This window comes from Myripristis murdjan, chromosome 4 (genome assembly GCF_902150065.1).
Source record: "Myripristis murdjan chromosome 4, fMyrMur1.1, whole genome shotgun sequence".
NCBI lineage: Eukaryota > Metazoa > Chordata > Actinopteri > Holocentriformes > Holocentridae > Myripristis > Myripristis murdjan.
The window spans coordinates 4,412,973-4,534,868 of record NC_043983.1 but is presented as its reverse complement, the minus strand read 5'-3'; the positions used below and the strand labels follow the sequence as shown (position 1 = coordinate 4,534,868).

General features: G+C 40.7%; 4 protein-coding genes and 2 long non-coding RNA genes across 15 annotated transcripts; 3 read left to right on the top strand and 3 right to left on the bottom strand.

Annotated features, from left to right (window-relative positions):
• Positions 1-335: 335 nt before the first annotated feature.
• Positions 336-30,774, bottom strand: kank3 (KN motif and ankyrin repeat domains 3). The gene is made up of 12 exons (XM_030049790.1): positions 30,706-30,774; positions 15,528-15,600; positions 14,086-14,178; positions 11,862-13,736; positions 11,197-11,299; positions 10,706-10,933; positions 10,187-10,277; positions 9,345-9,564; positions 8,526-8,668; positions 5,408-5,608; positions 1,981-2,082; positions 336-961 (listed from the first exon to the last, which is right to left on the bottom strand). Exons 3-12 carry the CDS (start codon positions 14,120-14,122, stop codon positions 902-904), a joined length of 3,060 nt encoding a protein of 1,019 aa, XP_029905650.1. The 5' UTR covers positions 14,123-14,178; positions 15,528-15,600; positions 30,706-30,774; the 3' UTR covers positions 336-901.
• On the top strand, positions 9,990-28,448 carry LOC115358017 (uncharacterized). Its single transcript, XR_003928148.1, has 3 exons — positions 9,990-9,999; positions 14,817-14,824; positions 28,382-28,448. It is a non-coding gene; the product is annotated as an uncharacterized LOC115358017 (long non-coding RNA).
• An 11,489-nt stretch (positions 30,775-42,263) lies between the features above and the next one.
• LOC115358286 (uncharacterized) lies at positions 42,264-50,196 on the top strand. The gene is made up of 3 exons (XR_003928174.1): positions 42,264-42,411; positions 49,786-49,831; positions 50,116-50,196. It is a non-coding gene; the product is annotated as an uncharacterized LOC115358286 (long non-coding RNA).
• Positions 50,197-56,049: 5,853 nt separating this feature from the next.
• LOC115357371 (angiopoietin-related protein 4-like) lies at positions 56,050-62,073 on the top strand. Its single transcript, XM_030048768.1, has 7 exons — positions 56,050-57,448; positions 58,028-58,138; positions 58,400-58,487; positions 59,311-59,424; positions 60,322-60,417; positions 60,509-60,787; positions 61,434-62,073. Exons 1-7 carry the CDS (start codon positions 56,957-56,959, stop codon positions 61,610-61,612), a joined length of 1,359 nt encoding a protein of 452 aa, XP_029904628.1. The 5' UTR covers positions 56,050-56,956; the 3' UTR covers positions 61,613-62,073.
• A 3,264-nt stretch (positions 62,074-65,337) lies between these two features.
• Positions 65,338-86,696, bottom strand: LOC115358219 (dipeptidyl peptidase 9-like). 4 transcript variants are annotated; one of them, XM_030050097.1, is made up of 22 exons: positions 86,668-86,696; positions 86,287-86,435; positions 84,292-84,382; positions 83,222-83,469; positions 82,640-82,752; positions 81,352-81,525; positions 81,017-81,185; positions 80,462-80,572; positions 80,179-80,307; positions 79,705-79,766; positions 79,521-79,621; positions 78,953-79,130; positions 73,700-73,859; positions 72,467-72,546; positions 71,856-72,026; positions 70,995-71,130; positions 70,387-70,532; positions 69,539-69,685; positions 68,879-69,031; positions 67,064-67,206; positions 66,759-66,870; positions 65,338-66,033 (listed from the first exon to the last, which is right to left on the bottom strand). In XM_030050097.1, exons 3-22 carry the CDS (start codon positions 84,345-84,347, stop codon positions 65,941-65,943), a joined length of 2,682 nt encoding a protein of 893 aa, XP_029905957.1. In that variant the 5' UTR covers positions 84,348-84,382; positions 86,287-86,435; positions 86,668-86,696; the 3' UTR covers positions 65,338-65,940. The 4 variants fall into 4 exon arrangements, with proteins under 4 accessions (XP_029905957.1, XP_029905958.1, XP_029905956.1 ...); XM_030050098.1 differs by lacking the exon at positions 86,287-86,435 and having other exon boundaries at positions 86,668-86,674; XM_030050096.1 differs by lacking the exon at positions 86,668-86,696 and having other exon boundaries at positions 86,287-86,655.
• A 2,424-nt stretch (positions 86,697-89,120) lies between these two features.
• Positions 89,121-113,529, bottom strand: dazap1 (DAZ associated protein 1). 7 transcript variants are annotated; one of them, XM_030049177.1, is made up of 13 exons: positions 113,394-113,529; positions 112,142-112,182; positions 110,814-110,980; positions 110,177-110,242; positions 108,762-108,869; positions 108,474-108,522; positions 105,358-105,440; positions 100,644-100,791; positions 100,377-100,409; positions 98,353-98,505; positions 95,620-95,787; positions 91,835-91,927; positions 89,121-90,012 (listed from the first exon to the last, which is right to left on the bottom strand). In XM_030049177.1, the coding sequence occupies exons 1-13, from the start codon at positions 113,423-113,425 to the stop codon at positions 89,840-89,842; spliced, it is 1,314 nt and encodes a 437-aa protein (XP_029905037.1). In that variant the 5' UTR covers positions 113,426-113,529; the 3' UTR covers positions 89,121-89,839. The 7 variants fall into 7 exon arrangements, with proteins under 7 accessions (XP_029905037.1, XP_029905038.1, XP_029905039.1 ...); XM_030049178.1 differs by having other exon boundaries at positions 98,353-98,502; XM_030049173.1 differs by lacking the exon at positions 89,121-90,012 and adding an exon at positions 90,019-91,338.
• Positions 113,530-121,896: the final 8,367 nt, after the last annotated feature.

Here is a 121,896-nt window from a genome sequence, read left to right as displayed (position 1 = left end):
TTTTTGTGGAAAGTCTCTCCATTGCACTGAAGCATGGTCATCATGCGCCCCCTCTGGCATGGACTGTATATCAGGTATAATGAAGCCACAGTGCATGTATGCACATTTGTATGCAGCAACTTGTTCAGCTCTGTTTTTGTTTTTCATGTAGGCTATGTTCAATTTTGTTGGGTGCTTACTGCTACCTTAAGCCTGAGAAAATGAAATAAGATTATATTGTAACTGTGATGAGGAGCTGAGCAGCAGGAAGACATATAGTACTGGGGGAAAAGTGTTCATGGGGAAGGGAAAGCAGAACAGATGAGTGGTGTACTGGTGTAAATCCAGCCATACAGTACATTTTTTCAGTAGTGTATTCCAGAATATATGCAGTATACAGGAGTGTGTTGCCACCACATAATAAAATAGTTCACCAGTTAGGAAATGGAGTGTGATGTTGGCAAACAAACATGTATTTCCATCACCTCATCTGTAAATACAAGTTTATTTTGCACATGAAAATAGATAGATGAATGTACAAGGCATAGATGGTTAGTGCAGACTTGAGCTGTGGGGTGTAGGGACTAAGAAGCTGGTTAATCACGGTCAGGGTGGGGGGGACTAAGACTAAAAATATATTACTTGAGTGCAAATAATAAATGTGAGGTCTCATTTCCTGCCTCCTAAAAACATAGGTGCAGCAGACCTCTGAGAAATGTTAGGAACGCAAATTAGTCATGTACATGATAACCACTGAAGGCACTTATGGAAAAATAATGTTCTTATATTAACAAATACATATAAATGCAAGACATATGGCAAGATATAAATACATTATATTTAAGTAGACAATGTAAATTCCAGTGGAGCCTTTTATTGCTCAAATCCAGTTATGTTTGTTTGAGCAGATATGACGTAGTGTTTACTCTGCAGGCCAGACCTTGTGTGTGCTGGTTGGGCTCCTCTGGGCCTTTGGGCTTCCCTGAAACACAAAATATATAATAATAATAATAAATTAATTATTAAATATATGAATGTTCTCATTACAATGATAAAACCATAGCAATTATGATGTTCATATTTTATTGTTACACTTTGTTTATTGAACAAACCACACAATCCACAGAAGCTTTACAGAACCTCCAGGGGGCAGTAGCGCACCTCTTCTGAACACTGTTCATACCACACCCAAACTAAACACTGGGCGACTGCCTGTCGGGGAGCTAATCTTGCCCACCTCAAATAGACGGAGACATTGCTCACCTTGCAGATATGTTCTGGTCTGGCCTGGCTGCAGGTTGTGATAAAAGTAGCTGGTGGCTCTCAGACTCTTCAGCTTGTAACAGCCAAAAGTGAACTGATGCCTACTCACTAACTATTGTTGCAGGCCAAAGAGTGACCTCTGACACTCTGAATGATTAAGTGTATTCCCCCCTTTAAACATATTTTACTTGAATAAAGCTGCACGAGGAAAGATTTTTATGCAAAGTTACTCCAATCTAAATCACCGGACTGAGAACTATGTCATATCCCCCAAACAGCAACGCTGTAAATTTGTGCATATGACATTCTGGTGTCAAGTATGGTCTCACTTCCACCCACAGGAGATGATTGATTGAAACTTGTGACATCCAAATAGTAAGCAGGGAAAGCTGGACTCACTGATTTTCTCCTCTCTTTAGTTTTCTTTGGTATACAACAAAACATCACAGACCAGCCAGGTGGTAAACCTGAGGATGCTGACCTCATCTTACAGGATTTCTGAGTATTGAAGTTTAGATTTTTCAGCCTGTCCTCTCACCGAAATTTGGGAATGCCCAGTGAGTAAAATCGCCTAGTGCAACTTTAAGAACTGGATGTTTCACAGTCATTATTTCAAAAGGAAAAGGCATTGAAGGCATTAAAATGGCAGATGTGATAGTAAGTTTGTATATGTCAAATTTCTTATGACATACAGTGCCATGACCTCCAGGGTGGTCCTGGAAGTGGGGGGGGACTCACCACAGCCGCCTGGGTCTTGGCATAGTTCATGTGGGCATAGAGCAGCACAGCTGTGTCATTGTGAGATGCCTCCAGGGCAATGGACAGAGCATTGCTGCCGTCCTACAGCAGGGAGAGAAACGCACAGAGAAACAGAAAGAGGGCAGCAGGGTTATAGACCTGCAAGACAAAGAGTAACTCCTCATATATATATATATATATATATATATATATATATACACTACTCACAAAAAGTTAGGGATATTTGGCTTTTGGGTGAAATTTATGGAAAATGTAAAATGTTCACGCTACAGTGATATTATATCATGAAACTAGGGCATTTAAGTAGAAGCATACACTGGTGATTTCCTCATCTCAAACAATTTCTTGAAACAAAAGCCAACAACAGTGGTGGGTATACCACAAAAAAAAATGTCAGTGTCAATAACTTGTCATGTGCCCTTGAGCATTAATTACAGCTTGACAACGACGTCTCATGCTGTTCACAAGTCGACTTATTGTCTGCTGAGGCATGGCATCCCACTCTTCTTGAAGGGCGGCCCTCAGGACATTGAGGTTCTGGGGTACAGAGCTCCGAGCCTCTACACGGCGACTCAGCTGATTCCATAGGTTTTCTATGGGATTCAGGTCTGAGAAAGTGCAGGCCACTCCATTTGAGGTACCCCAGTCTCCAGCAGCCGTTCCCTAATGATACGACCTCGATGAGCTGGAGCATCAAACACCTGATGTGAATTTTGCTGTTAAACTCCTTGTTAGAGAACAGCAACTTGTGCAAAAAGTACTGAAACACTGAACAGTTGGACATGTGCATTCAAAAGTTTACAGAAGGTCACATTAAGTTCACCTGTAAAGGTTATAATGCATTTTAGGTTCATCCTGAAATTTCACCCGAAAGCCGAATATCCCTAACTTTTGTGAGTAGTGTATATATATATATATATATATTGACAAGGTCTACTGTCAAAACTTTATATAGTACACAACATCAGGATGCCAACGGTGTCTCTCATAAACTGTCAGGATGTTGTAGGTGATAATCAGATCTATGAAAACACCAAGTTGATACTGTGGTCTTTGTGGAGTATGATCCTCCCAAGTTATCTCAAAGCATGAACTTCTAAAGAATGCAATGACAGAAGATCTTCACAGCTGTTTCAATCTGCTCTCTACTATAGACTGTGGCATTGCAGGGTTAATGTGAATTAAACCATCAGGTAAACCATCAGGATCTCTATGCATCCTTCATTGTCAGCATTCTTTTGTTTGTGAGATATTACATACAAGGTGTCGCAAAGGACACAGGCAAGAAAGACCCTGTGGCTCTGACCCTTCACCTCCTTGCTAATGGTTGCTTATAATGTTGACAATTCAGGACTTAAAGCTTGTTTTCCTGGCGCACTCACTGAAAGTAACTGAAAGGGAAAATCAGTTAAATGCCTAAAATGTAAATGTACATTTAATTAACAAAGTGTAACACTACACTCACACTACAGTGGATCACCACACTTCTCAATCCTGGTGAATTTGCAGTTTGTCCTGGTGTTTGGGGGAGGTGGCGGCCTTTCCAAATCCATTCCCACTCCCCCGCCTCCTGGACCAGCTGTGTTGCATTGAAACCCAATCCATGCGCTGACTGTATGGCCAACTCATTCTGGCACAGATGTGAACACTCAAATATCTGTCTGCTGGGCCTTTCCTCAAGCATTCAGACCAATTTTCTATAAAATCACTTTAAAGCACACTGCTGTGCAGATCAACAAGAAAGAAACAAGAAATTTGACAAGCAGCATCAGGAAAAGAGTTGATGAGTTTTGTTCCAAAGAGACTGTCATGACTGGAAAAAGTCAACTTCAACAAAACGAGTAGAATAGATAACCCAGCTCCTTTGTCAAAATAATGTTTGCACAGACTGGATCCTCTAGAGTTTAAAGACATTGTTGATGGACTTTATATAATGACTTCTTTCCTATAATAGATATTTAGTGAACAGGTTTTTGCTGTGAAATCTGTACAATGCAGTCTTAGTACTGCAGATTACCCTGAAGGGCATTGTGTCTGAAGTCAGTAAGGCCGTGGTTGTGAACACAGAGGACTGTGGCTTTTAAATGACTCCCTTGAGGGCCTGCAAGCAGTCCAGCGATTACGTTTCCTGTAAATGGCTCTGATTTGAAGGGAAGACAGATTAAAGTAATCTGGTCATGGCTCTTCAGCTCTCAGCCTTTCTTGCTAACTCTTTGAGAAAAAGGAGAGACAGAGAAGAGGAGGTGACAAGGGGAGGAAACGGTGTAGACCAATTTCCCCCAAGGAGCAGTTTGCTAAATGCAGATTAAGCTGAATCCCAGACAAGGAAGCACTCACATGTTTTCAGTGGTCAGATCCCTGACAGTAAGCTTTGTCAAGGACTAGAGAGTTGGCTCTGGAGCCACACAATAATAGCTCTTTCCACTGCACAAGTGTCCTGTGCTGTACTCACACTGGCTTTTTTCCATGGTGACCTGTACTGGGCCACTGTTATTTGAGTGACAGCAGGGATTTTGTATATTACATTATTGATATGCAAGCAATGCACATACTTGTTCAGCATTTTATATCATAGCCATACTAGGCACATTATGGGCACAACACAGTCCTACTACTGTACCATATCCAGAACTAAACAACTATGGGTGCACCGTAACATTTTCGAACTGGGAAACAGCAGTGTGAACAACAGTGTCCTAACAGTGTGCTCACACTGCAAGTAACTTGGTTGATCTATTCTGACTGTCGGTGCACAGGGCCAGAGGCTCTGACTGCATCTGTGTGGTGATGGTCTGTGGCTAAAAGGTCACACATAAATTGTTCATTTTTTTCCTCTCTCTCTTTTTTTTTTTTTTTGCTCTGCTCTTTATGTTGCCTTTTTAATGAGCTAGCATACGTAGCTGGCAGCTTCAAAAGTTACATTGAAGTTTGCCTTCAACCCCAACAATGGATGCAACTGTTCTCTAAGCATTCTTTTTTTAAAAATTCCTGATGTCTACTGAATAAAAGTTGTAGAGAGCCTGGAATCAATGCCTGGAATCAAAATCTCATTTGCTAGGTGGAGCTATTAGCAAAATAGCAAAATAATATATGCAGAGAAACAAGGAGGCACAGCAGTCTCATTGGCCATTAAAAGACGATGACTAGGAAAAGTCTCACTCTAAAATGATCAGTGCCTCTTTGGTTTAAAATGGAGAAGGTAAGCTAATCAAGTCAGTTTTTCAGGAGCAAACCTAGAATAAGAAAACAGCTACAGCTAACACAGAGGTCATACATAGAACAACTTAGTGGTCACAATTCAATCCCTGCAACATGGACCATCAGTATCCACATATCCTGCTGAAGTGTCTTGTTGACCAAGGTCTCTCTCTATATCAACTAAATGCATAGAATGAAAATGTCTTACATTGTCCACGATGGAAATGTCACATCCAGGCTGCTCCAGGAGCAGTGAGACGATCTCAGCTCGGCCATGTTCACTAGCACACATCAGTGCTGTGGATCCCTCATCATCCTGCACGTTGACATCGGCACCACAGTCCAGCAGCGCCCGCACCATCTCTTGCCGCCCGTGGCTAACGGCTAGCATCAGCGCCGTCTGACCCGCCTGAAAGCGAACAGAAATGCAGATGTAATTTGTCCTTAAGGGAATACACAGAGGGGTTTTTTGGACACTTTGTTTGGTTTTTTGTCCCTTTGGTCAGCTTACCAATGACATGATAACAATATTGATGCCAAAATCATTCGTGTGGCCCTTATAAGTCAATCTAATGCAAAGTGCTAACACCTCAGCACCATACTGAGTGATACAGTAGATGACCAGCAGTAGATGACCAGCATAATATGATGACATGTACCAGCCCTAAAGCTAAATGGTGAGTAATATCTTAAAATGTGTGCTTAAGTCAAGTATCTATGTCATGTTTATGGAAATTCTACAAATCAACTAACAAAGAATACTTTCCCTGTATACCCACAACATTTGGAGTCTGACCTATTTTCATAGAAAGTATTTTAGAAGACTGTGTATAGCTAGAAATCACTCTGGCTACCTGGCTACATCCTGCCTTCTGCTCTGTGTGAATAATACCAGTCAGCATGTGTCAGCATGGAGCACCAAAGCCAATGAGACACATGGATGATTTTGATTCCATGTTCAGGTAAGCTGACCAAGATGCCAGTTTTGCAAAAGCTTGCCATATTCCTCTAATGAGAAGGCACTGAGCTGAGTGCAACAGTCGACATCCGTTGATAACATTGAGATATCTTGGTAACAAGAAGCCGGATGAAAATATCCTCCTCCAATTTAGCTGGCAGTGGAAACAAGCACATAAGTGGCGGACATCAAGCCTATTGTTCTATTTCAAATAGTATGAATGAAGATGGCGTTAACTTTAACAAAAGATTCACTAGAAAAAGAACAGCCTTTTTTACTTTTATTTATCCAGAATAAGTTAACTAGGCATACATGTTTTTCTCCTTTTCAGCTCTGCCTCACATTCCTGGCTCAGTCTTCTCCTGAGCAGCTCCAATGAAGCATTTGGGGCAGAAGTGCCTTGCTTAAAGGCATTTCAGTGAAATGTTTATGCAAGGGGAAAGCGGTAGTCATTCATTTACCCTGCTCCAATTTGCCAGGTCAGTTGAAGGATTTAACACTGACCTTCCGGTCACAAGCCTGTTTCCCTAGCCCTTTGAGCTACTGCTTCCCCTGTGCAGTGCCAACTGTTTAATAAAGTGTGTAAATTAAAAGAACAATTTTCAGAGTCACAAAACACAGGTATAAAAGATGACATGGAGTTACAATAACCAAACATGATTCCCTAGATTCTCTAGCACTAAACTTACTTACTCATAACTTTCTCCTTACCTGTAAAGCTGCAATCAGATACCATCAGATTTACTTAAAAACTTCAAACTTGATTAATTCAAAGGAGCTATATTTTTTGTGTCATATAAGTCTGTTCACCATTTTTCCTTGGCATCTGAAATCTCATCCCAGTCCAACAGCCAAAATTACAGCACAGCAGCAAATGGTATGACTTAAATGTCTAACCCAAAAGCTGCACTGCATGCCTTGTGTATTTTCCCCACAGCAACAATAACAAGTAGCGGTAATTGGATTTATAGCCAGTGATGCTATAAAGGCAGAGTCCTATGACTTGGCAGTGTAAGAGCCTGTCAGGCGCCACATCCAAACACATACACAACTTGATTAAAGAAACCAAAGAGAAAAAAAAACACTCAGAAGTCATAAGATTCTCACAGATGACCTGAGTGTCACGCTAGGCTACACGTTTCCTCAATTGAATCCCAGTAGTCTCGCTCTACATGTACAATGAACTTACCATTCCTTAGGTCTCAGGCTTTGAATTTAGTGCTCCATTACACCAGAAGTAATTCTCTTAACACTGCTGCAGTGAAGTATGCAGTGAACAAGAAGGGACATTATCCTGACAAGATTTTTTTCTTTACTTCCTCTCACAAACAGCTGTAAGTATAAAGTAGATATTCATTCAAAACTAGTTTATTTGCTCATGACGTCTACAAAGTCCAACATCAAAACTCAGATAGATAGACTGACATTTGAACTCTTTACCAATGCCTGGCATTCAAAACTCTTGTGGGGAAATGTACTTCTTAACACACTCTGTGTAACCAGGGGGGAGGAAGGTGGCAGGCTCTCAAAGCCAGGTTTGCACAGAGTTGGGGAACACTGCAGTTGTGGCTCTACCAAAAATTCACTACAGCAAATGTGATAAAAGCAAATGTGATTAGCGTGTTAATGTCCTCAGTTTTTATTTTTTGAATTCAGTTCTAATGTGTTGCATTGATCCTGTTTTTCCATTTCATTGTCTAAATTTAATAATCAAACATTTCTGACTCAGACATAACTCAGACTGCCATCTTGGACATAGTCAGCCGATCCACAATTGACTCTTTTATTGACAGAGTGCTTCTAATTGGTGGAGATGACTACAGACTGGTGTTACATCACTTCTGAATGGTGGTGGTGACAAAACTGTGTCACATGAAAACCCAAATGCAAATGCAAAGCACATGCTGGTTTTCATGTGCAAACATGTGGTTTTTCCGAGGTATGTACAAAATACCATTTGTCATATTAAGTTTTCATGTGTAATGGCAAGCAAAGGCAAGTGAAAACATGAAAAAAATAAATAAAAAAGTTCAAATTTAAAATAAAAACACCCACCTATGAATCCGAATTTTCATATTTGCAGTAAAAACTGTGATATGATGTCAATTACAAAGAAAAAAAAAAGAAAATACTGATTTGAAAATTATTGTGTCAAAAATGTATTTAGAATTCAAATGTGTGTTTTCACATGGGACATTTTGAAAGGGAGGAGTGGCAGGCCCAAAATGGCACCCATATGACAGGGGCAACCTACAGTTAAAATGACTGAGAAAATGGAAGTAGGCACTTGAGGAACAAACAATGTAGCGTGTAGAGTGTTATGTATGGTAAAAGAGTGCTGAGAGCTCTTCAGCTTGTTGTGACTTGCCTGGCTGGCCTTGGCGTTCACGTTGCCCTGACTGAAGAGCTTCTTGACCACAGACATGTCGTCTTCCTCCTTCACAGCCGAAAGAGCAGCCAGCATGATGGCAGTGTAGCCAGCTTTATTCTGTTTATCCACACAGCACACGCCTGTAGGAGAGTCACAGTTTGGCATTTAAGCACAATGCCACATATATTCATGGGTGCAAATCTACGCATCTCTACCTATCTATCTCTATCTACCTACCTATCAATCCATACACACACACACACACACACACACACATACACATATGAAATGACATCAAGTCTAACAGCTTCCAACAATCATGCTCTATAGCTACTGCATAATTTTTGAAAATCTGCTTAACCAAGGAATGTGGAAGCCATGGTGTCACTACTAAAATGGGAGCCAAATTTAAAAACTATCTTAGCTTATAGCCACCAGATATCAAATGACAGATGCTTTGGAAAAAATAAATCAATTACATGTTAGCTAGCATGCCACATAAGAAATAACCAATAATTCCACCCAGTTGCTTGGTATGTAAGATGAAGAGCAGCCTCCACATTTGCTGCTATACTATCTGCCCAGAGAGGGGGATTTTTCATTTAGGCTCAGTTCAGACCTTTTTCACGGTAGTCATTTTGACATGAATGTCAAATCAGGTTATTCCTTCCTCAGAATTAAAACTCCAGTAAGAAGCTTTATACCAATAATGGGTGTTTAATCACATTATGTGGCACAATCATGTCCTTAGTCCTGCAGCTCTATGTGTTCAGTAGTGCTACTACTTTCCTTATCTAAAGGCTCCTTGCCACTGACCTGTGTCGAGCAGAAGGCCAACCACACTGAAATTGGAGTGGGAGACACTGTAGTGTAGAGCTGTGTTGCCGTTGCCGTCAGTCATGTTGACTATGTGCTCCAGCAGCGCCGCAGACACCTCAGAGAACGCCATCAGGTAGTCGGACACCCGTGACGGTTGTGCCATTTTGGCGCTGGAGATCCGGAACCACTCCAACTGGACGGTATGGGTGCTAGAGAGCTGAGGGTGGAGGTAAGAAGTCCTGAATCACAAATCTGCAAAGTGTATCAGGGGAACTGCATACCTGCATATATTTGGCTGGTAGTAATTTCTCATCCAAACTGACCCATTACTGAAGAGCACCTACACCCCAAACCCAACTCACTGTGAAGCCTGACCTCTAGCAGTGAAAAGTAGGATGGTATTTGGTTGTGGGTGATGTCACCACCCAAAGAGTACAGCAGGTGTGACATCACCTGCCATCAAAGACCAGCCACCATATTCACCATTAGAGGTCAGGCTTCACAATCAGTGAAATTTGGAGTTTAGGTACTCTTTAACAGAAGTTAAAAACAGTGTCCAGCACATGTATACAGTGCATCCAGGGACAGTCAAAGTGTTGAGATGTTCAGTCGAATATTATTAGTGATTGTGTCCATGTTTTTAATGGTGCTGGTGCCAAAAAAGTGCTATAAAACTTTTTCACAGCAGCCATTTTGACATGAAATAGCAGGAAAACACAAATGTCATTAATGATCTTAATTAACTTGCACAACAGCAGGACCTTGGTTTGTTAGAACCTTAATATCACAGCTAGCACCTGTGTTTGCCCTCTTCCCTAGAAAGAAACAAGGGGACCCACCACTTCTTTACTCTTCAGTGTTTTCACATCGTCGTTCAGGTGGTTCTTCAGAATTAGACAGGCTTCACGCATTTTCATGCTCAGCTCAAACCTGGGACACATTTAAATATGGGTGAACTTGGTCTTTTGTTTTATGTGCCATGCAAGACAATATACATCTCAGAGCCACATGTTACTGGCAAATGTAATTTGCTTTACTTTGCAACTGTGATATGAACCTCAATACATGTAGGCACAGCTTTTTATGTAGATATTTTCTTGTTCTCAGCATGGTGATTGTGTTTATGTGCTGTGGGTGCGAAAAGCTGCGAATGCTTAGTTCCCATAAAATAAAACTTCCTCTTTGGAATTGACCTTGATTTGTTGGCCAGGCATTCACATTCACAACAGCACATTCTTAAGGAAGCTCTCTGAAACAGCCTTTTCTCTTGAAAAAAAAAACAAAAAAAAAAACTGCAGGCTGTCAGTATTGCAATTTTGATATTATGTCATGAAAACAGCCCTGATGCAGCTGCATACTTCTCTTTCACACCATCAGATGCTTCATTTCTCGCTCTAAGGGTCTCCTCATCAGTGTCACTCTCATCCAGGTTGACGTTTCTCTCTTCGTCAGACGTTTCTTCTTCCAGAGCTGCCTCATCCTCCTCTGTGCTGTCTGAGCATTCGCCCTCTCCACTTCCTGCTGAGGAACTTCCCTCTTCTTCCTCTTCCTCTTCCTCCTCTTCTTCACTCGATGTAGATTCATACCTGAGGAGAAGGAATTTTTGTTAGGATACAAGTTATAGTGTTCTCAACTTGCACATTTACATTTTCTTAGTTACAGCAACATAAGAACTGGTGAGCGAGGAGGCATTCATTTTCTTGATCAAAGATTCTACACATCTGCTGCGGATGAATTCACTGGCTGTTGCAGGGATCAAACCTGTGACCTTATGATTACAGAACCTTCTAACCACACGCCATCCCTCATTCTGTTAATACTTCTATTGGAACAATTTTATGTTACCCACCCTCCGTTGAGAATGCCAACAAATTGCAGGCTCTTCTTGCCAGCGGTGCGATTCTCAGCTGAGTTACTCCCATCCTTCCTCTTCATAATTGATTTCAACATGCCTGTTGCCATAAAGGATGCAGATGCACTCAGAAACCATATAAACAAAGAAAACCAGACAGTATTTCCCTCACATACACTAAAAATAATGGAATTATCATATAATTCTGTAAATAAACTAGAAAATGTTATTAGCCATTAGCAAGTTTTACTTCTTTGTCCCAAAGTTTGAGCTGAAGCAGGCCACCAAGGGTATATTTTGTTGTTCAAATACTGATGTCAGAAAATTTGTTAGCTCTGAAATTTTTGAATATATGAAAACTGTCTTTTCACCCTTCCTAAGTGAATGTTTGTCATCTGAATGGGTATTTCAAATAGATATCTGTTGAATGTATTTTTGTAATGTGATATTTATAGTCTGCTATCACTCATTGTCCTGCTCTAAATGTGGATGTCAACTTGCACCCTGTGCCACACTTGACAGTTACAATACACTATGTCCCAGAATGTACACCAGCGTAACCAAGACAAATTCCCAGATATTGTTGTACTTAGTGAATAAAAAAAATAATTTGATTCAGGTATCATGGAAACACAGATGGGGTCCAGACACCAAGTGCCCACCTGTCTTGGGGTTGCTGGGGGCTATCACCTCTTCCTTTTCTCCCTCTTTCTTCTCTGCCATACTGACCACCTCTTCATCTGGGGACACTTTGTACTCAGCGATGGTCAACTGTCTCCTTTTTGGTGCTTTCTTCTCTTCCACCTCTTCCTCAAATAAATTCTCCCACTGGCAACCAGTGCTGACCACAGCAACAGGAACTGGTTCTGCAGGTTTCACTACAGCATCAGTCTGGCTGCTCTGTTCAGTCTGTTGGGCTGTTAGGTCCTCGCCTACACATGCATTGGTCACCTCTGGACAGCACAGAACCGCAACATCCTTTAATGTAGAAGTTGTTGTCTCTACCTGGGCATGCACTGTGTCTGGTTTTGCAAGAACCCCTTTCTCAATTGTGACTTTGGACTTTTGCTCCTCTATTTGGGCTTTGAGACTTCCAAGGTCCCTGTCTGCAGCACTCAGCCGGCCCTCAAGAGCCACAATGGACTCCTGTTGGAATTTAATTGTGTCTTGTAAGGTGTCTATCTCCCGCTGTGCCTCACTGGTCAACCCAAGTAGTGACTCCATTACCCAAACTGCAGCCTCTTTGGTCTCCACCCTGGCCTGTGTTCCCTCCTCACAAATCAGTGGAGCTTCTGTCTCTGTGCCTTTCTCACAAATGTGCACCTTAGTGCCCTCAGAGGCGTCCTTGACACCCTGGCTGTAGTAGAAAACAACAGAGTCCATTGGCCTGTCATCCCCAGCAGCCACAGACTTCATCTCAGCAACAGGAACTTTCTCTGGAACTTTGACCAACATTTTTGCCGAAGGTTCTGCAGCTTTCTCATTCCTTCCTTCAAATTTCTCAGTCAACCTTTTCAGTTCCCCAGATTTTGTAGGGCCTTTGCAACCAGGTGAAGTTGGAGGTGTTATTCGACTTTGGATGCTGGGGTCAGCTGGGGTTGAAAGGGTCTCTGTGGTTTGAGTGGAAGACTCTTTAGACTGTTGCCGTTGTTGGGTTTCCTCCTCAGATGCTTTCTTTTCCTGCAGTGCTAACAGGAGCATGTCTTTCTCTGCACGAAGCTTGGCCACCTCTCTTTCAAGCACTGGGACACCCTTTACCCGCTCCTCCATCTCCTTAAGCTGCTTCAAGGCTGTGGCCATCTGCTCTCTAACTGTCTGCAGCTGGCTGGGTGGGATCGAAGTCACTGCAGTGCCAGGAGCCGGAGTGCTGCGCCCAGAGGTTTGAGGACTGGGTTTAGTCCAGCTACTCTGTGATGGCGTAGTTGATGGAGAGGGTAGAGGCAACAGAGACCCATCCACGGTACTACACACTGTATTAGCAGAGGAAACCAGGGATGACACAGGGGCCTTAAAGCCCTGCTTAGGAGGATCTGCAAGCTGGAAACGCCCGCCATTCTGGTGCTGGTGGCTCTGCTCCTGCTGTAGCCGCCAGCTGGTTTCCAGAAGTGTCCGCTCTACTCTGGGGTTACGCTGTGGTGGAGGAGGTGGCACTTTGGCACCAGCAGACAGGGGAGGATTACTAAGGACAGTCAGTGGGGAAAGAGAGAGACCCTCGCAGGGTGCTGACCCTAGACGGTTGCGTGGTGGCGGCGGTGGAGGAACTCTGCCATCTTCACTGGCTGGAGATGCAAGAGACTCCGTGGAGGTCCAGCCGCTTGCACGTCCCCCCACACTTGGGCTCCTCTGGGAGACTTTGACCCCCCTGCCAGAGCGGCGGGAGCTGACAGGCACCCGGCGCAGGTTGTGCCCACTCTCAATATCCTCAACATATTTGAGGAAGTCTAGGTCAAGCTGGAAACCGTAGGGAGTCTGGACAGAGTAGGAGCCTGGCTGGTCTGCCTCCTCCTGACTGGAGTAGAGGAATGGAGTGCCCAGATCTGCAGGGCAAAGGACATCACAGCCATATCAGTGGTACCACACATGGGGCCATGTAACTCTAATCGCAAAAAAAAAAAAAAAAAATTCTATACTAATGCTATCTTTAATTGTTTTCAAATAAGTATTTAAAAGGTTCTTTACTTTCCTGTTGCTGACAGTTTGCATATCCAATACACCAACCAGATCAAAATAAACTCTGATTCATTAAATACATGTGGCAACAAACCAAACTCACATGAAAGAATAAATATTAATGTTATCACTGTTACAAGAGGAGGAGACTGGTATGTTGGAAATATCAAAGCAATATGACCATTTTCTGAGAAGCACCTTGATGTGGTTGCTTACCAGGCAGCTTTGGGTTAACTTGCACCGACTGAGTCATTTTTCTGAGCTGGGTCCTTTCAGCAGGCAAACTGACGGAGAAAACTCAACACCTGGCTAAACACAACATGCACAGACATTGACATGAATACAGTTTCAATGAATGTGCTCAGAAGAAGAAAATGCAAAGTTGTTTTCCAAAATGCAATGCATCAATCTTGTAAATACATCATTTCAAGTCCATCATTCAAAGATTTCTAGAGTACAGAGGATCCAGCCTGCTGACATGTTGTCAACAGAAGACTGAAGTTCAAAAAGTATCAAATTTGTTTTTGATTTTGTGTTCAATCATTTTCTAACCATTAGAATCGTGTCCTTGAAATGCTTGCTATCTGATCAAGTTCTTCAGATTTTGTTTATTTATTAGGACAATGTGCACCACCGTCACAGTGGCTCTCTGGTCTGCCTTTAATGCTGGAAGACACTTTTTTTCTTGCAACTGTAAGCTTACTATAAAGTACAGAAGGACCTAAAGAAGTTTATATGTTTTGTCATGGCTTCTTAGCACATGTGACAGACTCAGTTCAACAGAAGACATCCTCGCTATTTCAACCCTCTTGCTGTGGAGGGTGAACTCCCTGCAATGTGTCAGCCCTCAGGAGATAAAGCAGTTTGTCAAAAAGGATTCCTGTGTTTGTTTTTCCTCTTTAGAGATGTTGAAGGGGATTAAGCATGCCGTCATCCATACCTCGGAGCTGTGTGTGTATGTGTGTGATCTACTGTCAGAGGGCTGTGACATCCTTACTGGTGGCTGCAAGGAAGTTTGGGTGAAAATCAAAGCTTATATTATTGGGCTCATATGAATCACTTTGCTGAATTAAATCCCCAAAATATAAATGTATGTTTGGGCGTATGTTGTTAATGTGTGAGTGTGTGTGTGTCTAAGCTGCTGGTGCATGGTGTGGATAACAGGCAAGGGAAACATCCCACAACAAAGGCAACAACAAAGAGCTGAACACTGTCCAAAAGCCGCAAGGCTGACGCTACATTAACGACAGCATCACACTCCAACTATACTGTAAAACCACAGGATTCACCTCACCACGAGACCTCTAATAACTACAATAAATGGTTCGGTGGAAATTAACCAAATTATTTCCCTCAGACTGAGCACCATGCATTTGTGCTTGCAAATGATGAAATTAAAAAAAATACTTAAACAGAAAAAAGTTAACTTAAAAGATAACTAAATGCATAATTAACAAGGCAGGGAAAGAAAATGAATTCCCTGAGGCAGGGAAATGACAATTCTGTGGTCAAAGAAACACTGTGTGGTTAAACAAAGCCTACCAAATAAATTTAATTGGTTTACATGAAAGTTCAAGAGCTACAAGTGGTGTTTCTGGTCTGTCTCTTCCAAGTTTGCATTCGAAGAAATCCCTCTGGTGAGTTAAACAGAAAATTACCTCTCTCAGCTGCTCAGTGAAGGAATCATGCAGCTGGAGTTCAGGCTGGTTCACTTGTCCTGCTCCACACTGCCTGAGAGAGAGAGAGAGAGATATAGAGAGAGAGATACAGAGATACAGAGAGAGAGAGAGAGAGAGAGAGAGAGAGAGAGAGAGAGAGAGAGAGAGAGAGAGAGAGAGAGAGAGAGAGAGAGAGAGAGAGAGAGAGAGAGAGAGAGAGAGAGGTAAGGTCATAAAATAATGTTTTGTTGTCCTCCAGATTAGGGCTGTTCATACAGAGATAATGTTTAAAATACACACATAGACACAACCACAGACATTCCACATGTATATTCATTCTTTTTATTTCAAACACACACCTTTTCTTTTAAAAATGCAAAGGCGTGCACACACGCAGACACAGATGTTTCCCGGCAGCCTCAGGCACATTCCTCACACATGCTGCTGCAACACACCAGTCGTCCTTCTAGCTGACTGACTACTGATACCTCAACACACACACACACACACACACACACACACACACACACACACATACACACACATACACACACAATCTGTCACCTCAGGCCGCAGCAGACAGATGGGTTTATTCTCAGTGTGTGTGGGAAGACTGAAGATAAAGACCAGGATACATTTACAGAGATCAGGAGATTAACTAACAACAACACTGTATAACAGATAACAGATTTGTTAATAATTAGCAATATTAAGTAGAAAGACTGTTGAATTGGTTTTAATTTGAAAGAATGAAAGAAAGAAAGAGTGAGCAAACCAACTCCCTCTTAGCTGACATCTGAGTCTGCAGTGTTTCCTCTTATCAGCAGCAGACCACTCTGTCAGCCAGAGCTCTGCTTCTCCTCCTGAACACAGGCAGGCCACAGTAAACATATCGCCCACATGAACGATGCCACACCCTCTGGGCCAATCAGAACCAAGCTACACAAATGCAACGTTTGTTTGTTTTTTTTTTTTCTGTTTTTTGTCGACTGAGAAGTTCACTTTTTGCTTCAGTTTCATTGTTTGGTTCATTCAGGTTCACCATTACAAGACAACCAGGACTTGTAAACAAAAGCCATGACTCACAATTAGCTCATTTACTGGACAGCTGGAGTTACCTGTCACCCTTCCAGTATGGATGCTGGTGGTGACATGCGACTCCAGTCCCTGTAACTTTACCCAGGATGACCTTGTCTGTCTCTTCCTCTCTGGTGTTCATAATAGTTAGCAACACATGAAGAAGTAGCTGAATTTGAGTATTTCCTGCCACCCCCAAACCCTCAATGAAAAAACCTTGGGGGGCAAAGCTGGCTTTTAAAAAACTCAAAATGGCGCAAAGTTCATCGTGATGTATTTGTACTGACAGTTCTACAGGCAAATTTGTAAAGCGGTAATAGTTGATGATATATTTGTTACTGACTGGCCTACAGCTAAACCGCATCATGCAGGAGTGAAGACACGTTTACTGTTGCCTTGATCAAACTTGCATTGCAAGAGTTCAAAGCATCAGTAAGACCATTTCAGAGTCCCCATGCATACATCACGTAAAAACTGCATTAAAATAGGTGGAAAATACTTTTAGAACAAGGCAGGATCACGATTTGAGGTACAACAGCTAGCCTAGCCCGGGGTGCTAAAGTGTTTGTAGGCCTGGTATCTATATACTGTTGCACAGGACAGATGTGTGATCAAGCAGCACCTTATTGGGGCAAAGCTAATGAGCTGACAAGCTACTTTTATTGAATTAACACATATCATGACATGTTGACATTTTCACAGCTTGCTTCGTTGAAAGCCAATTATCAGCAGGTTCTGATATCAAGCGTCAAACTCTCTGAAAGCTGCTTAGCAACTGCAAAATGTTGATTTGTACAAAGCAAACAGCAGATAATTCTGTGGTTAAAGCCTGTGCTCCCACTCAGTGTGAAATCCCTCAGGTGTTGAAGGGTTTTACCCCTGAAGGTCTGTTTCATGACCCAAATTGGTGACACAAAAGCACTGGTCAGATGACACAATGAAAAAAAAAAAAGGTGAAAAACACACAACTTCACATCACAGTCACATCTTGTTACTCAAAAGCATTTTCCATCTGTCTGGAACACTGTACATGTAATTACAAAATAGTTGATGAATTATGCCATGCTATATGGTCCAAAAGCTACAGTTTACAATTATGTTCCAAACATGTTTTTTTAAAGTGACATTATTACATTAACAATATCAGGATAACTTTGATATTTCTTTCACACATTTTTCAGTTCTATACTGATATGGACTGATACAGTTCTCCAGATCACTCTTTTGCCCCCACTCTCAGCTAATCTCTCTGGGCTGTTACCAGGGGACACTGCCAGATTTCAGTTTTAGACCACTTCACTGTACACAAGCCTGGCCAGTCTGGACCGGCCGAAATTTTTCAGGTCCAGGTTTCCTACGACTGCAAAGTCAGCCAAACCCGAACCTCTGAATGCTGACAGCCAATGAGTTTTCCACACTATTTTGTTTCCCCACTATGTGATTTCAGTTCATGAGCAACATTTCTGCCTGATAAATTCAGCACGGAGCAGTTAATCCCAGCAACTCATGGCTTTGCAGTTTTCCACAACTTTTATTTGAACAACAACAGGAATAAACATCTGCAAAATGTTGCTCAGAGAACAGCTGCATCCATCAGGTACTCTCTTAAAGCAAACCTGTGTTCCGTATTGGCCTTGTTTTTTATACCGGCATAATCCCTTTTGTTCACATTTGTTTATGTGCTAAAAGTGTTATTTTGGGAGCTGTTCTGCTGCACTATGGAAGTGAATGGAGATACAAATCCAGTGTTGTGGATTACAGGGGAGCACAGAGCAGCTAATGAGGAGAATTCACCACCATGTGGACTCATATCACATCCAGGGAACTATAACTACACAACCCAACACTGTGCCAAAGTTCAATTATGTTTTAAGTCCTTTAATCTTTTATCACATACATACATACATATATTTTATGTATGTATGTATGTATGTATGTATTTATTTATTTATTATTTCACTCATTCATTCATTTATTTTTGTTTGTTAGATAGTCTGGTCTCTAAGTCTGGCCCTTTTCCTTTCCTCAGCTCTCTCTTCTCTTTCTCTTCTCTTCTTTCTTTTCTTCTGCCCTTTTCTCCCTCCTCATTTCCACTCAATTTCTCCTTTCTCTTCTAACCTACTTTCGCTCATTTGTTTCCTTCTCCTCTCCATCTCCACTCCATTCCTCATTATCTTCTTTCTCATCTCATTTCCATTCTCTTCTCTCCTTTCCCCTTTTCTCCTTCCTCCTTTCTGACCTTTTTCTTCACTCCTTTCCACTTTTTTCTCTACTATTCTTCCTTGACCCCCTTCCTTCTTCTCTTCAGATGTTGCTGTTTTTCTCTGTGATCTGATGACAGGCAGCAAATTACAGACTGCAGGGAGAAGCTGCATTCCTTCCCTCTACACCCCGACTCCTGACCAGCTGAGAGCCATGCTGCTGAGTTGTACACACACACACACACACACACACACACACACACACACACTATATGCCCATGCACAGACATGTAATAAACTTGACACATAAAAATCTACACAAACATATAAACAAACTTGCACACACACAGGCATGACTGCCTGTGGGTACACAGACATATAGACTGAACTTTCAAAAATGTGTATAAACACAGACAGCAGTGTGTGCGCACACACACACACACACACACACACACACACACACACACACTTTCTCCAAAAACAAACACATACAGACACAGGACTAACAGTCATATGATCCCATAAAGCCAGACTAAGACAATGTGAATGGCTACAAGACAGTATAAACTAATAGCAGGCATACTGCCTTAACTTTGTAAAAGCCTCACTGCCTTCCATTGTAAACAGACAAACTGCATTGTTCTTCACATTGACGTCAAAATAACTAAATGGGTCATGAAGACAAATTGGGTTTACATGAAGTTTCCTTTTTCTGTCTTTTATAATCCAACATTGCAGTCTGAATAGCAGCAGCTCTGTTCCATTAGCTAGAAACCTAACACTACAATTACACTTTATTATACTGCAGGCACTTTGCAATAATCACAAATTGAGGCAAAGTTTCATTTCCTATATTTCCAACACCATTAGCAATCAACAGTAAGGGAGTGGAGCCACAGCATCCTGACCAGAGGTGGAATAAAATATATTCCTGTGTTCCTGAAATTATCATGTATGATACAGAATATTCAAGAGAAAGAGATTATGAAACTACAAGAAAGCACAGAAAAGTTGATTTTCTACAACAAGCCAGTCAAAGACTCAAAGTGGTATTAGATTGAAGAGGTACTCTGAAGCAGATTTTTTTTAACTGGTCTCCATCTTTGGTGCAGGGTTAGGGTTAGCGCAGTGCGTTTCTGCACTGCACTAACAGAGATCACTGATAAATGTAAAATACATCACTTCCTTTTCAGCATAGGATTTTTCCCAGGAACAAGCTAACAGACGCTGAGAGTTTAGAAGAGCAAAAGGAAAAGCTTTATAGTGGGGCGGCTTAGCTCAATATATCACAACAATCGTTCATTTTGTGATAAAAGCATAAAATTTGGTAGATGTGTTGGTGGATATATTTCAAACAAATCTGGGTATTGGGCCGTCACAAAATCACCCCCTAGTGGCCATAGCAGGCATTTGATTTGTTAAAATGAATAAAAATATTAAAATGATTCATTAAAATATTTTAAAAATGTAAATACACATTAAATTAAGAAAAAATACAGTTATACACACTCAGTATCTCAAACACTTTCTGGCCCCACCACCATAACCACCACTGCAAGCCAGCTAGCCAACGAGCTAGCTAGCATATAGTCAGGACCGAAAATTGAAAAAGCCCCTTAGGAAACAACATGGTAGGCATTTTTGAGGAAAAGCACTTTATCTGTTTATTATCTGTTTCTGTATGATTATTTAATGCTGAATCCATTTCTGCCATATGCCAAGCTGTAAAAGTTACCGTTTAGTCATAATTATTGATTAATTAGCATAGCTATTGATTAGTCGCCCAAAGTTAGAAATGGCTGTCAGTTTCCTATTTGTCAATATTCTATATATGATGTTTGGTATCATTGTAAAGGGGACCTTCTCAGCTTTCATTTAAGCCCATGGGTGTCTCTTTCTGACAAACACAGAGGTCACATGACCTCCTTAAACCATAAATTACACACATTTTCCCAAATTTTTCGCCTAAACTATATAGTTTCTTTTATCCCTGTGGGATCATGGGATATCAAGGACCCAAAAGACAACAACCACAATACCTAATGGACTTTGAGGATTCAGGAAATGTATGATATACCCATACTATTTCTTTGTGAGAGGTTATTGTGAGCCTTAACATCGCAGTAATCGAGTCAGGCCCATTCACCTCCATTCATTCTTTGGACCAGCATTACGTAAAAACAACCTCACCAATTGTTTACTGTAGATATAATGATATTATTACTAATACAAATGTAATAATAATCAAAGGCAAGGTAGACATTTTTCATCAATTTAATTAATTAGTAAAAATTAACTGAACGTGGCCACATATATTCAGCTATGAGTGTACCAAATTTGGTGCTTTTATCACAAAATTAACGATAGTTTAGCTATGCCGCCCCACTATTATGAACTGATATAGGCTGAATCAGTGCAACAGCAATCAAACAGAGAGGAACAGGACATTCATTTCACAAAAATGTTGCAGATTACTTTAGAAGGACTCTTACTAAATTGCTAAAAGTGTTTTTCCAGTGATTAACAGCTAAAGAAGTACTTGGATATGAATAGCTTTTTCTTCCCCTGGGAGAGAAGGTTTAGGAAGAATGCATGTCATCCCAAAGCAAACTCATGGATGTGTTGAAAATGAAACTCTCTAGCAGAGCACAGACAGTTGTCCTGTGTTCAGCTGGCTTCATGCAGGAGGAAATGTTGTGCTGGTTCGAGGCTTAGAGCCATGTATTGGAACAGTGACCTCATCTCCATCGCCACCCTTTTCCCGAAAAGGGAAGCGAGAGAGGGTCGACCTAAGGGAAAAGCATAACAGCCTTAAGCTGATAGGCGAACACACATTTGGATGGGTTTTTTTCTCCTGCTCTTCAGCAACAAGGCCAAACACCCTCCCTCGCATTCAGTTATGTTCCAACTTTTGCTGACTACTTTACATGAAAAAAAAAAGCCATTCAGAAATCTTGACACACACATATATACACACACAAAAACAGACATGCCAACCACAGACGGGCCCCCACCCAGATATACATACAACACATTCACATACACACATCTGGATTACTGAGGACCTTCACTGACTACGTTCTTTTCCAACCCCCAAACCTAATCCTATCTTGACCCTAAACCATCCTGATAGATAGATAGATAGATAGATAGATAGATAGATAGATAAACAATCATTTTCCAAGTCTTAAAGGCAATTAAATTAGCTTCTGAATCTAGTTTAGCTTTGAGGGATGACAGGGACCTACTTAATACTTGCAGGAGTTAACAGTATGTAGATGTGACTTGCACCTTTGTATCTTCACAACCTTTAAAAGAAAGTTTTGTCCCCTAATTTAACCTCAACTCAACCCTAAATTTAATCTTAATCCTAACCTTAACCCTAAAACCACAAATCCTCATCCTCCAGCCGGAGAGATTTTCCTCATCTCTCTATGCTTGTGAGGACATTTGGTGTGCTCATAGATACTGAACCACACACACACACACACACACACACACACACGAGGGCCTCTAAGCTGCTGGGATAAATCTGCAGTTTCCTGAAGGGAAGCCTATGACACACACACACACACAAACCCCCATCCATGCCCCTGGGGAGACCTCCCATTGTCTTTCATTGAGGAGGGGGGCTGCCAGGAAACCCATCAGCTCAGCCAGGAAGCTACTTCCTGAAGGAAACAGGAAAACACCCGAGAGAACAAGAGCTGAACAAACACAGAGGCACTGTGACACGAAAACAAAACACATGCACAAACACATACACACACACACAGAAACAGATAATGCACTAGCACTAACGTCACATGATGCATTACGCTGACCTTAAACAACATGTAATTCAGTTTGAGCATGGATGTGTGCGTGTGTGTTGTTGGTGTTAGTGAGTTAGTATGTTGAGTGCACGAAAGAGCAACACTTTAGCAGAAGCTACTCTTTTCCACCTAAATCTGTTTGGCTGCCACATCCTGACTCCCGTCTCCTTAGCATGTAAATCAAATTCATCATCAGAACATCTAGCATATTTAACCGCACACAGAAAATATCCACTTTTTCCCCAATGACGTTGACTTCAAACATCACATGCACCCTGACATCCCCCTCCCCTCAAGCCTACCCTTCCCATCCTGATTCTCCAGCAAACACAATCCAGCACATTCAGTGGCCACAATGAGGCTTTATGCAACTTTGGTGGCAACACTGTTTTACGCAAAGTTTTGTGAGGCCTCCTTGTCTCCTTCATCCCAGCCCCCTCACTCGCCCCACTGTGCTCAGGTTCAAAATGTCAGAAAGTGAATTCAATAAACAGAAAAGGCACTGGGGAAGTCCATTGCTCTGCGAGTGAGCTGTGAATGGAAGACGCACAAAATGCTGCTTGAAGGGGCCTTGTCCGCATCGGCGGCCATACTGATATGAAGGAGTGACTCAAAGTGAAAGTGAGGAGTTGCATTTGTGTGCAAATGTGACTTGTGTTTTGAACACCCTGCGCTGAATTCCATTACAGTCTGCAGGGGATATTTGCAATTTGTCTTAACGATGAAGAGAGATCAAACACAATGGATGTCAAGTTGACAACTTTAAACGGGATATACACTCACATCTTCTTCCACAGTTAGATGTCGTCAGTCTATGCTTACCACATTCCAGCAGTTATTCTGTGATGAAGTGTTATTTACTTTTTTGGTGAACCCACTTTCCCTGAACCTGATTAACCTACTTGTATTTCAGTTAGTGATTTCCTGCATATCCAGGAATGCCTTTCAACAATCCCTAGAGAAGTAGAGAAGGGCCATGAAATTCTTGCTTTCAGAGTTTGGGCATACACATATAGAAATATAGCTAGCTAGCCAGCTAGATCATGAATTGGAATACGTTTTTAGCCACATTTCATTATGAAAGCCAAACATATCTTGTGGATGCATGACATTCTGGCCTAGTTGCTGCTACCACTGGTGAACAAAATGGTTTCTCGGTGTCTTCCACACTGGCTTTCTCCCTGAATGATTGTTGAACATCAGTGCAAAACAGCCACTCTTGAAAGAAGCCTTTGCCCTTCGATTGTGAAGGGTAGAAACCAAAGTCTGACATTTACCATTGATGTCAGCTGGAAATGCTAGAAATATCCTTATATGACATCACATTGTTTACATTTGGACAGTTATACACAGGAGAGATACACCAAACAATTAAAAGGACACAAAAAAGTGCAACAGATAAGATTAATAGCTGTTTTGGGTAGATTTGTTCTTTAAGGATGAAGGAAGCATACCAAGGTCCAATGACAACTTGGAGCCTCAGCTGGGATGACTGATTCCTATACCTTATACAGTGCATATTCAAATGTGGTTAACTGCAGTATCAAGGTCTAAATAGACTTAAATGAATTCTTGGAATAATAGTTAAATGTCACTTGATATAAACAATGGTGTTGGCACCACTGTGTGAGTTAGGAACTTTCTTAAACTGCAGACAGCGTCCAGTTTTGGGCTGCTGAGGAACTCGCCTGCATGACAGATGACACGCCTCTTCCTGAAACAAAGCAGGGCTCACAAATTAAGTTTTCTCCAATTACCCGCTGTTTCCAGCTCCAGCTCTGATGTCCAGCAGCCATTAGGGTCAGTCATGTTAAAATTTTGGACCAAACATGCCATGTTATCATCTATGGTGAAACACAATATGCAGGTTTTTGCAGGGAAATCGCAAGCTGCATTTGGCTGAAATGCCATTGTCAGCATTTTATTCACAAGATTTTTACATCTCCACTGCACAGATTTATACAGTATTTCTTTTCTTATTCTTGATATTCTTTCTTTTCCTGACATTCTTACGTCACTTCACCTCTGTGTTTTATCACTGTGGCGATCATTAAACTAAACTAGCTTAAGAAAAGACTACAAACAGGCTAAGCTGACCTAAATATCTGGCCTACAGACAGGCAGGTAAGGGAAAACTCTGACCTATTTGTCTTTTTCAGCACAGTAGCACCTGAATCCTCCAGATGCTTGATTCTCATAACTCGAGAACAAGACCAGATGTCAGCCAGCACTGTTGTCTCCTCAAAAACAACTGAAATGTGTTTATTAGTCTGTTACTTCCGTGACTGGTGCAAATTATACCAATTCACCAGCATCTCTTTGATTGAAAAGGTCGGTTAATGACAAGGTAGTGGGTACAGAACTCTGAAATGCTTTGAAACGTCTCCTAAAGCTGTGCGTAAGCTCCAACCTGAAAACAGCCCTGCAACTCGATGAAGCTGCAGACTCTAATGCAGTTCTGCAGTTAACTACAAGCACATCTGAGTTAGTCATTACTGTAGCAGTATAGTACCAATATAACCCAGTACCAATATAACGCAGATCTAAAATGAATGTGAACATTTGAACATCCTGTATATTTCTTCATCCTTTTTCATGCCAAAGTGCGTTACAGAGCATTTACTTTATGTTTGTTGCATCCATGACCGGGACAGCTTATTTTATTAATATTACTGTTAATATTTAATTATTATTACTACTGTTTCACCTCACTGTTCCTCTATTTAACACCAATCATTACAAACAGGTGTAAAACAGGATATAAAAGAACATTACACATGTGCTTGCCTGTACAAGAATGCTGTGAGAAATCTTTACCATACATTTCAATGTATGGGATGTCCCCAGTAGGAAATCAACAGCTCAGCCTGGCAGTGTTAGGCTAGTGCCTGGCTCTGCCTGGTAAGCTACACAGGAGTACTGGTATGTTCTTTTTCAAGAGGATGAGGTTTGTTTTCCAAAGAAGTTTGCCGACAGAGGCATTTCTCAAGGATCAGGGTCAAAAGTAGAAATTGCGAGACATAAAGAGTCAGTTTTTGAGAATGCCTGAATACAAGCGAATACATGAGCACAAGAGGACTTCTTTCCCCTCAGCATCAAACAAAATTTCACTCTCCACTCCATGAGGGAAATGAAAGAGTGTTCAAACCTCTGTGGTGCCACAGTATCACCATGACACACAGCGAGTGTTTCCAAAAAGCACTCGTGGTTTTTGGTTCTTCCCGCGAGAAAGCGTCGATTACACCTCAAGCAGGAATCTCAGGCAGTGCAGGAATCTAAACTTTTTTTATCTACAGGCCGCAGTGGCTGGTACATGTCAAAACCAGCCTGCCACTTTCATTATTTTACCAGCCAAAAAGGCTTTTAGAGTAGATTATGACCTCTAAATGAAGAGTCAACCTGCCAAAGTGGTTGGCAACATAAACAAACTTACCAGGTACAGCCAAAATCTACAAATATTTGGCTGGTGGCAATCTCCTACCCTGATTTTATGTTCAGTTTGGCTGCTGCCTGTTTCCCAGGCCCTCTTAGTACTTGACTTGGGTATTTTTAGCTCAATATTTTTCACTCAGCATTTCTCATGCAGTGGACACTGGAGATACAGTAGATGAGGTAGGACAGTTTGACGGAGCCACGGTGACAGTCAATCCCAGAAAAACGTTTCACATCTCCACACAGTAAACAAAGACCATTCAGCTAGGACAAATCAAATGAAGACAAACTGTGCTTCAATCTCTGATACTGGAACTATGACCACATCTGAACACAGAGAAAGGGCAAGCTGCTTATCAAACACTAAACTAAGCTACTGAAGAGCTCTTCCTGCTTTCTGGGGCAATTTGGAAAGCCACTCCAATCAGAGAATCTGGCATGAAACAGAGAGTGGCAATTTCCATTTTCAAAGCCTGAATGCCTGCTAATTATGGTGAAAGCCTTCTGCTATCAGGTTCCATGTAGGCCTAACACTTAACACTAATTGCTGCTTGAGAAAAAAAGAGAGAACTTTAAAAGATAAACGAACCACAGTGATTTTCATAGAGCAGAAAATAAGCATGTTGGAGAACCTTTGAAATGTCTCTACTGGAATTACTGTTGTGATTGCAATCAGTGGTTATCAGCTTAGTGCTGCAGTAACGAAGTTTTCAGACTTCCTAGAACTACTTCTTCAAGATTCTTCCATTTAATAACAAACAAATGGTTCCAAATTAGATCGGTATTGATAAAGCTGCCGTTGACCACTTTATACGTTTGAGAAATCAAATGGCAAAGAGAAATAACTGTTCACCTAAAAAAGACCTAACTTTGGTGAGTCTGCTCCTTCAGAGACAGTTCGGATTTCACTCTCAAGCTTTTCACTTCCCAAGGGAGGAGAAATTACTATACCAGATAGAACAATTTTATCTGGGCAAATAAGGTGAATGCAGCATGTTATTAAGTGGACATGTGATGCTGCTTTCTGCTGCAGCCTCACTTTGTGATTGGGGTTCATGAGATAGCTGGATCTTGGCCTAAAATTGTTCCCTCATGCAGCTCTAATCTTCGTTTGCTGCATCATGACACCATGGTGCATTTTTCAAAGTTGAAGTGTTGAAATCAAAGCCACTTATCACATGGCTTAAAAAAAGATATGAGACTACATATGTTCAGCCACAAACAACAACAGTGTGAGTCTAGGCAGTTCAATTCAAAATAACTAAACTATCTTACAACTGTTCTTGAAAGTGTAGGCAAGAGAAAGGAAGGAGACACGAGACAAAGCATGACTCCACTGATTTTTTATGGAGTATGAGAGTATTACACTGCCCCCTCAACACCGCTTACTAAAATTACAGTGAGTCTATTTTTGAGGTGACTGCAGTAAGTCATACCTTAAGGTACTGTTGCACCCCCCCTCACCCTCTCAAGAGATCTTCAGTGTTGTTGAAAGCGTAACACTTCTGCTCCATACAAGCTTCACTCCTTTGATTTGCTGCAGTTGATGTGCCGTAACATGGCATCAATTAACAGAACAGGAGCTGTCAGTCACTTTGTTAGCTCTTTGATGTTTACCTCTGGTGGCTGAGATGACTAGAAATGTACTTGCCACTCTACTTCCATTATGTTTTCATCGTCCTTTAAAATCAACTTGCACTGCCTTGAAAATCCAAATCATGTGGGGGACATTTACTGGAACATATAAATTCAGTAAGTAAGTCATATTAAGATGCGTGAGGTAACAATAGTCAGTGTATGCAGCGCTGCAGCGGAGAATCGCAGCCTCTCCCAGCGGTTTGTTTGTTTGTGCTGCAGTATCCCAGTGACTCCTCACATGACTATGAAACACAGAGCAGATGATATAACTCTGTTTATTACTCTGATATTTTTACATCGGTGGCTTACGATGCAGCATGCAACCAACAAGCTTTCCAACTGAACTGTTACAACAGTATGACCCTTCAGATCTCATCAGTCTGCGATCTTCAGTGTATTCCAGCAGTCATTTTGTGGCCTATTGTAATTTGCCAGTTTTGGTAAACCCACTTTCCCTCCTTTACTTCAACTCCTTCTACTTCAGTTAGTGATTTCTTGCGTTTCTCCAAAATCCTTTCAACACCCCCTGAGAAGCATGAACTTGCTGTATTCAGCTGTGGTGTTTTTTGTGTAGGTGGAGAGTGGTAGCGCTACTTTAGCGCACTGAGAGGCAATGTTTTTCCAGTATAGAAAAAGCCACCTGTTCTTGCAACTGCACTGCATCCTGATCCATTTCCTGCTACAATGGTAGAGAAATTTGCCTCTGCTTCTTCTATGATGGATTACTCCCTGTATGATTGTCGAACTTTGGTGCAAAAAAGTGGTCAGAGTCATATTGATCTCGTTTCTGTTGTTTATTTCATGAAAAAGAGTTTAAATTGTTTGGAAAAAGGATAGTATTTTTGTAAATGGACGTTTTCAAAAATGCATAGCAGGTGAGGATGAACCATCTGTGTAACATTAACTATCTTGTCCAACCAGGCAAATGAACCATTTTCATAAAATGAAAGCACAGAAGCTAATCAAACAGCAGCAACTGGAGAAAGTGAGCAAGCATACTGTTAAGCATATCGCTTGTTAGCATATTGGTACATGATTCTTGCTTTATATGGAAAATCTCTATTGATGTTGTAGTTCTCCAGTCACATTCTTGCATAGCCAGACTTAACTCACCACTTTGTTTTAGTGCTGTGACAGCTCTGGACAAAGGTCTGGCTGAACCCATTGTCATTCTGCTATAGGAGGAAAAACACTCTGGTTTGTTTAGAATTTTTTGGGATTATTTTTTGGAATTTCTGCTTTATGTGATAATCACAGTGGAGAGAGGGACAGGAAAGGTAGGGGAGAGAGGGAATGACATGCAGCAAAGAACCTGGGCTTGGATTTCAAACCTGGGCCACTGCGGCCAGAACTCAGTGTTAATAAGTGGTATGCGCTCTACCAGGTGAGGTACTGGGACACACGTTTAGATTTTTTTAAACCAATCACAATTGTCTTGGGATAGTGCAGTGACAGTGCCTTTGCAAAACAGTGTTAGGGGTTGGTGGAAGGGGAGGAAAGAGCTGACTGATGTAGTCGCCCAATGGCAAGCTTATAACCACAGACTACATCCACACTAACTAACTCAACTTAATCACCTTGTCTACATTTTGCCAGTTATCCATGAACAACAGAAACATACACCAAACAACTAAATGGACTCCAAAATGGAAAATACACCACAAATAGTTGCTTCTGGGTAGTATTTTAGGGTGTCTTTTTCCTTTAACATCTAACTGAGACACTATGATAAGCAGCAGGCAGCCTACAAAAAAACAGACTCACATGATGAGCAGCAGTCTGACCTAGCAGGCAGTGGCCGGGCATCAACCCTTCACAACAGCATGGACCAAACAAGTGAAAGCAGCAAGGACCACGAATCTGTGACTCACTCAATATTCCGACACCACAGATTATAAGGTTTAGTGAAGAAAACTGAGGAGGCCAAGATAAAACACAACATAATGAAAGACAGGCGGCACCATGCAGAGGGGACGGGAGTGGAAATAACTCACTTCTTCTGACAATAGGGGGAATTTCCGTCCTATGTTGCAACCTCACCCCCATTGTTTTATAGGGACTGTTTTATTTTGTGAAATAATTGGAGTAACCTGAGCTTCCTGACTTCAACACTGGCAAAATCTGCTGTTCTCAGTCTGGCATCACGTGCTGCTGTTACAGGCTGAAAGTCTGTGCTACAACACAAACTACAGACCATATTTATGTTCAAGGCAACACAACACCAGTGTTCAACCATGAAGTGGGTAATTTAAGGCAAAATGATTCTACTCAAACTTGTTATAATCTAAAGGGTTCTAGAAGCTATTTGAGATTATGAGATTACTAAAATTTGAATCTTTAAATTTAATCTTTGTTGTTTAAAGCATGTCTGTGCATGGAAGACACAAACAAAATGACAAAATTAAATTCATGCCCAAACAAAAAAATTACTCCAAATGTTGTGACAGCCTACCATAATCCTCCTGTATTACATTTTAAAATCTAACTGCACATAAAACGTATCCTATAGGATTATAATAGTGATACCACAGAAATTTAAAATCACCATAAAACTATTCACTATTGAGCACAACTGGCAACATTAAAGGAATATTACAGTGATGCCATTAGCGTGTAAAAACAACACAGATTTCCATAAGGCCACGACGCACAGAGAGCTCCATTCACACTGTAAGACCTTATAATAATAATATAGCAGTGATTTGTCAGTTGGGCTGGGTTCCGCACACCAACAACAGTTTGTAGGGCTGCGCGGTTCAACTAACTCAGTGCAAATAAATAAATATATCAACAGCTTTCCGTGGTTTTTACAGAGACTGTTTAAACAGTATTATTAGTTTTACTAAAAATACTAGCACATACACTTTGAGAAAAGTCCTTATTTAAATACTGTATTTTAGTTTCGAGGCGTGAGAAGTTTGTCAGTAAAGTCGACAGTTAAACCAGTCGAGGATTCATTGATTTTTTTGTGGATTTACTGATGCATTTAAATCGATACGTCGGGCTGTTTCTTACCTTGAGGCTTCCCTCCGCTCTCTCAGACTGAAACTTGTCATGGCACTCAGGGCAGAAGGTAATAAAGTTTGGGAGGAGGACCGAAAAATACTCCTACCACTCAGTAGTACAAGTACAAGTTCCGCTGTACCTTTCAAAATAAAACCCATATTGTCAAACGTCTCCTTAAAGGAGAACAGGCCTTTTTGACAACAGCCATTTTGACATGAGATAACAGGTAAACAGGTGTTATTGACATTAATTAAGGTTCTGTTCCATTTGGGTCTAACAGAGCAAAAGTCCTGCTGTTGTGCATGTGAGTTCACTGGAAAGACTCACTGCACTGAAAGGGAGCAGAATCTTAATTAATGTCATTAGTAACACCTGTGTTATTTCATGTCAAAATGACTGCTGTGAAGAAGCTCTGTTAGAGTGGTCAGACTGACTCTGCTAAACTAAAGTGTGTCACACCATACAATACAATTCTTACTTCGCAAGTCCTCCTTCCACCCCAAAGAAATAAATTAATAAATAAAAGTAAAAATAAAATGGCATTTAACAGACAACAGGCATTTAACAAAAGGAGATATTCTTACCCATGTGTCGTCAATTGCTTATGGTGTGTTTCATAAAGGCTGGCCTCCTCCAAATGTGGCCTGACCCATCAGATTTCAAGTCACATTGGCCTGGTTCCCACCTCATATTAACATCCATCCTGAGAAATCCAAACACAAGATGACACCTCTGAGTGCAGGTGTAAAGAGCAGCAATGCGTCCTCAATGCATCCCGAGTGATCGGATCTCAGGATGCATTCGAAGGTGGTCTGGGATGCATCACATTAGAGGTGTAAACAGACGTGTCCCAGGACGCACTGACGCCTACTAACCTGATGTCCTCTGTCTTAAGCTCTGGTCTGCAAATGCTTCACTCAAGTTGAAAAATTTAAACTGAATTTCATGTGTTCACGTTTGTTGCAACATGGAAATTCACGTCATTTCCGTCGCCCGCCACAAATTTGCATCTATTCTCCTCTTTGCAATTACTTTGTAATCGCAGCACATTATAAACTCAGTTCACATTTGGTGTGAACACACCTTAACAGTATTTTGATCATCATAGTTAAATGCAACATTTTGTTATAATAAATTCACCCATGTATAATTGGTAACAAACATTTATAGGATCATACCAGTGATTTTGAATGTTTGGTCCAGTTACTACAATTTATTCATATTTTACATTTCAACAAACCGTGCTGCAAATTGTGTTGGACTACCAAAAATTTCAAACCATAAAATCAAAATCCCTGTTTTAAAATGTGAATTTTTGGTTGAAACACCCACTTTATAATGTTCTGTTTCTGTGGCCAACAAAGTTGTCGCCATTCATAAACCACAGAACTGATATTTAGCTGTGTAAAGCAAACATTTCCCTGGGAACTATTTTCTGGTGGAGAGACTGTAACAGTGCTGCTGCTTTTAGGAAAACTAATGTGAACAACTTTATTACAGTGATGGAATGCTGGTGTGAAGAAAGTTGGGAGTCTCTGAAAGTTCATTTTCATATTGTAGTGGAATGAATGGAAACCAACAGCCAGATGAGAGCCAGTAAAAATAACATTAGAGTTCTAAAATACGACGGCTTGCTTTGGAAAAAGATTAGTAGAAATGCCAAGTAATATGCCAAGATATTACGCTAAACATGCAAAAATCACTGGTATGATCATCTTGTCTCATTCCACTGTAAACTGCATGAAATCAATCACATCTTCTCTGGTGTGTTAGTTATTACATTAATCTGACTTTTTTTTTTATTGCAGTCTTTTCTAATAAAAATATCCACTTGTTTGATGTAGCCCATTGTTACCTCTTTCAATACAACAATATGATATGGTTGTTCAGATAAAACTATTCTAAATCTTTATGACGAGCCTTACATCACCTGGCCAAATCAAAAGAAAAACTAGTGGACTAACTTTATCACATAATCATGTTTCCTTGTAGGTTATGTAACTGTACTCAGTAGCAGAGAATTAGTATATAATAATATAATATATATATAATACACTAAGCATAGCATTTTAATGAAGTCTGCCCCATCAGTCACCAGTTTGTCAGTATGACGTACTAGCATCAAGCGTACCTTTTTCACAGCAGGCAGTTTGACATGAGACAGCAGGTCAGCTCAGGTGTTACTAAGGACATTCAAATCAAATAGCCTTTATTGTCATTGTACAAAGTTGCACAACGAAATTTGGGGTCTGCACCTCTGCTTGGTAAGAGGAGACATTACAAACAATAAATAAATACCACAGTACACATAGTAAAAATTATATTAATGAAGGCAGCTTTTGATTGAAGTGTTCCACAGCTTTTCCAGTGAGCCTTACAACACCAGGACTCTGGCTCTGATGGACCCATATGGACTTAACACCTGTGTTTACCCTGCTAAGCTATGTCGTGTGAAAATGGCTGCAGTGGAAAATAAGTAATGTAAGAAAACAAAGAGCCAAATGAGAGTGAAATGAATAACTTTTTTTCCCAAATGAAGTCCAACATTTTCATCAGTGGCCTATTTCTGAAAGTCTTCACTTCTTGTTTTGAAGTGAAGTGCTTTGAAGTGCTCACAGCTTTGTAGAGGGCTAGCATGGAGCACTGTAGGCTGACTCACTGTGCGCTGTATGGACATGGGCTAATGGGCTATAGGCTACACTTCTCCACCATTTCACTGACAAAATTGGATACTGACCTTATGTGCCATGTTTTGGCTAAACTACTTCTTTGTGCTGACAAAGTTTAACTTTTTATGTTGAAGGCAGACTCACCTGTTTTCCGGTCAAACCCTGGATAACAATGTTTGCCTTGACACAACTTCCTCGAGCTCGCCTCTGCTTGCTGCTTTGACCAATCAATGACTGACAGCCGAATCTTCCAATGAGAGGCGAGACGAGCGAGGGGGCGGGGCTTAGTCATGCATTTGGTCAGATGGCGCCAAAATGACACCAGCTGGAGATACTAACTAAACCTCAGTCTATCTGAACAACGTAAAAAATAAATAAATAAATAAATAAATAAATAAGTAAAACAAAATAAAATGTAATACAATATGTTGTTGTTGTTGTAGAGCATAGAGCAATAAGCTCAATTAACTAACTTTGGTCCAGACATCACTTCCAATCTATCTATCTATCTATCTATCTATCTATCTATCTATCTATCTATCTATCTATCTATCTATCTCTATATTGATATATTTATATAGATATAGATATACATTGTATGTATATAGATAGATCAGGGGTCATCAACCCAGTCCTCAAGGGCCCCTTGTCCTGCAGGTTTTGGTTTCAGCTCTGCTCTTTCACACCTGATCCATTTAAGGGATTCATGCTGATTGGTTGAGGCAGATCTACCTGAACAGGGTGTGAAGGAAGATGCATGGGCCTTAATTGAGTCAGGTGTGCAAGAGCAGAGCTGAAACCAAAACCTGCAGGACAGGGTGCCCTTGAGGACCGAGTTGGTGACCCCTGAGATAGATAGATAAAGATATAGATATAGATATTCATACACACATCTCAACAGATAGATAGATAGATAGATCGATAGATCGATAGATAGATTGGAAGTGATGTCTGGACCAAAGTTAGTTAATTGAGCTTATTGCTCTATGTTGTCCGCTAGGGGTGGAACCACATAATCTTGCAGGTGTTAGCAGTCAGCTTTCAGTGAGCTCATTCATTAAGCAAGCCCTGCTGTCAGGTGAGAGTGACTGGTTAACAGGCAAGCAACACTGAAACTGTCACAGCCACTTTGTGCTCATGGTGAGAGACAACAAATGGAGACAGCTGTATCAAATGAGATTATGTACTTAAATTACTTTACAATGCCTAGCACTCATGACCGTTTTTAAAATTAATTTTCTCTTCATGATATTTTTGTTTGAGGTCCTTAGTTACAATATCAAATTCAGAAGTGTATTTTATTATTTTAGAAATTTTTATACAATTATATCCTAATTGCAATTGCATTGACTATTTACTGATTGATTGATTGATTGATTGATTGATTGATTGATTGATAGCAGTGGCTCTAAACAAATCTGAATTAAAGGTACACACTATTCACTGTAAAGACATTTTGCCAGTGGGAACACATAAGACAGGGATCCTGAAGATCCTGAAAAGTTCATAACCCAGTTTTCCACCATCCCAGTGTGTTGGCCAGGAATGCCAGGGTGCAAGGACAACATTGTCAGAGAGAGGCATTTAAACAATGTATTAACAAGACAATGACTGACTGTGCACGGGAGTCTGAATAATGCAATACATTATTTTACAGTTGAGGTTTAATGAAATGGCTTTATCAAGTCACCCTCTAAACAATATCCCCAAAACACAACATCTTAGCTGAATGCAAATGATTATTTTTCTAAAGTACCTTGTCTGCATATAAACAGTGTTTGTTACTGACAAAGTCCAAGACAGGTTCTCAGCTCCTCTGAGCAGGTGGCAGGGTTGCAGCAGCGTTTGGACGGGACGCTGGCCTCTCATCCATCCATTTCCCCGGCTGCTCTCTTCTTGTTGCTGCCAGAGGCCTCATCGGCTGGAACAGCAGCCTTCCTCTTCCGTCCCCTCTTCTCTGGGGTCTCTTGGGCTTGTTCTCAGACTCTCCCAGACAGGCCTGCTGAGACTCACAGAGCCTTGAGGCAGCCTCAGGCCCTGGTCCATCCACTGGAACCCTACTCAAGATCAGTTTTATTGCCTGAGGGTTTTCAGGGTCAGAGCAGTGGAAATGTTTCCATGTGAAGTTCTCAGTGGGCACAGGCTTTGAAGGACACAGGTCAGGACTTCCAGCAAGATGAATGTCTCTCAGTTTGGCACCAAGGTTAAAAATGATAGGTGGCCTTTTTGTAAGCGTGATCACAGAATCATTCCCTGGTTTTCTTTTTAAATAGAACTGGAAAAGACAGGAAGTCATTTTGCACATGTTCCCTTTGATTGATGTATATTTGAAGTCTTGCACCTTTGATAACTTACCTTTTCCATTTCAGTAATGGTCAATAGAAGCTGAAAATCCTCTCAAGTGGTTTGTGATAAGGGCTGTAAATACGAGCTGTAAGTGTGTGTGTGTATCCAAAGATCTTGGGATGAAATGTCAGTTTGGACACAAATGTGCAATAGGATCATCACAATGAATGATGGAATAGAGCATATAACAATGAGCCTAAGTTGCATTTATGATGGAGATAGTTGTTTATTTTTAATTAAATCTCCACTGGCTGCAGCAGTAGCAACAGCTATTGTTCCTAGGGTCCACATAAACATTTTTACAACATTTTGATTAACTAATGAACACATGTAACAGCCAGAGTGGCCAGGGATACGGACGGAGGAGAGTCCAGCGGCCCATCCAAACTCAGAGGAGGAGCTGAAAATCTGTCTGAGACTTTTTATATACTGTTAGGAGCAGAGTTAAATTTAGAAAATAAACATTTGCTCTCAGCAAAGATGGTTTTCTCTGTTTTTTTTCTGTAAAAGGTGGTTAGATCATGTCATCAACATAAACTCAAGTTGTGAGACAATGTGTTTAGGGTTCATTTCCCATTCTGGGAACTCAGTTATGTGGGTCTTCCACAGATTTAATAAGAACTTTTGTGGTGTACCTGGTGATTATTCTCTCTGTTATTTTGGACAAGAAAACTAGATGTGAAACTGGTCTCTAACCCTCAACCACATCAGGGTCAAGATAAAGTCTTTGAAGCAGTGGTCTGATAACATTAGGTTGGAAAGCTGATGGTACAGTGCTACTAACCACAGAATAATTAATAAAGCACAGCATTTGCGGGACAATAGAAAAGCCTTGTTACCGGATAAAAAGAGCACGTTTTAGAGTGGATCAATATGAGAGGGTTGTTGTTGTTTTATTTTCCAAAAAACACAAAACCAACTCAAAATGACTGCTTCAACAGTATTAGACCTTGACTTCAGCTTCACACTGTAGTGAAAACTTAGTCTTTACACATACTGTAGACCCCGACTTGGATGGTTACAACTGTGGAGTAAGGCACAGGAATTAAAGGCCTCCAGAAAGATGCATAGTTTGGGTGATTAATCTGGAAATGAAAGTGTGTCAGCCTCTGCTTTCAATATTTAGATTCCGATGCCATGTTTAGTCTGCCAATCTGCCTGCTCATTTCTTTACACACCCAGACCCTGCAAGACGTCTTGTGCTCCTATTGGTTTTAGGATGTAAATTAAGGAGCTTTCTTCTGATAACACACCGAAATTATCATCAAGCAACTGATCTTTTACACTGATGTTGTAGCTAAGCCGAGGACTCAGACTGATGGACAGACAGGCTTGGAGTTTTGGTCTTTTTCTTGATCACTGGTGGTTCTGGACGAACTTCAAACGAACCATTAAAGCAGCATGACGCAGCTTTACATGGCAGTGGCTCCAAATGGCAACAAGAGGTAGCTGTGTGAGCCTCAGTGCCCAGACGTCTTGTGAGGTGTCTGTAAACTGCACACAGCACATTCATGTTCACGGATATTCAAATCTGACCACAAACTCATCTGCAACCGTTAACTCCGAGGAAATGGCAATGAAATGGAGTCTTTGTCAGTGTAGACAAATTATTGAAGTATGTCTGCGCACCTCCCTCCCTCCCTGTCTCTGTGTAGTAGTTTGTTTTCATGCAGCTGTCCAGATGTGTTAAAGAAAAAACAGCTTGCCTTTTTTTTTTTTTTTTAACAAGCATCCTGCCTTTAGGGGCTGCTAGTTCCTCTCTGCAAAACGCTGACCAGCACTTCATTAAACACTGCCAGAGCTTCAGAGGCAGCCATCAGCATTTTACCACTCACTGGAGAAAACACACACACACACACACACACACACACCATGATTTCCCACAGTGAGATCAACAAGAGTGTCGAGGTTCGGCTTGTGGTGCATTCTGGTCTGTTGAGAAATAATGAACCTGTTGAAAATGAATTAATTACAAACCATCGCCACCCTCAAAAATTTCTTCCTCTAGCATTGATTTGTGGGGAGTAACTATGCACTTTTGTGACACCCATAGATTTTATTTTAACGTGGTTAACTTAACCTCCTGAGCAACATTCCCTTTATTTCTTTTCACAAATATTTAAAAAAAAATCCCCACTTTGGCCAATGACAACACTTTTTTGTGGGAAAGTGTAGAGTCATCTAAAATCTATCTATCTATCTATCTATCTATCTATCTATCTATCTATCTATCTATCTATCTATCTATCTATCTAGGAGAATAAATATGAAATGCTTATTTTATCAACAGTTCAATAGATGGAATATACAATATACAAAATGAGTAGGAAATATGGTTATTTATATATTTCATATTTTTTCTTCCTTTTTGTTTTTCCTTGATCAGAATCAAGTACTTTCTGGCATATTAAAAAAATAATAATAATAAAGCAAGAAAAAACCTGTCTTCATAGCTCAAAGGTGTGGTTTGCTCCGAGGGTTAAAAAAAAAGATGTCAAAACACAGGGCCGTCCTTGGCTTTCAGAGGGTTGTGTGTCCCTGATCAAGACATTGAATGCTACACGGAGCAGTAAAATATCACATAATTAGCCTATTATTCATTAGTGGTTAAACAGCAGTTCTAAGTGAGCCAGTTAGTCATGCAAAATGATTCATAACTGTTCATTCAGAGGGCTGAGATGAAAGCTGTGATCAAAAGCCATGGTTTTCCTACATTTCAAGTCTCATGAACTACAACTCTGCCACCCACCACCTGAGGGCGCTATTGTCTTTCAGATGGAAAATGTAGTCCTGTCACTCAACCTGAGTCCCTTCTAAAACTGTTACTTCTTCTTGAGTTAGGGAGAGAGACAATGCATCTCTGGTTCTGTTAAAGACTGAGTTCTGTTACAGGAGCCCTGTTGGGGGAATTAAGATTCTCTTCAGTTTGTTCTCATATATAATCACAGATGTTTAATAAAGACATTGTTAAAAGTTCACCAGCAATCATACAGGGAGAGATCTGTCACTGAGAGGCAGACAGACTGATTTCTCAACCATATGAGCAGGAAACTGACCAGGAGGCAATGCATTAATTGCAGCAAATGCAGTAAATTCAAACACAGAAGAGTCAAGGAGTATCTGAACTGAACTGTGGAACTGAGTGTTTTTCCTGCTCTTTCTGTCTGGAATAGTTATTCCAGAAAGTCACCAGGGGCCAAATGTACAGCGGGGCCATGCAGAGGCTAAAAGAAGGGAGGGTAAACACAGCTAAACCATCGCATTTGACCTGCACAGCCGAGTTCACCGCCATAAAAGAGAGAAAGGAGACAAAATAAGAAAGAAAACCATCAAATTGTGTGTGTGGCACCACTTTGCAGGCTTCTCTGGGACAGAAGGATGTCATTTGTTCAAATGTTGGGAAATGGCAGCGGTGAGGACTGGCATTCACATCAAGTCAACTCACGACCCAAAGTGCAGAGGAGGGAATGTGAATGAAACGGAGCGGCATGCCAGCGTGCAGAGGTTGTAGCGTCGTCGGGCAGGAAGGCTGGGCCAGCTCTCCAGACACCAGAGAGAACAATGGAGGGTTTGGCAGGACGCTGCGACCTGGCACAAAAACCATGACACTTTGTAAAGTAAGCAGCGGTGTGACATGTCAAAACACTGCACACACAACCGGTGGGAGTGGGCTAAACAGTTACAACCTCACCAGGGTCAAACCTCCCCGTCCTGGGAAAAAGCCAAATCACTTTGTAGTTCTTTAGCTATTGATGGTTTTGGACAGACTTTGGTAACATAAATGGCCTCCTTTTTTAATTTCTCTTGGGAACTTTCAAAAATTCAGTTATTTAAAAAAAAGAAAAAAAAAAACTATTTTCTAATACAGAATGGTGGGAACACAACTATACACTGTAAATTTATTATGGTACTTCAACTAAAAATGTGTGGTTAGTCATTGAAAGTACTGAATAATACTAAAAAGTACTATTTCAGTATTTTATGCTTTTACCACTAGTTGATGAACCACATTCCAGTGTCACTTATTTTTTTCAGGAATGAAGTTTTGATTGTCACTTGTCTATGTGTTGCAAAGACATTTTACTGTATTTTGGCAATTAAGCAAAAACTTCCTGTGACATTTGTTGAGCATATCCATGATTCCAAGAGGATGAATGCTGTTAATTTTTCCTCTAGTGCCACAGTTAGACTAAAGTGGTATATTTGTTAGCTCAGATCAGAATTTATTGGGTGGATTGCAGATTGCCAGGGAAGTTGATGAGCATATTCATGCTCCAGTGATAACCATGCAATATACAAACCCAAACCCTGAACTACAATCACAGAATTGCAGCAGACTTAATGTCAAAAATAATAATTGCATTTCAAAATAAGGGCACTGCTTCTCATCTAAAAGCGTTTCATCTTGACTAATGAGTCTCCTCTCACACAGGAAAACAGAAAACATGCCTTAGAGTTGAATGCTCTTCATAAACAAAAATCATGTTCCGAGCAATTCAGCTGCCCAATATCAATCTGCATTTGTGATCAGTGAAGTCACCTCCACAAACAGGAATGCATGGAAGCATTTGGTGGTGAAAACTGCAGTATGTGATCCAGTTCATCACAGCAGCTTCCCTCCAGCAGTCAAGTTCTGAATGCGCATGTAGGAAGCTGGAGCTGTATGGGAGTGGGGAGACCTTAATATTCCTTAAGATGTCATTATTTTGTAAGGAATTGTAAGGAAAGGCAATAACATTCATTAAGAGACAATATAAGATGGTTAGTTTTTATTTTTTTAAATCTCATTTTGAGTAGACAGGCAAGAGCTGAATGCCAAAATGACCTGACTGTCTGTCATTCAGGATTGTGAGCATGGTGCAAAAAGTTTTCAGCTACATAATGCTTTTGCTTTTGCAGTGATTACAGGCCACCTCAAGCTGTGCCACAGGCCTTTAGGTTTTTCATCAGTGCAGCTGGTTGCAGACAGAGGTCAATAAAAATTACTTAAAGGAAAATCCTTGTCATTTTCAAACGAGCCTTCATTTCATAGTTCCTGCCTTCACGTCAGTTGATTGCTCTACAGCACAGAAAACTCAACTAAAACAAGGCCCAAGTGGAAAATGACTGAAAGTATCCTTTCATAAACCTAAAATATGCCTGTGGTCAAGTGTAGCTCAGTTTGTTATTTGAAACATTCATACCTGTCAGTCATCATCAAGAGGTGAGCCATCTGTGAGATCTTCAGCGTTTGCCCTGTTGGCACGTCTTGCCACACATGTCTTGCATTATACGCCCTTAATTTAAGAAAAATCATGATCTCAACAACAAAAAAAAAAAACATTGCATGGAGATTGTCAGCAGTCAGTTGGTGTTACCAGGTATATTCTCCAATATTGCTAATAGCCAAGTTACTGACAGTTGCTATTCTTGCTACTAGAGCGCAGACACAGGACGCAGATCATGCCCATGTAGGGTCCATTGCTTGATGACCAAAATCAGCAGAAGAAAGAAGGTCAGAAGGAGGACTTTCTCTGTGTAACTTATGACTGTACAGCCTTGTCCTTGCAGGAACAGTGTGTTGCTAAATAATGTGAGGCTTGATAATACTGCATGATTAATTCCCATGAACATCACCTTGCCTTCCTACACGGATCTGTAGCTTCTACTTCTGCTTCCAAAAGGTATCGTCCATCACATGGTCTTCTCTGAAACATATCTTATTTTAATGGCTGAGTTAATTGATCCTAATATGAAGCAAGCACAGGGTGAACTGAATAAGCCATCACACATCTACAGCTTTTTAAACACACTTGCCAAATTCTTTCCACACAAAGGGATTCCCCCGATGTGCCAGTGGGATTTTAGGCTGTAAAGTTCTGAAAACTGCAATATCACCAAACTTATTTTTCCTCTATTACCTTGTTGTGAATGTTGTTGAAAGTTCAACCAGTGTACTGTACCAAGTGTACTCACACAGTGTACTCATACATCCACTCATGGAATGAACCTACGTAATTCTGGTGTCATTATCACCTTTCCCATAACATCATCTTTAGGAAAAAATGTCAAGTTTGATATTTCACAATCTATAGGGCAGAATGCCATGACATTTAATGAGCATATTAATGTCCCCAAAAGGATGAATCCTCTACATATTTGCAACATTCCTGTAGTGCCACCCTCACACCAAAATATCTATCCTGCATTAGAGATGTCACTAGATTTAATTAGGAGATTTCCATGATATTTAGTGAGTGCATATTTACTGTTTTGTTGACCACATTACACTTTCTCTAGCCCCCTAGTCATCCTCAAGCCAAAATGTCAAAGTTAATATCTCTAAATCTTTTGGACACATTACCAAGAAATTTGGAGAGCACATTCAAATTACCCCGAGGATGAACACTGATAACTTTGCTGACCTCATGACCTTTCCTTCCAGCACGGCCCTCAGCTACGTGCTGAACACCTGCTCTTTTGCTTAAAGCCAAACTATTGTTAATGTGGACCGGTTTACCTGTTGCTCAAAGTATTAAGCCGCTTAACATCACTTTGTGCAGATGGAGGAAGCTGAAGCTGCCAGAGAGCAGTGGGACATTTTATGGCTTCTTTTTCCTTCAGGTCAGCCTGACCTCAGCTTCAGAGTTGATCGCCCCCAGGAGAGAGAAAGTGCCCCTCCTTCCCACCGGGGCCACTGATGAGCATCTGTTGCTATCAGGTAACCAGCACCAATTGTTCTGTTTTTTTGTTGTTGTTGTTGTTGTTTTCTTTCCTGCTCTTCTGGTAACTGAAATGTGACAGGGTCATTTATGTAACAATTTAGTTTCATCAGCTTTGAGCTGCAACATGAAAGCCCAACTCAGAAATCTGCATTCTCCTCATTCCTGAAAAAACATTTCTTGGGATACATAACCACTGTAATTTATTGGGGTTGCACTGAGACTAAATGTTGTTTAGCCACAAATCATTTGGTTCTAACTACAGCCTAAGGAGTGATGGAACCTCTTCAAGTTGTGATCCTGATGAAGCATATTCCTCATTAAAGGACTGCTGTGTGATTTTAAGTCAGTGGAGGAAGTACAGGGTGACCCAAAAAAACGGGAATCTTTGAAGTGCGTATTGGCAGACATGAGCAAGTGGCAGCACAATTTTTAAAAAATGAATATTCCATCATTGTTTCTTAAATGGCATGTTTTAAGGTTTCAATTACTATGAATAAAATATTTTTCTTCCATCACTCTTGGTTTTATTGGATTGTTAAAAAGTTCCCGTTTTTTTGTGTCACCCTGTATTAGGGCAGTGAAGAGACATGCCAGAGAAATATCTCTTGTTGTGACTAGTTTCCCCGATTTCAGGTAACTGTTAATCGACAACAAGCATACTAGAAAAACTACCGTTACAGGACCATACCAGTGATTTTGAATGTTTGGTCCATTTACTACAATGTCCTCACATTTTACATGCTAAAAAACCATTTTGCAAATCACACAAAATGATTTGTGCTAAACATTTCACAACATGTAATCAAGATCATTCCAATTCCAAATTTGAATATTTGCTTGAAACAGCCACTTCATAATGTTCTGCCTCTGTGGCTCACAAAGTTGTCACTATTCACAAACCACAGAACTGCTAATTGGCTGTGGAAAGCAAATGTTTTCTCGGGGACTATTTTCTGGCGAGGAGGCTGTTTCACTCCCCCCAAGTGATGGAATGCTGGTGTGAAGAAAGTTTGAAGTCTCTGAAAGTTCATTTTCATATCGTGGTGGAATGAATGGAAACCAGCGGCTGGATTAAAGGGAGGAGAAATGATATCAGAGTTCAAAAGCAGAAATGAGAAGCATTGAGAAATGAGAAGCATTTGCATTTTGTAGATTTTACACTAAACATGTAAAATCACTGGTAAGGTCCTTCAAGGAGGTATTATGTAATCTACCACCTTTACCAACCTCTACTGGCAACTAGTGGGAACTGTAATAAGACTGACAGAACGCAGCTCATCCTACACAAATCTTTAGAACAATAAAGTCCCATTTTCTCAACAGAGAGAAGTAAGATAGATATCTCACAGAGGAAAAGGCTGCAATAATAATAATAATGCTGTGCCATTATTCTGCCATTTTGCTTTGTTTAATATCATGTGGCGCTGGTTGCTAAATTATAACAGCACCCTGTGGTGATGGGCACTGATCAACATTTCCAATCAAACTTTGCAATGGGCAATAAAAAAAAAAAATTAATTAATTAAAAAAAAAACAAAAAAAACTTGCTTATTCTCTTTGAAAACAAATATAATAAGGAGTCATTTTGTTAAAGCCTGTAAGGTCTGACCTTACAAACTATCCATCCATCAGCACTGGCAGACTGTCAGCTGGAATTGTTTGCGTGTTCAGCACTCTGAGGAGTGGGCTACACCCTCTACTGGCAAATGTGAGTGTTTTCCTTGTATCACAGTATGAACTGTGCAGGAAACAAATTCTTTTTACCCCTAAAATATCAAGACACCCAATTCACATTGCCAGAGAGCACGGGTGGTTGCTGTGATGGAGAGCTGGCACTACTGCTTTTAATCAGAGTCATGTTTTCCATGTGGGAGCTGCTTTCATTCAGGAGTCACTCTGGAAGTGCCTGTTCCTGGACCAGGCCGGGCAATTATCTCATCAGCTGATCCACAGAAACTCTAAAGCAACTTTCCCGGACACTTGGAGATATGATGTTGTTACCCCAATTTGTAAATCTGGTGACTCTACAGCCAACTCTGTGGCTAACTATAGATCCATCAGTGTTCTCTCTGCTTTAATTGACTTCTGACTTTGCAACATTTGCCATTTCTACTCATCTGATAGCTGATGCCAAGTTGCCAACTGAGTAGCAGAAGTTAATCAGAAAAAGACAACAGTTACATAACACAGTGTTTTCTCTGCCACCCAAAACATGAAGATCCCTGCTTCTAAAATGTCCACAATTACACCAAACAAAGTGGTGCATAACATTGAAGCCGAAGCCGGCTAATGCTAAAGTGATAGTTTGGATTCTTAGCTACATAGTGGTGTTTGATGATTTTGAGCGGCATCACAAAGCTTAAAAATTGTTTTGCAGGATGCACAGCAACCCACATTTGTTTAAGTTTCACTGTCCTCCATCACTCTCCTCAGCCAGCTGGTTTCCAAAACGGCAGAACTATTTTCTTCCACAGCACTGCTGCTGTGTCACCACGCAGGGGCACTCTGGTCCCTTATTCATCTTACAAGGTGATACGGGGTGGCAGTGCTACGGCTGAAAATAGTTCCACCATTCTGGAGACCAGCTGGCTGCAGAGTGCAATGAAAGCAAAACTCAAACACACATGCACTGTTGCGTATCCTTTTTCAGTTTTGCTGGTCAAAATCTTGTTTTCTGGTCTGTGTCTACTTCTTTTTTATTGGCATTTGTGTCCAACAGTTTATCATAATATTGACATTTTAAGACATTTCCCTAATCATTTTCATATTGTGTATGTATATCATGTGTATATTCATATTTTCATAGTATATTCATTAATCCACCAGCTAACTGCTCCCACTCAGGATCTACTTCTTTGGTTAAGCAGCAGTTCACTCTCGGTAAAGCTTTCATTCTTGTGACAGAGAGGGAGTTAATGAAGCAGACCTGCTGGATGTATGAACCAGCAAAAACCACCATGTGGGTAAGAATCCAAACCACCACTGTAAGACCCAGACAGACCAAGCTGAAGGTCTGTCTGTTGGCTCTCTCTGTGGCCTCCTGGTTGATTCAGAAATCATTGCAGTAATTCATCTTCCACAAGGAAAAAAAAAAACAATCAGGTTGACAAACCCAGCGCTGATGCCATGTGTACAGATTCAGACTTAATGTTGGCTGCATGTAATGTTGATGGCACAGGATTTTAAACCAGTTCTACTGTAAGTCGCACTGTAAGTCACACTGTCTACAAGGGGCTGAACACCTCATGCTGGATGGGAAATTTCACAATCACCTCATGGACAGTCCTCATGCATAGTGACCAGAGAGGATAAACAAAGTTGGAGGGCAGATAAGATCGCTGGCAAAGCACAGGTCTTTATCAAAACAATAAGCAGTAAAGTCATTTCCCCGCTGAGCAGTGAGCGCTGCCGCTGCTGGACTGGCAGGATAACTGTCTGTCAGCACCAGGGACACACCAAAGTCCAAAGACATCAAAAAACAAAACAAAAAAAAAAAACAACATGTTTTCAATAGCACTAGCCTCAAGGAGAATCCAGGCCGGGTCCAACAGGAAGGAGTCATAAACACGTTCAAATTAGATTCAAGGCCTTCCTTTGGTTTAAGGGCAACAAGTCTATTTAAAATTAGTTTTGGCGCACAGTCATAAAACATAGAAGAGTTACAACTGTGTTGGTTAGAGCCCTATATTAGGTTAACAGTGTCTTTTTTTTATTAATTTTTTTTAACTAAATATCAGCACACAATCATATAAGCTGTATAAGCATTGTTTGCACATTTCTTCATCTAATTGGCAAACATTGTGTTTTTCTCTTCTAATCAAATTTGGCATTTATTGGTTATAATTTCTCTGAAAGGGCAAAAGTATTTCAATAGTGTGGAGAGTTTTAGTGCTCCATTATGGTCCAAATGCTATTTCTTATAGGTTTTCCACCCTGACAAGAGTAAACTGAGGGAAATACTGAAAAACTAAAGACATCAGTGCCGGCACACTGTAGTTTAAAGTAATGAAAATGCATGAAATAGAAGAAAAATGAAAACTTTGCATGGAAAATAAAACACTGGCATGCAAGCTCACTGTAACTTGAAGAAAAACACAAAACCTGATAGATGTCTTATAAAATGAAACACTAAATACTTACTAGTACAATATAGCCGAGGGACATAATGGATACATTTATAGGAAAATCCAAACTTGTTCTCTTCTCTCAGATCAGAGGGATCTGTCTCTGTGGAGCTACAAATCCAGTCCATTTGAGATAAAAGACGTGAATGTCTTTTCTTCATTTTATTCACCTGAAGTGTTCCTACTAGTTTCCAGGTAAAAGAAGGGTGCAATGAGCATGCAAAACCCCACATAAGTAAACAGATGCATGGCCTGATGACGCAGAGGTTAATTCCTCCTCGAAAAGGTCAACAGGTTTTTATTTTCAGGAACAAGACAGAGTGCTGCAGGCTGTTTATATTTCATTCCACAGAACACAGAGAGTGCAAACCCTTCATTCCAAGAAACATGCATTTTGGACCTAAAGATCACTGCATTTACATTTACATTTACATTTACTCATGATTAGAACTCATGAGGGGTGATTTCTCTGATCACCTCACTTTGAAGCAGGGAGGAGGAACCAATCAGTGAAATCATCTGGTGGAGTTTGTTTGCTCTCCATGGCACATGGTTGCCTAGCCCTGTGCTAGGCTACCTGCCAGATCTACTTTCCAATTCACTTTCCAACAGGAAAATTGCAAGAGAAAAGTTGTTTAATTTCCAAAAAAAATGGGTACTGGGACTTGTTGATTTTTATACAAGGGCACTGACAGGAGAATGAACCTAACTTAGATGTTTTTCATGATGATGCACACAGAGGAAGCCCACGCAAACTCCACACAGAAAGGTCTCACTCTAACTGAGATTGAAACCCAGGACCTTCTTGCTGAGAGGCAACAGTAGTAACAACTGAGCGGTTAAGCTTTTGATTCAGTAATCACTACACCTGAATCAGGGCTGCTAGCAAGAGGTTACACACCTGGAGTGACGCCACATTTCTTGAATGGAATTGCTGGTGAAAGGCGTCTGAACACGTCTGGGAGCTGCTGACCTTGTGAAACCTGAGCAGATTGGCTTGATTTCTGTCAAAAACATGGGGAAAAAGAAACAAACAACATAGAAAGAAAATGACCTGAAAATTAGCTAGGAAAGAAAGAAAAGTAAAAAAAAAAAAAAAAATGGGAGAGACCTGAAATTAAGAAACTTAAAAATAATAATAATAATAAAAAGTAATTAAAAACAATAAAATTGAATGACCTGAAAATTGCCCAAGAAAATATTATCCTGTAACATAATTTTAAATATAGAATTATAATATAATATATATACAACAATAATGATAATTTTCTCCCTCTCTTTTTCTTAACTAGATTGTAGTCATTTGAATGTCATTCAAATGTTTTCTTTTCATGTTTCAGTCAAAAAGACAGTTTGCTCATTAATTAGCTCGTCTGCTCCATGTCTTCCTTTGGTTTTCTTTCACCATTTCGACTTTATCGGACAGTGACAGTATAGACAGGAAAAACAGGGGAGGGGAGCCACACTGGAGGCTGCTGTGGTAACAATGCCTAATCCCCAATCACCAACTTTTTCTGCATTTTTTTTCTGCACGCTGTGCCTGGAGGGAAATTTTCACATCATGAAAAAAAGGCAAAAGAAGCCCATGGCCCTGCGTTTCTCCTGCCTGTGCGTCAAACAGACTCACACAACCCAGTTTTAATTTCGAGTGTGATACATCGGCAAGTGATGAAATGACAGTCACAAGCAGGTACTCCTGAAGGTGACTCTTGCACTTGAAGACACACTTGTTGAAAACTTGATTTTATGTTCAGCAGTGCCAATCAACACAGCATCACATGAATCATGATGATATGCTGACTGGGAATCCTCAAGGCAGTGGTCTCATTTGTGTACAGTAATTGTGCCAATGTCTTCAAATCAAATAATGATGTTATTATGATGTTAAAATGCAACAGGAGCATGCTTATAACCAGTGTTATCTACCTGCGGATTTTTGGTTTCAGGTGGAGGTCTAGCAGCTCTGTGTGATCGAGCTGAACCTGGACACTAATATTGCACATTTTAGTCTCCAAAACAGGAATAACATGGACACTTTGGTTTCAAAGGCTTCCAGAAACAAAACATCATAAGTCACTGGTTGGCAAGATGACACTTTTACACAACCAGCCCTCCTACTGATCCCCTTCATCAAAATAAGCCTCATGTAAAAGTAATAAACACTGTATGCATGTATAAGAATTTTTCTTTAACAAATTTTAAAATGAGTGAAAACCATGACTTTTGTTGTATTAGTGTATAAAGCCCGTGCTGCAGATACATCATATAATTAGAGTTTGGATGCTTGAGGGAAAATGACAGCTCCTTTCTAGGTGAAAGTGCAGGTCAGAGAGATTGAGCGGGAAGGAAGGGAGCCCCAAAAGCAAGTAGAAACAGGAGGTTATGTTGCGGTGAGTGTGGAATGTGGGTAAAAGGTCGACATGATGGAAGTGAACGGAGCCTCAACCTTTGAATTGTAAATAACAGCTGCTTTTAGTTCCAGGACAAAGTGGATCCCCCATGGCATCAACACATGGAGCCGTGTGCTAACAGCACCCCTCACACAGCGTGCTGTTCTGACTGATGCCCTTATCAGGAAACAAGTCCACAAGCCAGTTGTACTTGGAATCTAGAAAAACACAAAAAAACACACCTGCTCTTAGAACAAAATTGTTAGAGTTGACAACACAGAGTGATGTCAAACTACAGTACGTTTTAAAGTTTGCATGAACCAGGTCTTCAAATTTCAGTTTAACAGGCAGAATATTTTGATTGATATTTGACAATGAACGTCACACAACTCCCCCCCGATAAAAAAAAAAAAAAAAAATGCTGAGAAAAAAAGAAAAGTTTCAAGAAGATCATTGAGCCAAATATGTGTTAAACAAAAACACTACTGTTAATGGACAAATATGATACCTTTTACCCTCCTCCGAACATTAGAAGAGACTATGTAGATCTCCCATTTGAAACTGCATAGTCTGCATAGCCTAAAGAATATGTTGGTGTATGAATCATTACATGCAGGCTACATGAATCATAGCACTGTATCATAACTCCAGTGTTTGCATGCATTGGCAAGTTATTCACAGTCAGTTGAGCGGAAGTGGCAGGAATATGGCTGTATAATAGCTATGAAACATGTACGTATGGCTTTAGTTAGGCTATCTATTTTTTTATTTGTCCCCCCCCCCCCCCCACCACCACCACCATCTCCTCCTCCCTCTCCTCTCTCTTCCACCTCTTGTAATTTGTTTTCTTCCACAGATGCAGATGGTGAGGACGTCGTTGCAGAGACCAGCACCATCGACAGGTACAACAGGATGAAGGCTAATTAAGGCGGATGCAGCTCATTTGTTACTGGTTGCCATGGGTGACCAGTGAGCTAGCTGTCTACCTGTCAGCACCCATCACTTGTACTGAGTTGATTCACTGTTTTGTGTCCTGCATCCTCTGAGTAGCTCGTTTTAAATAAATGAAAGTGGGTCCTGTATAATTTTGGAGGGTATTAACATTTTGTGACAGATCCCTGCTGGAGTCCTCTGTGTCGCCCATCACCTCTCTTGCTCTTTGTCTTTCTCCCTCTCCATCTTGTAGACCAGAGGAAGCAGGCAGGACACACTCCAGCAGCTCCAGTGGGAGCCGGAAACACCAGAAGGAAACGGAGCTGGGGTACGTGACAGAAATGAAACTGGTGTTATGTCTCTGCCTTGATCAGTCCCTGTTAGGATGTAGAATCATCTCCTGGGTGGACAGTGTGCTTGGACGTCCCACTCAAAAAGTGCTGTTACTTTGCTGATGTTTGAATTTAGCAGAAGAAAAAGTCTGGCTGTGGAAATCCATTTGATTGAAATGAATTAAAGAGAAAACTGTTGCAACACTCCCTCCCGCCCACTTTGCTCCGCCATGGAGCGACGTGTGGTGCTGCCAGCACAACAAGGCTTGAAATCAGCAGCTAGACTCTTCTCTGTGGTGGAATGAGCTACCAAACTCCATTCAATCCACAGAGTCCCTCTCAGTCTTTATGAAAGGGCTAAAAACCCAGCTCCTTAGGGAGCACCTTCTCACCTAATGGACTGTGTAATCAAAATAAATAAATAAAACAAAACAAATAAATACACAATAAATACATAAAATTCTGCCTTGATGCTTTTTTCCTTCCTCTATGTGCTTTATGCTCTCTATACATGACCTCCTTGCTCTGCCTTGTAGCTCGTCTGTCCTCTGGAGCAGAGCCAGAGCTTTAAGGCACTTGATGTCTTCATTCTCTCATGAAATGATATTTGCTTGTGGTATATAAAAATCTCATATGTTTACACCGAGGAGAATTATCATCGCTCTCAGCAGGTGCTAAAACCAGCTGAGCATTTTGATTTATTTTTTAGTGTAGCATTTGAGTGCTTGACATACTTTAATGTCTTGTTGTTTTGTCACAGGACGCTGAGGAGCTCCTGATGCTCTTCTACATGAGGATGGAAAGGAGGGTGAAACACTCCAGGGTGTATCCTCTTCACTGGGCTACATTTGTCCCACTGCCAGGTTGGAGCTCAGACTCCATTGTGTCCACACCAACTGCAAGTAACTTCACATGAAAACTGCATTCACAACACAGATTCATGCTGTTTTATCTGAATAATAACACATTAAAACTTAAAGTACATTGCTTATCATAGTTTTGGGGAATAGTTTCTGAATGCTGTTAGAACCTTATTCAAGGTGTGCAGCAGATCAGTTAAGCTTTGATTAAAACCTTTAGGAACCAGCAAGTGGTTCAGTCCCTGTTCCATAAAATGTCAAAATTGCGTTGTCCGGCATGTTTTGATCTTTGTATTTCAAGTTCACAAACACATGATACTGTTGTAAAGCTTAGGCTGTACAGCAAGAATTTCATGAAGGCATGTGATGCAAAAGCTATGGCCACAAATTCCTAATGTCCACTACAGGGACCTTTGCCAGTAAAGTGACGTAAACTGTAGTGCATTAGAGCTGGCTGCTTGGAGACAACCCAGCATAACAAAACCATCTGATCACCACAAGTTTTATCAAAGAACTGCATACAAAAAAATATTTATGTAGATGTGTGAGACACTGTCCGGATAAATGTGTTGAAGGAGAAGCTCAAGTTGGAAGCAAATGGACCCACATGCTCTTAGCACCTGCCTTAGGTAAAGCATGTTGAGGTGAGCAGTGATGAGACTTGCTCTGGTGTAAGGAGTCAACGTCACATCCCTCTTGCAGAGTCACTGTACGGTCCTTATTAGAGGAAAAATGACTGTATTTCATGACTGTATGAGGAAAGCAGCTCATACCCAATTACATCATCGGCTGTGAACTTGAGGCACAGTTTGGCCAAAGTGCAAGCTTTACAGAAAACAGTGCTGTCACTGCAGATCACTGTGATGATGCGTCTGTGAAGAACTGGGTGAACAGAGGAGTCATGTTCAGCTGTGGCACTGGCTGCACTGGAACCAAACACGGCCTCACCCTTTACACAAGATGTGACGACTGCAAATGTACGTGCTGAGCACATGATGAACCCAACAGGAAATGCTTTCCAAATCTCACCAGGTGACTTTGAGGCAGGTCAAAGGTGACTACTCAACAGAAAAAGGGCAGGTGAACTTTAAAAAGTGTGGTTTCAGTCTTACAGATCGAGACAGCTGACAGAGCTAAACCCAGATATTGTGCTAGGCTTTTCTCAGTTTGAGTGGAAGCTCACAGACGACTGAAAGAAGTGAGATTCAGTTCTTTTGAGGACATTGGTCTCCATAGATAATTATATTATCTTCCAGAGAGCACCATGCAGGTGGCCAAAGTCAGTCAGTCAGTTCCTGAAGCACTGGAAGAAGACTGCCGGACCCTTCGGGGAACGGGCTGGATGGCACTGTCTTCAGTCCTCAAGAAATATCATAATTTCAATACTGCCTCCAATACACACTGCTACAAACATGACAATGACGCGCTCTTAGGTTTGAATGTAGATGCTTGGCCCTAAATGGCCCTGACTTGACTATTGCTCACCTGCATAAACCCCAAGGTATTACTTATAATATTCATAACTGGAGTAATATTGTTTAGAGTTATGCCACACAAATGCTAACTTGTTTGCTGAATCTTAATATGATGGCCATTCAAACGAACCACATGTCCATGCATGTGATCTAATCTCACCGATGGCAAAAGTCTTCATTTATATGAGGAGTTTCATTGATGACAGTGTTCCTGTGTAGTGGTCAGGTGGTCAGGTTGTTGGTGGTGTATACTGTACTTAATGTATGTGGCTTTGTGACAGGGAGAGGCTGTTGTAGACCTCAGATGTTGGTGCGAGTCGCCTCTTTGTTTTGTTTTCTCTACACCTGATACTCTTTGCTCTTGAATCAGTGCATCAGTGATTTTGTGCTGCTGCAGCACTTCTTTCCCCCATCTTCTCCGACTGTGAACTGGTTGGATTGTTTTTTTGTTGCAACTGATCCTTTTTACATCAACGGTCAGGGCTAAAGAGCGTATCCGATGGCAAACTCACAGAGGGAGCGCTTCCTGCCCTGCCAGGCTGACGCAAGGTAGCAGACACGTGATCTCATCCTCACCTTTCACACACTGACCTGCTAGTGCCGAAAAAACACCTCTGCTTTGTTGCACTGGTTGTTTTAATTCTTCATTCAGGCTAATGAACTGTACCTGGAAAGAAACTAAGGCAATCAGTTAGTCCTTTGAAATTCAAGCAAATTCAAGGCAAAACTAGGCAAAAAAAGCAATCAAAAAATTAGCAGAAGATAACCAAAAAATTGGCTAAATAAATAGTATCAAATTACATGAATAAATAGATAGATGGATGGATAGATAGATAGATAGATAGATAGATAGATAGATAGATAGATAGATAGATAGATCCAATTATTAATTAATTAATTAAATTAGCAAAAAAAAAAAACATAAACAAGAAAAAAGTAAAAGAAGAAAAAAACTATGTTTATTATTATTATACTTACAAATTACAACATTGTATTTTATTTATTTATTTATTTATTTATTTATTTATTTATTTATTTAAAAAAGAAAGCTCCAGCTCCTGGGTTTCAAAGAATTAATATTTGAATTGCAGAAATTTGAATTTGTCATACTTATGTTAAATCACTGAATTTTAAAAATGGATTTGTTGAATAAATGGATGCAAAATTTGAGTTTGTAAACCACAATTTGAAATTAAATGAATGTGACTAACTCACTTAGTAATAAAGGGCTGCTAATACTTCATTAATTTCATCAGTCTGGATTTCAGTGGAGAGTTTAGTGTCTCACGATGGTTTCAATTCTGGTTCAGAGGCTTTTCCACCCAGACAAAGATGTAGTTCTGGGGAAACACCGAACACTATCTCAACATAATGTTAAACCACAACGGCTTGAACTTTTGCCCAAAACCTGCTTTTCACACGCCCTCGCTTTGTGGGGATTTGCTTCATAACCATCCGAATCTTTAACATTTGAGCCAAGATTTTTTCTTTTATGATGACCATAACCACAGATTTAAACCACGGTGATTTTTCTGTAATCACCAGACGTGCCAACGCCCTTCGTTCCTGGTTTCATAAACTGTTTTGTAACCCTCTGCATCATAATCACACATTTATTCCAGCTTACAGGAAACAGCTGTTATTATAACTGGGTCAGTGGACGGAGACGTGCCGGTCTGTCCAAACACAACTCCATTAGCAAGTTGAACATTGTGTTCTGATACAGCTGAGTAAGGCGGGGAAAACCCTCGTCCAGCAGACTGTGGGTGAAGCGGAGAAGCCCACACCCTGCCAGACGTCAGCTTGGTGCACGAGGTTAGAGGAGACGTGCTCTTACAGCTCCATCGTCCCGACTTCAGGAACCAAAGTGGCCCTGGTGTCCTGCAGGTGCCCCTTTGTTCCCTGCAACATGTTACAGGAGAACTCACGGCAACCTGGACAACATATAATGCAGTACAAACAAGTCAACAGTAAATATGCTGTTGCCAATCAATGATACAGACCAGTGCCAGGGGCCCTAGGCAAAAAATCATTTGGGGGGCCCTTGCATTTTACCATGAATAAATCAATGTGGGCCCAAAAGACAAACAACCTAAAATTGTTTTATTTTTCTCGCTGGAAAACAATAAATAAATTTTAAAAATAATAACAATTTTAGTTATTTTTATTATTTTTTTTATTATTATTTATGCATTTTTAAAAATGTGTGTATTGTTTTTGTGATTCATTCATTTACATTTTTTTTAATTTCAAAAATAATGTTTTTACATTTTTTAAATTTTGTTTTAATTTTTAAAAAATAATTTTGTCAAAGTAATTTTTATGGAATGTAATTTAAAAATTTTATTATATATTATAATAATTGTAAATATAGTTTATGGTAAGTTTTTCACTAGTATTTTGATCTTCCAATTGTTTTCTTGTCAAAAAACAAACAAGGAAATCAAGAGACTTTGCTCTGGTTTCAACACGAGAAATCAGACCAGCATCCCTGAGCTGACGTTTAAATAAAACTTTAAAGGTTTCAAAGGCTTAACTTTGTTCAAAAAGAATCTGATTGGTGGTGGGGGGGCAGAGGGGCTGGACTGAGAAGAAGGAGGGGCCAGAAGAGTGTACCTGATCTGCCTCGTGGGCCTGGCAGCTCAGGTACAGGGGTTAATAAGTGGAAAATATTTTCCTTCATGTATTTTAGTTGTGTGGAGCAGCTAAAGAGCGAGGAGGAGCTTTTCATTGGCATCCAAGTTATCATGTGTGACTTTATAGATCTTTACAGACCTATGTCCCCTGATTTCATCACTACAGACAAAAAGCTGTGCATGCACAACTCTTTCGAGCAACACCTGAAGCTATATTTGGAGTGCAAACATAAATGAAATCAGGAGAGCAGGTTTTCACTACAGACAACTGTCAATGTTTGTTTTGTTCCTTCTACCTGACTGTACTTTGTAACTTTGCTAAATGTTGCACAAATATAGCTCTTCTTCTTCTTCATATTTGCTTTGGCCACCTGCTTGCTTTTTCTATTATGCAGTCATGACTGATTACACAGTGTAAGATAGCACAGCTGATTTGCTACAAAAAGCCCATCAATCCACCAGACATTGATTTCATATTTCTGACAATGAAGGGTCACAGCTTGAGAGTGATAAATAACTCTTGAGAGGAAAAGGGTGTCATATTTATCATTTTCTAGCAGCTTCATTGGTTTCTGAAAAGTAGCCCTCGTTACATTTCTTTACACCAAAATCATAGACACGAGGAAGTTGTGAAAAATGTTTGATATGAAGTCAGTTACTATGGGTTAAGATTTACATCATAAACTTAAGTTCTGTTACTATTTAATTGCTTTTATGCTATTCAGATGTAAACTTGTACATCATTTTAAGCTTACCTGCCAAATGTATAATTTCGTCTCCTATCACTGTTGCTGCGTAGTTCTTTGTACCCACACATAAACTTCACATAAGCATCTGTTTCTGCAAGATGGTAAGGCTGCATCCCAGCTGAAAACTGCATGTAAAGACGTGTTTTGACAGACTGTCACAAAGCAGCGACCTGCCAGACATCTTCTCCCATGTTTTGCATGCCATTTGTACCTCGTCACATCACCACGTGCTTTGTCTGTGTGTCTGGCATGTGTGTGTGAGGGGTTGTCAGGTCTTGCTGTGAGAAATGAGTGTGAATAAAGCTTGGAGGGTTGAACTTTCCCCTACTTCTCACAGTGGGTCCGTCTATGTCGTTCAGCTTTTTTTACAGCATTCCTGACCTGAGAGTCTTTCTGGAGATTTATGGTGAACACTGCCACTGGCCTGCTTTGGTCACTCTAGCAAACTATAAGCTGACCCTATGACAAAATCCTGCTTATCTGCCATTTGTTAAGCAAGTACTGATGCTACATTAAGGCACCTGTAAGTTAAATACACAGTGGCTTCATTGATGCAAACAGATACATTTGATTACCAAACAAGCAAATAATAGGAACACTGATAAAATGTAAGAAAATCAAAGCGCAAAATAAGCTTTTTGTTTACTGTTCTGCATATGTGCTAATGAAAAAACATATAGATACTTCAAAGTGAAGAAGTGCTCTGGTATGACTAATTTGTTTGAGTTTTGGGCATGTAAATCAATCCCTTCCACATGACATCTCCATATCACTGTTTAACCAGCAATTCAGACAGTTCATTGCATCATGGGCCAAGGCTATGAATGTTTGAGAGCAACTCAGACTATCCACGCCCCCCGGCGCCCCCCCCAAGCTGTGGGCAGCCAATCAGAGGAGCCTCCCTCCAGCAGCACTGTGCAAGCAGCCTATAATAATCCCACAATGCAATTGAGCAGCACTAAACACAAGAGAGAGGCATCTGAACCAGGACAAGCATTCAACACCTAAACAAGAACCCAGAAAGAAAGCAGCAACAGCAGAGATGAAGACGCCGCTGCTGCTTCTCGTCCTGGTGACCGTTCTGGTGCATGTGGGGAGCAGCTTCCCCACAGAGAGGAGAGGGTCGCAGGGCGGCAGAGACAAATACTCCACCTGGGATGATGTGAATGTGGTGGCCCACGGCCTCCTCCAACTGGGCCAGGCGCTTAAGGAGCATGTGGACAAGACCAAGGTCCAGATGAGGGACGTCAACACCAAGCTGAAGGCATTCAACAGCACTGTGGCCGAGCTGCAGAGAGAGCAGCAGGAGCAGGGAGCAGCTCTGAGGGCCAGAGGCCAGGAGGCGGAGGAGAGGGCGACGCTGGCAGCCGAGCTGGCCGAAGAGGTGAGGCTCAAGGTGGAGGAGATGAAGTCGGAGAGCAGGAGCATTCACTCCAGGATGGACCAGCTGGAGGAGAAGGTGGATGGAGCGCTGAGAGAGCCGGTGGCGGTGGAGAGCAACTACAGTGATCACAGTGGAGCCTCTTTGGTCCAGGTGAGAGAGAGAATTTTATTATTTCAGCTTGCTAGAAAAAATTATTAATGCTTAGGCTTCAGTGCTGTGTGAAAACTTAATATTTTGAGTGTGAAAACCATTACCTATACTAGTTTCTTCACATCAGACTTCATTTACTGTAATGCCTGATATTTTTGACCACTCAAATGCAATGCTGAGAGAAACAGACAGCAAAAAACAGGAAGTTGTCACAGCAAATAATACTTAAAAATAAAGAATGGACGACCACACCCTCAGCTGTACATTGAGTAAATGTTTGTCCATTCATAGAGCTCATTCAACTCTGCTTCACACAACTTTCCAGACAATAAGTCCGCCCAAAATAACTGCCTATGAAAAATCAACACTGGAAACTGCTAGGAAATGTGGGAACAAAACCGGGCCAAAAACACTTTTTGGCCCGGTATTTTGGCTGATATTTTCACTTCACTCTCACAAGCCAAATCTGGCGTCTTCTCACCCCGGATAGACAGATGTTAACATGTGAAGAGAAGTGTCGTCTGTGAGGTGACATGCTGGTGCAGGGTGGCTGACAGGGTGTTGACCTGCTCTTCCCAGAGGTTGATGGAGGCTCAGAGCAGACGCATTGACGACCTGGTGGAGAAAATCAAGCAGCAGCAAGACAAGCTGGAGAAGCAGAGCCTGCATCTACAGACGCTCCAGAGCAAGGTACATGCTCCCGACAACATCATTTACATTCCATGCATTTTAGCCAATGTACTCAGCCAGAAGGGCTTTATAAATGACTGCTCAGACAGGAGGGTTGATGTCTTGTTCAAGGTTAGAGGGAAGGAACATGCAACCCGTCGACCACAGGACTGTCACTGTCTTGCTGAAGTTCTGGATTGTGTTTACATTGATTCAATAAGGTCATCTACAAGGGTCAGAAGTTACAAATTTTTTTCAACCCCTTATTTATTTATTCTTCAGGTTGCACAGAAGAGATTCAAGTTATACAGACGCAGAGATGAAGAGACTGCACTCAGTGGACAGACACTGCAAAGTGATGCTCCAACAGGTGAGACAATAGATTTCTAATGTTTAATGCCTTCAGAGCTAACTAAATCCAGTCAAGTTTTTTTTTTTTTTTTTTTTTTTTTTTTAAATTGGTCATTCTGGGTGCAAGAAAAAAAAAATCAGTCATGTCTCTGAAGTGATTTCAAAAGAAAAGACTTTCTCCTACAGTAGCAATCAGATATACTGTGATCCTCATGAATGCTGAAAGCATTAACTGCTCCGGGGGCAGGAGAAAATGAAACATAAGCTTGTTGAGTTAAAGCTCATCTCCCTTCCACAGCTCCTGACACATCAGCCTTAGGAGTGTAAAGACAGTACTAAAATAGTTGGGTGTATCCTAGAAATGTCATCCAGTTCGCATCTACTGACAAGAACAGGCATTTACAAGCATGCCAACTGTGTCAAAGAGCCTTCACATGTGGGGTGTCACTTTACCTCACCCTGTCACCAGGAGAAAAACAGAGGAGTGTACCTTTGCCCTTTGGTTTACAACAACTATCTTGCTGGCAGGGCAGCTCACAGGCAGTCCAAAGATCAAGAATAATAAGGACAGCAGCTTTTTCAACTCAGCTAGTTTCCTCGCTAGGATACAGTAGGCTCTGAACATCAAATAGGTTAAAACAACATCACAGCCAGTGCAAGTCCCCAAATTTACAAACCACTGTGGCTATTTTACCAAAGAATCAAAAATGACCCACAAGTATTTGTCGTAACTGGTAGCGATGTCCAACCATGACCAGACTCTAAAGCACCAATGAGAGCAATGACCTCAGTGGTCTATTTTGCACAATCGCCTGACAGCAGTTTTCTGTGGGTTTTCTCAGGTTTGGCCAGAGATTGCCATGATCTGTTTGCGCAAGGGCAGCGAGCCAGCGGTGTCTACACCATCCAGCCCCAGGACTCTGCGCCCTTCAATGTCCTCTGTGAAATGACATCAGGTGAGTCAAACAGGCAGTATGCTTAGAGGTCTTCTGGTCTACCGTAACGTGATAGAACTTTTGCACTCTTTTAAACTGCATTAGGCAAGACTTAAAACACGCAACACACAGCCTAAATCACTGTGTCTCATGTCTGCTTGCTCACACGAGATTTGCCCTGTTTGCCCAAATGTCAGTGTTGGATTTGATAACTGGTGGGAAATCTTCTAAAGGAATTGACCACTTAAAGCATTGAAGCACAACATAAAACATTGTCCTAAGCAGCAGAGATGAGTGTTTCCAGAGAATTTGGACTCACCAGTGGCGGCTAAAGTTAACATGTTGCCAGGTTTCCCCCCCCACCAACTCCATCCATAAGCATCTCTTGGAAAATGTACTGCCATCAAGTTAGTTTTCTGATTTCTGGGTAATGAAGTGCCTCACATGATCAAAAATTCAAAATAATTTTACTGCCACTTAAAGCTACCAAAGAAGCTTTAATGTGACTGGGACAATGTGCAAAAAGGATGGAGCTTTGTTGCATACTACACTATGAGCCAAGACTATACTATAGCTTATTAATTTGAGTAATTCAACATTGAGTCACATAAGGTAGAAAACACTGCTGCACTGCCCTCTAGAGGTTAACACTTTCAGGTTACCCTTCTGACCACATCCAGTCAGTAATGCTGCAGCAGGTACATTTAACAGCTGTCAATGGCAAAGTACCTGTAGCTACATTACTGATTGGTTGTGGCCACAAGTGCAACATGCCTGGACATTTCAAACCTTTAGAGGGCAGTGCAGCAGAGGGTTTTTGTGTTGATTCACTCGTTACAGTCGCTTCATGTCAGAGTTGTGCAAAAAGCTGTAACCCTCCATGACCTAATCTCTTTTCTACTCTCTGTACTCACACAGAGGGCGGATGGACTGTCATCCAGAAACGACATGATGGATCCCAGAACTTCAATCAGCTGTGGGAACACTATCAGAGAGGCTTCGGCAGCCTTAATGGTGAGTCCAAATTGCATCAAAACTGATTAAGAATCCTCATCAATTCATCTTTTGCCTCAGTTACCAATGCCACTCTTACCTTTTCTTCCAGGTGAGTTTTGGTTAGGCTTGGAGAACATCCACTCTATCTCCAAACAAGGCCAGTACACCCTACAAGTGGAGGTCTCTGATTGGGCAGGACAGGAACAGTCAGCTCGCTACCAGTTCAGATTGGGTGGAGCGGAGAAGAAGTACACCCTGCACTTAGAGCAGGACTTCTCTGGGGTATTGGAGAGGATCGTGACAACAGGAGCCTCTGGTCTTCCCTTCTCCACCTTGGACAACGACAATGACCTCAGTGCAGATGTCAACTGTGCCAAGCTTCTGTCAGGTAGGCCCACGTCTTTGTCTTTTTTAGACTCTGACCTGCCTTCAGTCAGACACTTTATGGTTCTTATGGTTCCTTGACAAAAATGTAACTCTGCAAAGGGTGACAGCGCATTGCAAGACCTGTGATTGGTCGGCTTTGCAATCACTTTTCCCACTGATTTCCACTGATAGAGAAGACATGGAGCTGATCAAAACTACATGAGCTGGAAAGACTCGCAAAACATATTCATTTGGATGATACCTCTTTCCTAAATTATAAAGACCACCAGATGTCCTAGTGAGAAATGTCCAAATCCACAATAGTTTGGATACCACTCAATATGTCCGATAGTAAACTCTGTTCCGGGAAATATAAACATGATTACTTCCACTTTTATCTGCACTTTTACCGTGAAAACTCATGCAAACTTGACAATGCCATCTATGGTTTCAACAGTCTACCTGAAGATCCACCAACACAGAATTATAAATGCTTACACTGCCATTTAAAACAACCGTATAGCTAAACTGACATGCAGACGCACAACCATTTGTGAGCTTTCCCTCATTAAATGTTTACTGTAACCCTTATTCCATCCTGCTGCCCAAATGCAGGAAAAATGAAATGTCAGGCGCCGATTTCTGACGAGAATGCTATTTTGTTGCAGGAGGTTGGTGGTTCAGCAGCTGTGGTGAGTCGAACCTCAATGGAAAGTATCCCAGAGGGCCGAGACTGCTCAGGAAACAACAGTCCAGAAGACAAGTGATGTTTTGGATGACCACAGGAGGACACAACACTTCTCTGAGAAGCACTGTTCTGAAAATTAGACCAGTCACAGTCAAGTAATAGCTGGCTCACTCTGTCTTGAATGGCTTTAAAAGTAGTGGACCAAAGACAATCCTACAAGCAGAGACAAACCAACAAGAGTATACTCAACGCTGTTCCAGTTGTATGCTTACATGAACCAGGAAACTGCTAGGAGCTAAAAGAAGTGCATTGCTTATTGCAATATGCACATGACAGCTCGATCCTCTAACTGCACTGGGTCGCCAGCTGTTTATATGCTGTGCCATATGTGCCATAACTCACTGTCACAGTGGACATGTTCAGTCTTATTGACTGCTAAAATATTATTCCCTTTATAAGGGCTGTAATTATGTATCTTATTTTATAACATGTTTCTCTAATTGTGATGGGTATTATTTCATCTTTTTGTCATTTACAGTTTTGCCATTTAAAAATGTAACTAAGACCAATTTTGTACGTCAGTCATGTCAAATGGATGAAATTAAAGGTTTAAAAACTTAGACACAGTCTGGCTCTGTATTACTAAGTGCGAGCTTATATACTATGTACACCATCAAAGTATTATAAAAATGTACTTTACCATATTTCTCACAGTACTGAGGTGTCTGTATAACAATGAAATAAATCCACACAAAAAGAATTATAAGTTTAACATTTTAGACACCAAACTATCATTTTTGGGGAAAGCTAGCAGGGGGGGGGTTTGGTGTCTTGCTCCAGAACAGTGGGCCTCATTCACCAACATCTTCCAACGTTTTCTCTTACATTTCTTTTAAAGAAAGGTTTCATGACGTGTTTTTAAACCACAGAATTGTTCGCACCTGTGTACTTATATTGATGAAGCCCACTGCCTTTGTGAATTGAAAGTGTGTGCCATTTGATCTTAATTAGCACAGTCAGAAGCCCTGTCAGTCCCTGTGAAAGGGCATGAGACTGCAGGGCTGTGCACACACACAATCACACACACAACGTGATCAAGTTGGGAGAAGTCGAGAATGCTCAAATGCAGGTCTAGGTATATGTGTGTATATATAGTTATGTTAACATATATATTAACATGACCGATATGAAGTGTTTGTGTAGTGTATTATTTGTAATATGATGAAAAGAATTATAAAAAATATTGTCATTATTACATCATTTTTTTTTTGCACAAACATGTCAGCACTCGGATGTGTGAGTGCTCTTGATTAAGTGTGCATAGACTGTTCTTCCCTAAGAATAAATCCCAAATAAGAGAACGTTGGTGAATGCCAGGATCTTCTTGAAAACTGCGTGAGTGGGTTTCAAGAACAAATTTGTTCCTAACGGTTGCTGAATGAGGCCCAAACACATTGTTCTTGTCTTTACCGCAGGTTTAACAAGTTTTGCTTCGCTTTTTATTGTGTGTTTTACCGTAAAGACCGCCTGCAAATCAAATTCCTCTTGCAAAACCAAAAAGTTTGAACTCAAAGCCAGTGCTGGAATATGTTGAACTGATATTTTATGCCTGTTTATGATGTTGGATTTGAGCTTTCAGAATCACCGCAGCACCACTGTTGGATAAAAGTATTTGGAATTTTGTGTGTTCCTGCAATTCATTCAGAACACTATGAAGAGAAGAGAAATTAACAGACATCCCATTATAAGTTGCATGCTGCAGTTTGGTACAGCACATAGGCTCTTTTTAACAGACATGTGAAGAGTTTATGTGGCACCACTGCTCCCTGCTGGGGAAAAGGTATAAAATAAGACATGGACACTTGATGCTTGCTGAGGGAGTCCAGTACAGTAACATCCATGAGTTCAAGATGAAAAATTATAACTGAATCTCTCTCTTTGAAATGAATCAGTCTGGTATAAATAGTCACAAAATGAATTTCTGAACTTTTCACTTTTCACTGATAAACAGATTATAGTGAATCTGTGGTTTATTTCTAGTGCCAGTTACAGTTCCAAAATCACAGGAGAGGTGACAATAAAACTAGAGTTTTGGTCTTTCCAGTGGCACACAAATTCTCATTGCTTTTTCTGACATTGTAGGCCAAAGAAATAAGAGCTGATGTGTGCGGGCATGAAATGATGGCAGAGCTGCAGTATCACTTCATGTTGACTGTAGAATTGACATTTCTTTTTAATATGACCAGACAATGGCAAATTCCAAGCATGCTAGACTGATAGGGCAAACCTTGAATTGAAAAAATGTTCTCCTGATTTTGTGTTTGTTCTGAGAGATTCATTTTACATGAACTTTGGGGTTTTTCCCATTCACCCTGGCAAATGAATAGCTCTCTTTTTCTGAATTTGCTTTTTTGATCACCGTATATTACTGATCAATGTGTTTTTCACTTGTAACGCTTAACTTTGTTTTATCACTATGTAGTGCTTTGCCTATCAAACGCAAACTGCATTTGGTAAAGGAAAAACCCTTTGAGAATAGAGTCATTTCTGTTTACTCACTTGAGTGCATTACTTACTACGTACAAATCAAGGCAGCTCATCTTACAGAAGGCAATGAGATATTTCAGCTTAAAGTACTGAGTCGTTTTGTTGTTCAAGGTCCTGATGTCATATTAGGTCCTGGTGCTCTCAAACCCTTGCAAGGCATCTTAGATGGCCAACAGTTCTGAGTGATTTCATAGGTCAGTTTGGCTTCCTTGGCGCTGATGTGAATGTGTCCTTTAAAAAGTTATGCACTGTAAGCTTGAGATGCCAGAGTCCTCTGCAGCACAAAAAAAGAAAAAGTTCCTCAGGAAAACCACTGAGCTGTTGGTTGAGGCAGCAGCCAAAACAGAGCTACATTTTGTTCCATGCTTTATAAGTGCTTCTGTTTAAAAAATATTTCTTTAATAATACACACTTAAAATCTCAGATGCCACACACATGGCCTTCTTCTCGTTGATTTGCTTGTCATACACCACACCAACAAGTCCGTGACATCATGGCATCCATGAAACAAAGGACTAAAACCAGACTCTCAGGACAAAGAGGACTAAGTCCTTCCATGTGTACATGTTACCAGATTTTGACTTTTACTATATCCAGTGCAGTGTTTATCTGGTAACGAAGACACAACAAAGACACGTTTGTCAGCTAAGTCACAAAAAAAAAACAAACAAACATAAAATGCTTCTAAGCGACTGGCAGGAAAAATACAAATAGTTACATTTGGTGGTGGCCATCTGCAGGTCCAGGATGTGATTTTTCAGGATTTGAACACGTTTTGAACTTGGAGTCCATTCATTAATAAAGATGTGGTTATGGCTGTTCTGCAGGTGTTGTGTTCCAGATCGCATCAACCTGGGGGGAGGGGTGCAAGAGGAGACGACTGGAGGGTAGGAAATGGCCAAGGAAGGGAGGAAAGGAACGGAGGATAAGTAAGCAAGATGTCAGGATAGGAGGGAGACATGGGAGGAGGAGGGGGCACCAGATAGGGCTGGGCATGGCTGAGATTTGATCAATGTCATTATCTTAATGATTCCCTCTTATCAATTCCAAAAATGGAGCAAGCTTTTCAGGGTGTGTTGGAAAGAGCGCTATAGAAGCCCAATTCCAACTCACAATTCCACACGTCACATTTCTATGATTATCAACAAGAACTCAAGTTCATCATCCAGTGTGCACTGATGATAACAAAATGATTTGGACATACTTGCACTTTGAGAACGTCACACGCATACAAACACAAACACCCACATTTACAGTACAATTATGGGAAAACAGAATGATTATGTCTCCTGCTGAATGCTTGGCCAATTTAAAAAGGGCTTTGTTCTCTGCACAAGTCTGCTTGGGAGTCCCTGCTGGGAAAATAGTTGCTATTACTAAGAGGGTAGTCTGAGGACAATATAAGGTGTTATCCTGTTTAGATTATAGCAACTGACTTCAACCCTGAAAGTACAACAGAGTCTGGTTTAATTCAAAATGTCACTGCAAAAGTCCTTGCTAATTCTGACAAAAGATATTGCATTAACACCAATTTTACCTTCATTGCACTGGCTGCCTTAAAACCCATATGGGCTAGCTCCTCATTACAGTGACAAACTTTTAATCCCACATCAGCCTAAGTGCAGCCTAAGATCCTCCGGAGGATCTCAGATGTACACTTGCCGAAGCCGAGTCACAAAAACCCAAGCCAGGGAATTGATGGGGGGAATTGTTAAGTGAGATGTTGTGCAATGTTGGAACCGGTTCTCCGGATTCCTGTTCCGTTGATACCTAACCCTAGGCAGGACAAAATGAAGTTGGGAAGGATGGGAGAAAGGAAACACAGGAAGACATAAGGGGAGACGGGAAAACAAGGCCAGGAGAAGGGGAGGAAGTGAGAAAATGAGGAGCAGGTATAGCAGTAGGTAAGGAGGACAGAGGAGCGGAGGGAGGAGAACCAATCAGAGGTTCTGCTGGAGGAAGTGCAGCAGTGTAATCTCATAATGCTCTCCGGACTCTGGGCATCGGATGCTGTGTCGCTCATTTGGATAAATCTGAAAAAACAACATATGCATAAACATAATGGATTTTTTTTTTTTTTTTGGGGTCAGACAACATAATGTAAGCTGGGCACTATGACCATCAACTACACTGCACGTCATCTATATCAGGACAATATTTTTCACCCTAAATTGTCACAGGATGAATAAAATATCATTTGTGCATTGACTGAATAGCAGTGTTTTCTGGATTTTCGATGTGTGATTCATAACTTTTTGGATAGTGGGAAATTATCTAATGATTTTTCCATACTCCTCCAGTCTTTCCACATATGTACTAGACGGGCACACTGGGGAAAAAAAAAAAAAAAAAAAAAAAAAAAACATTGGGGAAGACGCACCCTGGAAAAAATTATATGTTCACCAGTGCTGCATTTTTTTTTTTTTTTTTTTTTTTTTTTTTTTGAAGGACTGGCAATTATTCCAGGTTTTAAGATTTTTGCTCTGCAATATCTTCAATCATATTTTGGGTATTTAACTACTGATTATCCACATTTATATAGTACAGTGAGCCAGGAGTGGGTCAGTTCTGGCATCAAACGTGGGACCTTCTGGTTACTAACCACCTGGACACTGACACTACCATCTTCCTTTGGTTTATGAATTTCCATTAAACCTTGATTTGTCTGATTACAGTAAACAAATGTGTATCACCTGCTAGCCCACAACTTTAGCAGTCCATACAAATCAGTGTGTGAATAAATCCACTCTCCTCCTACCTGCAGCTGGTATGGCTTTCCTGCCCGGATAAGCTGAGATACCAGGAAGTTGGTGTGGAAGAAGTGTACATTCTCATCAAGAAATCCATGGAGGATAAGCAATCTGTTGGGCCTGAATGGAGCAGAAAAAATATTAAATTAATTTATTCATATCCACACCTGGAAAGCAGATCCAGACTCCAACAAACTTCTGTCCTACTTTGTGAAATCACCTGTGTAGGAACCTGGTTTAGATGCTAGAGAAAAGAAGTGGATAATATGGGGGACATGACTGTGGTCAGAGATGACTGGTGTATGTGTCTTACTCGCTGGGCAGCTTGTCAACTTGCAGGGCAACAGAGCTGGACTCATAGGCCTGCTGATTGTTGTCAGGCATGTCCATGTAGCGCTCTGTGTAGCCTGTGTCATACGCCATCCACAGCGTCACTGGAGCTCCTGCTATGGCAACCTGGAAACAAACGGGAAGACAAGTAGCACAATAACCAACCACGCTGTGAGGGTTTTCCTAGAGCTTTCCTGGCCACTCTGCATAATGACAGCTCCAAATGGAAGCAAGAGGACACAAAAGTTTAATTTTGCAGACTTCAACACCCAAAAAACCTGTCAGAAGGCAGCTCGCACGGCACACTCAAATCAACCAATCTGCAATGCTTCTTACCAAAGGGTGCCAAAGAGACGAAAGAGGGAGAAGATCTAATGTCAGTGATTCAGAGCACTAGCCTGGTGCTGTTTTTCTAAACAACTGGAATTTTGTTCTACCATTCTGGTTCATCATATAATGTCCAGAGATTTACCCTGGACAGGAAATTAGAATTTAATGTGACCAACAGGTGCCAGACATCCTGTCGTCATTCATCTCAGAGTCATTAGCATTACCGAGACATCAGGATCACAAAAACGATCATCTATGAGAGAAATTAATGTTGATGGTAATGTTAAACCAGTTGGTAAAACCAGTTTGTATGTAGTGAGCAGAACTACATTCAGCAGTTAATGCTGGTGGCACTTAAAAAAAAGGGAAAAAAAAAAAAAAAAGGGAAAGTCAAAACCCTTTTATTCTATTTAACAAAATCTTAGACCCATCAAGTTAAGGATGCAGAGTTAACATATTACATCTGCACAAAATCTCTATCTACAACTTAAATTATGAAATCTTTACTTTTTCTATACCTGTATGTCTTCCATGTTTTGTTTTCCCAATCAAGGTTTCATTGCATCATTTTCATTTATTGCTTTCATTATCTGGGCACTGTGCAGACCTGAAGGCTGTAACCGTGATTACGGGCTATAAAAATAAACCTGACTTGACTGCACTGGATGGGAACCTTGGAAAAACAGGAGAAACAGCCAGAACTCACAAACAAAATCACTGAGGTGTGGTTTTATACACACAGATACTTAACAAAAAGCTATCTACAAGCTAGGGTAGTTAGAGACTTGCTCCAACCAAGTTTTAAAAAGAGGAATTTGGTGCTCGACAGTAATAAGATACTTAATTCAAATAGCACCCTGTTTAAAATGGAGTTCACAGAGTGCTTTACAATTAAGAAACAGCAGAAAAATAATAAAACAAGAAAATACAACATAGGTAAGACGTAAAACAGCAAGAAACTGACTTGGCAACCCTCATCTCCTCGGGTAGGTCAGTCGAGGACAATATCTAAAAACAGCTGCGACCATGTAACTTTTGAGACCAAAAGTTTCATAGTGGAGTCCAAAACCAGATACCAACTAATTTCTGGGACAAATGCCACACAGACTATTGCTCGCTGGATAAACAATATTGAAATTTGAATGGATTGAGGTTAACATGCAGGCCATTACCAAGTGTCACAAGTGTTGTATAAGGTGGGGCTTCCAGTGTAAATGAACCCATTTCTCAGGTGAAAATTATTGTGATTAGAAAAAGCAGAGCTGTTGCCACTCAGGAACCATTTTTCAGTCACAAATAAAGTGTATGATATAAATCTCTCCCTTGGATTCCAGTAATACACACCTGAGGGTATGGGAATCAAACGTCTTTCTGTCTTGGACATATGAGCAAGAGTTTAGCTGCTCACTTCGTACAAGTCAGTCTGGGCAAGCTAAAATCACACACACTGAACCTCTGTGGCGCTGACCTTGAAGACGCTGGGCTTGTGGATGAGGCCCATGAGGGAGAGGAAGCCTCCGTACGACCAACCGTGGATGGCGACACGACTCAGGTCCACAAACTTGTACTTGTCAGCCACGTAGTGTAAGCCCTCCACCTGGTCTTCAATCTCCACCTCACCCTGGGTGGAAAAGCAGAGAGGACACTCACCAACCTTCTTTGTATACTGTTTCATTTCTGGCACTGAGCCTTTGCACTGAAAGTCAAGTCCTGATGTCTAGTCTACACCTTTTCTGCTACACACTTTATTTCTTGATCTGTATGTAGTGTATATTTGGTGCTGATGTGCCAGCACTGCACTAATCCTGACCACATTCATCAATTACCCAAAATGCAAGCATATATGATGAAATTACCAGTACATGACTGCCCAAAAAAGTACAAGAAAAATTACAGAAAATTACTAGAAATTAAGCAAAAAAATTGATAATCACAAGAAAACCATATTTAAAATTATTATAATTACATATTTAAAATTACAACAACAACAAAAAACAAAGACCAGAAAACAACTACAGGAAAACTACTCAATTATCTGTCTGTTATATGTCTGTCTGGCCGTTTATCTCTTTCAGTTTTTGTGAGAGAGTAAGATGTATTTTGGTGAAAGGCATCAAGTGACAGATACCATTTTGTTTTTCACAGCTCCCTCAAACTTGAGTCCCCGCTGACAAGATCCCCTCCCATCGATAACCAGCACGGCGTAGCCCAGAGAAGATAGCGTGCTCAATCGCAGATACTTCACTCCTTTATATGAATTATTCACCAGCTGGACCTGGAAGAAAAACAAGAACTTATATCAATGTCATTTTTAAAACAAAGTATAGGCTCATTTTAACGGGAAAAAAGATATTTGCTCACCATCAAAATGGGAATTGTAGACATTCATATATGATGAGATTCATTTCTAATCTGGAATGACTGAGGTAAAAAGCCTGGCTCTGACATCTGTTACTCTCGCGTGACCAAGGTCAAAGCCTCAGGTCCTGTAACAGCCGAGTGGCCTACTTACACAGAGCTTTTTCACAGCAGCCACTTTGACATGAAATAACAGTTACACACCGGTGTTAATAATGACTTTAATTAAAGCTCTGGTCCACTGAGGTCTAACAGAGCCTTTCCAGTGAGCCACAACCTTAAAGTCATTAGTAACATCTGTGTTTACCTGTTATTTATGTAAAAAAACACATGCTGTGAAAAAGGTCTATTTCCATTAGCAGAGCATTCAAGAGCTACCTGCTCACTCACTGCTGAGTTAGTTGGCATCAGAGCACCAGCAACATGTTTGAATTTACATAAATGTATAATAAAATTCCATTATTTGTGCTACTATCTGCTTTACAACTACAGTAGTACACTTTCTACACTTTAAGTGTGAGTTCTTCTGAGATGCATTCAGTTGACAAAAATACATGGAGCCATCTTTTTGCTCTATAGTTTTGTTAGGCAACTGGACATGACATTGATCTGGCAAACCTGTGGGCCTCCGTACACAAAGAGGACAGTGGGGTGCTTCTGGCCAGGGAGCAAGTGCTGTGGTTTGTACAACATGCCATACAGCTGGAAGCCAGACTTCCCTGTGAAGTTAAAGATCTCTGGAGGAGTGTAGTTCAGTGGGCACCCTGGGAACAAAGAAGATCATCAGCATGCAACTTAGTGGCCAGCTTCAAGACACTACATTCATTTTGAGATTCTGAATAAGTGACAGCTGAATAACTAAAACCTACAGCAAGCAAAATTTAAGATTTTCATATTAAATAAAGCACAACTGATCAATAATTATTGGCAACTGCAATTTGATTTTTCAACTTCCTTTTTAATGGCAAAAAAATTTAAAATACAGCTCCTGAAACAAGCTGTTTTGAGCAGTGCAGAATCCCTGGACAAGTTTTCAGTGCTGAAAAATACGTTTTTTGAAAAAAAAAAAACGTGTATAGGTTTTACAGTTCTTTATAGTCCTTTAATGGAGCAAAAGAACTGCATATTATATTTTACCAATATTATGATTTCCTAGCAAACAGCTGCAAGAAAACATCTCATGCGTCATCAACAAACTGTTGTAGAAATTAAGTATTATTTAGTACCAGGGGACTCCATCATGCTAGCCCAGAACTCAGGCTCTTTGTGCAGGGCGTCACTGTCTGAGCCTCTCAGTTTGTAGAGGTGAACGCAGGGTGGCATGCTCACACTGCTGTAATGGCTGACAAAAATGTCAAAGTTCTGAGCAGAGGAAGAGACAAGAGAGGGGAAGGTCAAACACAGCCAAACACAGTCAAACACAATCCCCCACACAGTTTAAAAAGTTTATAAAAGTTAAATTCCTCAATATTGCAAGAATAGTTTAAAAACAAAAGAAAGTATGATATTTCATACTTTCTTTGGGGTCCATCCACTCAAGAGTTGTGAGACACTGCAGGACAGTGCTTGGATTTTCATAATGCCACATAAGCACTAATGCAGGTGTACGGTATAAGCAGCCTGCAGTGTGAAGAAGTCATCCATAATGTTGCGCCCAGGCTTCCAAACAGCCAGATCCTCTTTTCCTGACCTACATACTGCTGGCCTGCACACATTCAGGTAGACTCAACAGAAACACAAGTAGACTCAACTGAAACACTGGAAATGGAGATTTCCACCTCCAGTGTTTCAGCCACCATTCAAAAACACTGACCCTTACTCTGAAAAATGTTTGTTGTCATTAAGGTAAAGCACATTATGCTTTACAGCTTGTGATACTGATCTGATGTTTTTGAATTATTGTAATTTGCTTTCAAAACAAATCAAAACAATATAACATTATAACAGGGCTGCAAAAAATGCCTCCTAAAAATGTTGCATCTGCAGACTGCCAGACAAATGATATTGTAGCCTCTGGCCCAGCCCACAATCTGTCAGAATAGAGCACTTCATCGACAACCAAACCACTGCCAATGTGTGTGTGATACCTGGCTGACGCAGCAGCTGTGGGAGAAGCCGGGCTTGGTGAGCCGAATGATTTCAGCTGGTGAGTCGTAGCTCACCACATACAGGTGATGCTCCAAAGGAGAGTCCTTGGTGCCCTGGAAGTAAACCAGCTTGGCCTTCTCATCCACCCAGATCTGAGGAGAGGACGAACGCTGCACAAAACACCGAAGACAAAGAAATGCTGTTGGTATACTTTGTTGAAAGCAACAACAAACAATGAAGGGGAAAAAAACAAGGTTATGTTTTAAAGTTTCTTTTTTATCTGCCTTTTGTCCCGCTGTCCATTCTTCACTCTAAAAAACTAAGAGGTCCTTTTTAATTCATTTCCTGATTTTTCAATATGTCATTTTGTATTTTTTTAGTTGCTGCCAAATGTTTTATTAATGTATCTTTTACTGATTGTATATTATGTTAGCATAGCTGGACTGAACCCCCTAACCTTGACAGTGTTTGTGCCTTGCTCAGCCCATGTACAACTAAAATGTAATCTAAAAAGCCCTGAGCTGGTGTGTGATTAAAGAATATGTTAAATGTAGCTGTGGAACGGTGACATGTTTAAATGCCAGCTGACCTGCAGAGGGCAGGACTTTACCTTTGCTCCATGATTGGCCAGCACCTCCCACTCCCCACTGGTCAATGTCAGCTCCTCTTTAATGGGACACTTGAAATCGTCTGGTGAGAGAGGAGGGATGTTGTCATTTAAGTGGATCAATGGATGGCTTTTTTTTTAAAAATATCTTCTCTAGTCTAGGGAATGCTATATAACTGTGCCACTGTCACAGGGTTCCATACTTTTACATACTTGGGAACCAGTTTTCTACTGTTCCACTGTTGGTGTGGAAGACTGCTTCTTCTGCTGTGGTACTTCAACAATGACTTCATTTCTTTCTATATGGAGGTCGGAGGTCTAGAGTGTCTTGCTCAAGACCACTTCAGCAGGGCAGATGCTTACCAACACAGTGGCCTGAATCTAAGTCCTGCTGTTAAGGACAATCTACATACTTATGATACGGTTTGTCTAACAGTAGGGGTGTAATGATTCATTAATTGTTTTGATGAATTAATTTTAAATTGTGCCAATTGCACTGATGTCTGATGCTGGCCTAAATCTTTTTATTCTCCATTCTTAGAAAAACACAACAAAGTCACACAGTGTAATTAGTAAGAGCTGCAAGTTGCTACATAGACCTCATTTCCTGTCGCTCTGTGAAGCTGACCAGGTGGCATCACAACTAACTGATGGACAAGGTGCTCAACAAATAACTGTTACCATTACTGCCCATTTTATTTATAATGACTGGACCATGTAAACTGTTGTTCTACAAAAAAAATTGGCCAAATGTGAATTATGAATGAAATCAATTCTCTCCCAGTTTGTGCAATCTAAAGTGTAAAGTTTAGTTAATGAGGATCAGTAAAGCATGTTAGGGACACAATTAAACAAAAACAGCAACATGAGACATTTAATAGGGCTTTTCAGGCCATGAGATGGCATCTCTTAACATGGCATTGTTACAGTCAGATACTTTTAAGTCATCCTGAAATGACAGTAACTGGTCATGGGAAGACTTATGAATGCAGAGTCTAGGTATACCACCATTGTAGTTTGTATTACCATAACTAGTACTGACTGTTTCACATGACGACAGGCACACACTTAGCCTAACAGCAGAAAAACCTTAAACACAAACACTGCTGGATAACAGTGAAGTCAAACATGCCACATGATTCATTTTTAAAATATTGCTTAACACTATAACTATAGAATTTGGAAAAAGACATTATTGCCAAGAGAAATGAACCAGTGCGTAGTGTCTACTGTTACCTTCAGAGTGTGTGTAGCCTTTGGCCCAGTTATAGCTGCCATGCTGTAGCACTGAGGTGATCTTATAAAGGTGGCAGAAACCAGTTTTGGACTCATTCACAGTTATGAAGGTGATCTCCTCATCATTGGTTTGAATGAATGGATAGAAGATGTCATGGACCTGGAGAACATGGAAACATGTCACTGACTTAAACGTGCACTAGGCAAGATTTTTATGGAAAACTCGGCCTAAATCCATTAGAGATGAGTGTCCACAGTGTAACAGACACATGCCACAGTTCACCCGCAGCTCCCACTCTTTCACCAGCCATATATACACAACTTTCAGAGGTGAACCGCACATACAAGCGGCTAACACAGAAAATCAGCCACAGTCAGTCAGTCTACCTACAATTAGATGTCCATTTCTCCCCCTGCACAACAACAATTCTCAGAAAGACAGGTGATTCCTGATTAATTGAGCTATTCACGGATTCAAACACAGTATCAAGCCTGTAGTAGTTTTGTTGTAATCTGAGATACACTATATTACCAAAAGTATTCGCTCACCCATTCAAATGATCAGAATCAGGTGTCCTAATCACTTGGCCTGGCCACAGGTGTATAAAATCAAGCACTCAGGCATGCAGACTGTGAAACAAGACATTTGTGAAAGAATGGGCCGCTCTCAGGAGCTCAGTGAATTCCAGCGTGGAACTGACATAGGATGCCACCTGTGCAACAAATCCAGTCGTGAAATTTCCTCGCTCCTAAATATTCCACAGTCAACTGTCAGCTCTATTATAACAAAATGGAAGCGTTTGGGAACAACAGCAACTCAGCCACGAAGTGGTAGGCCACGTAAAGTGACGGAGAGGGGTCAGCGGATGCTGAAGCGCATAGTGCAAAGAGGTCGCCGACTTTCTGCACAGTCAATTGCTACAGAGCTACAAACTTCATGTGACCTTCAGATTAGCCCAAGTACAGTACGCAGAGAGCTTCATGGAATGGGTTTCCATGGCCGAGCAGCTGCAGCCAAGCCACACATCACCAAGTGCAATGCAAAGCGTCGGATGCAATGGTGTAAAGCACGCCGCCACTGGCCTCTAGAGCAGTGGAGACGCGTTCTCTGGAGTGATGAATCACGCTTTTCCATCTGGCAATCTGATGGACGAGTCTGGGTTTGGAGGTTGCCAGGAGAACGGTACATTTCAGACTGCATTGTGCCGACTGTGAAATTTGGTGGAGGAGGAATTATGGTGTGGGGTTGTTTTTCAGGAGCTGGGCTTGGCCCCTTAGTTCCAGTGAAAGGAACTTTGAATGCTTCAGGATACCAAAACATTTTGGACAATTCCATGCTCCCAACCTTGTGGGAACAGTTTGGAGCGGGCCCCTTCCTCTTCCAACATGACTGTGCACCAGTGCACAAAGCAAGGTCCATAAAGACATGGATGACAGAGTCTGGTGTGGATGAACTTGACTGGCCTGCACAGAGTCCTGACCTGAACCCGATAGAACACCTTTGGGATGAATTAGAGCGGAGACTGAGAGCCAGGCCTTCTCGACCAACATCAGTGTGTGACCTCACCAATGCACTTTTGGAAGAATGGTCAAAAATTCCTATAAACACTCTCCTCAACCTTGTGGACAGTCTTCCCAGAAGAGTTGAAGCTGTAATAGCTGCAAAAGGTGGACCGACATCATATTGAACTCTATGGGTTAGGAATGGGATGGCACCTCAGTTCATAGTATGAGTAAAGGCAGGTGAGCGAATACTTTTGGTAATATAGTGTATACACCTTTTGCACAAATGTATATACAAAAAAATAAATAAAATAAAAAATAAGGTAACATATTGATTGCAGTGGTGTTTATAAGACACTAGAAGGCATCGTATCTGCAAAATAACCACACCGAGTACTACACATGATCGTTGTTGTAACCAAAGCATGATAAAACTTGCTAAAATGTTGACAGAATATGGGGCAACAATGTAACTGACAACAAATTACATGTACTGTAATTTTCCGCTTATGTAATGATTATATTGCTTATTTATACTCTTAATGGGCTTGTAATTACACTTGGAGAGACTTTACACTTGGGGCTTGTGGTGCTTGTGGTGAGCCCCAGGCACATCCTACACATATGTACTGGTCCTGTCCACAACTGCAATGATTCTGGTTCTCTGTATTTCATACACTGTCCACTGTTTTAAGGATAACTTTACAACCATGCCTGCTGCTAGCTATATTTGCCTTTACAACAATCCTAGCTAGAAGACGGTTATTACAATCATGGAAATCTCCGAAGCTGCTCTCCTTTTCAGTCTGGCTGAACGATGTAATGTCCTTTTTAAGCTTTGAAAAATAAAATTCTCTCTCAGGGGATCCACTAACAGTTTTTATAAATTATGGAGACCACTTATTGTTTATTTTAACAACCTGTCAGCTCCTCATATAGATAAGGATCTCATCTTTGCTTTCTGGCCTGTTAGTGGCCTGTATTTGTTCTCTGCCGTCACTTACTTTTAAGTATACTGATGCCTTTGTCAACGATCAGTTTAGCATGTTTACTGTAACACTGTTTACCTGACAAGTTCCTTGCTTTTGTTTTGTTTGTTTTTGTTTTGTTTTTGTTTGGTTTTGTTGTGTTCTGTTTTGTTTTGCTGTGTTTTGTTTTGTCTTGCTGTTGTGTTTTGCTCTGTTTTATTGGTTTGTCTTTTTTTCTCTTTGTTACACCATGATGTTGATAATTTAAAAATTATGGTGATATTTGAGTGATTGTACTGTATTTGTTACTTGCTGACACCAATAAAAAGATAAATTTAAAAAAAAATTATTTGGACTCTTTCGTAAAGTGGATCCTCTATATTGTAGAGATACAGACGGATGAATTTTGATTGCTCAACTAATTTTTTTTCCAGAAATATATAGACAGAGCAGTGTTGGAACAGAGATCTATAAATTTAAAGCCGTTTCACACCCTGCAAGATTTTTTTGTGCAGAGACTTTGCATGCATTTCTAAGAAATGATTTCATGAGTTGTAATGGAAACTTGCAAAGCAGAGTAGAGCATGCATGTCAAGGAAAAAACTATAGAGGCACTTTGCTTCATGTGAAAACACGTTTGACAAATGAAATCTTTTGCATTCTATGATATTTTCAAATCTCATGTTCCAATGTTCCCTCACTCATGAACAAGACCCCGAGATACTTGAACTCCTTCACTTGGGGTAAGCACTCATTCCCGACCTGCAGAAGACAATCCACCAGTTTCCTGCTGAGAATCATGGCCTCAGATTTAAGGGTGCTGATCTTCATCCCAGCCGCTTCACACTCGGCCACAAACCGGTCCAGTGAGTGCTGAAGGTCACAGACCGATGATGCCATTAGGACCACATAATCTGCAAAAAGCAGTGATGCAATCCTCAGCCTGCCAAACTTCAACCCCTCTCCTCCACAGCTATGCCTCGATATCCTGTCCATGAAAATCACAAACAGGATTGGTGATAAGTCACAGCCCTGGCGGAGGCCAACAGGAAACGGGTCCGACTTACTGCCAAGGATCCGGACACAACTGTCGCTTTGGGCATACAGGGATTGGATGGCCCTGAGGAGTGCCCCCCTCACCCCATACTCCCGCAGCACCTCCCACAAAATATCCCGGGGAACCCGGTCATACGCCTTCTCCAGATCGACACAACACATGTAGGCCGGATGAGCATACTCCCAGGCCCCTTCCAGGATACCTGCGAGAGTGAAGAGCTGGTCTGTTGTTCCACGACCAGGACGGAAACCACATTATTCCTCTTCAATCTGAGGTTTGACTATCAGTCACACTTTCCCAAGCAGGCTGAGGAGTGTGATGCCTCTATAATTGGTACACACCCTCTGGTCCCCCTTTTTAAACAGGGGAACCACCATCCCAGTCCGCCACTCCTTCGGCACTGCCCCAACTTTCCACGCAATGTTGAAGAGGTGTGTCATCTACGACAGCCCCTCAACACCCAGAGCCTTCAGCATTTCTGAATGGATCTCATCAACTGTTGTTGTTGTTTAACTACCTCAGTTACTTCCTCCTTAGAGATTGACATTGATCCCCCATCATCTACTGGTCAATCTTCGTTCCCACCCTCACCTATGGTCATGAGCGACGGGTCATGCCTGAAAGAACAAGGTCGCAGATACAAGTGGCCGAAATGGGTTTTCCCAGGAGGGTGGCTGGTGTCTCCCTTAGGGATAAGGTGAGAAGTTCAGCCATCCGTGAGAGACTCGGAGTAGAGCCGCTGCTCCTTTGCGTGGAAAAGAGCCAGTTGAGGTGGTTTGGGCATCTGGTAAGGATGCCACCTCTTAAGGGAGGTATTCCTGGCACATCCAGATGGGAGGAGGTCACGGGGCAGGCCTAAGACCAGGTGGAGAGATTATATCTCCACACTGGCGTGGAAGCGCCTCGGGATCCCCCAGTCAGAGCTGGTTGATGTTGCTGGGGAAAGGAAAGTTTGGGGTCCCCTGCTGAAACTGCTTCCTCTGCAACCCGATTCCAGATAAGCGGTTGAAGATGAAGATGAAGATGACGAAGATTTTGGCAGTCTGCTGCCACTGAGACAGACATGACAGTCATACAGGCATCCAGAGTCAGGTGCTGAGAAGAGAAATGTTTGCCAAGATGAAACATCTCTGTTTCTGCTCTGCCACCACTGTCTCTTCATCACCATTGGCACCATTATCATTATTATGAGGCGCATAAAATGCTGACAGCGTGTTCCAGTAGGAGTGCCTTCTTTGTGTCAGTCTGTTTGACACACAGGCAGGAAACAGTGGTGCCGGATGGATCTTCTTTCTCTGATTGTGAAGTTGTAACACAAAAATGTACAAATTTCGCACGGGGTTCAGTGTGTAAATTGTCTCTTGTGAAATATTTGTGTACAACTATTCTGCAAATATGTACCACAATTTCACACTACGTGCACACCCTGGGCTTTGAGGTTCAATTCTGAACTGTTGTTTATATCTAATTTTTTGGAGGAGTGTTCATATCCTATATCAACACAAACTGACAGAGATCAGCAAAAGAGTGTAACACAATGACACAATGGTACCTGCGCTTCTTATACTTGATTTAAACATATTTAATTACAGTTTCTGCCTCTGAATTCTGACTAAATTGAGGACTCTCACCATTTACCAATCAAGTCGCTATTTGGCTTTCTCTCACGGTCTCAGGCAAATGATGCAAGAGTTATTTATTAGAAAGGCGTGGTGTCGGCCTCACATTGATCCATATGTCACTGGTCTCCTGGTAGATGATGAAAGGCTGGACGACATCTGTCAGGGCCTCCAGGCTCTCCTGCCTGCTGGCCTGGTCCTGCTGGACGGGGATGAAGAGGGCAGGAGGCAGCAGCACCAGCTGGAGACGCTGCTGCCGCCGGTCCAATATGGCTGCCCACACACTAACACGCAGAGACAGGAGGAGGAAATTAGACTTTACAGTTGTCTTCTCAAACTGACTAAATACATAACCTTCACCTAAATTTATAGATTTGCTATCATATATTTTGCTTGTGTCTTGATTCTGTACATTGTTATACTGCTAATATGATGCTTTATTTACTCCTTTACAAAGTACCGTGCAACAAAAATCTGAAATACACAAGGATTAGATGTGCAAAAGTGTTCACATGAAGGTACAGTCTGTTGAAGATGGCCACTGCTGTGGTAGAGTAAAAATGAAAAACAAACTGGTATTGTCATGTAAAGTTGTCATATAGGATTAATGCTGAGTGGTAAAAATGCATAAGGTGTAAAATCCTAGGTTTCACTTTTGAGTGACCTGAACTTACTATCGGCCGTCTTTTGTCCATCCAGCTCTGGAGATGTACTCTATACCAGGAAACAAACTGCTGAGGGGCACAACCAGCTCCTTGTCCTGAGTGCTGACTACCTGAATGGGAAAAAACACCAGGTTGTTTTCAGTACAGCTCCGAAACTACTAATGGCATTTTGTAGTGCTGAATGTGCACTCACTTTGCCAAGATGGTCCGTTCTGATTTCTGCTAGTTTAAGAGAAACCTCAGGATTCTTGCTGCCTAGAAATAAATGAAGATAACATTGGGCCAAAAACATGACAAGGGAAATTTCAACAATGGCAACAGGATTCAACATAGAAAACAAAGACATAGCAATGCAACATCCAGTGAGGCAAAGTCTACACTAATCCAACCTTAAAGCAGTAAGTCAGGTCCAATTTATCTAACATCTACCACTTGATGAACAAATTAATTCTAAGCACATTTCAGCACCATAAATACATTTTAATATGAGTGGTTCCACAGAGAATCTAGTTTCCAACACTGCAGTGTTACTGCACTTTAAATAAACATGCTTACTTCACCACGCTTCACATTAACAGACATAAATAGCAGTCAAACACAGAGATGAAGTGCATTACTCATATGTTACAACAGTGCAGAACTTGTCTGCATGTGTATGTGTGTGTACCTGTGCGTGGGTACCGGTAGACATCAGTCTTGCGTTCCTCCAGAGCTGGAGACGGGACATGGATGAGCTCGACCTCTGACTCATCCACCTCCTCGTACAGAATCTGCAGGGTCTTACCACCCTCTGAGTCTGAGAAACAGACGAGTAGAACCAGACACTGACTGGCAAAAACTACTGAGTATTTTCTTGTTTTTCTTCAACTTATATTAATAAGAATAAAATTGCTCTAATGCAAAATGTCACAACAATACAAGTTTTTCTTTCTTATTTGCTTGTCATTCACCTTCAGTGTAAGCTGGAGACCACCAGTAGCCTGTGAAGCGATCAAATTCTTCCTGGATGACAAAAGTGGCCACACCAGCAGATTTGGGGTCCTCCTTTAGGTTATCCAGGCCTATAATGCAAACAAATGGAGAGAAAAATGCAGTAGGAAACACAGATTATCACATGGCCTGCTAAGTGAAAACATCTCTGTCACAAAGGCACTAGTCTCACTGTGCATCACAGATATATTTCAGAAGTCCCCCAAGATCATTTAATAAAACTGCCTACATGCTATTAAGGTATGGACTGACATGCGACGGCCATAAATGTAGAGTAACTACCAGCTTATTCAAACCCACCAGTACATAAAACATAATTCAAGCACTGTCAAACAAATGTCATTTCAAGTTCACAAAATGCCCATGGTGTGGCAAAAACACCCCTGATCTAGTACACTGTTATGTGTTCTACACTTTTTCACAATTTATATCAACCTATCAAATCATCACTTGAATCCATTATATTCTCTCCATAGTCTCATCTCTGTGAGAACATGTGACATTGTCATCCTGACCTTTATGGCAGTACGTGAGCCTCCTCTCTTCACCAGTCTTAATGCTGGTGACCCAAATGTCGTTGTTGCTGATGAAGGCAATGAAGTCAGGGTCTGCTGGGCAGATCTTGGCATCCATACGGGTGCCTGAACTCTGGCTCTTAATCTCTACTGGTTTCATGGGAGAGGTCTGCAAAACAAAAAACACAGGCAGGTGGAAAAGAACTGAGGCCACCTCAGGGATTTTTGGGTTAAATTAGTTTTGCATGTCGACGTCTCATGACCTGGTAACTGTCATTGGTAGTGATCAACAACCATATCTGCCACAAGGCAGTGAAAATTGCCCTTTAACTTACAATGAAGCCACTGGATCCTCCATCGCGGCAGTAAAAAAGGCTGCTGTTAGCTTGGAAGAGAAAAAGGCCACTGGGGCCGTGGTGGTCATAGGCGGTGATGCCGTACACTCCCAGGCGCTTCCTCTCTCGCAGCAGCTCCTCCTCCCGGGAGAAGCCCCTGTGCTGAGGGCTGGCCTGGGGTAAAGGGTGACAGGAGGACACACATTATGACAATGCTGACTAAGATCAGTTTGTTCAGGGTATGGGAAGCAAAAAAATGGCAAACAGAACATTATGACGCCAAGTTAAGGAGACAATCCTTCCACAAACATCTAAGTATCTCTGCCAAGAAGTACTGCAAGTAAATGCTGCACCTGGCAACTTTTCGTGTTGGTGGCTCCAAATGGCAAATTGTTTGAACTTCAAATCCTTCAAGGTGGCATTAGTAAACCACACACAGCACACTCATGTTTACCAGCTTGGCCGGTCTGTGATGCTTTATAACAAAAGGAGCCAAACAAATGAGAGAGGAAATAGATCTAATATTAGTGAGGCCTGTGTTTTCTGGACGGAGCATTGTTCACTACTACTTGGTAGATAGATTAGTTTGGACCTTATTTGTTTCAATTTGTCACTTCCTGTGGGTGGAAAAATGTCCATACCCCATAACAAAATTTTACATGGTAAAACTAAATAGAATCTCAATAGAATCTACAGAGATTCAATTAGTATGGATGGGACAGAGTTCTCTGTTGCAGCCCCACTTTGGGCTGATAAGAAGCATGAATTTTTTGTAAATGTTGCAGAGTGAAGCTTGAGTACTCACAGCATGATATGAGATTAACTAGCATTTGGCAGTGTGCACCAGCTTAATGCTACTACAGCACAACACCAGAAATATCACCACCGAGGAGGAAGACAACAGCATGAGGGCAAACTGAACAACTTTCAGTGGACCAATTTATGTTTTGTACACATCTGTTCTGCCAAGAGCTAAAGACAGGCAGTGTTTTGTGTGAGTGACTGTGTTCACAGAAGAAAAAAAGAAAAATCCATTCACATTCCATTGGAGGAAAAACATGAAGATCATCATTCCGTTTCCCTAAAATATTAGAGGACCCAGTGTGCAAGTGTTAACATTTTGTGAGCCAAGAATTTATGTCACCTTATAACCTTTAAAGCTCTATCACTGGTTTTTAAGACTGAGCTTTTCTTCCCTAATGGAGGATATGTCATGTTGAAACAACACATCTAGTGTTTCTGTTTGCATGTCAGAGAGAGGAGGCAGAGGACAGACTGGGCTCCTCACCTGAAAGCGATCTAGCATCGGTTTCCACGATAACACCAGCAGGGCATCTCTGCGGATCTTTTTGGGAATATCAGAATAGAGTAATGCGTTTTCCCTGCTGCCATAAGGCATTCCTGCAACGACAAACTGGCTTGTCAGTGGGCAAACAAGTGATTCTATGATGAACTTACTCTTTTTGGCCAAACCACTCTCCATCCACCAGTCCTGTACTTCTACAACAGTTCATTATTTCCAATATTTACCAAAAAGACTTTCAACTCCTATTCAAAACATTGCATATCTTGTGGTTGCATTGCATTCTGGTCTACTTCCTGTAAGGGTGGAGAAACCAGTCTCTGTGCCTTTTCCATGACAGATTTCTCCCTGTATGATTGTTGAACATCAGTGCAAACGGCAGCTCTAGAAAGAAGCTCACGCTCTTTGATTATGAGGGACTGAAACATTTTCTGTGATAAAACTTCTGTAAAAGACAAATTTAACCAATGTTTAGGTATTTTTGATCCTGCCTGAAAATAATCAAATCCAATCCACACTTTTGCAGACCTGCGTGAGAACCCAGTTGTTGGTTGACCCCCAGCTCACCAAGGTAATAGAGGCGGTGAGAGTGCGAGCTGGCCTCGTCTAGCTTCTGGACAAAGTGGAAGTCGTGTGGCGCCTTGTTAATGGTTGTGGCTGTGTTCTTGCGGCTGCTGTGGACAACCTTTCGCAGGCCATCCCACGTATGCTTCTCCACAAAGAACTGACGGGGATCCACATCGTCCATCTCCACCACCTCCGTGCTGTCCGAGAGTTCGTCTACCGATGTCATGTCTGCCACCGCTGCCATACAACTGTGCACAGATATGCAGAGTGGTGAACCCAGAAAAACATACAGCAAGATCAGAGTGGGGAACTCACACCTACCAGTACTCACACCTGCCATCACTGAGGATGGTGAATACATCTACATCACCATTCATTTTGGTGGGGAACTGATCATCATATGGAAGTCTTCTTCTAGTGGAAAAATCTATTTGGCTGGTAAAGCAGTGAAAACAGAACACCCAGCCCAGTATTATCCAAATTTATATATGTATATTTCCCTTTAGTCGTTTTTTCCTATTTCTGACCTCTATAGCTTCCAGTCATTTCATTTCATTTCTTTATTCTGCTCTGAACCATACTTCATGGAGCTCAAACACAAGACAGGGACAATGCCACAATGATAAACAACCAAAATAAATTACAATATAGACCAAATCAAGAGACAAAACATTATTCAAAAAGGCATCTAGTGTATAATCCATCCTTGGTTTATCTGTTTGCAATAATAATATAAGTTCATAAATAGATGGAGTAAGTCTTGTGACATTTGACCACAGAACAAGGATACTCCAAAGAAAACACACCAATTCCAAAATTACTGTTTTTAGTTATTCATTTTCAACACAGACTTTTTATATGCAACTTATAAACTGCTTTCTTTTGTATGCTAATCAGACGACAGAGACAATTCTGGTAGTCATTCAGAACATTTGCCAGCCAACACACAAAACTAATCTTCCTGGGCAGCAGTCACCTTGGAAAAACCTAACTTTGCCTGAAATCTTTTAGAATGAAACAAAATGAAACCATATAGGCTTATGTGACTGAAAAATGTGCCTGCTGCATACCGTTCCAGACGGTCTTCTGTCTTGTTTTCAAGCTTCAGCCTCTTTACTCTGTGCATTAACCATTCAGCAACCCTGGACCAGACTTTGCAACCTGTAGTACATCAAGGAAAGAGATAACAACTTAATAAATTAGCATAAAAGGTTGCTATGGGTGACAAGTTAGACCAAACACAACAGAAATTCCAGACAGTTTCCAAAGGAGAAACAAGTTCAAACACGACAGCATCTGATGTGCCTGACAAGCCAGTTCAGCTTGGGATGAAACCTCACATAAAACTCAATAAAGCTCACTGAAATGCAGATCATGTTCAAGTAAGCTTGCTTGCTATTAGCAGATAAAGTGTCAGCTCCTGCTACCGAGGTGACGGCCATCTTCAGGACAGTCATCCCTGGTCTGCTTCATTGAGACGCTGCTGCTCTGCAGGATCCTAATATGGAGCCTGACAGCATGCGACTCAGCTATAAGACTCTTGAGGTTCAACGCCACTGTCACAAGAGTGGCAAATGTTACGCTGTTACTCTACATTTTACAAGCTGTGATGGGAGAGCCTTCGTACTGCTGGGGCCTAAACGAGGTCACAAGGATGGGCAATCATGTGCCATAGAGAGTGTGCAGCCTCATCCTGCAACCGGATTCATTGGAAAAACAATTTTTTTACTTGGAAATTTCCCATGAACCTCATTCAAACATGGACCTTTATTCCCCATATGTGGTTAGCCAGACTAATTATCATAGGTATGATTTATCTAAATAAAGTTTGTTAAATTAGCTGGCGAAGCTGCAGGGCAACCATGTTTGTTACTCATTTGTCTTCACGGTCCAATTTCCCTACAAAACAGAAAGTGAATGTGATACTAGTTTGCAGACCACGTGGAAGTCCTGAAAGTCGGACTTTCCCAGAAACACAAAAACACACCATCTAAACCAGAGACCATCAGCTAATGAGTGAAATAAGATTCTGTATTATTTGGCTGTAGTAAAAACCTGCAGACTCCTGAGCCTCCACGGCACGTGGTGTCCCAACAACGCTTAGGGCTAACCTCCCAAATCCTCAGTAAAACAGCATACAGTTTATTAACAGCTGAACAACAGATATACTGGATTTCATTTGAGGGTTACAATTTACTGATAGCTGACAATCTAGTTCTAAAGAATCAGAGTACAATTATTCAAAACAGGCTGCACCAAAGGCAATGCTTTCTGATACAGAATACATGGAATGACTTGCTTTGGGGTGTCCTAAGGATGACATGATGACGCAGAAAGCAAAAAGGCCTCAGTATCACTCCAATATCTGGCAGCACAGTTCCCACCCACACAGCATCACATTGAGACAAATTTAAAGATGTATTTTCCATCTTGAATAACAAGTTAATGCAGGCTGTTTCTCAATATAACAGCTGATCAGCATGCTTCTGCAATGCAAGACAACTGGACAGCTTTCAGTCAGTGTAAACCTCTGTCAAATGCTGCTTACCACTCTACCACATAATTACATAATGAGGACTGAGGGGTCAGCTGGAGAACTTGCTAGGTAAGGTTAAAGGTGAACTGGCATGTTTGGTTTGGATTTTGTCTCCATCTTCCAAAGGAAAGAGCAGCAAGACATTGGGTATTTAGCCCAGCAATTGTAAAAGCTTTCATGAGCTGCATGGAAGTTGGATCACTGTTGTTAACAGTGAGGCATATTGACCAGGAAAAGTCATTCATTTTATAATGAAATGCTTTGCTTCAAGTCAGCAAGTTTGCTTCAAGTTAGCCTAAAATCACGTACCAACAGCGGGTTACATTGCGTGTCAGCTGTCCCTGTGTGGTTCAAGCTGCTGTGGTGTTTGGTTTCTGTTTATATTTACAACCTGAGGACTCCTGGCCCTCGGTGTTGTCATTTGGCGCAGGATAGCCTAAATTAACTAACCTGTATGCCATTTCCTGTTGGAGACAGTAAGCTAATGTCAATATTCCTGTGATTTTGCCTAAGCAGCTGAGGTACTAACCAACGAGTCAAGTCCAGACAGCTCACTCGTCATCTGGACAGATGCTGTCTGCCCATGGACGCTGACAAATCCGTCATATATTCATTTAACGTCCGTCTAGGAGACACAGGCTAGCAGGTTAGCCGTCCAAGTTTGACAGGAACTGGCGACTAGCGAGCAAAACACGACCAGCAGCAAATTAGGTTACATCAGCAACACACTTAGTAACATTTTAGCTTAGAGTATTTGCCCATGGACTTCAAACACGTTTCCTTTCTTAGAAAAAATAACATTCGCTTTACTCAACTTGTGAAAAAACAACCACTTTCTGTAGGCTACAAAGAAACTGCTTTCTAGAAAGTAGCTACGATGAGAAAGTTGAAATGCGGAAATAGCTGTTACCCAAACAGTGTCTGACTGCAGCTGCTCTGATTGGCTCGTCAAGCACGGGAACGCCCACCTGTGTGAACAGCGCTTTTTCTGCATCTAACTTTATTTAAAGATGAAAACTAAAACATCCGCAAGCTCTTTCCCCTCCACCTATTTCTCCATCTCATCTATTTAAATATTAAAAATAGAAATATCCAATAAACCGGTGCTTGATCCATACGGAATTGTTATTATTTTTCTTAGTTTGTTAGATAGCCTATGAAAAGTTAGGTTTCACTTATTTTCCACTTATGTTATTTTACCAAAGGGATTATTGGATTAACATTTTTTTTTTTTTTTTTAGGTATGTTTAAATATAAAATACATAGAATCTATATATTTGTCTAACAAATACTGTTTGAATCAACAATAGTGCCCAGACATTTGTATTCATCCACAAATCTAGTATTGACACGTTTTATGACAGTAGGATTGGGAAGATTTTGTAACCTTCTTAAATCTATTGCCAAAGTTTTGAGTCAGAAGATGTGAACAGTCACTTAGAGATGGAAATCTCAACTTACACACAATGCTCATGTTTAGCTATATGTTTAGCTCTGTGTGATGCTGGACAGTGGTAAAGGACAAAGACCATTGCTGGACCACCATCTCCCTGTAAAGAGCCTGGACAGACAGTTTGGTTGGGCTGTGTGCTCCTGCATGTAAACTTGAACCTATATGGGGGAAAGAATCATCCTGTACAACTTAAATTCACCAGTACTAATAAAAGTTTATCCAGTTTATTTATATTGCACTTTTCAAAAGTGACCAATCAGATAATGTGATAATAGACAAGGGCCACACAACAGCAGCGGTGATGGATGCACTGATTCTTAGTGACAGCAACATCAGGAGGAAGAAACATGAGAAGTTCAAGAAGTACCAGGAACTGAAAGAGGAACTGGAGAAGATGTCTCCCCAAACTGGGACACAGGCTCTGATTCCAGGAACAGCTACTGAGATCTGTGTCCAGCAGAGTGCACTGCTGGGAATGGAGTCATTCCTATGTTCCCAGGGTCCTATGTTCCCCAGTCCTACGTATGTGCTTTCCCGGGGTGCTGTGTTCCCCAGTCCTACGTATGTGCTTTCCCGGGGTGCTGTGTTCCCCAGTCCTACGTATGTGCTTTCCCGGGGTGCTGTGTTCCCCAGTTTGACATACAGTATGTGCTCTTCCAGGGTACTATGTTCCTAGAATCCTATGTTCCCAGGTTCCTGTGTTCCCCAGCTCTACAGAGAACATGATGGGAACCTAAAAAAATATGTTCCCCAGCTCTGTATTTGGGGGTTTGGGGTAGGGTTAATGTGTGTTAACAGAATATTGAACCGGGGAACAAAGGACCCTGGGAACATAGGACCTTAGGAACGTAGGACCCTGGGAACATAGGACCTTAGGAACGTAGGACCCTGGGAACATAGGACCCTGGGAACACGGATACGCCCCCCTAAGACCAGGTAGGACACTGCACAGAACCCTCAAATTCACAGATCTGTGGCAGGTCAACACTAAGAAACTAAGGAACACAAAGGAACATATAAATTATACTGACATCAGGTTTGACCCACATATTCATTTCATAGTATGCTGTCTACATTTGAGGCCTGGGACTAGATCTTAACGTGTTTCCACCCTGACCTTTGTGTGAACCCGACCCAAATTTGAAAGAGAACTGCTTTTTCCTCAGTCATCAGTTCATTAGAGCCGAGTATGGGCAGCTGACTGACCATCAGGTTGGTGTTTCAGAAGCTTAAGGCCCAAAATGACCTCTATCAGTGTGGTAATATGGGTAAATTATCATGATGTTCCCTTCTCGAGCTGAAAGTTGCGATAAAGTTACCAATCAGCAATGGCTATTATACCAAAACATTACCTACAGCCATGTACCTTGTACATGTACTGTCTTTGTGGGTGTTCCCGTCATGTCCGCTGTACTCAGACCCAGGCTCTTTTAGACCCATCTCGCTGTTACAAGCTTCACAACAAAGTGATCCTATAACATAAATAAAAATACAATTCTATAAAGAAATACATAAAATTAATCATGCTATTAGTATATCTGTTAACTACTAATTAATTATTAATTATACAATAAAATTAATAACATGACAGAATTGTTAAAGTCTTTTTTTTTTTTTTTTTTTTTTTTTTTTTAAAGGCATATAATCATCATCATACATCAGGGCTGACACAATGCCACAATTTGACAATTGACAATTTTTATCTTAATTCTTGGTCTGAATATCAAGCCAAATTTCAATTCATATAAAAAATAATATTTTTTAATTGTTTGTTCTTAGTGTATTGCAGGCCTACTGGATGTCTATTTGTGAGACAGACTTTGTTCAGAGGACAGGCACTGTCAGTACACCAGTTACCTTCAACAAGGTTTCCACTTCAGCACTGCAGGCAAATACACACTTCAACACTCTTATCTTTAAAACATTTATTTGAAATACGTTTTCCTTTCTTTTTGCATAAGTGCAAAATGCACCCAAACAGCCACCTGAGGGAAGTCTACATCTTTAAATAAAAAACAAGCAAAGTGTACATTTATAGTACAAAATTCTTTTTAAAAAATTGCACAGTTTGTGTATAATATATATTCATATTTTCCATTTTAAACAAACTTTAAAATAAAGGCTCAGAAAGTAAACAAAATCCACCAAATGAAAAATAAAAACATTTTTCCCTAGAATTTAAAGCTGAGGAAACTTGAGACCCTGTTTTCATTTGTTTCCACCATAAATATACATATTTATATTTATATGTAAGTCTCTTTACATATAATCTCTGTGCTAGTGTTTGACCAGACAAAATTATTGCAAAGTAGTAAAGTTCTACTATAAAACATGGGGGAGGGGAGAAATAAAAGCTTCTTTCGGCTTTTCATTCCACACATTTTGCAAAAGAAAAAGAAAAAAAAAACCTGGGTTCTTTTACACCCCTTTTTTCTGAGATTGTAACAGAAATTAGTTGGATTCCCTGGTTTCACAAAGTTTTCTGTTTCACAAATTGTGTGCATTTATTATTCCCAACCAACAATCCAGAACTCCAGTTTTGCTTTTTAAGCAAGAACAAACTTTTCCCTGACTGTTTTTTGTTTTTATTTTTGAACTGTACGCTGCGGTCGTGCCTGCTTGGTGTCGGTCAGCGTCGATACGGGTGGAAGCCCTGTACGTTGTGATTCTGCCCTCGGCCGAACGCGCTGGCGGCGGGCTGCGGGGCAGCGGTGGGCTGTGCTGTTGGAGCCCCATACGACGCCGTCGGCTGGCTTGGGTCTGCAAAGCTGTGGCCGAAGGCGCTCAGGTCCTGACCATATCCTGGAAGGGACGGGGGTGCGGGGACAACACAGGACAGAGGAAAGGCTTGCATCATCAGTGTCATCACTCAGCACTCAGGGAATATCCCTACTCCTTTAAAGATGGACTAGGTTACATTATCACAATGCTTACAAGGAAAAATCCACCCTCAGATATTCTTAGGCTGTTTGATATCGATTTCAGATTCATAAGGGGCTAGGGTTTAAGTTAGGCCTAGTTATTTTATGATGAAGCATTGTGATTCACTTTAGAGTATCCTGCCTCATCTACTTCAGTTCCAAGTACCATCCCCAGAATGCTTTTCATCAAAACTCCAGAAATAAGGGCATGAACTTGCTTCTCTCCATCATAGGTAAATGCGTTTTGGTTTACAATGTAACCGTAAGGAAATAAATATCACAATGCGATGCCACATGCTCTACATTTAACCAGTCATAAAAAGGACTGAAAAACACACCGAGCACCCAAAATGGATGCAGGAATTCAAAGTGTATTGCCAACAGCTGGTCTTTAACAGTGTGTAACAGTTAAAGGGGGATTTTTCCTCCAGACTGAAATATTGTATTCCTTGCATAAGCCCCGTTGAGTTGGAAAAATAACAAATATACAATAAAAAATTTGGAATAAACCTAATTGTGTGTATTTTCAGCAAATCAATGACTACTTTAATGAGTCAATGTGAGGACAAAAGTGACAATTCCAACTGATTTCAAAAAGCACAAGTCAGGGGCTTCATTGAGGAAAACAATGTCTTGAATAAATTCTGTTGAATGATCAGTGCACAAGCACATAAATGTTCTTCCATTTAGACACTGGATGGCACCATCTCCCCACAAATAGGCAATGGAACCAGAGTGGCACCCAGGGAAGGAAACTAAGTTTCTTATCTGCTGGTAAAAATTCAGCACCCTTTACCATGCAAATGGACTTTTAGAGTCTGAACAGCCACTGGTTGGTTAACTGCCAAACTGGCTAGCAGGACATAAAGTTAACAGCAGCAACCAAAACAGTATTTGGAAGGTGCCTGGTTACTTTCCCACCCTGGTAACATCCAGTTAACACAAGTTTTATGATTTCAAACTTTGGGAATAAATACTGGAGTATAGAAAATAACTGTAAATAACTGAATGAAAAGACAACAGAGAAAGAAATAAAAGGAAGAAAAAAGAGAAATACATTTCTGCTCCATGAATGGAACAAAAGAAGAATTCAGGAGAACAGGGAGCAGTCCCAACAGGACCGCATCACAGAGGAACTTGAGAGAAATTGGAAATTTTCTGGCATCAACGTGTCCATTACATCTTCCTTTGATTCTCACCCCTTTAGCTATAATGCGGAGACAACACATGGGGGAAAAATAACAATGGTAAATGGACTGCTGATGCATAGACACAACTGAACCATGAACACATTTTCTGACAATTAGATCATCCTTTTATATCAGCAAAGCAATGCAGACAGAGAGTGGACACAGATAGAGGATATGGTTAGTGTTTGTATAGTAAAGCTACAGCTGAAGCAGATTAGATGCCAATCAGAGAGATTATCCCTTCCAAAATGATGTTCCTGTTATCCATTCCAAAATAGAGTTCAATTCTATTTCTTTAAAATCCGCTTGTAACCTTGAAGAAATTCATGGCTGTGCTTTACTATGCTCAAGAGTACACACGGTACTTTGTATGTACATGCAAAATGTACATACAAAATACTTACACGGAGCAAAAGAAAAAGAGGCAAAAGAACCACGTTGCAGCTCTAATAAACACTTGAGTACTGAACAAATGCTACTGTTGTGGTTGGAGAAGACAATGCTGGCACCTACCTGCACTATATCCTCCCTGCTCATCCTGACCATAACTGTGAGAAGGACGCGTTGGTCCGTAGGCAGAGGGGTCCTGAGGGTAGTTACCCAAGCCTATCAGGGAGATGAGGAGACCAGGTTGACTGAACCCAGATACTTCTGGCCAACTATTTTGCATAGTCCCCTTTTACTGAGCTACAAGTGCTTTGCATTTACACTGTAAACATCTCATTTCCTGGAAACTGTGCTAAACCTACTAAACCATCACTGCTCAGCTCCATCTGGAAGTCAAAACAAAATGGGGGTGTGAGAGTGTGTTTTTCGCTAGAACGCCCTTTTATTTCTCGCCAGCCTGGTCTCACAAACTTTTGCGAAATGAGCACTTTGTCTTTACATGCCAATAACATTTGAAAAATATGTTTACCCGCTGTGAAAGGATTACATGGGGGACACATGTAATTGCTAAGTAAGGCGTGGAGGTCAGGAGTTTGATGGATGAATATATTTATCTCCAACTCTGACAATCAAGGTTCAACTGTTATACTGGGTGACATCTCAATTCTTAATGAATGATGACAACCTTAACCTCACCAAATACTCTTACTTACCTATACTTAAGCATTAACTAACCTCTCTCTGTGGCAAAAGCATAAGAATGCCATGTCATATTTGTCATTGTCACATAATCCTTTCATGGTGAAGAATTAGTAATTTTCATGATTTATTTCTACAACATGTAATCTGAATTGCAGGGATTGTGCTCATTTCATGATATTTTGTGAGACTGTGTTGTCTCTGCTGTCTATGATTATTGAACTAAGTGCCTTGACAGGCAGCGGACACTAAATGCAAAAAGCTGGATGGAAGAAAAGCACAAGCAGGAAAACACTGAACAAGATGAGCAACTACCACGACTGACCCAATCAGATGACTGATTTCAATGTAGACTCTGTGTGAAGCAGCTGTGAGCCAAGTCAACAGAAAAACACCAACCAGCCACCAGGTGATGGTGGTCAGGACAGGAAAAGCACAGTGGCTGGTACTTCAAAATTCACCAATCACTTTCACTTTTTTAGCGAACAAAAGGGTTTGGGTGAGACCTAACCAAACAGAGGTTAGTTAGCGCCAAAGTGGCTGGTCGGGCAGATAGGTTTTACCAACCACAAACAAAATGTACCAGCATGTCTCTGGTGGCTGGTGCTGATTTCTCACCTTGGTAATGGTGCAAGGTCATTCTTTTGTCCTCCTCTCCTTGAACAGCAACTATTCACTGTGCTTCATGCACCACACAGCTGAGCCTACCTTTAATGGCTATAAGCAAGCCTGTTTCTGCTACAGAATCCCCTATATCGTTTAAAATCCCCCATATCTCAGCAGTTTGGAGAAAGAGAGATTCTCACAGTAGGAGCTGATAACCAGAGAAGGCAGTAGAAAGTTCACACCTTCTTGATATCGGTTACAAATATGTTAAAGCTTGGCAGGAGTATTTCACTGACTCAGGAAGGAGAATAGCCACAATGCCACATAATCATTTCCATCATGGTTGTGTTATCATTTGTCCAACAGTTTCAATTTTTGTTTTGAAATCTGTCAAATTAGAGGGCTTCATTTAGTTCCCTTTTTAAACAGTGTTATAATTTATAACACTCGATCTACATTCCATTTCAAAAGACACCTGAAAGGTGTTCAATGTCTGCCCCACCTCCATCAACTACTAATCACGCAAGTGCTTGTCTCCTGACATCAATTCCTCACTGAAAAAATGCAGGTTTTTGTTGCTCCTTCCTGTCACAATTGATAATTTATTTATCATCAAATATAAATTTCCCCAAAAATAGGCAAGGACGCTAGGGGTGGGACAAAATATCGAAATATCATGATACTTCCTCTTGCGATAAATTATCAACACACTTGTGCCAAGTATTGATATTTGAGTTTTCATCTTAATTTGCATAGATGCACATTTTAGTCCCTATCAGGCATCTTTCTTCCCTGCTTTTAGGTATTTTAACTGGAACTGCTCTGTCATGTTCATTGTAATATCGCTGTGCATATGAAAACACTGGAAAGCATGACTGATTCCTGCTTATTAGAAAATTATTTTGCCATTTCCAGGGTGTTTTCTTCCTCAGTTACAGATACTGTGATATATCATAGCCAATTATCTGACTATATATTGCATTTTGCAGAATCGCCTGTATCATGATACCATCATTATCATGAAAAATACTGTGATAGTATTGTATCACCAGTTACCCAGTGATTCCCATCCCTAATGGAATAATCACCCTAATCACACAAGAAAAAGTGTGATAACCCGGCGTATTATCTCTCTTACTATTATGATTTTAATGAACTGTGTTTGTGTTGGATGAACAACTGTGTATAGCTTCAGAGTGCACTTGACTGGTTATTGTGGATCACATTTGATTGTAAAAGATTATATAGAGCTGTTTCCACAGAATGGGGTTTATCCCTGTTTCTTTGCTCAGCATCATGATCATCAACTTTTGAATGGAGACAAAGCTTGATCCTTTTATACAGGTGCAGGCTATTTTTCCTGTTTTAACAGGGTTTTGAGCTAATTTCATTGCACTGTCTTCCTTGGGTTTTTAAGCTGTGAACCTCTACCATTCCATTTGTATCACCTATGTGCCCTCAGCATGATCTCAAACCCTAGATAATGCATGGATAATGCATGGATTTCTGTGGACAATCTGCCCAGGGAGCACCTCTTTGTACAAAATTAACATCTGCATTTTGAATCAAAGGAATTTGCAAGATTATTTGCTCCATTATGTCTTGGCTTGTTGATAATGTCATATCTTTTAAGTCCCTACAGGTTAACCGGACTTTGGCCATACACCGGCTCAGTCCAGAGTCAGCATTGAGAAATAATTTTTCAGGTCTGAAATATCCCAAGATAATCCTGGAGGAATGGTTCAGTCTACAACCACAATTCTACATCTATCATAAAGTAAAATCCATAGACTCCTTAGTCCAGCTCTAATGAAAACAAAACAGATCTCAGGACTCAATTACCGTCAATATGTTTTTACAAGAAAGAGGTGCAAAGTTTATGTTTTACAGACAAGCATGCAAAGCTCCTGCATGATAAGTTGATGGAGGTGTTGACCAGGAAAATGGGACAAAAATGCTGATAGGTCATTTGGCAGGTTGGACATGCCTAATTCCTGAAATAACTACTCATGGGCACCACATTGTCATGCTGGTGCATTTCTGTGGCAATCATGCGGAGACCAGAAAAACAAAGCCAGCAAAGTCAACAAGGAGGAAGAAAGGACAAATAGGAGATGATATAAAGATTTGGAATTATTCAAACCAAGTCAAATGTCTAGTACAGTCTGTCAGGAGGGGATTCAACTCCTCTCAGAAAAATAAAGATATAAAGCGGAAATAAGAATACAAAACAAAAAACATTGCAAGGCAGGATGATCTAATTCAAACCTACCAAGACCTACCAATCTTTTTTACCAATCCACAGCCCAGCTGGAAACCTGACAGAATGACTGCTGAAGACTCCTGGATATGGTGGAACTTCAGTAGCATCTTCATGGCAGAGCCAAAGGGGTACATGTATGCAAGAAGCATGTATGCATGTGTAGCCGTTCAAGCTAATGGTACCAAGAGCAAGCTCCTGCTCGTCTGAGGGTTGTAGTTATGCGCTAAAATGAGTTGCACTCAATCAAATATCCAGGGAGATGGGCAGGCCCACGGTGTGAACTGAAAGTGAAACTAGGAGAGAAAGGGGCGGCAGACTGCTCTATGCACAACGCTTTGCTTACCATACTGGCTGTAAGGGAAGTCAGGCTGCCCAGTGGGAGCTTTGCTCAAGTCCTGAGTTGGTGTGGTGGCAGGGGCAAAGCCCAGCGTTGCAGTTCCTGGAGTGGTGGGTGGAGGAGGAACTCCCTGGGGAGCATACTGATCTGCTTGTGGTGTGCCGAAACTGTAACCTGTTGAAAAATAAGAATGTTTCCATAATTTTTCCTCCATTTCTAATTTCCAAGTTCTTCTCTGTATGCAGCAATGACACCATCCTTCAACCAGCAGACCTCTATTAAAGCCCCTATACTGGTAAGAATATAAAGCTGACTCTCATTTCTGACCTCGCTGTGAGGGGACCAGGTGCAAAATTGATCCTAACAATGCAAAAATATGACTACTCTATGACACACAAATTCCACCTTTTTTCAGATTCCCATGGCTTTAACAACTCTTGTTTTTAACTGCTATCATTTTAGCAAACTCACTGAACTTTTAAAATAATTTTAAGTCTCTCCAGATAAGGCATCAGATAGATTCCTGAAAAGGTAATGTAACTTACACCATGCTCAAATGAAGAGAGCTGGCAATTCATAATTAGTATCTCATTGGCCAACTTTGTCAGCAAGATTCTGTAGTCATTTAGGCATATTTACCTGCAGTATATTTCACTCTGCAATTTCTTTCCATCAAGGGAGGCCAAATTTAGAACAGAGTAGAACCTCCAGATGATGTCTGTTGACGCATTCAAGTAGCTTCCACAACAAATGAACTCACCATCCACAGAAAGAATTTACTGATGTAAGTGAAGATGTTCTGATCCAGTTTTGTCTCTAAGAACAAAATGGGTTATTAAATTTTGAGTATCTGCCAATCCGATATTTTTGTACCTGGTTAAATGTTTTTCCAACACCACACTTGGTAAAGGTGAAACTCAATTCAAATCTGATCCGTGGTCAAACTCAGTGGTGACAGGTGGCAGCCTGAACTCCAAATGTCTGTACTGTGTGCGATCACATCCTTAAAACGGTCTAAGGGGTGTTCATGCTGCTTTATTTTTTTTTCTTTTCTGCTGTTGTGGGTTAACTGATCCTGTTTTTTGTTTTCAGTGCAGGCATCTTGTGAGCTACCCTGTCTGTGAGAACATGTATTGTTTCAAAAGGTTTTTCTTGAAGAGCTTGATTTAAATTCACAGTACTGTAATTAGCTCTGGTACAACAGCCCATCCAAACACTTGCACTGCAAACAGTAGCCTACAATCCTACAATCACCTGTTTGAATACTTTTGTTCTCTAGTTTAAAGATAATACCCAACTGCAGGCATGACTGCTGCCAGCTGCTTTTTAAAAACAAAACCAACTGCCGTAAGAGGGGGACCACATGTTTACAGCAAATGTTTGCATCACTTTATATAAATGGACCTAAAAGACTGGAAGGATTAAATATATACATTGATGAATGGATCAGACATTGACTGAACCATTTGCAGCAAATGATTTGCAATTTACTTGGATCCACTCCAACACTCAGTATTAGTTCAGGGTATCCCTAGATGGAAAGCACTGCCACCCTGCCCCCTATAAAAAGCCCAATAAGGACAGGCAGATGTTGTAATTAGCTGATAACTGGGTTTTAATTAGATATTGGATAACAGTCAGTCATTTTGTCATCCTACAATACTTACAAGAGGTTCCTCCCTGTAACCTGCAATCAATGCAATTTTCTTTGAACACTTAATTCATTTAAGCATTCAAATGTGTTTTGCAAATTGTTTCTTCATTGAAAGGCAGTAATGTATCCTAGAGTTTCCTATTGCTTGGGTGTAAGGGATTACTCTGCCTTTGTAAGCTGCTAACACTGAAAGAAATTTAAATTTAATAGTCTGGATTTCAGGGGTGAGTTGTAGAGCCCCATGACAGTCTAAATGCTGTTTTAGAAGTTTTTCCACTCTAAGGACGTTTATCAATACACAGGGGTAGTATGTTGCTATTCCTTGTGCCCCAATCAATGGTGAGCCTTCCTATGGAGGCCCAAAATTCAGAGTTTCGCCGAACATTATACCACCATACAAATGAGTAACACAACATTAGGTCATGTCATCATCATCTGCCATCTACAAGGACCATATGATTGGGAGCTACATTCACGAGTTACAGCATCTACTCCTTTTGAGGCAAGTGAGAGTGGGTGAGTCTTTGGATTTGTCAAGTACCCTTGCTTCACAGATGTTTTGTTGAGTTAAGGCCACCACAGAGGTCTGCACAGGTCTCTGCACAATTTCATGCCCCATCTGCCTGCAACTCGCATAATTTTTTGCCTGCAATACCAGTGTAACCTCCCTGCAGTCTGCCCTCCACAGCCCCTCCCCCTCCCTCAATATTAAATATAGTATATAACCTTGACTGCAAAGATCTGTAAAAGATTATCCAAAATGCAATCTACCATTAACATCAAAATGAGCTCTATCAAATATCCTTCATATCCTTCAAAATATTTGATCTTTTAAGCCATTGTCTGCATGTCTGAAGGATGTCCTGGCATGACAGGCTGTGGGCTTTCCATGCACACAGTAGACGAGGGTAGACCGGAGGCATCTGCACTGGCCAGGAAAATATCTCAATAAATCTGCTTAATTTTGCCGATTTTGTTTTTTCTTGCATTTGAGTCTGTTTCCACATACCAATTACCTATCAAGCATTTTGTATTGACGTCAAAACAAATGAGGAATAATGGATGAGTGGGCTGGTGTTACTGACCAAACTGAGGTGTTGTGCTGTAGCCCTGCTGAGGGTAGCCCTGAGGTGCAGCAAAGCCGCCCGCCGGGGTCGTGACCAGGAATGCGTTGAACGGAGAAGGAGGCTGGGTGGGAGTTCCCCTGCCTGCAGACAACGGAGGTCCATATCCACCTGCTCCAACAGAGAAAAGACAAAACTGTATAGGTAGGTAATCTGTTTCAATGCCATCTCCACTAAATACCCAAGTTTCTCAGGTTCTCTATTCAGGGGGAGTAGCCCTGCCAAACCATCACGTCAGCCAGTTTTGTTTTTTCATTAGTCTGTGTCAGCTTATGTTCCCAGTTTTTCCTAGAACACATTAGTTGGTGGCCCACCTACTAGTCATGGATAGTTGCCTACTAATCGCAACAACAATGAAATTTAAAAAACATTTTCCACTGAATAGGATGATGCATATGTACAATAACTCTGTGCTTTACTACAGAATTATATATTTTCTAGAGAATAACCTTAAACTCTTTCATTATTTTTTTGTCCCTGACCTGTGAAGTTGCAGCCCATAGTTTGAGTAAACACTGAAAAATAAATGAATATTTCTTAGCCCAGTTTCATAATGAAAATTCAGTACAAAACAAACAGCAGTATTGTGAACTTCTATAGCGCCATCTGTATTTTCATGTTTAGCTCCACAAGCGTGCTTTTTGCTAGGCTCAGCTGTTTGCTGTCCCACACATTTTGCGTTAGGCTAGCTCTTTGCAGCATAATTGAAATGGACAAGCACCGTGGTGGAATAACATTAGCTAGCAATGTCTAAAAAATAGAGTTAATGAAGTGAGACAGTTGAACATCAGACAAAAATATCTTCTTTTTTATTTTTATTTTTTTTAAATAATGCCAGTACCAGATGAAACAACCTCATCTGATACAGCATTTGACACAGGTGCAAAGCAACACAGCAGGGTGGGTCCTTAGGCCTGCCTACTAATGCAATGACAACAAAGACATGCCATTTTTAATAAGTTCAGACACAGCCTATATTTAAGGTAATGTAATTCTCAATGGAACAAAAGTGGCTATGTCTGCTGTTTATATTGATAACTAGTGCAAGAGAGATAGACAGGAACTTGTTGACTAAACCTCTTTTGTTGCATACTGAGTTTCACCCTTCCTCCCCCAGTCAACAACCAATAGTGTCCACTAATAACACTAATAACTGAACACGGCTCTCTGCTTATGTCTTTATTTCAACCATGCACTTTTACCTTATGTCTTCATTTTACTGTTAGTGTTCCACAATCTGTCTCTTTGTTTTCTTCATTTTGTAAGCCATATTTTGCAGCAATTTGGTACAGAGTGGTTCTGCAGTTTAAACTGATACATGAATAGTTGACTTCACTTGTATGACTTCACTTGTAATTCATTTGTACCAATATCTTGGCACCAGTCAAAACTGGATTTCAACTGTAAAAATAATGGTTGGATAGAACGGATTCAAAAACTAAATTAGTTAGACACTGAATGCAATGTAATTAAATTATTATTTATTGTTACTTTCAAAATTAATTTTTTGTTTTCTTAATTCAGATTCATCCAATAATGTAGCCTAGTACTATACTGCGCAAGTACTGTGACTTTGTGACTTTTCTCCCCACCATCTTTTTGAGCGAACACAGTGACGACATTTCAGAGAGCACTGGGGTTGAGTTGGAGGTGGCGACATGAAATCGAGCCTAACCAATAGCAGAAGGAGACCGGAATCCATTCAAGGCTGCCATCTGTCTCAAGCAGCACATTATCAGCAGCCTCAGCCATAGTAATCAAACAGTGATAACACGTTGTTAACTGTCATCACCCTATTGGCCACACAGAGTGTGAGGCCAACTTTCAACACAACTTTCAAGATAAGCACACTGTCACATGACAAAGACACAAATTTGCTTCCAATTCAGACACATCCTAGTTATATAAGAGTTACAAAAGACAACTAATTCAATAAATGACAACAGCATTTTTTGTGTTTACAAGTGTCAAGGGTTGACACCTACCTATGGGTTGGCCAGTAGTCGACACCCACACTCCTTCAAATAATGAGAACAAAAAAAGTTAAGAGGTTAACAGTGAGTAACAATAATGCTGTAAAAATACAAACAGTAGAAGCAGCCACCTGGATGTATGCAGCTAACATTAAAACCAAGAGTTTAACACATTTTAATGGTCGCCCCTAGTCTTTCTTCTGAACACTGTCAACCGCAGTCTGTTTCTCTTCTGGGCAGAACAAGCCTTACTCTGCTCTGGGATTCGATCCCACTCACCCTGTGGCCCGTAAGTCTGTTGCCAGCCCTGGGCAGGCTGCGCTGTCCAACCATTAGCCGCACTCAAGATGCCCCTGGGTGCCCACTGGCCAGGGCCAAGCTGGCTGGGAGCTTTGCTATCACGAGGTTCAGCCTTCTTCACTTCCACCTGGACAAAGGACAAGGAGGGCACATTTGGCAACACCGGTATGTGGTCCCTCAAGTCCCTCGCCTAGACAGACCTGGCCTACCACTGACATTAGTCTCAACATGTTGGGGCAGCTTGAAAACTTTCACTTTACATCTACGGGATCAATGTAGGGCAGCTATGTAAATTAATAATACTGTGTAGTCAGGAGAGCTGTACAGCTATGTGTCTCAGGTACCTTATTACCAACTGGGCAATAATTTAGTGGCCAAAATTATAATACATTGAAAAGACATAAATAATAAATGAATGAGCAGTGAAATGGTCTCCAGATCACAGCCTTTGAAGATGTACCTGAGAAACATAGATCTAAATTTATCTTGAATGAACTGCCCTATATCTGATAAAGACGTCTAATGGAAGGTCAAGACTTACCTTTCTCCAGCTAACGCTTAAAGAATCTCATTTTTATTTTACTTGGAGTAGAATTTTAGGGGGGGGAAATGGATGTAGAAAGAGATTTGTGTCTCAGATCTAACAGAATACAAGGTAAACATGCAGATAATACAAATGAAGTCTTTTAAGTCATTTAAAAAAAAAATGAATCTTCATACTGTGTCAGAGATGAGAAGATGTTTTTCCAATAAAGCTCAAGTGACTAATGGACGTCTACCCCAACAAAATGTCAAACTTCTGTTGGAGGACAGTTTGTTTATGAAATCAAAACCACAAGTATTGGAACAGTCACCTCGAGTTGTTTTCTCCATGCTTATCAAAGCTTACCCGACATTTTACCATTTTTTGGAAAATCCATTTCATACTGTAAATAGGCTAATAGCACAAGAGACTTACTTCAGCCATTCCTTCTATTACTTATATTTTTGACTTTACATATCATTATCACCTACTGCTGCGGCGGTTTGACATGGTGTTCTTGTAATACTGCCAAGTCTTTATTTTCTTCATGCCCCAGTAACAAAACTTCCCTTGCTGTGACCAAGCTACCAGCAGTTAACCAGAGCAAAGAAACAGGCTGAGACTAAGGGGGAGTCGGCCAGAAATAGACTGAGGGGTTGAGTTATTGGGGTCACCTTGCAGGAGGAAAACGAATCGCAAATTCCTCCCTGCTTTAAGGTGTTGCCACATTCTCAGCCTCTCCTCTTCCTTCTCTGTCGACCTAATTACACACACGTTTCTGGCAGTGGCCTCGCCGCCGGCAGCTACCTGGGCATTTCCCCCGTGGGCATCACGGCTACGAGTGATGGATACCGTGACTTCTGTACAGTCCCCAACAGCAGAACTGGGATTTGTTCCACAGTTTGATGTGCTCCAATTTCTAATTTTGTAACTCATATCTCCCAGCCTCCCTCAAGTCCTAGCGCAACGTAATGTCAACTCAAGAACAATGGCTCAAGTAAAGCTTCGATTCCTGCTGGAAACCAGGGCAAAGTCAAGGGGGGTTGCTGGTGGAGAACGTACAGGTTGGGCTGAACCATTTACAAACTAAATGGGATTTGGCTCATGTCTTTGAAGTAATAATCAGTGTTTTTTCCATATAAATACATTTCTATTTTGCTACTCTGTATCGCTCATGGATACAACAAAGCAGTGTTTAAATATAAAGACAGTTCATAAAAGCTTTTCCTTTCACTGTTCATAACAGTCTTGTGTGGGAAAACTACTCTGACACACAGGTTACCCATGATATGTTTCCAGTTTATTTACAATAAGTAGAAGAACTGGATAACTGGGTAGTGAACATGAGCACTGATGGCCACCACAACTTAACAGACAAAAAACATGAGTGTCACAGCAATGATCATATGACACCAAAGATGGGGACAAAGTTTGATAAAATATATACATAAATAAATAGATTTCTGCTTTCATGTGGTTGAAAACTAAAACCTTGGATATATATGCCAATTTGCACTAGTGCCCCCCCCCCCCCCCCCCCCCCCCAAAAAAAAAAAAAAAAAATTCCAGACATGGAAAGATGAGGGACAGAAATAGGATACACCAAACTGATACAGCTGAGGGGATGTAACAACAGTGTTTGACTTATCATTTCTTTATACCCACAAATCATTACTGTCTGGACTGAGGACAGGAAGAACAGTGTACAAGTCTCTCCTCTGGTGTCTCTGAGCAGTGGCTTAAGGCTGTTAATTACGAAATGTCTCCATGGGGGTGGGAGGCGATAAGAGCTTTAAACTGCTTTTTCAACTCATTTGTCGGGACTGACCCTAAGTGAAAAATAAGTAAAATCTCTCTCAAATCTCCTATACAATGACTTAGGCTATTTATTGATTGATATCTTCCGTGTGTAAGAGTCTTAATCCATGGATCTATTTGCTATATGCAGCTTCAGATCTCTTTCCACTTTGTCACTGATGATAATGATGTCATTCTATTTTCATGGATTTAAATAGTATGTATTGTGTTTCTATCAAATAAGTCTCTTACTGATATTTATTCTTAACACGTTAAAATTACTTTTATGTATTTAGTACAAACTTTCCCATGGAGCCAAGTGAATTTTTAGACTATATTGTAAGATGTTTTAAATTGTTTTTCCTTATGCTTTCCAGCAGGGGACATAAATGTTATTACCTGATTTAGGGAACAACTGGGAAAATTATGTCAGAGGTTGGATGGAGTTTTAGATATTTGAATGAAGGCTTTGATGCCAAAACGTCAATATTAAAAATGGATTTAAGGGATGAGTGTGCAAGTAGATGCAAAGCACCTCTATGAGCTCAAATAAAACTCACCCACTCAAAGGATCATGGTTAGCTAAGGGGGCGCTCGATTTGGACTTGCCAGTTTGATGCTTCTTTTGTAGCAACAAGGGCAGAGCAAACAGTTTAACAGGAGTGTGTGTGCTAAGCTGTAGTAGCTACTGGCTATTACGCCAATTGTCTAACTATAGCTGTGAAAACAAACAAATTCACCATTATTTGTTCTTTCTCAAAGCCAAATGTAAAAATCCTCTGTGCATCTGTAGGCATTGTGATGGCAATCCAATATCCATCTCACCATGAATTAGCTGGAATATATGCCGTCAGGTTGGTCGACACAGCCGGCATGTGCCAGTCAGATTTAGTGCACACCCAGTCATTGGGGAGGTGAGCTTAGCTGCCCATGCATTTAAAATACAGCTAAAACTGAGCTATTAAGTTGCCTGTATGCATGGGTGTTCAGTTTTCTCATCAGGTCTCTGTTCAGTTAGTTATTTATGCCTCTGCTCATTTCACTGACAACACTTTAATTACCAATTGTACTGCAGGGAAGTTCAACCAGTACTTTGTGCCTCTCAATCTGCCTCCCAGTGCACGTCTCCACAGACACCAGCATCACTAGTCACTGCTCTCTGGAGCCAGTGCCTTGGCTCACCATAATAAATACTGCATTTTATTTCACTTCTCAGAACATGGGTGCAACTAAAGAGTGGTGCTTCGCATCAATGACACTGTGTGTCCTTGTTCATTCTCAGTATTTCTCAGTCTGCAGTTTGCTCAGTATGCATCTCTCTCAACACCTTTATCAGGACTGATCCCAACCGCAACTACACCAACTAGCATTTGCAAGTTTTAAATGGTTTGTTTTATCTAGCTGAGGTGCCAGATGAGTCGGTTTTACCACACAGGACAGCATAATAACCGCCAGGGGGTAAATTCCATCATTCAGAAAAATGATAATGCAGTCAATTTATTGTACTTTTTGCTGATGAACAACTTACACAATACTATGCCAACTGCTTTGATGAGGTAAATCCTACACATCTGCCACACCCAGAGTATTAAAAACAAACACAAGGAGTGGCTTGCAAATGTTACTATTTGACCTGCCCTTTGTAATTCTGAAAACTGATGGACACAGTATGGAGATTCTTCGACTGAGGTCACTTAGTTGAGATTTTTCTTTTAACTTTTCAAAAAGATGTTGGCGTGTAACTCAAAAAAATAAGTGACCTGCCAACAAAATATCAGAAAACAAAAAGGAAACAGAATTGATAGAGGACCAATCCTTTAGGTGATTTCTCTTCAGTAAAATTCTGTGAGGTTCAGAGGCTTAATGCTCTATTCTCCAATAATAAACTCCATTACTGGAAACTCATGGGAATCTAAAAAGCCTGACAATATTATAACTTAAATGTTTTAAGAAAGACTTTCTGAACTTTACACAACCTAAAGGAGAGGTCAATTTAAACAAAGCCTTGGGCGACAATAGAAACTGTATCATTACACAGCATTTCTGAAGGATGAGTCTGCCTATGAAAACTACGAAGGCCAAAGCAAGAAGTGTGGTATTAAGTGTTGAGAACAGAAAAATAAGTTAAAGACAAGTAAATTAAGCCAGTGGCCTGATTTCTTTAAATGGATATTAAAAGTTGGTAATTGGAAGCAATGAGAACAAAGCTGTGTGAGACAGCAGTGACAAAAGCACTGACTGACTGATGAGAAGCCACTGGAAAAAGAGCTGTAACTACTATAAACTGCCATAACAGCATAAAGGCGTAACTCTCACTCCATCGCCCAAGCCTCTGTTTGATCTTGAGGGTAAAATAAAACTACAACTACACACTTTTTTGCCCATGATGTCGTGAAAATGCATGTTGACAGCCTGGTCCACTGATTGTTCGGCCTCGAAAGTAATAAATCCAAAACCTAGCCAACGACCAAGAGTGAATCAAGGTAGCAGGGGGTTGTGACAACACAAGATGAAGAACAGTATTGGGCTTCAGCAGAGTGAGGATCTGTCAAGACTGAGCTAGAGGCTCCTGGGGTTCGGATGATGTCGCAGGCTTGCAGAACAACACAAGTCCAAGACTGGGGCCTGAGGGACTGTGGGAAACTTTGCACCAATCCATGTTTGGAACTCAAAAGGGCTGTCACATTTTTGTCCTACCTGTACAGTACAATATTAGGTGAATGTGACAAAAGGGCAGCTTAACTTTTAGAACATGTAAAGAATCACAAGTGCAACCTTTGTGATGATAAAATGTCAAGTAAAGGGGTCAGTGGCATCTGTGGTCTAACCTACTGCAAGGTTGAACTTATAAATGTAATTTTTAGTGGGGTCATAGATGCCAATTGAACCAGTACCACCACATTGTGTTACTTCATGCTGTTTCATCCAAACCCCACCTTGATCTGTCCCTTGGTATATTGCTGTGGAGCACACACTGGCAGCAGCCATTGTTAATGCATAACAAAAATATGGAGAAACAGAAACTGTACAATGCCTAAAGCTTTCTCCAAGCTTTCCCAAATTGGAATTTTACTTTTGAGTCAGCCAGGATAAGCCTATAATGTAAAATTTACAATACTGCTCACAACAGTAACACAAAGATATAGGCCATAATTAGTGTCCAAAGAGTGCACAGCTTTACTGACATTGCTGAATGTTTTTTATGGGGAGTATGCAAAGTTTGCATCAATAAGACTAGTTTTAATCAACAGTACAAAGTCCAAAGTTTGTCTAACTGGGAAGTAAGGCTTACATCCAACAATATGTCAACAATGCTAACTGCTAACTTAACACAGGATCCAGTGGGTGACTTCAGACTATTTCTTCAAGAAAAGGGTCTTTTCAGAACATTCAAAGTTTATAGCACACTGCAGTGATCCACTTTCAATTTGATTAACTTTTCTCTGTTGGCAGAATTGGGTTGTGAGCCCATCTCTACTTAGGGACCTAACCTGATTCCAATTAAATGTCCTATGAGACCACTGAGATTGTGAGACCTCTAGTATCATGCCAAGCATTCCCAAACCTCGTGAACTATTGCTATTAATAACATCTATCAATGACCCGTAAATCTAAATTCAAAACCAGGTTGGCATGTTTAAGAGTCTGACATATCTTGGTGACAGTCAGAACTTGGTTACACCTGAGTTTTGTTACAAAGATGAAAAAGTGACACCTACAATTCTTACAAAATTATTGTTGAGATGAAAATAAAACTCACTGTAAGCATCACTGAAACCATCTAAAGTTAGAAATTAGTAACATGTCATATAATGTATTCAGCTGAATTTTTAAATTATCTAGATATGCAGAGTTTGGACCCACTTAGCAATATGACGCAACTTTGTGTACACCCCATTTTGACCAAGTGAAAAATTTGGCGGCTTTTACAATTGGCCTGTACCTCTGTGGTACCAGTCAATGCACAATAACCTAAAGGAGAAAAGACAAATCTTAAGAGACACCGTTAATCACATTCAAACCATTCACAAGGAAAAGGGGGACAGAAGAAAGAAAAATAGAAAGGGCTTACTTACAAAAATACTTAACTTTCTACATATGGGAATACACATACTATGGCATTTAAGATACATGTACCAGTTATGTCTAAAATCAAAATAAAGAAAACTTATTCCAAAGTTGAACATCTAATGATTTCAGTAAAATAAAACTGTTTACACTATTAAAGAATAAGTAATGGTTGTTACTGGTGCTATACATCAAATTAAATTCCAATGACAAACTATTCTGGGATTCTCCCAGCAGAGAATGAATGGGGTTTTGAAGTTTCGGGTCAATGGTCACTGCATCATCGTTATGTAGGACAAATGCAGATGTAACAGCTGTGACTGTAATTCAGCTGGTAGAGTTTGACACCAAAACTGCCAGAGTTAGGGGTCTGATTCCCACCAAGGGAATCCATGCTAAAAATGTAGGCGCATGGCATATTTATGACATATTTATGGCTAAACTATGACAGCCTGTCAAGAAGTAGGTAGGACAGACTTCTGAGGAAGCAAAGGACATGCAGAACTATGTTAATGATTCTCTCATTCATGTCAACACTTTGTGATTTCAGTTCCAGTTGCTGAAGGTGACAATCTTTAAAAAAAAAAAAAAAAAAAAAAAAATTGGATACCTTCAACCAGCAGTGTATGGATTTCAATATATATGCGATGTTCAATGCATTCTAGCAATTACTCTGTGATTAAGTGTTGTCATTTTCTTTTTTGGTGTATCCACTTCCAAATCAAAAACGGACAAATCTGCCCCAGACCTTTCATGTCTGACATTTGTAAATGCCTCTGTACACTATTAGTGAGGCAAATATCTTTTAGTCAACATGATTAAGCCAACTACAATACTCGGGCAGACAACACTGTACATTTAACATCTGCATGAACATACTGATTTTGTCCCACAAGGTCATGAAGGACACTGCAACAATCCAAATCCATGCCTGTGACTTCTACAGACTTCCTCAACAAGAAAATGTGACTGAAGCTCAGTTTAAGGTGCCATCTTTTGCAGTATTATATGAATGAATGACCCTTAACGTCACATTAATTTGTAATTTGCACATAAACTGTGGTAACATTCTCATGCCTGCTTAAGAATTTCCTATTTTGCACAGGTGAGTAATTTTTAATAGAGAATAGCTCTTTTGAGCTATTCTTTCCTTGTCTGGTCTCATCACCTCATGTTTTCCATGTGGTGTACACTGTGGTGACGTGATGTGAGTTTCGAATGACATGTTTGTTTGTTTATATTGTGTACCTGTCCATAAAAACTGTCTGCAAAACTAAATTCCCTTGTGGGATAAAGTTTTGAATGGAACTGAATATCTGGGGCTGAATGGGCTTTTTCTCTTTGGGCCAGAATAGTTTGTCATGAGATTTAAGATGGTAAGGCATGGAGAGGGGAGAGAAAAAACAGGGATCAGCTTTTACCTCGGGGCCTCTGCTTCTCCGCATCATAGATCATTACCACCTCTGTGACCTTGAATGGGACAAAGGAAAACAGTGGCTCCATTTAGAATAGCGGGGACAAACAGGATCCGCTCTTATTCCAATTCATTATTCTGCCACAAATTGGAAACATAATTAATTGTCCTTTCCCACCCCACTAAATTTCAGTTCTCTTTACTGTAGCATTTGACCCTGCTCAATGTCACATCCATTTAAGCAGTCTTAATGACGATATGAACTGACTTGCATTATGCATTTGGGAATACTCACCACTCCAAATCTATTGAAATAGTCCCTGAGTTCAGGCTCGCCGCAGTTATGGGGGATTCCGCCTACAAATATCTTCTTTGATTTATTGCTATCGGCTTTGCTGCCCTTCTGAAAGAAAACAGGGAGTGTATGGATTTCAATGTCTATTAAAGGATCACTCTGGGAAGGAGCCAGTTAGGCATCATCTATTCAGACAGTGCAGAAGAAATTAGGTTCTCCTCTTGCCCTGGGGTATAATTCTTAACATGTCATGTCAATGCAAACACTAGTCTCCACAGATCAGAGACCACGGGTTCCTCCACTTATTCTGAATTACTGAGTAGCTGAAGATCGCTATGTGCTGCACATACAGTATAGTGTACAGGCTGGAGGTCGCTTACTCCGGCAAGGTTTTTTTTTTTTTTTTTTTTTTTTTACACAAGTACATCTTCTGTTTCATTAGTAAAAGTTACAGTACGACCAATGTGACTTCAAGTAAGTGAAAGGAGTCCGACTTACGAGCAAAGGGCCCCATTTATAACAGCTTCTGACACACAGACTTTGTGCTTACAGCCAAATATGTGATTTATGACTTATTTATGGTCAAAGTGCAATAAGCAAGATTTTACTGCCCCACAGCAAAAATGATCATCATAACCTTAATATTTTTGCAGGGTGTTGACAGAATGTAATCAATACCAATGATTTGATTACTTGGCCAGGTGCTGGGATTTCTGAAACCCCCTTCCCCTCCTCCCCCAGTTACCCTTATTTACTCCTCCCCCACCAACCCGCTTTTCAACTGCTCAGCAATGGAGAATGGTGCTATGAGCGAGCATCCGGCGTCACAATAAATTTCAATTACAAAGGCTGAAAACCCTCGTTCTCCAGCCAAAAAAGCAAATGCAATAGCAGTATTATTATTACTAGTCTGGTATTTAGTAGGGTGATATTATCTCTTCACTACATATTTCTGTTGAATCTGTAATTAGCTCTCCTGTGAAAATGTGATTCCATTAAATGTGTGAAAGGCCTTCCCATGCTGCTGCAACTCCTTTGTCACATACAAGGGTCAATAAAAACCATAAATGGCTGAAAATTTCTTTCACATCTCTATTATTAAAGTTCAAAGTAATTTCTATTACTACAAATAAAGGATATACACCATTTGCTTTCAAAAAATCTTGAAAAGAAAAACAAGAAAAGGAATTCCACACTGAAACGAACATAAGAAATCTAAGTGAAAGCTGAAGTGTTTTTAGAAATGAGGCTTGTGGTTCTTGTGGCTCATGAAGAGAAACAAGAGTCTTAGCTCAGGAGGAGGGGATGTAGAGACGGAGGACCTAAACCCCATTTCAGTAGAAACACCTAGCCCCCTCCACCCCATCCCATCCCATCCAACCCCTCCCCCCAGTAGGAAACAGATTCCTCCTTACCCAGCCCTCCTTGGTTCGAGACTTTTCAGGCTGCATTCCTCTAGGAGTACATGGCTTGGGGTCAATCTGACAGCAGAGAGAAGGAGAATGTTTGACCTTAACCCCAAGTAAAAAGTAACTTCTAGTACTTTTTTCCCAACTCATACACTAAAACAGGTTGCCTCTAACAAAGCGGCAACAAATACATCAAAGATTTATTTATTTGACTGTATGGCAAATAAAGCTGTATGCCTATTGCTGCCTCTGATTTCAGAGAAAAGGAAGCAACATCTCATTCATGGTGCAGAGACAGCATGGCAGGATTAACAACAGCTTCTGTTTCTTACAAGTTTTGTCAGCAATCTTACCAAGAATGAAATTAAACTCCCAATTTTTCTAATTTGACTTTGAACAGGAAAGTCCTGTTGGGCCAACAAATGTCAATCTCTTGCAAAACTGCTGTAATTGAGGTGTTGGCTGCAGGCGGGTACAACCTCAAACAGCACCATCATTCTGCTTGAATAACATCTAACTACTTACTATCAACGCTTATGAAATATGAGGTTATTTCACACTGCTCACAGCAGGAGCAGGTAAAAATACACAATTTTTTTCTTAAAGATTTACTTTATCTGGTTATCTAATTGAAAATACTCACATTTCTGCCATCAAGATTATGCGGCTTGGTCTCCAGCACTGTCCGTACACAGTTGGGATCTTTGAACTTGACAAAGCCAAAGCCCCGTGACTGATTTGTTGTTTTGTCCTTCATGATGACACAATCAACTACTTCCCCATACTGTGAGAAGTAGTTTCTCAGTGTTTCTGAGAAAAGAAAACAGAGCAATAACGTAACAGTCTGGCCTCTGCATTTATTTAGCAGTGGTGCTTCACCACAGCAAGCACACCTATCATTACTACTACTGCTGCTGAAGGTAAAATTCAAATTAAAAGTATAATTTAGCCCAGCTTCGCTCTGAAACGCAAACTGCGATCATGACTTTTGGAGTCCATGTTTTTCTTATGATTAATTATCCTAAGAAAATGTCTTCACCACCTGAACCAGCACAACAACTAGAACCAGGACCAAAACACAGACAGGTGTGAAAAGGAAAAAGCTCCAGGCAAGACTCAATAAAACTACAGAGGAATCACTGGACATATTCAGTTGACCTTCATTGTATCTTAAAGTGGTATATTGGGTGATAGACACTTTTCAAGAGGTAGTGAAACTGAGCAATCAAGACTTAACTCAGGCAAATAAATTCAGACACTCCCCAAGATCAAACAAAACACTGACCTGCTGTCATCATACACACCACCAAATATACACCCAGTTACATTAATGCCCATACACGCCCTTGGAGGCAAGGCGTGCAAGTTTCAACAAATGAGGAGTCACTCTGGAGTAAATTCTCATAATTGCTTTTCTCGTTCCTGGGAAGCCCTGGGGCAGCGGCAGGGAAACGAGCTACATACCGCTGTGGCTACTGATTGTAATGTTAACAACGCTGTCACAGAGACAAGCCCAGTGCAAAGACACGCACTGGCCAGCCAAGCATGAGCTGGTGAAGGGCTATGGATGCCTGGGGCTGCTGACTAAACCATCTCTGAATGGATCTGAATAAGAAGATGTACGCATGAAACTGCACTGTACTAAAACATCTATCCTCGTAAAAATAACAGGTTAGTTCAAATAAGAATATGTGAATATTTTGTCTGGGAACTAGCCCTTGACGTTGTAATGGAGCACCTGTTCACATAGCATTTCACATCTAACTCCCTCCAGGTTGTGAACTAACCATCGATGGCCAACCCTTGACTGATACAAACTCAGTCAATTTAGTTTCCTGAATTGCCCAACTGGGGTCTCTTACCCACATCAATCTGACAAAGACACATTCCTGTTCTTTTAATGTTCTTTGCGACTAAAGTGACTCTTATGCCAACACACGCCTCACTTAACAAGTTAAACAATGAACTTACCTTGTGTAGTACTCCAGTCCAAGCCACCCACAAAAAGTTTCCTAAAAAAAACAGAAAACAATTGACTAAGAAGTCAGTCACTAACCACCTTCCAATTAAAGAGTACAACTTAAAAACTAATTTAAGCAGCAACCTCATGGCACTGTCCTACAACTATGGCTTAAAATGTGGCACAAATTTAACTTACTGTAACATACAAATACAACACTATCCAAAAAGTTAAAGAAAAAAAGAAAGAAAAAACAGTTTCAGAGCGATGACAACGCCACAGCTAAGCAACCAGCCAAATGGTCATACTTCACACAACATACAAGACTGCCACTAAAGCCAAGGCAAGAAATAAACACAGCTCTTAGCCAAACTACCCGCATGTTATGAAGCTAATGTTAAGTCCCCTGGCCGTGGATGTCATTTTCCTTTCCAAAATACTGACTGGTTTGGTCCCGACAATAAAGGTCTTGTTTTGAATCCTCCTGCCACGTACCCCGGCAAATGGCTATAGCATTTAGCAAGCTAGCGTAAAGTTAGCAGACAAACTGCCTGGAAAGGTGCAGCCCTCTCTTCGGCTCTCCTCAGCCTCCATCCCTCACTAAAACACACCAGCAACTGTCAGCCACAGCAGAGCGAGGTGGCAGCTCGCCGCCCGCCGAGCCCCGGCACACCGGCTCACATAGCTGCTGGCTGCAACTCAAGTTTAACGGCAGTTTGAACGAGAGCTCACAAGCCAACCGGCTAGCAAGTTAACGTTGCTCTTGAGAGCAAAGATAACGCAGTGCTAAATGTACTGACTGTGACATTAACAGCGTGTTAGTGCAGACCAAGATGCTCCATCCTCCCACAATGCCCGCTAAATGTCCTCGCATTGGCGAATTCAAGAAGCGACTTTCGCCTCGCTGGCTAACGTTAGCTAACCTAGCCCAGTCGTTTAGAGCTCACTGAAAACAATACTGCGAAAAGTAACAACACTTCTACACATTCCTTTAACACGCCGACTGGGACCTCGCCAGGCTAATATAGCCAAATTAACCACAAGAAAAAGTCGTAACAACTGAGCTAGCTGGATTACTCATTACACTTTTTGGTCGTCTTTCCCCAGGCTAGCTATCTCGCTAACTTACTAACACTAGCTTAGCTTGCTAGCTAACGTTAGCTGTCAAATGACAGCTGACAAGACATCACGCCAACTGTGTGTTACGATCCAATTTACAGTAGACTGCCTGCATGGCGACATTCTGTGTTAGACTGGTCTTACCCGACTTCATCTCCGGCTAAGTTGTTGTTCATTTCTGATGCTAAAGTAGGGGAATGTTGGAGGTGTAACCGGCTTATTGCTTCAGTGCTGCCCCTCTTCAGACTGAGAGCGGAGGAAGGTCACTCCGCTTTTTGGTTCAAACTGTTCTGCGCAATGACGACGCACTGCCACGGGGCCCTGCAGGGGGCAGCGGCCTTTAAAGGAACATTACACCCAATCTGTCCTCACTCCACTCTTTCTCCCCAGGGTTAATGTAGTTAACTAAAACCAAATTAATAACTAAAACTAGGTTGGAAAAACATTTTCGTTAACTGAAATAAAAATAAACTCCAGGCCTTAGAAAATAATTAAACGAACTGAACAACTAAAATAGAATAATAAAAAATAAACAGAAAATGTCTTTGTTTTTATTCTTTGTCAGTTTGGTCAACTGTGCTCACACACCCAGCATGAGGAGATGTTGGTGCTGATGTTTGCTGAGACTGCGATGTCCACATGGCTGGGAGTCAGCTGCCTGCACAAAGAGTTGAGTTTGGATTGAATACCATTTCCAACAAACACCACCCATGTTAGAATAAAAAAAATAAAAAATTAAAAAAATTTCAGACAGTACAAACTACACTGAAATGAGCAGTCCCACTCTGGAAATGAACTGAAACTAAACTGAATTAAAGTCAGAAAGGCACAATCAAAGTCACTGCTTCTAATATCTAAATCTTACAACAACAACAAAAAATTCCAAACATTGAAACATTGGAGCAACGACAGGTGACTGGATATTATTTGGTCAGAGCAATGAAATATTAGACATTTTTCAGCAGAAATATTTATACTAAGTGCTTCAGAGACTTTAGGTCTTAAACCAGTTTAAAACAATTTCTTTGCTTTATTGTGGCCTCCAACCAGATTAGATTAGATGAAATTTAGACCTTTGTAGGAGCTGCAGGTAGTGCAGTGGACCTGTCCATTTTCTAATTGGATATAATAAGAAAAGAGCAAATGCAGGGCTACATTAACATACCCAAGCAACAAATCCAACACTCTAACATATGAAAAAGAAATGCAAAATGAAACAGTGCAAAAAAGTTTGACTCCAGCTTCCAAAAGATGTGCAAATAGCAGCAGAACTTAATGAGACGCAAATACAATGAAAGATTTAGGTAGTGTGAAAAAGTGGGTAATTCTAAGTAATAAAAATAGCAATATATATATATATATATATATATATATATATATATACAGGCCAAAAGTTTGGACACACCTTCTCATTCAATGTGTTTTCTTTATTTTCATGACTATTTACATTGTAGATTCTAACTGAAGGAATCAAAACTATGAATGAACACATGTGGACCATTTCAGGTGACTACCTCATGAAGCTCATCGAGAGAATGCCAAGAGTGTGCAAAGCAGTAATCAGAGCAAAGGGTGGCTATATTGAAGAAACTAGAATATAAAACATGTTTTCAGTTATTTCACCTTTCTTTGTTAAGTACATAACTCCACATGTGTTCATTCATAGTTTTGATGCCTTCAGTGAGAATCTACAATGTAAATAGTCATGAAAATAAAGAAAACGCATTGAATGAGAAGGTGTGTCCAAACTTTTGGCCTGTACTGTATATATATACATACATACATACATACATACACACACACACACACACACACACACACACACACACACACACGATAATATGAGAGTAGGCAGGAAATGAGAAAACCTGAGCCTCTATTAATAGGGTGTGTAAAAATGGGTCTACAGGCAGCCACACAAATGTACAGGAGACACACTCATTTCACTTAGAGATGAAAATAATATAGATAACTAACTCTGCAGATGAAGGAAGCCTAAGTACAGAAAAGTGCACATGTTAATTGAACATGTCATAAATTATATAACAAATGCATGATTAAAAAACCCCTCATAATCACATTTAAACTCGCTCATATTATAGCTGAGGGCTCAACTATAATGTTGTATAGTGAGTGCAGTTTGGCACTGCACTCACTGTGGACTATTCTAACTGCAATGGAAAAAGAAGCAAGACAAATATACCATATACATCATGCATTCTCATTCACATATCTTACTATTGAAATTATTGTTTGTGTATGTTTATACAGCCTAAATTTGCTCTGCTCTCATTCTGTTTTTAATTTGCAGCTGCTATTACCATTTGTTGCTGCAATGCAATGACCCAAATTCCCCATGGGGGTCATTAAAGTTTCATCTTAATTTATCTTAAATAGAATAAATAGCCTACTCTGGCAATACTCTGGTAAAAATAAAGATCCTACATACAAAATTTAACTTAGGTGTAAGGACGACTTCATGTTATATGCAAACCTCTTAATAAGGTGTATGTGCACCAATAAGGCCGGCATCTTCATCATTTGAATCAATTTTAAACTGCCTTTCCTGCTTTTAATGAGGCAGCAGCCCCCAGATAAGCTCTACATTGCACCATACGTGCTTATATTCCATCTCAGACGAGCTACTGAACTAAGCCCAAAACACCTCATGAAGACTGCTGTTATGTTCATGTCATGTCAGACATAGCATAGGTACCAGCTGCTGATGGGGAAAAAAAAAAAAAAAACATTCACACCAGCCACCTAGTGGTAATTATGAGGGAGATAATTGAGAATTATTTTAAGCTTGATAAGCGTTGATATCTTTCACTTGGTGCTACAATTTGCATAAATGTACATGGATGGAGAGAATGGTTTCCTTTCTGGTCTGTCAGAAGATAATAAAATCAGTTGATTGTCAAATACCTTAATATAACAGCATGGAGAGCCACAGCAACTGACCTTATAAAAGCTGTTTTGGATGGGCATTTCAAATGTGAACACTCCAGAGTCAGTGTGCTGAGATCTCAACTCGTTCCTCTGTTTCTCCTGCTATCCTGGCATCCATCAACCCCCATTCTCTTCCCTTCACTTCCCTTCCTTTTCTTTCCATACCTGCTCTCAATACTCACCTGCACTACATCTGCAGTGTCTAAATAAAGCACATAGCGCCGCACCCAACATTACACCCAATATGATGTGTGTCCATACAAATACTGTACTGTTCATCCAAACCAGACTACCAAAATTCTATGATATACTCTGCATCCTAATCCCACAGAACTGGCCAGGCTGTTAGAGACCAGTTCTCTGTTATGGGCCCAGTGTGTCCCTGCTCTAAGTACCAGCATGGCCAGCTGTGCCCACAGAATTGCAGTGGCATCTACAAATTTGAAGACTTTGGCTCTCTGATGACATGATCTCCAATGCATGCTAGTTTTGCAGCTGAGTGCAACACGGTCAGCACAGCAATCAATGTCTGAGGGCAGGGTCTACTCCTGGGAACAGGTGTGCTATATCACCCAGGTGTGGGCCGAGCAGATGTAACGTGTGGAAGACTTGATAAAGGTCGGGGTCACACTCATGAGTAATGGAAAAGGGATCTATCATCTTGTGGTGGTCATGAGAGACCTCAGCCACAATGTTCTCTAATTAACAGTCAGCCTTCATCCAAAACCTCATCTGTTGTCATGAGCTCTGATTGTGGCTGAAACAAGGAGTCCTCAGAGTTCTTCACATTGTGAGAAGTTGAGATAATTCAGGCCTCTGGTTTCAGTGCTATCCAGGTGCCTGTGTTTTGATATATGTATTTGGCACAATAGCCTGGGTAGAGAACCTGGGCTAAACCCTGAACACAATGAAGGGACTACATTTCCCAGCATGTGTGGGAGCACCTGGCCAGCAGGAGCTGGAGGAAGATGCTAATGAAAAGGACATCTGGGCTACTCTGCTTGCTCTGGGGCCTCCAGGACCCTGGATGGACAAATTGATGGATGGATACTCCTGTCCTGACCTTACATGTAAGACATAAGGTCAGTTCAAATAACTATAAAGTGAATTATGTAATTATAAATAGATTTCACTCATGTCAGTTAAAAACTGTAGAATGGGGGATGGGTGACTCTATTAGGTCAAATGATAGAGTGCAGACCATGTGTCTAAGTCCTTGTTGCAGTGGCCTGAGTTTGATTCCAGCCTGGTTCCTTTGCAACATGTCATTCCCTTTCTCTTTGCCCCGTCTTTCCTACCTCTCTCCACTGTATTTGTCTAATAAAGCAGATATGCCCCAAAATAATCTTAAAAAATACATAGAATGTCTGTGTTCTCACTACAACAATAACTATAGAAACATCCAACATGCTAAATATATTTCTGGTTCTGCCTGAGGGTGATGTTTTTGGGATGCAGAGGCAACAGTAAAACCTTTTTCAACCAATCAAATCATAGTTCGATGAAAGGGGGGTGGAGCATAGATCACTGCAGTGATGCTTCATCTGCTGAGGAACTGAGCACAGACCTCCTGAAGAGCTGGCACTATTTGACATTGGCCAACCCCTCTGCAACTTGCAAAGGAAGACAGCAGCTATAAAAAAAAAACAAAAAAAAAAAACATTTGATTCTCTCAGTTAATTTATCCTTTGCAATGCTACAACTGTCCTTCTGTACTACTTTATAAAGTGAGTAAGACACAAGTAGGTAAGTAATCATCTTCCCTTTCAGCCTGTAAACTTGCACACTGAAAAAAAAAAAAAACAATATTGTTGTAGCATGAGTACTTCAGCTACAATGCATCATTGTAGTCTATAGCTATCTTTAGAGTTATTGCTCCAGATGTGAATAAGACTTTATCTCTTCATCCTGCTTCCTGCTGAAGAGCCAGCGTCTGTCTCTGAAGATGTCCTGGAAGATGTCCTCAAGCAGGAGAAAGTGAATAGGTAGAAGTAACTGGAGCAAAGCATATAGTGTGTGAAACGAACTGATAACTACAGAATTAGTAACCTCATGCACTAAGACATGAAAAGTGCAGCATGCTGTCTATGTATCTCCACACAAATTTGTATTTCAGCAGAGATGATTACAATACATCTCAACTCAATTCTGAGCCACAACTCTAATAAATACATCAGTTACAAAACAGACTTTTTAACTATAAATGATGACCATGGCATTTTCACATTTAATATATAGACCAAATAACATGCTGTCATATGCAAAGTCAAATACATTATATTGGGTAGTCCCCACATTAATCGTCAAGCTAATGGATAAAAAGTAGGAGTAGGTCATCATTTTTTATAGTATTCCCTAAGCTTTTACAGAGCATCCAGTGGGAATTCATGAATGTCAGAGGAAAATCACCTTCACATTCAGCCTGTCATTTGTCCCTAACAGCTATTCTACACAAATCTATTTTTATATCTCTTCATCTCATTTAAAATGATTTTTGGAGGGTGAAAGGAGGTTGTAAATCAATATACTATATAGACAGCTGGGATTGAAATATTATGTTTTTACATCACATTCCGTGTGGCGAGGAAAGGCTTATCTTGTTTCTCAAACGAGACTGCCTCATTTGAAATTAAACCAATTTGTTAAGTAAAGTTGAAGACGAAACGCAAGGAATCAAAAGTGACACACACTGTAGTGCCACTGCAGTGCAATCGTACTCATGGTAACTATTTGCTAATTTACTTTTCTAAAATAAATACTGTTGATAAAGCTAGAATGGCTCCTGCCTGGCTCGGCTCCAGCAACCAGTTCATATTGATTATGTGGCACAGAACTGATTGTTTTCTGATGGATTTGCGTTTTTCTGTTCTAACCTTGACCATATGAAGATTCAATACAAAATCTGATCCAGAGCCATGTGACATACATGTGACTCACATTTGAACACTTAATCTGAAATTTCTCAAATCTTTCTCAAAACTTTCATTATTCACCTATCCTGAGACAACTGTGATCATTTTACACCATGGCAGCTTGGTTAAGCAGGCTATAGCATAAAGGACAAAAAAAAAAAAAAAAAAAAAAAAAAAAAAAAAAAACAATGGGAAGAGAAACACATAAATTTGATTGATTTTTAGGGAGAAACCGCTGTACAGAAGTTTCTGTACAGCTCCAATCAAACTTAAATGCCAATGACCTATTTTGTGTGAAATAGAAAGTGATTATTGAAAGCCATAAATCTCAGCAGCTGGCCAACTAATCATTGACTCATTGGTAATTATGATATCTGCCCCATTCATAACACAGATTTGAAGAGGATAAAGTGATAATCCCTTTTGTATCATAGAAAACAAATTTCCACAGATGACATAATGCATAATAATTGCTTAAAAATGGCATTTTAGGCCCACATAAAAATGGCTACAAGCTGAAATCTGACCAGCTGTGGGGTATGAACTCACTGTATGTCTTTCTCACGATTGCATTACATTGTATAACATCCCACAGTCTCTTCAAACTGCCCATTTGGTGTGCCGGGAGCTCCTCGCTGTCACTTCCCAAGTGGCTATACCTGCTATTCAAATGGGATTTGCAAATGATACTCTGGGCGTCTGAACAGGCTCAGAATAGCAGATGGGTGGGGTTAGCCACACAAGAAAAAGGAAGAAGATCCAGAAGGTTTAGACTGGCTTTCTGAAAGCAAGCTGAGTATACTTCTCATAAATTGTCTGAACTGCCTTGTCAATGTAAAATGATCCAATAAGCACTTCTGACATTTAATTTTCATAAGACCCAAAGAACATAGAAAAGTATGGGCCTTGATTAAGCCATAACAGCTTCTGACTGCCAGTAGTAAAGCCACACCCACACCCACAGATGATGTAGGCAACCCTCAGGCCAATCAAGATGCATCATCCTTATCCGGATATTATCCAGATAGAATCATAACACAGTTCCAAAATGCATCCCCACTCCCAGAGTTTGTAGAAATCAGACCAGTAGTGTAAGATTAACATTTATGTGGTAAGTCCATGAGTTTCCATTGAAACACTCGCATCCATTTTTTAGGGATTGTAAATTAGCCATAATCAAACTGAATTGTTGATTGTAATGGTTTGAATATAACTCACCATTTTGATATTTCTCATGTTGTCACTGTGATTTCTCTGCTGTTTTCACTTGTTGACACATTTTGACAGGCCGTGATACCAAGAGGGAGATACTGAGTCTGCAAGAAAATCCCACATGTCCAACTAAATGTCACAGCGAGGACATTCAGGTGAACAAGTTTCCTTGTTGCCAGTTCACATTTACACCAAGTCCATTTTGACATGACTGACTTATGGTCTTTCAAAGTCAGCAGTTTTGACATTTAATTATAGTGTCCCTATCAGATCAGTCAATGTTTTTTAAGCTTTTGAAGCCCATGAATGGGCTATTTTAAAATGTTTATTTAACATTAATAATTAATAATGAATTAACAATTTAAAATAATTTTAAATAAATAAATACGCATCTCCTGCTGCAATACATGCAGACTCAGCTGTGTCCATTCATTTTATTAGGTGAGTCAACAGTCAGATAATAACCCATGTCAATATTTTATACAAGCTGGAATTACATTCAATATATTTACCACCATTAAAAGACAGTATATACATTTGTGCAACTGGTTAAGTGGCCAGAGAGTGAAAACAGTCTCAGAGGCACTATCATACATCATTCAATAGCAAGAAATCCTGTAACGTACAACATGGTGAAGAGAGTAGAAAAAACATAAGCTCATGATTCAATATCAATATATATATTGATATTGATATAAAAAATGTGAATTTCCTGCAGGATGAATAAAGTATCTATCTATAGTAAGGTGTTATAGAAGTTAACACCTTTGCTACTCCACAGTACATTACTATGGCAAACTATTTTTCCATATACCTCCCCAGTGGCTTCGTTAAGTGTTTCAATGTCAGACCCAAATGTTTCTTTCATTTGGAAAAAGTTGGCATTTTAAAGTAGCAGAGTGGAGCTTTACTTCAGCAACAGGGGAACATAAGAAAGTAGTGCACAAAAGACCAGTACAAGGGTTGTGTCTAGATTTGAACCATAGGTTTGTGAAACTCTCCTATACCCTCACACACATTTGATTCAGCACCGTAATGCTTTACTCCGCCCTAACCTTAACCATAACCTTTAGCCTAAATGGCCTAAACACTTCTGGTTTGTGGTGACGCTACTGATAAGATTTCCCTTGCTTAAAACCTATGTCAAATAGGAGGAGCCCAAAACCAACCAGTAGCCACTAAATCTAGCTCACATAGACTAAAACATCGAAGTTTCGGAACACCATTGTTTGATTCTCCGTCAAATCTGTCAATTTATGTCTTGCATAAGCTGCCATTTTCTTCTAAACTAGACCCTAACCAATCCTAACCCTAATCTTAACTATTCTAAAATAGGATTAAAATAATACATTAGACCCACAGGGTTTTGTGATCCACACAGAACCCCTACCACAGGCCCTATCTTCCTAACAACCCCATAGCTACTGACAATAGATGTAGCTTATCTGACAGGACAAAGGGCCCCAGTTTGTTGCAACACCTTAAGACTAAGGAGACAAGGGGACTAAGGGGACAAACCCTAACCGTATTTGTTGAGTTTGAACTTTGATTTGCAAGAGTCAGCCCAATCCATC

Excerpts from the sequence above, each read along its gene's own strand:
- kank3 (XM_030049790.1), bottom strand. The coding sequence starts at position 14,122 with ATGACTCAGTCGGTGCAAGTTAACCCAAAGCTGCCTG. Across the intron at positions 2,083-5,407 it reads ACATTTCCATCGTGGACAAT|GACGGCAGCAATGCTCTGTC; the intron begins GTAAGACATTTT and ends TCCCTGCTGTAG. Across the intron at positions 962-1,980 it reads CCAAGACCCAGGCGGCTGTG|GGAAGCCCAAAGGCCCAGAG; the intron begins GTGAGTCCCCCC and ends TTTGTGTTTCAG.
- LOC115357371 (XM_030048768.1), top strand. The coding sequence starts at position 56,957 with ATGAAGACGCCGCTGCTGCTTCTCGTCCTGGTGACCGTTCTGGTGCAT. Across the intron at positions 58,139-58,399 it reads TACAGACGCTCCAGAGCAAG|GTTGCACAGAAGAGATTCAA; the intron begins GTACATGCTCCC and ends TTTATTCTTCAG. Across the intron at positions 60,788-61,433 it reads CTGTGCCAAGCTTCTGTCAG|GAGGTTGGTGGTTCAGCAGC; the intron begins GTAGGCCCACGT and ends ATTTTGTTGCAG.
- LOC115358219 (XM_030050097.1), bottom strand. The coding sequence starts at position 84,347 with ATGCACAGAGTAAAGAGGCTGAAGCTTGAAAACAAGACAGAAGACCGT. Across the intron at positions 79,131-79,520 it reads TGGACAAAAGACGGCCGATA|TGTGTGGGCAGCCATATTGG; the intron begins GTAAGTTCAGGT and ends TCTGCGTGTTAG. Across the intron at positions 73,860-78,952 it reads CCAGTGACATATGGATCAAT|GTCCATGACATCTTCTATCC; the intron begins GTGAGGCCGACA and ends CATGTTCTCCAG.
- dazap1 (XM_030049173.1), bottom strand. The coding sequence starts at position 113,425 with ATGAACAACAACTTAGCCGGAGATGAAGTCGG. Across the intron at positions 100,792-105,357 it reads ACGACATCATGGGCAAAAAA|GTGGAAGTGAAGAAGGCTGA; the intron begins GTGTGTAGTTGT and ends TCCTTTGTCCAG. Across the intron at positions 98,506-100,376 it reads GACTACTGGCCAACCCATAG|CAGGTGGATATGGACCTCCG; the intron begins GTAGGTGTCAAC and ends TCTCTGTTGGAG.